The sequence below is a fragment of the Cloeon dipterum genome, chromosome 2 (genome assembly GCF_949628265.1).
Source record: "Cloeon dipterum chromosome 2, ieCloDipt1.1, whole genome shotgun sequence".
NCBI classification, from domain to species: Eukaryota; Metazoa; Arthropoda; class Insecta; order Ephemeroptera; family Baetidae; genus Cloeon; species Cloeon dipterum.
In genome coordinates, this window is record NC_088787.1 from 3,543,360 (window position 1) to 3,686,828 (window position 143,469).

At 38.4% G+C, this 143,469-nt stretch overlaps 9 protein-coding genes and 1 long non-coding RNA gene across 10 annotated transcripts; 5 read left to right on the forward strand and 5 right to left on the reverse strand.

Annotated features, from left to right (window-relative positions):
* Window positions 1-2,973: 2,973 nt before the first annotated feature.
* LOC135937363 (uncharacterized) lies at window positions 2,974-5,333 on the reverse strand. The gene is made up of 5 exons (XM_065480514.1): window positions 5,152-5,333; window positions 4,993-5,096; window positions 4,333-4,651; window positions 3,563-3,652; window positions 2,974-2,977 (listed from the first exon to the last, which is right to left on the reverse strand). Exons 1-5 carry the CDS (start codon window positions 5,331-5,333, stop codon window positions 2,974-2,976), a joined length of 699 nt encoding a protein of 232 aa, XP_065336586.1.
* Window positions 5,334-11,558: 6,225 nt separating this feature from the next.
* Window positions 11,559-12,767, forward strand: LOC135937645 (RCC1 and BTB domain-containing protein 1-like). Its single transcript, XM_065480822.1, has 6 exons — window positions 11,559-11,615; window positions 11,675-11,856; window positions 11,916-12,040; window positions 12,086-12,183; window positions 12,236-12,366; window positions 12,426-12,767. The coding sequence occupies exons 3-6, from the start codon at window positions 12,006-12,008 to the stop codon at window positions 12,564-12,566; spliced, it is 405 nt and encodes a 134-aa protein (XP_065336894.1). The 5' UTR covers window positions 11,559-11,615; window positions 11,675-11,856; window positions 11,916-12,005; the 3' UTR covers window positions 12,567-12,767.
* A 14,731-nt stretch (window positions 12,768-27,498) lies between these two features.
* Window positions 27,499-29,200, forward strand: LOC135937364 (protein yellow-like). Its single transcript, XM_065480515.1, has 3 exons — window positions 27,499-27,813; window positions 28,121-28,699; window positions 29,063-29,200. The coding sequence occupies exons 1-3, from the start codon at window positions 27,499-27,501 to the stop codon at window positions 29,198-29,200; spliced, it is 1,032 nt and encodes a 343-aa protein (XP_065336587.1).
* Window positions 29,201-45,267: 16,067 nt separating this feature from the next.
* On the reverse strand, window positions 45,268-90,990 carry LOC135935919 (RCC1 and BTB domain-containing protein 1-like). Its single transcript, XM_065478549.1, has 7 exons — window positions 90,876-90,990; window positions 47,350-47,438; window positions 47,100-47,287; window positions 46,911-47,035; window positions 46,767-46,864; window positions 46,583-46,713; window positions 45,268-46,523 (listed from the first exon to the last, which is right to left on the reverse strand). The coding sequence occupies exons 1-7, from the start codon at window positions 90,896-90,898 to the stop codon at window positions 46,383-46,385; spliced, it is 795 nt and encodes a 264-aa protein (XP_065334621.1). The 5' UTR covers window positions 90,899-90,990; the 3' UTR covers window positions 45,268-46,382.
* On the reverse strand, window positions 47,509-49,119 carry LOC135935754 (RCC1 and BTB domain-containing protein 1-like). Its single transcript, XM_065478304.1, has 5 exons — window positions 49,101-49,119; window positions 48,413-48,553; window positions 48,139-48,347; window positions 47,911-48,069; window positions 47,509-47,790 (listed from the first exon to the last, which is right to left on the reverse strand). Exons 1-5 carry the CDS (start codon window positions 49,117-49,119, stop codon window positions 47,509-47,511), a joined length of 810 nt encoding a protein of 269 aa, XP_065334376.1.
* On the reverse strand, window positions 55,288-56,067 carry LOC135937868 (RCC1 and BTB domain-containing protein 1-like). The gene is made up of 4 exons (XM_065481172.1): window positions 55,949-56,067; window positions 55,802-55,899; window positions 55,618-55,748; window positions 55,288-55,558 (listed from the first exon to the last, which is right to left on the reverse strand). The coding sequence occupies exons 1-4, from the start codon at window positions 56,005-56,007 to the stop codon at window positions 55,418-55,420; spliced, it is 429 nt and encodes a 142-aa protein (XP_065337244.1). The 5' UTR covers window positions 56,008-56,067; the 3' UTR covers window positions 55,288-55,417.
* LOC135935821 (uncharacterized) lies at window positions 80,682-82,411 on the forward strand. Its single transcript, XR_010574252.1, has 4 exons — window positions 80,682-80,933; window positions 81,046-81,188; window positions 81,252-81,371; window positions 81,435-82,411. It is a non-coding gene; the product is annotated as an uncharacterized LOC135935821 (long non-coding RNA).
* A 4,673-nt stretch (window positions 90,991-95,663) lies between the features above and the next one.
* Window positions 95,664-97,113, forward strand: LOC135937365 (protein yellow-like). The gene is made up of 4 exons (XM_065480516.1): window positions 95,664-95,978; window positions 96,118-96,693; window positions 96,860-97,019; window positions 97,097-97,113. The coding sequence occupies exons 1-4, from the start codon at window positions 95,664-95,666 to the stop codon at window positions 97,111-97,113; spliced, it is 1,068 nt and encodes a 355-aa protein (XP_065336588.1).
* A 2,961-nt stretch (window positions 97,114-100,074) lies between these two features.
* On the reverse strand, window positions 100,075-100,668 carry LOC135937366 (RCC1 and BTB domain-containing protein 1-like). The gene is made up of 4 exons (XM_065480517.1): window positions 100,610-100,668; window positions 100,467-100,564; window positions 100,275-100,405; window positions 100,075-100,215 (listed from the first exon to the last, which is right to left on the reverse strand). Exons 1-4 carry the CDS (start codon window positions 100,666-100,668, stop codon window positions 100,075-100,077), a joined length of 429 nt encoding a protein of 142 aa, XP_065336589.1.
* Window positions 100,669-105,136: 4,468 nt separating this feature from the next.
* On the forward strand, window positions 105,137-106,572 carry LOC135937367 (protein yellow-like). The gene is made up of 3 exons (XM_065480518.1): window positions 105,137-105,451; window positions 105,765-106,098; window positions 106,541-106,572. The coding sequence occupies exons 1-3, from the start codon at window positions 105,137-105,139 to the stop codon at window positions 106,570-106,572; spliced, it is 681 nt and encodes a 226-aa protein (XP_065336590.1).
* Window positions 106,573-143,469: the final 36,897 nt, after the last annotated feature.

A 143,469-nucleotide genomic window follows, 5' to 3' on the forward strand; every position in this document is an offset into this window, starting at 1 on the left:
GAGCAGGTTCGATTTCCTGAAAGCACGTTTTTTGCCACTTTATCATTTCAAAATAATCTTATCAAATTATACAAACATTAATCACACTTCTAGGAGAAAACTGTGTTTCTCTTTGGACTTTTTATTTTCTGTTTCTTCCAAGCAGCTTTCTCTGAAATAAAAGCATTTTAATCAAACCGTTTCTTTTTTTAGTTTAAAAGCGTTTGAGTTATGGATCTTTTCTTTTACGTCATTGTTTTGCTCCAACTTTCATTGGCCACCGCCGCCAACTTCACTCAAGTCTTCGAGTGGCCCGATGGAATGGACTACGAGTGGCCTTCCGAGGCAAAAAGGACACAGGCCTTGAAAGATGGGATTTTCAAACCAGAAAAAATCGAACCTATTTTCATGGCTGTCTACGGAACGAGGATCTTCCTCAGCCTTGATAAATTTAGTCATGTTATTCCGGTGACTCTGGTGTCGTTGCCGACGAGCAGCGAGTATTCTGCGTCCCCGAAGCTCACTCCATTCCCTTCGTGGGACATGCATGTAAGTGTGAAAAGTAAAGAAAAGAGTAACAATCAAATCATGTGCACTTTGCGCAAGAAGTTAATTTTTAGGATTTTTAGTCGAATTTTGTAGATTTTTCTATTTTAATGAATTTGGCAGCCATTTTTCATAATTATGTATGTATTTGGAGAGTTCGGTTTTTTCTCTAAAAAGTTTTAGCAGTGCCAAAATTGATATTCCGATGAAGATTTGTTAAAAAAGACATCAAATATACTTTTTTTGCAGGGAAAGGGTGGTTGCAACAAAATTGAACAAGCAAGAGGGCTGCAAGTGGACTCTGTTGGCAGGCTGTGGGTTCTGGATAGCGGTAGCGACTATTGCAATATAAAACTATTGATTTTCAATTTGTCCAACAATCACACTAAACTCCGTTTTTTTTCTTTTCATTTTTTTGTGAACAACTTTGTGCTCGACGAAATGCCAAACGATACCTTTGCCTACATTGAGCGGTGGAATCAATTAAACATAGTCGTGTTTAGTCTGGAAAGAAGTGAATCTTGGTTGGTTGGAACATCAGGAATCGTGGTTTCATCCATTGCCCTATCCCCTAAAATGGAACCAAGACAGCTCTACCTCACCAAATGGCACCCCCATGAACTGTATTCAATTTCCGTTGACACACTTCGTAACGGAACTCAAATTGCATTTCCGAAACTAATCAGAAAGTTGAATGCAGTGCCATATAGTATGCTCATTGACAACAAGGGGACCTTATATGCCGCATATTTGAATAAGAATTACATAAACTCTTGGAACTCTTCCCAGATATTTGAGGATGAGCATCGGTTTCATGAGGTACGTCACCAATTTATGTAAGAAATTTTTCAAAAGTTAGTTTTTCGCACCACACTCCAGTTTCATGCTCTCATTGCTGTCTTGCAATGTAAGATTGATTTTTAATATGTGTTTACATTTTCACTATTTTAAATTAAAGAGTTTTGTGTGCAGTTTTAATTCTTTCATATATTAACCTATGGTCTTAGCTAAAATGACAACAGCCCGTTTCACTTTTTAGGGTGAAATTCTGGATAGTATTTTGCCATTTACTTTTGCATTGGACTCTTCGGGAACATTTTGGATGACTGAGATTTATGAAACAGAGACTAAACCAAGGTACAGACTACTAAAGGCTGCAGTCGGTGCGAAGTCATACATCTTTGAGACCCCGTCAGGTAACATGGCTCTCCTTTTCTTTATTTTGCATGCACAGAAAGAAACAAGTTATTTTGTCCTTATGTTAAAATCCTTCTCGTTAGTTGTTTATTTTGATTTTCCATTTTATGCACGGAATAAACAATTTACAAACTTTTTTAGCCACATTTGCTTTTTATTTCTTAGTATTTCATTTTATTTCTATGACAGCTAGTGTGATCAGCATCATGCTAGAGTAAACGATCTATTTCTTCTTATTCCAGTTTGGCCAGTAGCTTCCATCACCATTCCCCCTAAGACCAAACCAACGCCTATTGTTGGTTTATTGTCCATTCCGACTGCAACAACTACGAAACCCGAATCAACGCCCGTAACAGCCACAGCCTCGACCCAAATTCATATAACGACCGATATAGTTGGAAATAGCACGCAACTCCGAGAATTAAATCACACTACGCCTGTTAACTTGTCAATGCCGACCACAACAAAATCTTCGACGCCTGCTGAGGACACTGCCACAAGTGAGGTGCAGAAGAGCAGCACCTCGACTGAAAATTCCAACGAAAATAGGACAATTATCATCAATCTGATCTGCTTTAACGTGTTCACCGTGATCCTGTCAAGTTCGATCATTTTTTGGCTGATTCTGAAACTGAAGAAAAACCATGTTACCACCCTGCAAAAAACTAACGAGGGCCACGAAATGTCCGTTTTACGTGACAACTATGATGCCGAAGAATCATTAGTGCATTACGAGGAAGTGACGCAGCCACGCCCCTTCCACCTGATCCCTACGAGCAGCCGATTTGTCTCAGCCCGCGATCCAAGTGAAAGCGATCACTGGGAGGCCGAGGAGTCGAGCAAGTTCGAGAAATCTGGAACGCGTTCTACGTTTGTGTTTGACGACGTCGGCCCTGCTGAACCGGAACATCTGTACGAAGAAGTTGAAGCGGTACCTTACCAGGTCACCTCATTAAGAAGATTCTTCTTCAGGGATGATACAATACCTGTAAATCCTGCCATGAACACCTTCGGTGAGCAATTTGGCTCTTAAGATCGATATAAATAATTTAATATAATTAACATTATATTCTTTAACATGTATTGTACTTATATTTGGTAAAAAATGAACCTTGTTATTTCAAAAAGTGTTTTTTATTCAAACATTTCGTTGATTTTCTCACAAATAAACTGTTTTTCATAGCTAAAATCGAAACCAAAACTCGAAATCAAACGTTGAAAACGCCAATCAATTAGATGTTGTTGTAAAAGTCATCTATATAATTTTTAAACAAAGAGTCAATGCGGTTCTGTTTTATTAGAGACGAAGGCGACTGTTAATAATGTCTATATTTTCAAATATTGGGAGTGGTTATGTATGATCCAGTTAAATTTAACTTTTCTTGTTGAACCTTTACCACAATTTATTGGAAAGTATATATATTCACAAAGATTGGTTTGATTAATGCATATAATTACAGATAAAGTATACAAAAAGTGGGAAAAGGATAGTTAGGTTGTGCCGAAAATTAGGATTGTACATCGAAATACAGCGCCTATATCATTTAAGGGATGGAAAAATGAAAATTAAAGTAGCAGACGAACTAAGGACAAACAATTATGAAGCAACAGTCCCCCAATAACAATTCTCTAAACATATTTTGACACTTACTTGGTATAATTTTCTCTCGGAATTTGAGCGGACAGTTCTTACGGACTGCTAATGCCATGGGTCACTAATAAATGGGTTTTCAACCAGTTTGCACCCATTGATTTTCCACAAACCTTACATGATTTCAGATTTTTGATCAGCAAATGTGCTTTTCTTTGGTGTACAGCTAGAAAACATGAAGATACAAACTTCCTCTGGCACTCACCGCATTCGAATTTGCGTTCAATCAAATTGTGTTTCATAGCCAAGTGGTTTTTCAAGTTAGCAAAATCAGTGAAGCTTTTAGGACAGTGTGCGCAGTGCAAATTCTGCCTCTTGTGAAAGTGATTCAAGTGGATTTTCAGTAGTAATTCACTTTTGTAGTACCTTTTGCACGGCTCGCACTTGAATCCCATTTTTTGTGCTGCAAACCACGCCAAGAATTGTTTCCGTGTTTCTTTTTCAAGTGGTATTTCAGTTGAGAATGAATATGATAGGCCTTTGGGCAATTTTGACATTTGAAAAGAGTCGTTTTGCATGCTTTCCAATGTGATTGGTACAAGCCTGTGCACTCAAATTCATTCTTGCAGCGCTTGCACTTCATTCTTCTCAAATGGCGACTCATATCTCTCAGAAAAGCATTTGAATTGCAAATTGAGCACACCCAAAACTTGTGATTCTGTCTTGCATGTTGTGCCAGATTCTGTTTGGTAGAAAACAATTTGTGGCATTTGTCGCACTTGATCGTCTTTGGCAAATGCAAACGAGAAACGTGAATCGACAAATCCCATTTAGATTTAGATTTGAACTCGCAATGGTAACAATTGAATACTTTTGCTTTGTCTTCTTCCTTGTGAACAGCTTCAAAGTGGGCCATCATTTCCGGTTCAGATTTGAAATAACAGAAGCAACCAAAGAATTTGCATTTTACGCGAAACTCGGCATGAACACGACGGATATGATCTCTGATGAAATCGGACCTCCGAAACTGTTTCTCGCAAAAATTGCACTTGATCAGTTTCTTTGTTTGAGACTTTTGATGCACTTCCTTGGTGTGTTTGTCCTTTTCCTCGACAGTGTGGAAATACGTGACACATTTACGAAAGTCACACCTGATGGCATTCTCGTGCTTCTTTCTCACGTGACTACTAATGTTTGCGACAATTTGTCCACAGTAGAAACATTTCTTCCCGCTCTTTCGACCGTCAGACACTTCCACGTGCTCTGCATTTTCTTCTGTCTCGCTTTTCGGCAACTCAATCTTCTCCAGCTGCACCCAGCACTGCTCTGCTTTTCCTTCTGTAACAATTAGCCCAGACCAAATTACAGCAAAAGTTGACAACTTAAATATATATACATATTAAAAGGCAACTTGATAAATATTTCAAGGGCGAAATTAAACCTTGAACCACAGTAAAATCTTAATTTTTACCGCCGTTAAATTTTTTATGTACAGTCAATTTTTCTTATTGTTTTTAATAATCTTCAATACGACAGTATTATTTTTTTATTCTATTTCCCGGTCCTTTATAATCACGTTCTTGCTCATTCCGATTTTTTTCCTCTAGTCTCTTTTATCGCGTTATTTTTTCTGTACCTCCATAAAAGTTCTAAAAAAAAATTACGAGCTCATCATGTACCTAAATATTTCTTCCTCAGCTCCTTCGCCTCTTCGTCCAAACAGGTCAGATCTTGTGACCACCAAGCCAAAGCTTCGAGCTCGCTATCATATTTGGCCAGAAACCTTGAAATAAAAAGTCGTCAATAAAATATAAAAAAATTGTCCTGAAGCAGCTCACTCAGCGTGCCAGATGCAGAAATTGCAAATCAGATCTTCATCCTCGATTTCTTTGGCAAATTCGAATCCGCAGACGTTCAAGAACCAAGTCTGCAGCTTCTCGTTGTCCAATTGGAAAGCCTGGACAGCGCCGTCCACCGTCGGACGCTCGCACCAAACGCAGAGTTGCTTCACGAACGACATTTCCGAGCGAGAATCCTCCGAGCAATGGTAAACTAGCTGAAGGTGGGGACCGTAAACTCGTTGTTGTTGGAAATTAGAGGAATTCGGGAACATTTTTGACATTGCATCCTAAGAATTCAGGCAGTTTGAATTATGCTGGGGTGAAAAATATTTCTTTATTTGTGTTTTAACAGATGCTATGAATTTTTTTCTCACAACTGAGAGTCACACAAAAATGACCAACTAAGATTTTTCGGAATTGATTAAAAGTAATTTAAATAAAAGGCTTTGCGCTCTGCATTCATTTGATATATATCAGTGATTAGGCTTGTTTAATAAACAAAGTGCGGTGTATAAAATAAACAATTATAATGTCACTAATTATTAAAAAAGCACTCAAAGTATTTAAAATTTATTTCTTTTCTCTTAACAATAATTTACAAAATTAACTGTTGATTTCACACAGAATGGTTTTACAGCAGCCGCCAGACACACGAGAGGCAGCGATGTCGGCAAAGCCTGCGGTTGTGTTATTTCAGAAGCCGCCTCAGGCACGGCGCTGGTGGCTCTTGGTGTCTTGGTGTGACGCGTCAGTGAGGGCGGAAAGAAGAAAATCAGCAAAAAGAACGTTCACGTGACTTTGAATGGCAGACTCGGGGGATGGGGGAGGATCGACGACAAAGAGTCAGTACTAAGTCATCATAAGGAGACGCTTTCAGATCTAATTGTACTGTAAGAAGGAGGCAGCATTTCTTTATCAAAAGAGAGTACGATGCTGAGCGGCTGAGCCTACAATCTTTTGGCGCCCTCACGGGAGATATATGAATATTAACTGTGATAATTTCTTCTATTACGCCCAATAGACAGCAGACAGCCACTAAATACAAAATAGGTGTTTTGCCCCTTTTTTTGTGAATTCAGGCTAATGTCTTTGGGTCCATCTAACTGTAAGGTGGTGTCTTCCTTTTAATTAGACTAGTGAGCCCTTCTTTAAATATTTTTTATTGGACACCTTCGGCTCTGTTTCATTTTAGAAGTAGATATCTTTACACAGGCGTCGCACATATAAGCATATCACAGCTTTGCATCCTTATCTAATCTTGGCTTCCCTGCAGAACAGTGAAGCAAGAGACACTTTTTATAGTTAGGATGCTGGTATGCAATATGGAAATGCTTGTACAAGTAATGAAATAATTCGTGTATGGACGGTGATTTTCCATGATTTTCGTTATATGGAGATTCATTATACTATTAAATAAATGTAAACTACTGTATCCGCCGCTGCAGTCTTAATAATCTTCCACTATCGGAATTTCAATGGAAATCCTCCACTTCGTTATGGCTTGCAACTATATTTGACAATTTATATATAAAGTGAATTAAAATTGAGACCGTGCTTAAAACTACACCTTTTCAATTGGTTCGTCGTGATTAATCGGGGGTAGTTTTTCACGACGCGGACGACTGCTGCCTCTAACTAAGAAATATTTTGGGTCCAAGTAAATGATTTCTTTCACTCAGCTTCCTCTGCGCTTCTCTTAGGAGATTTCTAGTTTTTCACAAATTGCGGAATTTTGAATTCCGTCAGTTCGTTGCTGTATTTCAAATTCAGGCTGTTCTTGCTCTTTTCAAGCACCACCTCGGTGTCGCAAGTGATTAAACCACTTTCAAGCAGGCAATGGAGTTGGAAGACCAGAGTTCCGTAAGAAACGCTGTGAGAGCCTTGAATTTCCTTAACGCAAAGTCTGTCGGCGTTTTGGAAAAGGAGCAAAATTGCCAATTGAATGGTGTTCATCGAGGCGTCGTGTACGGCGTGTCCAAAAAGTCACGTCTGCAGCGAGACAAAATTGAGTTTGCAAATATAATACATATCGCAGATTTCATTAAAATTGTAAGCAGTCATCCGATCTAAAAATGCAAGCCAGGTAAAAAATAAAACTAGCTTGATAAAAGATTGTGTCAATAACCATCCCGTTGGCTCGCATTGTTAAGGCACTCTCAGGAGTGTCAAATCAATGAGAGGTATTTGAGCAGTTCGGAGATCTAATACTGGCTACCCAATGTCAGAAATGGCAAAAAGTGGTTAGTTTAGTGACTCCTCGAATTGCTCAAATTGCTCAACGGGCTGGTTTGCAACTTTCCAGCACGCGTGATTTGGCTTCACGGGACGAATGTCTAGCCTTTCAATGCAGTCCTCGGTGCGGAGGCAAGTGGCCCTTGAGTGGGCTGCGTCCCTGTGCGGCCTGGTGCGCCCATGTTATCCTTTCGCGGTTTTATTGGGGTTTCAGCATTCGTGCCAGTGCAGTGCGCGCCCTTTTCCCGCTCCGAGAGGACAGGGATAAAAAGAGCAAAATAAAATAAAATAAAATTGGCACTGCTGTAAATATTTACAGATAATTCACTCAGATATTCTAATCTTAATCTATGTAAATTTTCAGCCTATATTTTGTCTTTTATAAGTATATCGGGCCTTGTCAAAGTGACATTATATAAGATAAATTGGAGCAAGTCAGCAAATGATTACTCGGGGCGACGACAACACAGAGTGTCGATTTTCCAAACTTATTGGTCAGAATTATAAAAAGAATTTAAATTATTGAACGATCTCTAACAGGTTCGAAAGCACATGAAAAGATAAATTTTACTCAACCACAATCACTCGCAATATTTGAAAATATGTAAATTATTCACAGTTGCCTTCGTCTTCTGTAAAAGAGAACCGCATGCATCCTAGCATGGACCATTGTTGTAAAAATATTTAAATTGGTTTTTTCATGAATTGAAGGGAATTTGCTATTTCATTATTTGCCTCTAAAAATATTGTATTTATTTATACAAAGTAAATTAACTAATTTTTAAGTTATCTGGAAAAAATTGTCGGCTCTCCAAATAAATTTGAGTTTTCTAAAGCAAACAGTGCTTTATGACGCCTGCATATCGAGCAGCTTATGCAACCCGCAACAATAGAGGCACGCGACTCGAGTGGCGTCAGCGGGAATGAATGGAAGGAGAGGGAAGGAAGAAGGCTGACAGCGCCACCTATGAATGAATGAATGAGTGAATGACCTATGAATGGGAGCGAGGCTTTGTGGAAAAACTGCGCAGATTCGAATGTGATTTGTAACACGGTTTTCTAGGGTGTGATTATAATTTAACAAAAAATAAATTAATGGAACAAACCCGTGCTACAACGGTTGACGGTGCAGGATGGGCATCTTAGCCTAGAGTTAGTGCCTTTTTTGAGTTCAGATGGGAGCTCGCACCGTTCGTCACCTTAAGCTTCATCCGGCCACTGAGCGTCGCCCCAAAGCCGGACACTTTTACCAAAAGGCCCCTCAGGGTAGTCACGTGTCCTCGAGACACTGGGTGAGTGCAAGGGAGAATAATAATCAATCAATAATTAATGAGAAGTTGAACTTACTCGCGGGCATTAGTTGAACAACTCGTTTTATCAATCTATTCTCCTTACACGCGAGCTGGACTTTTTCAAGTTGACAATTGATATCATCGCCGCTCCTTCAACTTTGCTCGATTTTTGTTTGCAACATTTGCTCCAAAGCAACTTGAAAAAATATTCAAAACTTTTGCTATATTACTAAAATCGCACAGTTTTAATTATTAGCAGATAATGCATTCATTTATTCTATTATTCTTTGTCACTTTTCTGCACATTTTGTCGTTTATATGGGCCTTGTGCCTTGTCAAAGTGACAAAATAATAGAAAATGGAACAAAACATTATTAATGATTACTCGGGGCAGCTAAAACAGTGTCGGCGATTTTTAAATCTAATTGGTAATTTATACAAAATATTTTAAATTATTGAAAGAGCTTACTTTGACTGGTTCCAAAGACTTTTAGTGCAGTCATTCTCCTTTGTGACGCCGTGTTTTTTGATTATGTGAGATTAAAATTCGATAGCGGCAATAAAAGGCAGACAGTCGCCGACCGACTCGTTGATAAGCCTACACTGGCGCCAAGAGAGATAAAAAGTGCTTCAGTTCTTGTCTCCTTCTCTTGCAAGCAGTGCTGATTGTGAGGAGAACTCGAATAGGTGCGGAGTCTGCTGCTGCCGCCGCGATGTCGGACCTCTTGGATAAGTGGCAAATATTTCGGGAGCTGAGCGACGAATTGAAGCGGAATATCAGGCTTGCGGTCGTATTTAGTAAGCATTTAATTATATTCTTTACAAAGTTCTAACTTGTATAATTAAATCTAGTAGGAAAAATGGACAATATTTAAGTTAGTTTCTGCTGGTGCTCGTCTTTATTATTTAGCTTCCATTGTCCGCTGCTAAATTATATTACAGGCATTTCAAATGTTAGAGATTTGAGATAAAAAAACTATTTTTGAACTAAAACGTCCATCGAGATGAGAAATTTTCGAGTACCTTGAGAATATTTGGCCGGGAATCCCGAGAACCAGTTCCAGGCGAATTCGATTGGACGGGATTTGTTGGCGTTGAAATTTTTAGGTAGACACTGAAATTTTGTTTGTTAATAAATGGAGAATTTCAAAGTTTGAAGCTCGGGAATGGGGGACGCAGTCAAGTGTTAGAGTCGACCTTTCATTCACATAGAACTCAATTTTTTTTAGATGGAACGCTCCCATTCCCGAGCTTCAATCCTGAAATTTAACCATCTACATTAACAAGATTTTTATTAAGCAAATAGAAGTGCTGTCCCGTACAAATATTTCAACTCCAAAAATCCCTTCTCGTGTGCAATCGATTTACAAATGTCCAAACTCGCCTGAATCTGCTCCAATAATAAAATTAGAAGACATGCACGGGGGAAGGGAAACAAGAAAAAGATTATTATTTTTTTAAATTTGACACCTTTTCCTCCAAATTTTCCAAAAGTCAGGAGACATATATTTGCCCACGGAATTACGATCGAGAAGGGATTTCCCGGGAAGTTGTTTTCACGTTCGGGTTTTCCCAAAAAAATTAGAGCATTTTCCCGGGACTGGGCTGAATCCGGGAAATCGTTTACGGGAAAAGATAAACTAGGGACAAATTATTGGTTTCGATGGACGCTCTAGTTTCAACAAACATCCTCTCATGTGCGCCATTTAACATTCAAAGGAGGTGGCGCAATTTACGTGACGAAAGATGACCAAGTTTTCGGCTTTGGGAAAAACAAAGAAGGATTCCTTGGTACTGGCGACCAGCAACCACGCACAGAGCACACGAAAATTGAACAATTGTGCGGAAAAAACATTCAAGGTGAAGTTTATTAAGGATAATTATTGATGTGACTCCAAAATAAATATTTTTTTTTCTCAGAATTGGAATTCTCACATTATACGTTTTTTGCCATTTCTGCTACCGGATCAGTTTACGCCTGGGGAAGAAATGATTTTGGCCAGCTTGGACTGGGTACGAAACAAGAAACCTTGATCCCAACCAAAATAGAAGGAATTTTGGCAACAAAAAGAGTTTTGCAAGTGGCCTGCAGCTCTACCCATACTTTGGCTTTAACCTCGGATAAAGAGGTTCGAATAAAATAAATGTCATTCGAATTAATTTACAATTTCCAAAAAACACACTCTAAAGGTCTTTTCCTTTGGTTGTAACGATTTCGGGCAGTTGGGACTGGGACACAGCGATGACCAAATTCTTCCAACAAAATTGGACTTTCCTGCGGCTGGGGGAGTTGTGACAGCCATCGCTTGTCTACGTAACTCATCTGTAGCACTCCTAGACTCAGGAGAGGTGAAAATTAATTTCTATTTCGGGTATTATAAATATTTTTACCAGCATTGTGTTTTAAAGTGGAAGTTATTTATAGACAAAATGAAAATAATATTTGATTCTTAATGTATAATTTTATTGTATCATTAATTTTAAAGGTACTTGCTTGGGGGAGAAATGAATATGGCATTCTGGGCCGTAGTGCAGAAGGCGTGAAGGAGCAAAACATTCCTCGCAAAGTGCCCGGCTTGGAAGGCATCACAATTACAAAAATTGTTTGTGGCTCAAATCATGCCCTGGCCTTGTCCAACGATGGGAAAATCTACTCTTGGGGATGGAACGGATCAGGCCAGCTTGGAAATGGAACCGACGAAAATTCACACCAACCAACTTTGTTATTTGGGAATATGTGCAGGTTATATAAAAAAAGACAAGCATCAATACTGATGTTGAATGAAATATTTATGTGAAAAAAATTGGGTACATATAAATCAATATTTATTTTGTTTTTGGACAGGATAAGAGACGTAGCTGCCCATTACACTTCTTACCATACGAGTGCTGCAGTCACAGAAGCAGATGAAGTATTCGCTTGGGGTAAATTCAATGGTGGGAGTTTGTGTCTATAAAAATAATTAAATGCTATCCATCACGAATTCAAATTTAAGGCCAAAGAAACTCAAGTCCGACAAAAACTTCATTCACTTCACTGGATGAAGTTTTTGCGAAAATTCCAAATGACGCCGTTACATTCCGACCATTGCGTGCAAAACTTGATGATGAGCCAATAGAAGAAAAGAACAGTGCAAACGAATTGCCAGAATGGCTCAAGAAATCTTTTGGTGACTCCGTAATGAATATTACATATTTATTTGCAAAATTTATTACTCGATTAATCTTTATGGATAGGAATCTGCTGACGTTGCTTTCGTGGTCGAGGGAAAGAAAATCCACGCGCACAAATTAATTCTGATCTTGCGTTGCGCCGTCTTCAGGACCATGTTCTTGGGCAATTGGAAAGAGAGCAACGAAAGGTAATATTTTAACTTGTGAATTAACAAAAACTTACACTTTAATAGTGAGCAAATCATCGAGCATCACAGCTACGATGTATTTTTCGCCTTTTTGAAATACTTCTACACCAACCAGGTTGATTTGCAGCCAGATTTGTCTCTAGGTAAATAACTTTATTGTTGTGGTGTTTTTGAAAATATTAACTGAAATTAAAGAGCTATTCGCGTTGGCCCACTTCTATCAAATGACTGATCTGCAAAACGAGTGCCTGAAAATTATCAAAAGAGGCGTGACCGTGGAAAACGCTGCATCGATTTACGATAAAGCAGTTCTAATTGCTGCCGAGGTGCCTAAATTTAAAATTTTAAAATAAAATGTCTGGTTGAGACACTTATTTCTTTTTAGGAACTCAAGGAGTTCGTTCTGAAGTTCTGCATGGAGCACATGACTGCGGTCGTGAACAGTGATGGCTTCAAGCTCTTGAAGGATGATGTCGCGAGAGATTTTTTCCTTCATGCAGCGCAGCAAGGAGCGTTTAAAAAATGATTAATACGCGGTATTCTCTGCTGAGAGAAGCAGATTTTGTGTGTATTTTATACGACGGTGTTCTTTATCTACGAATTAGGACGCGTATTCATTATCTAATCTTGACTGCGCCTCCGTTAGCAATAGTTTCAATTTTTAAAAATGAATAATCAAATATTATTTAAATTTTTGTGGGCATATCACACGTCAGTAACAATTGTGGGGAAGGATAATTGATTGTTTTGTTCAATCTTATAAAATTAAATAAATATTGCAGTTATAATCTTCATTATTTACACCAACTTCAAACTCATCCCTTATCTGATCATCGCTTCTTTGCTGAAATTTGACTTTGGACCATGCCATCACCGCATGATAATTGACAATGCTCGCTGTCACGCGTGATTTCCGTCTTATCAGGCGCTTATCTGAATTGGATGGCTGTTTAGTTTGATGGTTTGATTGATGGCTGTCTCACAAAAAACTCCCATCAAATGAAGACGCGTCATAGAAAACTAAAAAGGAAACAGCTTCTCTTAATCAGAGAGATTATACGATTTAGAGCAGCTGAACCTGTCCTTTGTTGCTTGCATGCACAGGAGATATAACTGTGATAAGTTTCTTCTATTACGCGCAAGGGACAGCCACTTAATTATAAAAAAATAGTTGTTTTGTTCCTTTTTTGAATTCAGATTAATGGTTTTGGGCCTCTTTTAGCTGTCATGTGATGTTTTCCATTTAATTAGACTATAGTGAGAGCTCTTCATTAAATAATGTATTTTTTATTGGACACCTTCGGTTTTGCTTCATCTGAGAAGTAGTTTTCTTTACACAGGTTTCTTCTTACATAAATATAAGGTTATCGACGCTTTAATCTTGTTTGTCATCCTTATCTGATCTTGGCTCCCCTTCAGAGCTGTGCAGCAACATACAATTTTTGGTTAGAAAGCTGGAATACAATACTTGGACAAGTGGGATATAATTCGTGTTATGGAAAATATGATTTTCCATGATTTTCGAGATGGAGATTCAATACTAATCGAAGGTGAAATTTAAATATGATTCTGAATAGATTTCCAAAATTAAATTATGTTTATCGTATGTATTTAATAAATTGGAATGTTTTCATTTTTAAAAAATTAACCAAAATCAAATGCGTTTAAGGAAATAAAAATGGTTGCAAAATGATCGAGTTGGCCTTTTTCTCACTCTTTTCCTGTTTTAATTTTTATTAAAATTCCAAGCTGGATGCGTTTTGTATTGTTGGCGTTAATATTTTCGAGAAAGAAAAGACTAAAAAGTTGCAATCCTGTCAGTGATACAAAGATAAGATAATATCCGTCGCATGACAACTATTGATCTGGATTGAGCCACTGCGTTGCTACGGCAACAGAGATAATATCAAAGCAAAAATTAACAGCATACACGAGGAAATATTTCAACGGTTATCAGTAGTTTTTTAAATATAAATATATCGCTTGCATTTTTCATATATTGTAACAAGTATGTTAAATTTGGGGCTTTTTGGATAAATTACTAACAATGAGCAAAGTAAAATTAGAGCCAGGAATAAGATGCCGTTTCCGGATATTTTAAGATAATTCTAGCAAATTGTGTGCATTTGGTTAAATATAACATTGAATATAAAATTTGCAAAGTGTTTTATCAAATTCTATATTTTCAGCTAAGACTTAACCAGCATTTTTTAATTTTTCTTAAAAGATTTCGAACAATCATTAATTGTAAGTTATATTGGAAATTTATTAAACCAGGCTTTATAATTTATGACTCATTTAGTCAATTTGAAATTTTGTTACATTCATTGCATAAATTGAATAACGAAATCAAGCAAAAATATGGGAACTGAGCTTTTACTCGAGCTACCAAATCTCGCCAAATCTGAAAGCATCATTTTGCGAATTTGTCGCACCAAAATCTTTAGGTTTATGAAATTAACTGCGAAAAATCCCCTGCAAGTTTGAATGAGTGCTATTTTTGAATGGCACAGCTGTGTTCCGAGGAGAAATGAATAAAAATGAATCAAGAGGTGGCGCTGGGAAATAAAATAAAAGAAAGGAGGCTGCCGTTTTGAGTTGAGTATGATCAAGCGGGCTCCGCGCCGATCCACGAACTTCCCTGGCGGCTCTGTGTCAATACTACGAAAAATATTATTATTTTTCAAATTTTCTTTTATTGATTTACTGAAATGCCACGCATTTGTCCCTAAGAAACTGGACAGCCGCGGAAATATAGCCCTTTGAGCTTTTCAAGTTGCTTTATTAGCCATATCTTCCACCACCTGTGATAACAGGCAGCCTGTGGCCAGGGAAAGGAGAAGAAAAACGATGGCCAAGAAGAAATGATTCACGACCCGAGTGGTTCCAAACCGAAAAAAGTTCTGTGATGGCTCAATTACGAAAGGAGGCAGATAATTATTTCAATTTTCGTTTGCACTTTGTTCTGCGACATAGCTGCAGTTTCGCCTCAGTTTTTAAAACCAGGGAGCAGGTTCCTATACTTCCTGGATACTTTAGAAATTGGTACTCTTTGTCTTATCAAGCAGCTGATTGTGAAGAACTTTATTGATTGTTAAATAAATAGCACATTGATCTAATTGTTCAGGATAAATGAAAATATTTATTAAATACAAATGTCAAAGGAAAATCTCCCCACCAACCCCATAAATACACTAAAACAGCCAATCACTAAAGAGCATGAAAAATTCCCGTGGATAAAGGCTGCTTTATTTTAGAGGAGAGCTTCGTTTTGCTTCTGAAGGCCTTCGACTCTCTGCGATCTAGCTGCAGTTTCGTCCCAGTTTCGACTCAGCGAGCAGGTTCGTTTTCTTGGAAGCTGACATGTTTCCACTTAATTATTTTAAAATAAAAAGTATTTAACAGGCCTAGGATAAAACTAGGTTTCTCTTCGGATTTCTAATTATTTATGTTTTATTTCCTGTTTCTTCCGAGCAAATCAAACCATTTCTATTACTTTTTTCCACTATTTTTCAGATCAGAAACACGTTTGAGTCATGAATCCTCGCATCTTTGTCATCGCTTTGCTCCATTTTTCATTGGCCTACGCCACCAACCTCACTCAAGTCTACGAGTGGACCGATGGATTAAGGTTAAGGCTACTAAGGGCTGCAGTCGATGCCATGTCAAGTAAGTCATTTGCTCTGAACATAGTTGGCCTAAAAACTTTGTAGTCGTTGATTTTTGTTTATTTAATGTATGCCAAAGACAAGCACTTCGTATTGTTGCTAAAAGCGACGAATCAAAAGTGGTTCATGCTAGAATAAACGACATCTTTTTAAATTAATGTCAATACAACAGCCATTCCAACCACCACTACAATTTCCTAAAAGACCAAACCAATCACCAAACCTGTTACCTTTTCAGAACGGTCCCGCTCGTCTATTTCGACCACAACAAAATCCTCGACGGATGCTGAGGAAACTGCCGCCACCGAGGCGCAGGAGAGCAGCTCCCTGACAGAAGAGACGTACCAACAACAACTTCAGCGGATCAACATCATTATTATCTGCGCCATCGTGATCAGCGTAATCTGCTTCTTTAGTCTCATCATTTATTGGTTCATCCAGGAAAAGAAGAGAATCTATTCCCTTCCGCAAGACACAAACGAGGTCCAACCATTGTTGGTTTACCGTAACAGTAATGATGATGACGTCGGCCCCGCGGTTGTGCAGTTTGAGGAAGTCCCGTATACAACCGGGCCGCCGCCACACCCCCTTTCCCTGGTCAGACGATTTGTCTCAGACTGCGATCTGAGTGAAAGCGATGCCAGCGAGGCCGAGGACGATCGAGAAATTTGGAGAGGCGCCTCGTGCTCAGGCCGAGGATAACAACGCCGGCCTTGCTCAACTGGAAAATCCGTATGATGACGTTGCACCGGAACCCGCCAGGTCACCAAATTATGAAGATATACTTTTTCATAGTGCAATACCTAAAAATCCTACCTGAGCACCATCGGAACTTGGTTCTTGAGATGAATAAATAATATTTAATTTGTTAAACACAGACGCATTATCATTTAACCATGTTTAGTACATTTTTGTAAAATATAACTCGTTATTTCGTTTTTCGTTGTTCAATTATTCCTTTTGATATCTTCACAACATAAATATTTTTTTTTTTTTGATAATCCCATCCATAATATCAGGCAGCCAGAATTTAGATCAGGGGGCCAGGGAAAGAAAGAAGCAAAACGATAGCCAAAGAGAAAGGATTCACGACTCGAATGTTTCCTTCATGAAAAATGTTCTTTTCGTCCTTTCAAGCAGCTGATTGTGATCGTTTAATAAATAGCACCGTGATATAATTTTGGTAGGGTAAATATAAATATTTATTAAATATAAATATCGAAGGAATAACTCCCCACCACCCCCATTAAATACACTTAAACAACCAATCATTAAAGAGCATGAAAAATTTTCGTGGATAAAGGCTACTAAAGTTTTAGAGGAGAATTCGTTTTGCTTCTGAAAGACTTTCGACTCTCTGCGTCTTAGCTGCAGTTTTTACCCTGCGAACAGGTTCGTTTTCTTTGAGGCTTGCTTTTTGCCACGCTATTTTTTAAATCTTTATCTCACATACTTTGAAAAAAATCATTCACACATCTATAGAAGAAAACTATAGGTTCCTCTTTGGATTTCTATTTTATGTTTTATTTTCTGTATATACCAAGAGCAAATCAAACCATTTCTATTACTTTTTTCTACTATTTTTCAGCTCAGAAACGTTTGAGTCATGAATCCTCGAATCTTTGTCATCGTTTTTCTCCACTTTTCATTGGCCAACGCCGCCAACTTCACTCAAGTCTTCGAGTGGACCGATGGAATGGACTACGAGTGGCCCTACGCGACGGACAGGAGAGTGGCCTTGGAAGCTGGAACTTTCAAAGCAGAGAAAATTGAACCTATTTTCATGGCTGTCTACGGAACGAGGATCTTCCTCAGCCTTGAAAAGGTAGATGGCATTCCGGTTACTCTGGTGTCTTTGCCGACGAGCAGCAAGTCTTTAGAGTCCCCAAGGCTCACTCCATTTCCTTCGTGGGAGATGCATGTAAGAGTAAAGGGTAAAGTAAGTAATCAAATCATGTGCGCTACCGAAAATCAGTCACTTTTTTAGTCGAATTTTGTAAATTTGTGTTCTATTTTTCTTGAAATTGGCAGCCACTTTTTTAATGTACGTTATTTTAAAAATTCGGTTTATTTTCTAAAAAGTTTGACAGAGTTCCAAAAATGATGTCAAAGAAACGATTTAATCAATTTATTTTTTAGAGAAAGGAAGACTGCAACAAGTTTGAAAAAGTAAGAGGGCTGCAAGTGGACTCTGTTGGCAGGCTGTGGGTTCTGGACAGTGGTAGTGAGAGTTGCGTAGCAAAACTATGGATTTTCGACTTGTCCAACAACGATCAAACCGAACTCAGATATCACTTTTCATTTCGCTATAACATGCACGACTTGGTGCTCGAAGAAACTTCCAACGGAACTTGGGCCTACATCGCGTATTACGGTGAAAAAAACATTGTCGTCTTTAGTTTGGAAAGAAAAGAATCTTGGATTGTGCAAACTCCAGGAAACTGGGTTTATTCCTTTGCTCTCTCCCCTAAAATGGAACCAAGACAACTCTACCTCAGCAATTACGACTCCAATGAACTGTTTTCAATTTCCGTTGACGCACTTCGCAAAGGAATGCAAACTGCAAATCCAGGACTAATCGGAAAATGGACTAAAAAACCATATAGAATGTTGATTGACGGTCACGGGACTATGTATGCTGCCTTTTGGGACAGTAACCAAATACTTTCTTGGAATACTTCCCAGCCATTTCAGGAACAGCGATTTTATGAGGTACGTCACCAATTCATCAAATTTAAGATTCCATCTAAGATGGATTTTTTTATCATTTTCCAACTTTTTTACTATATATTTAATTGAAGAGCAGTTTGTGCAGTTTCATTGCTTCATATTAGCCTTTGTACTTAGCTTAAATTACAACAGTTCGTTACACTTTTTAGATTGGAAATCTGGAAACTTTTGTGCCATTTACCTTTTCCTTGGACTCGTCGGGAACCTTTTGGATGACTGAGCTTAATAAATCAGCGACTAAGCCAAGCTACAGGCTTTTAAATGCTAAAGTCTTCGAGGCCTCGTCAGGTAAGTTTTCTCTGATCAACATTTTACCATAGGCTTTTATGTATTTAATGTAAGCCAAAGACGAGCACTTTGTAAGGATATTTGCTAAAAAAATGCGACGAATCAAAAAGTGTTCATGCTAGAATAAACAACATCATTTTGATTAATTCATATTTCAGTTACACCTGCCACACCAACAACCACTACAATTTCCTCTAAGACCGAACCAACGCCTGTTAGCTTTGACATTCCGACCCCTACAAAATCATCGACACCTGATGAGGAAAATGCCACAACCGAGGTGCAGGAGATTAGTATCTCGACAGAAAATTTGTACCAATGTCGGCTTTTTAACATAATCCTGATCTGCTCTAACGTATTTACCGTGATCCTGTCGAGTCTGATCTTTCTTTGGCACGTTCTGGGACAGAAGAGAAAATATTCAATTCTGCAAAACAAAATCGAGGGCCTGAAAATGTCCGTTTTCTTTGACAACAATGATGAAGTTGGATCCGCGGAAGTGCAGTTCGAGGAAAGGAGGATATAACGCTGCCACGCCCCTTTCATCAGGTTCCTACGAGCAGACGATTTGTCTCAGCCCGTGATCTGCGTGAAAGTGATGCCAGCGAGGCCGAGGACATTCGTGAAATTTGGAGAGGCGCCTCGTCCTCCAGTTGATTCTAAAAGTCGGCCTTGCTTAACCGGATGAACACGTGCACGATGAAGTGTCACTTGAACCTTCATCCCATAAATAAAAATATTGTAATTTACTCAACACTAACGCATTATCCTTTAACATGAGTTTTTCTTATAGTTGGAAAAAAAACCTTGTAATTTCAAAAAAGTGATTTTAATTCGATCGATCCGTTAATTTCTCATGAATAAGCTGTTTTTCATATAGCGGGTCGGTTTAATTTTTGTCATATAGTTGGTGTGTGAGTTGCGAGTGCGGTTTTAGAAGGCATTAAAAACCCGCTTCTTGCATGCCACCAACAGTTGGCGCCACCGTGTAGTTACGATTTAAATGCTTTTCCGCTGCGATTTCATACACAGTCCTGCCACTGTGCATTTTTCACTTATTTTCTTCTCTTTTGAGATTCTGAATAGAGATCAGGGGAACCGGGACGGGTTTTTGGTTCCGTTCTTGTCCCATATTTGTGTTTTTGGTTCGTGCCTGTCCCTGTTAGCTCTCTACCGTGTCCCTGTTTATCCCCCCCCCCCCCAGAGATCCCTTTCCAGATTCGTAATTTTTAAAATTTCTACTTTAAAAATTAGTTTATTTAGCCAAAAAGAATGGATTTACTGCTCGAATGTTTCTGAAAATGAAAAAATTCTAAGGTTACGAGAGGAGGCAGTTCAACTCTCATTATTTCAAGTTTCATTATTTGTTCTCTTTGTTCTGCGACATTGATGCAGATTCGGATCGCCTCCGTTTTTAACCAGCGAGCAGTAGGCTCTTACTTTTTGATACTTTGGCATTTAGCACGTTTTGTTAAAATTGTTTGAGAAGAACTTTATTGATTGTTAAATAAATAGCACATTGATCTAATTGTTTATGGTAAATATATATATATTTATCAAATAAATGTAAAAATCCAAGGGAGAGCTCCCCCCCCCCTTACATGGGCTAAAACAAACCAATCATTTCTGGGTATAGGCTGCTTGTTTAAGAGGCGAGTTCATTGCATCTGAAAGACTTTCAACTCTCTGCGATCTAGCTGCACATTTCCATCCCGGAATTTACCCAGCGAGCAGGTTCGTTTTCTTGGAAGCTGGCGTTTGCCACTTTATTGTTTTAAGATATTCTTTTTATTCTATACAACAATTATTCACAAATAATTTTTCTTTCGATCTCTAATTTTTGTTATATTTTCTGTTTCTTCCAAGCAGCTTTCTCTGAAAAAAGCATTGTAATCAAACCATGTTAATTATATTTTTCAGTCCAGAAACGTCAGAGTCATGAATCCTGCTTGCTTCATTGTCATTGTTTTGCTCCACTTTACATTGGCCACCGCCGTCAACTTGGAGCATGTCTTCGAGTGGCCCAATGGAATGGACTACGAGTGGCCCTCAGAGGCGAATAGGACAAACGCCTTGAATGAAGGAACTTTCAAACCGGAGAAAATAGAACCTATTTTCATGGCTGTCTACGGAACAAGGATCTTCCTCAGCCTTGATAAATACTATGCTCGTATTCCAGTCAGTCTGGTGTCTTTGCCAACGAGGAGCGCGTCCTCTGCGTCCCCAAAGCTCACTCCATTCCCTTCGTGGGACATGCATGTAAGTGTGAAAAGAAAGAATAACAATCATATCATATGTGCTTAGCGAAAACTTTCACTTTATAGCCGAATTTATCATATTTCTATTCTATATTTTCATGAAATGGGTAGTTGACTTTTTGAATTTTCTGGAATTCACATGGTCAGGATGATCAGATGTTGTTATTTCCATTCAAAGAGTAGTGGTAGTTCAATCAGGTTGGCTTTTGGAAATTTGCATCCAGAAAAAATTACTAATGAAGGGTCGTCTTTCCTCCTCAAGCTGATTTTTGCGCCACCAAAAAATGTAGAATGCTCAGGTGAAAAACGCTTGTAAAATTTTCCAAAGACACGTGTTTGTGTGATAGTTGGTAAATATGTTTTGACAATTCGGTGTTCTCTTAAAAAATTTTCAATGTCAAAAGTGATAATCCGATAAAAATTTGTTCAAAAGCACATGAATATACTTTTTTCAGGGAAAGGGTGATTGCAACAAAATTCAAGAAGCAAGAGGGCTGCAAGTTGACTCTGTTGGCAGGCTGTGGGTGCTGGACAGCGGTAGCGGCAATTGCAATGCCAAATTATGGTTCATCCACTTGTCCAACATGGATCAGACTCAACTTATTCATCGATTTCATTATCGGGGGCACACGCAAATGATCGACTTTGTGCTCGACGAAACACCAAATGGAACTTTGGCATATATCTCGAGTAGGCGTGAACGACACATTGTTGTCTTTAGTTTGGAAACAAAACAATCTTGGTTGCTGGGAACTTCAGGAATCGAGGTTTCATCCATTGCCCTGTCCCCTAAGTGGAGAAAGCTCTACCTCAGCAAATTTAACTCCAAGGAACTGTATTCAATTTCGCTTACCACGCTTCGCAAAGAAACTCGAACTGCAAATCCAAAACTCGTCGGAAATTGGAATGCTAGACCATACAGAATACTGATGGACAGTCACGGGACCATGTTTGCCGCCTTTGTGTGGAAAAACTACCTATCCTCATATAACACTTCCCAGCCATTTCAGGAGCAGCGATTTTATGAGGTACGTCAACAACTTATATTATAAATTTATGATTCTATTTAAGATCGAATTTTTATTATTGTCCAACTTTTTACTATATTTTAAACTCAAGAATAGTTTGTGCAGTTTCATTGCTTCATGTTAGCCTTTGATCTTAGCTAAAATTACAAGAGTCTGTTACACTTTTTAGGTTGAAAAAGTGGGTACTACTTTGCCATTTACTTTAGCCTTGGACTCCTTGTCGGGAACCTTTTGGATGACTGAGCATTATAAAACAGAGAGCAAGCCAAGGTTCAGGCTCTTAAAGGGGAGCTGCATCCTGATTGAAAATTCGAACGAACATAGGATACTTATCATCACACTGATCTGCTCCAACGTGCTGTTAAGTCTATTCATTCTTTGGCTCATCCTGGGGCCGAAGATACACAATTTATTCACTCAATACAGCACAATCAACGCCATGCTTATGTCCGTTTTCTTTAACAACAATAAATAAAGACATCGGCCGCGCGAGAGAGCAGTTTTGAGGTCATGTATGAAACCAGGTCGCCGTCACGCCCCCTTCCCCTTGTGCGTAAAAGCAATCGACATTTCTTAGCTCACGATCTGATTAAAAACGATGCCAGCGAGGCCGAGGACGTTCAAGAAATCTGGAGAGCTGCCTCGTGCTCCAGTCGAGAATGACGACGTCAGCCTTGCTGTAAAGGAACATCTGTACGATTACGTTGCACCGGAACTTCCAGATCGCCTCATTGTAAAGATACTTTATGGGTCGTTGCATTATCCTGTTATGAGCACAATCGGAACTCTTAACTTAATATGAATAAAATTAATTTAATTTATTAAACATTGACACATTATCTTTTAACATATATACTGTACTTTCTTTGGAAAAAATACACCATGTTATATCAACAAGTGATTTTATTCGATCACTCTGTGACTTCTCAGGAATAAACTGTTTTTCAAAGCATAAAGAACTTAACCAAAATCAAAGCCGAAGTTTAAAATCAAACGTTGAAAGCACCAGTCAAGTGGTTGTTGTAAAAGTCAATGATTATATATTATATTATCAACAATTTGTCCTCCAATATTTATTAAATGGAAATAAAGAGCAGGTTGCTACGTTGGTCGCTGGAAATACGGGAAATACACTTTTTCTCTCTCGTGGTCCTTTGGATCGATGTGTATTCCGTGCGGAAGCGAGAATTAAGGAAAAGCTGCAGAGATTCGATAGTAGTGCGCTGTTCGTGTTTTTTCACCCAGAAGCGTATCAAAGTTTTTCTAGCAGCTCGTCGTTTTCCGCTCTGAATACTTGGGTTTATTTAAATTTAAATTAAATTTTACCCTTATTTGTTCCACCGAGCATCGAGAGTGGCGAGAGTGTAGGTTTGTATACGTTCGTACTTTTTGGATAATTATCTTTTTGCGCGATTTGTCATATCAATAACAAGCAGTTGATTGTTTAGAACTTTATTGAATGTTAAATAAATAGCACATTGATCTAACTGATTACAACAAAATTGTGCTTCTCTTTATTAAATATAAACATCAAAAGGGAATTTCCCCCACCATCCCCATTAAATACACTTAAACAACCAATCACAAATTTTCGGGAGTAAAGGCTGCTTTTATAGAGGAGAGTTCGTAGCTTCTGAAAGACTTCGACTCTCTGCGATCTATAGCTGCAGTTTCGTCCCAGTTTTTACATAGCCAGCAGGTACGTTTTCTTTGAAGTTAGCTTGATGCTTGTTCCCACTTTATAATTACAAAATATTCGATACCACGCAAGGAGAAATTCTTTAGATTTTAATTTTTGTTTCTTTTTTAGTTTCTTCCAAGAATTGAAATAACAGCATTTTAATCAAACCAATTTTATTATTATTCACAGTTTAGAAACGTCTGAGTCATGAATCCTTGCTTCTTTGTCATCGTTTTGCTCCACCTTTCTTTGTCCACCGCCATCAACTTCACTCAGGTCTTCGAGTGGCCCCAAGGAATGGACTACGAGTGGGCTTCCGTTGCGCAAATGGTACAGGCCTTAGATGAAAGAACTTTTATTCCGGACAAAATAGAACCTCTTTTTATGGCTGTTTACGGAACAAGGATCTTCCTCAGCCTTGAAAAAGTAGATGGCATTCCGGTTACTCTGGTGTCTTTGCCGACGAGGAGCGCTGCGTCCCCGAAGCTCACTCCATTCCCTTCGTGGGACATGCATGTGAGTGAAAATTAAAGAGTAACAATCGAATTATTATATACTGCTTAGCAAAAGCTGTCATTTTATAGTCGAATTTTGTAGATATATGTTCTATTTTCATGAAATGGGCAGTTACTTTTTAATTTTCTGGATTTCATACGGTCATATTGATATTTCCATTAGAGGAATATTGGTAGTTCAATTCCGTTAGGTTTTTTAAATTTGCATTAAGAAAAAATTGCTAATGAGGGTACTCACAAGACAAAATTTGTGCGCCTCCAAATGCAAAATGCTCAGGAGAAAAATTGTCATGAAAACCGCGTGTACCATTCTCCAAAGACAAGTGTGATAGTAAAAAAATGGTTAGTAATTTTATTTAGAAAATTCGGTGTTCTCTAAAATTATATGCAATGCCAAAAGTGATAATCCGATGAAGATTTGCTCTAAAACACATCAATATACTTTTTTGCAGGGAGAGACAGGTGACTGCAGCAAAATTCAAGTAGCAAAAGGGCTGGAGGTGGACTCCAATGGCAGGCTCTGGGTGCTGGACAGCGGTAGTGGCAAATGCAATGCCAAATTATGGTTCATCCACTTGTCTAACATGGATCAGACTGAACTCATTCATGAATTTCAATATCGGGGGTACACGCAAGTGCACGACTTTGTGCTCGACGAAACGCCAAATGGATTCATGGCATATATCTCGAGTAGGCGCGAACGACACATTGTTGTCTTTAGTTTGGAAAGAAAACAATCTTGGCTGGTGGGAACATCAGGAATCGAGGTTGCATCCATTGCCCTATCCCCTAAGGGGGAATTGAGAAAGCTCTACCTCAGCAAATGGAACTCGTATGAACTGTTTTCATTATCCGTTGACGCACTTCGCAAAGGAACTCGAAATGCATATCCGAAACTAATAGGAAAATGGACTAGAAATTCATATAGGATGCTGATGGACAACCACGAGACCATGTATACCGCCTTTTGGGGAAGTACCCAAATACTTTCTTGGAACACCTCGCAGCCATTTCAGGAACAGCGATTTCATGAGGTGCGTCACCAATTTAAACATGAAATTTGCGATTTTGATTTTTTATTACTGTCCGACATTTTATTATATTTTTAATTGAAGAGCAGTTTGTGCAGTTTCATTACTTCATGTTAGCCTTGGTACTTAGCTTAAATTACAACTGTCCGTTACACTTTTTAGATGGAAAATCTGGTTTTATATAAGCCATTTACTTTTGCTTTGGACTCGTCGGGAATCTTTTGGATAACTGAGCTTAATAAAACAGTAGCGTCTTGGCCAAGGTATAGACTACTAATGGCCGCAGTCGGTGCAAAATCATACATCTTTGAGACCTCGTCAGGTAAGTTGGCTCTCTTTTTCTCTATTTTGCATGTTCTTAAAGAAAAAAGTTTGTTTTTTTGTCAATTTGTTAAAATCCATCCCGTTAGTTGATAATTTCGATTTTCCATTTTATGCCCTCCAAAACAATTTACAAGATTTTTTAACAGTATTTTATATTTCTTAGTATTTCATTTAATTTCAATGACAGTATGATTAGCTTCAGGCTAGAATAAACGAAATCAGATCAATTTCTTTTTATTCCAGTTTGGCCAGTGGTTTTTATCACCACTACTATTTCCCAAAATAACTATTTTTATCATTTCAGAACGATCCAGTTTCTCCATCCCTACCACAACAACATCTTCGACGCCTGCTGAGAAAAATGCCGCAACCGAGGTGCAGGAAAGCTGCATCCCGATTGAAAATTCGAACAAAAATGTGATAATTATCATAATTATCGTCGCCCTGACCTGCTGCAACGTGCTGTTGAGTCTAATCATTCTTTGGCCCATCCTAGGACCGAAGATGAACAAATTATTCACTCCACATAACACCATCGAGGCCAAACAATTGTTCTCTTTCCGTGACAATAAAGATGACGTCGGAGAGCAGTTAGAAGCAGTCACGTATGAAACCAGGTCGCAGTCACGCCCCCTTCGCCGTGTGCCTACGGGCAGACGATTCTTCTCAGTTTGCAATCTGAGTGAAAGCGATGCCAGCGAGGCTGAGGGCGTTCTATTGACATTTGGAGAGGAGCCTCGTGCTCCAGTCGAGAATGACGACGTCAGCCTTGCTGAACAGGGACATCTGTACGATGAAGTTGCACTGGAACCTTCCAGGTCACCACATTGAGAAGATACTTCTTCGGTGCAATACTTAAAAATCCTACCATGAGCATTAGCATCGTTTCTTTGTTCTTAATATGAATAAAAAATAATTTATTTTGTTTAAACACTGACGCTTTATATCCTTTAACAAGTTTTGTAATTGTTTTTGGAACAAAATTAACCTTGTGATTTTTATTCAATAACTTCGTTGATGTCTTGTGAATAAACTGTTGTTCACAGCATAAGGAATTAAACTAAAATTGAAGCCAAATTTTAAAATTAAACGTTGAAAGCACCCTTTCACATAGTTGGCGTTAAAGTCAAATTATTTTGTGTACTTTGTCTTCTAATATTTAGTAAAGGGACACAGAGAGCAGCTTTGTATGTTTGTCTTTAGGAAATACACTTTTTCTAGTGGTCCTCTGGGTCATTGTGTATTCCGTGCGGCAGCGAGAATTGAGGAAAAGCTGCAGAGATTCGAGCAGTGCGCTCTGCTCGGTTTTTTCACGCAGAGGCGTCTCAAAATTTTTCTAGTAGCTTGTCGATTTCCGCTTTGATCAATTTATTTAAATTAAATTTTACCCTTATTTGTTCCACCGAGCAGCGAGGGAGGGGAGAGAGTATAGGTTCGTTTTGTCAATCAATATCAAGCAGTTGATTGTGTAGTACTTTATTTAATGTTAAGTAAATAGCACATTGATCTTATTGTTTACGACAACATTGTGCTTCTCTTTATTAAATATAAATATCACAGGGAAATCTCCCTACCACCATCATTAAATACTCTTGAACAACTAATCACTAAAGAGCATGACAAATTTCCGGGAATATAAAGGCTGCTTATTTAAGAGGAAGGTTCGTTGATTCTAAAGACTCCTCCGCGATCTAGCTGCAGATTCGTCCCAGTTTTTACCAAGCCAGCAGGTTCGTTTTCTTGGAAGCTAGCTTGTTGCTTGTTCCCACCTTATTTTTATTAAATATTCGTCTCAAACTATAATACACCGCTAGGAGAAATTCTAATTCAGATTTCTAATTTTTGGTTTCTTTTCAGTTTCGTCCAAGCAATGAAATAACAGCATGTTAATCATACCATTTTTATTATTATTTACAGTTCAAAAACGTCTGAGTCATGAATCCTTGCTTCTTTGTCATCGTTTTGCTCCACTCTTCATTGGCCACCGCCGTCAACTTCAAGCAAGTATTCGACTGGCGCCATGGATTGGACTACGAGTGGTCGTCCGAGGAGAGCAGGATAAAGGCCTTGAAAGATGGATCTTTCAAACCAGGGAAAATTGAACCTCGTTACATGGCTGTGTACAAAACAAGGATCTTCCTCAGCCTTGAAACATCTAGTAATATTCCGGTGTCTCTGGTGTCTTTGCCGACGAGGAGCGCGTCCTCTGCATCCCCGAAGCTCACTCCATTCCCTTCGTGGAACATACATGTAAGTGTGAAAAGTAAAGAGTGACATGCGAATCATATGCTCTAAGCGAAACAGTAACTTATTGGTGGTGTCGTCACAAGACAAAATGTAGGTATGTCTTCATTCGCAGCAAACGTAAAATGCTCTGGCGTAAAAAGTGTCACGGAAAACTCATGTAAAATTTTTCCAAGCCACGTGTGTTCGTGCGCGTGTGCTAGTAAAAATTGGCAATTAAATATATATATTTTGAAAATTTTGTCTTTTCCCTAAAATAATGATATTCTGATGAAGATATTTGTTCAAAAACATGAATATCCATCTTTTGCAGGGAAAGGGTGACTGCTTCAAAATTGAAGCAGCAAAAGGGCTGCAAGTGGACTCCGTTGGCAGGCTGTGGGTGCTTGACGAGGGTAGCCGCAATTGTAGTACCAAACTATGGACCATCTACTTGTCCACGATTCATCACACCAAACTGATTCATCGATTTTCTTTTCACTTTTACGCGAACGACTTGCTGCTTGACGAAACACCCAACGGAACCTTGGCCTACATCTCGCGGAGGCATCAACGACACATTGTCGTTTTTAGTTTGGATAGTAAAGAAACTTGGATATTGGAAACGCCAGGAATCGAGGTTTTATCCATCGCCCTGTCCCCTAACAATAAGGAGGAACCGAGACAACTCTACCTCAGCAAATGGAACTCCAATGAACTTTATTCGATTTCCGTTGACGCACTTCGCAAAGGAACTCCAACTACAAATCCGAAACTAATCGGAAAGTGGACTGGAACCCCATGTAAAATGGCGATGGACAATCACGGGACCATATATGCTTCTTTTTGGTGGAAACACTACATACGCTCTTGGGACACATCCCAGCCATTTGAGGAGCAGCGTTTTTATGAGGTACGTTACCAATTTTTATAAATAAGAAATTTGCGATTCTTTATATAATATATTTTATACTGAAGAATTTGTGTGTAGTCTTAATTATTCTATATTAACCTATGTCTTTGCAAAGTTGACAACAGTCCGTTACACTTTTTAGGTTGAAAATCTGGGTACTTCGTTGCCATTTACCTTTGCCTTGGACTCGTCGGGAACCTTTTGGATGACTGAGCTTAATAAAACAGCGATCATGCCCAGGTACAGACTACTAAAGGCTGCATAGTCGGTGCAAAATCGTCTTGTTGTGTTTAATCTTCCTTTGGCTCATCCTGAGACGAAAAAGGAACCATTTCTTTCCGTAAAACACTATTGAGTGGCCAGGAAAAGTCCATTTTCCGTGACAACAATGTAAGGGGAAATCACGCCCGCTTCACCTGGTCTCTACGAGCAACCGATTTGTCTCAGCCCTCAATCTACGAGGAGATTGAAAGCGATGCTTGCGAGGACAAGGACTTTTGAGAAACTTGCGGAGTAGCGCCTCGTGTTCCAGTCGAGTTATTTTGGCAAAAATAAACCTTAATTGTTATATCAATAGGTATTTTTTGTTCAATCACTTAAAACCATTGAATAAAATCCAAGGTCCAAAAGGTTTCTTCGTGCTATCTCCTTGTTTTTCAACGAAGCAATATTATATCTGCTGCGAAAATAGAAAAAAAATGGAATGCTCTCCCGTTTCTTAAAACGTTTTGTGTGAGACCTGCGTCGATTAATTGTCGTTCACTCGTTTTGATTTTTTTTTTTAACAAAATTCACCGATTTTTAAGTCAGTTTTTGAACTGTTTTAGCGTCCCATAAAAATGAATTAATTTTCTTTAGCAGGGTGTTTGTTTTGCGTGTGAGGTACTATAAGAAACCAAAGCCGGCAAAATGGAAAAATAATTAAAAATTCAATTCTGGCTTCGACCGCAGAAGCTCAGCCGCTCGATTCGCAACCTTAAGAAGAAATCAAACCAAGATTGAAAACAGAAAAAGCAAATTAATTTCCGGCTGGAGCCTAAATAGACTGCTCGAACCAATTTTCCTTAACTCTCGCTGCCGCATGGCGCACACGCTGACCAAGAAAGCCACGAGAAAAGTTTTTCCTAGCGACCAATATTTTGTAAATAGTTTTTAGAAATAAAGAGGTTTATTTTTCCAAAAAAATTACAACTCATGTATTAATGGAAACTACGTAAGTGTTTAACAAATTATATTATATTTACACATCTTTAGAACCGAGATACGATGGTGCTCATGCTCGTGGCAGGGTTTACATTTATTGCACCAACCCTGAAGAAGTATATTCACAATATATGGTGACCTGGAAGGTTCCAGTGTTTCACTTCATCGTACTGAGGTTCCGGTTGAGCAAGGCCGACGTCATCACTCTCGACTGAAGCGTGAGGCGCTTCTCCTAATTTCACGAACGTCCTCGGCCGCGCAAGCTTCGCTTTCACTCAGATCGTGGGCTGAGACTAATTGACTGCACGCAGGCACCAGGCGAAGGGGACGTGATGGCGACCCGATTTCGTACGTGGCTTCCTCAAACTACTCTTCCGCGGGGCCGATGTCTTCATTGTAGTCGAATAAAGCGGACATTTGCAATGCCTCGTCTGTGCTTTGTGGAGTGAATAAATTTATCATCTTCGGTCCTAGGATGGGCCAAAGAATGATTAGACTCAACAACACGATGGCGAAGATCAGAGTTATGATTATTATTCTATTTTCGGCCGGGATGCTGGTCTCCTGCACCTCAGTTGCGGCATTTTCCGCTACAGGCGTCGAAGATTTTGCTGTCGTCGGACTGGACATGCTAACAGGCGTTGGTTCGGTCTTAGGGGAAATGGTTGTGGTGGTTGGTGTAACTGAAATTAGAATGAATCAAAATGATGTCATTTATCTAGAATGAACACTTGTTGATTCGTTGCTTTCTAGCAACAATCCGAACAAAGTGCTCGTCTTTGGCTTAAATTAAATAAAAAAATATTCCAATTCTTAAAGGTTTTTAAGGCAACTTATGATCATGTTCAGAGAAAACTTACCTGATGAGGTCTCAAAGATGTATGATTTTGCACCGACTGCGGCCATTAGTAGCCTGTACCGTGGCTTAGTCGCTGTTTTATTAAGCTCAGTCATCCAAAAGGTTCCCGACGAGTCCAATGCAAAAGTAAATGGCACATGGTTTCTCCGATTTCCAACCTAAAAAAATGGAACAGGACTTTCGTAATGTTAGCAAAGATCAAAGGATAACACGAAGAAACGATAGTGCACACACAGCTCTTCAATTTAAAATAAAGTAATATGTTGTGAACCAGTAAAAAATCAATATTCAATAGAATCACAAATTGGATACTTAAATTGGTGACGTACATCATAAAAACGCTGCTTCTTAAAGAATGGCTCTGATGTGTTCCAAGAGAGTATGAATTTTCTCTGCCAAAACGCGGCATACATGATCCCGTGACTGTCAATCAGCATTCTATATGGTGTTTCAGTCCATTTTCCGATTTGTTCGGGATATGCAATTTGAGTTCCGTTACGAAGTGCGTCAACGGAAATTGAATACAGATCATAGGAGTTCCAATTGCTTAGGTAAAGCTTTCTCTGTTCTTCCTTAGGGGACAAAGCAATGGATAAAACCTCGATTCCTGGCGTTTCCACGATCCACGATTGATTTTTCTCCAAACTAAACACGACAATGTGTTCTGGACCAATATGTGAGATGAATGCCAAGGTTTCATTGGGCGATTCATCAAGCACCAAGTCACGCATGCGATAGGGAAAATGAAATCGTTGAATGCGATTCGTGTGTTCGTTTTCGGACAAATCGAAAATCCATAGTTTTGCATTGCAATAGTCGCTACCGCTGTCCAGCACCCAGAGTCTCCCAACGGAGTCAACCTCCAGCCCTCTTGCTACTTCAATTTTGTTGCAGTCACCTTTACCCTGCAAAAAAGAATATTGATGTGGTTTAGAATAAAACTTCATCGGAATATCACTTTTTGTACTGGTAACCTTTTTTGAGAAAACACCGAGTTTCCAAAATATATGAAAATTTTAATTAAATTAGTGCCAATTTCATGAAAATGTAATACTAAACTACAAATTTCGACTAAAAGATAACTTTTTGCGCTAAGTGCATATGATTTGAATGTTACTCTTTAATTTTCACACTTACATGCATGTCCCACGATGGGAATGGAGTGAGCTTCGGGGACGCAGAGGACGCGCTGCTCGTCGGTAAAGACACCAGACTCACCGGAATATCTCTATATTTATACAGGCTTAGGAAGATCCTGGTTCCCAACACAGCCATGTAACGAGGTTCAATTTTCTCTGGTTTGAAAGTTCGATCTTTCAAGGCCTGTGTCCTGCTCTCCTCTGACGGCCACTCGTAGTCCAATCCATGGGGCCAGTTGAAAACTTGCTTGAAGTTGACGGCGGTGGCCAATGAAGAGTGGAGCAAAACGATGACAAAGAAGCAAGGATTCATGGCTCAGACGTTTTTGAACTGTAAATAATAATAAAAATGGTATGATTAAAATGCTGTTATTTCATTGCTTGGACGAAACTGAAAAGAAACCAAAAATTAGAAATCTGAATTAGAATTTCTCCTAGCGGTGTATTATAGTTTGAGACGAATATTTTATAAAAATAAGGTGGGAACAAGCAACAAGCTAGCTTCCAAGAAAACAAACCTGCTGGCCTCGTAAAAACTGGGACGAAACTGCAGCTAGATCGCGGAGGAGTCTTTAGAATCAACGAACCTTCCTCTTAAATAAGCAGTCTATTCCCGGAAATTTTTCACGCTCTTTAGTGATTGGTTGTTTAAGTGTATTTAATGGGGGTGGTGGGGAGCTTTCTCTTTGATATTTTTATTTAATAAAGGGAAGCACAATTTTATCGAAAACAATTATAGATTAATGTGTTATTTAATTAACATTCAATTAGGTTCTACACAGTCAACTTCTTGATATTGATATAACAAAACGTGCAAAATGATAATTATTCAAAAAGTACGAAAGTATTAGTTGGTGTAAAAGTCAAATTATTTTGTTTACTTTGTCTTCTAATATTTAGTAATGGGAAACAGAGATCAGCTTGCTTTGTTGGTCAGTAGGAAATACATTTTTCTCGTGGCTCTCTGGGTCGGTGTGTGCGCCATGCGGCAGAATTATAAAATTCGAGCTGTGCATCAGCTCGGTTTTTTTTCACGCAGAAGCGTACTTAAGTTTTTCAAGCTGCTCGTCATTTTCTGCTCTGATCGCTTGGCTTTATTTAATTTTTTTCTTACGTCATGACGAGATCTAGTGCTCTCAAATGATTTTGAATGCATTAAATGATTCTAGCCAATTTCTTCTATAATGGATAAGAATAGAAGCCACCCTAACCGCAGAAACAGGCCAGCAAATCGATCGCAACCTGAAAATGGACAAAAAAAAAACAGAGAAAAGGGATTTCTTCTCATAATGGGTTAATTCATGAGAAATCAAAGGAATGATTTTTTTAAACAAAAATATTTATAAATAACAAAGGTTTATTTTTCCAACAATAATTACAATACATAAATTAAAGGATAATGCGCAAGTGTTGAATAAATTAAAATATTTTTATTCATATTAAGATAAGAGTTCCGATTGTGCTCATGACATTATATCGCAACAGATGTTCCGGTTGACGTCAGTCTCGACTGGAGCACGAGGCGCCTCTCCAGATTTCTTGAACATCCCCGGCCTCGCTGGCACCGCTTTCACTCAGATCGCGGGCTGAGACAAATCGGCTGTTCGTGGGACTGGATGAAAGGGGCGTGGCAGAGTTATTTCCTCGAACATCACTTCCGCGGATCCGACTTCATCATTGTTGTCAAAGAAAACGGACATTTCCTGGTCCTCAGTAGTGTTTTGCGGAGTGGAATTGTTTCTCTTCAGTGTCAGGACGAGCCACAGAATGATTGAACTCAACCATACGATGACGCAGATCAGAGTTAAGTTAATTTTCCTATTTTCGTTCGAATTTTCGGTCGGGATGCTGCTCTCCTGCACCTCGGTTGTGGCATTTTCCTCAGCAGGTGTCGAAGATTTTGTTGTGGTCGGAATTGACAAGTTAACAGGCGTAGTGTGATTTAATTCTGGGAGTTGCGTGAAATTTTCAACTATTTCGGTCGTTTTATGAATTTGGGTCGAGGTTGTGGCTGTCGCGGGTGTTGATTCAGGTGTCGTAACTGTCGGCGTAGTTGTTGTAGTTGGAATGGATAAATTAACAGGCGTAGTGTGATTTAATTCTGGGAGTTGCGTGCTATTTTCAACTATATCGGTCGTTATATGAATTTGGGTCGAGGCTGTGGCTGTTACGGGCGTTGATTCGGGTTTCGTAGTTGTAGTCGGAATGGACAAACTAACAGGTGTTGGTTCGGTCCTAGGGGAATTGGTAGTGCTCGATGGACTGGCTGTTGTAACTGAAATAGGAATTAATCAAATTAATGTCGTTTAATCTAGAAGGAACCCATTTGGTTCAACAACAATTTTGATGGCAGCAATCTTTACAAAGTGTTTGTCTTTGCTTACATTAAATACAAAACAAAATCAACGGTTAGAAAGTGTTCAGAGCAAACAGCTTACCTGACGAGGCATCGACGGCAGCCATTAGCAGTCTGTACATTGGCTTGGTTGCTGTTTTATTGTGCTCAGTCATCCAAAAGATTCCCGATGAGTCCAATGCAAAAGTAAATGGCTTAACGTTATCCAGATTTCCAACCTAAAAAGTTTAACGGACTATTTAAGACAAAAGACGAGTACAAAAAAAGATACTGTACACAATTCTTCCATTTAATATATAGTGTAAAGGTTGACCAATAATAAATATCAACCGAAATTAGAATCGAAAATTACTAACGCATACCTCATGAAGACGCTGCTTCTCAAATGACTGGGAAGTATTCCAAGAAAGTATTTGGTTATTTCCCCAAAAGGCGGCATACATGGTCCCGTGATTGCCTATCACCATTCTATATGGTATCGCAGTCCATTTTCCGATTAATCTCGGATTTGCAGTTAGAGTTCCGTTGCGAAGAGCAGATACGGGAATTGAATACAGCCCTTTGGAGTTAAACTGGCCAAGGTAGAGCTTTCTCGGTTCCTCCTTGGGGGACAGGGCAATGGTATGAACTGTGTTTTGCGGAGTTTGCACAATCCAAGATTGGTTTCTTTCCAAATTAAAGACGACAATGTTTCTTTCACCCCAATACGCGATGTAGGCAAAGGTTCCGTTGGGCGTTTCGTCAAGAACCAAATCGTGCATCCAGTCGTGAAAAGAAAACCGATGAATTAGTTTGGTGTGATTGTTGGCCAAGTCGATGGTCCATAGTTTGGAATTGCAATTCTCGCTACCGTTGTCCAGCACCCACAGCCTGCCAACAGAGTCCACTTGCAGCCCTCTTGCTTCTTGAATTTTGTTGCAGCCACCTTTTCCCTGAAAAAGGTATATAATTGATCTATTTTTGAATTTTACATTAGGTTGCGCAATAAACGACTGTTGAGAGATGATATTTATTTATTTTTTGTAACGACCCCTCATTAGTAATTTTTTCTGGATGCTAACTCCCAAAAACAAAACGTGTTTTAACTACCAAAACTCCTTGAATGAAATAACAATATTTTCTTTTGATCCTGGCCATTTGAAATCCAGAAAATTCAAAAATTGACTGATCATTTTTTTTTTTTTTTTTTTTTTTGCTCTTTTTATCCTTGTCCGTCCGAGGACCGGGAAGGGCGCGCACTGCACTAGCACGAATGCTGAAACCCGGGTCCCAATAACACCGCGAACGGATAACATGGGCGCACCAGGCCGCACAGGGACCCAGCCAACCGAAGGGCCACTTGCCTCTGCACCGAGGACTGCATTGAAACGCTAGACATTCGTCCCGTGAAGCCAAATCACGCATGCTGGAAAGGTGCAAACCAGCAAGTAGCGAGTCGGCGCCGGTGCGCCTCCCAGCCCGTCGAGCAATTTGAGCAATTCGAGTCACTAAACTAACCACTTTTTGCCATCTCTGACATTGGGTAGCCAGTATTAGATCTCCGAACTGCTCAAATACCTCACATTGCTTTGACACTCCTGAGAGTGCCTTAACAATGCGAGCCAACGGGCTGGTTAAATTAATGAAAATAGAACAAAATCTAAAAATTTCGACTGCTTTCACTAAGCGCATGTGGTTTCATTGTTACTCTTTACTTTTCACACTTACATGCATGTCCCACGAAGGGAATGGAGTGAGCTTCGGGGACGCAGAGGACGCGTTGCTCGTCGGCAAGGACACCAGACTCACCGGAATGGACTTATTGTAACTACCAAATTTATCAAGGCTGAGGAAGATCCTTGTTCCGTAGACAGTCATGAAAAGAGGTGTAATTTTCTCTGGATTGAAAGTTCCTGCATTCAAGGCGTTTGTCCTGCTCTCCTCGGAAGGCCACTCGTAGTCCATTCCTTGGGGCCACTCGAAGACTTGCGTGAAGTTGACGGCGGTGGTCAAGGAGAGGTGGAGCAAAACGATGACAAAGAAGCAAGGATTCATGACTCAAATGTTTCGGAACTGAAAAAGAAATAAACATGGTTTCATAAAAATTTTATTATTAAAAGTTAAAAGAACTACTTCTCAGAATAATTCTCGGATTGAATACTTGTCAAGAAAAGAAATAAAGCTCATTAAAAAACTAACCCACCACTCACTCTGCCAAATTCGTGAAGCACAGTCTGCGGAGGTCTTCCACACTTGGCCGTTGGTAACGTGTTGAAAAATAACTCTCAACTGACCCGATAGCTATTTAGTCCATTTTTATATAGTAAGATAAGCAAGTGTGGTTGTCGCCCGAGAGAAAACACATATATTTTAAGAGCATTTGAGTGAACAATAATTTCACCAAACTTGTTCATTGAACAAATAATTTTTCTTTCAAAAGTGACGAGAGCTAAGTGCCTTCTATTATTGTTCTTCTTTATTGATAAATTTGGTATTCACTCTTAATCAAAGAAAAACATTCTGACTCCTCAAAAGTTGAGCAATTTTAAATGTAATCGTGTATTGATACAATGAGGGATTCACAGATTCACATCTCTTCATCGCCCTAGATTTTCCAAACAAAGATGAATTGCGTCCAAAATATATTTAACAATTATTTACTGGTGTGAGAAAGGCGGATGAAAACGGCGAAACTCAGTTTCGAAATTTTTAGATTTTTTCCTTGATAAAGACCTATTTTCAATTTTATTTTAATTACTTATGCTGTGAACAACAGTTTATTCAGACGCCATCAACAGAGTTATTGGAAAAAACTTTTTGAAATAGCAATGTTTAATTTTACCAAAAATATATGCAATGTATGTTACATGATATAGCGCGTCAGTGTTTAATAAGTTAAATTATTTTTATTCAACAACTTAAGAACCGAGTTTCGATTGCACGATATTTCAACGACTCAGATAGTATCTGCACAATGTGTGCTGACCTGGAAGGTTCCAGTGCCTCACTTCATCGTACACAGGATGTTCCTGTTGGACAAGGCCGGCGTCATCCCTCTCGACTGGAGCACGAGGCGCTTCTCTAGATTTATTGAACATCCTCGGCCTCGCTTTTATCGCTTTCACGCAGATCGTGGGCTGAGATAAATCGTCTGACCAGGCGAGAGGGGCGTGGCTGCACGACTGCCTCTAATTGCACTTCCGCGGGGCCGATGTCTTCATTGTAGTCAAATAGGAGGAGCCAAAGAATGATTAGACTCAACAACATGATGATGCAGATCAGAGTGATGATAATTATTTTATTTCCGTTCGAATATTCGGTCAGGATGCAGTTCTCCTGCACCTCATTTTTGGCATTTTTCTCAGCAGGCGTCGAATATTTTGATGTGGTAGGTATGGACAAGCTAACAGGCGTAGTTTGATGTAATTCTGGTTGTTGCGTGAAATTTTCAACTATTTCCGTCGTTTTATGAATTTGGGTCGAGGTTGTGGCTGTCGCGGGTGTTGATTCAGGTGTCGTAACTGTCGGCGTAATTGTTGTAGTTGGAATGGACAAATTAACAGGTGTAGTGTGATTTAATTCTGGGAGTTTCATGCTGGAGGCGTTGCTTTCTTGTACTATTTCAGTTGTTTCTTGAATTTGGGCAGAGGTTGTGGCTGTTACGGGCGTTGATTCAGGTTTCGTAGTTGTTGTAGTCGGAATGGACAAGCTAACAGGCGTTGATTCGCTCTTAGGGGAAATGGTAGTGGTGGTTAGACTGGATGTTGTAACTGAAATTAAAATAAATCAACATGATGTCGTTTATCTAGCATATGAACCCTTATTGAATCTTCGTTACCAAAAATCATTACAAACTGCTCGTCTTTGAATTATACTAACCAAATTCAACAATTAGCAAGCTTTCAAGGCAACTATGTTCATAGCAAACTTACCTGATGAGTCCTCTAAGTTGTATGATTTCGCACCGACTGCGGCCATTAGCAGCCTATACCGTGGCTTATTCGCTGTTTTATTAAGCTCAGTCATCCAAAATGTTCCCGACGAGTCCAATGCAAAAGTAAATGGCTTATAAATATTCAGTTTTCCAACCTAAAAAATGAAACGATCCGTTGTAAATTAATTTAAGATTAAAGGTTAACACGAAGAAATGATGCTGCACACACAGCTCTTAGATTAAAAATATAGTGATATATAATTTTTAGCCAATAAAAAAATCAATTCTTAAATAGAAAAACATATTTAAAATTTAAATTGGTGACGTACCTCATAAAAACGCTGCTCCTCAAATGGCTGGGATGTGTTCCAAGAGATTATGCAGTTTTCCTGCCAAAAGGTGACTGTCAATTAGCATTCTATATGGTCTTCCAGTCCATTTTCCGATTTGTTCGGGATATGCAGTTTGAGTTCCGTTACGAAGTGCGGTAATGGAAATTGTATAGAGTTCATACGAGTTCCAATAGCTGACATAGAGCTGTCTTGGTTCCTCCTTAGGGGAGAGGGCAATGGATAGAACCTCAATTCCTGGCATTTTCACGACCCAGGATTGATTTGTTTCCAAACTAAACACGACAATTTGTTCTAAACCCATGTGCGAGATGAATGCCAAGGTTCCATTGGGTGTTTCATCGAGCACCAAGTCGTGCATGCGATAGATAAAAGGAAATGAATAAATGAGATTCGTGTGATCGTCGTTGGACAAGTCAAAAATCCATAGTTTGGCGTTGCAATATATGTTACCGGTTTCCAGAACCCACAGCCTGCCAACAGAGTCCACTTCCAGCCCTCTTGCTAATCCTATTTGGTTGCAGTCACCTTTACCCTGCAAAAAGTATATTGATGTGTTTTAGATAAAATCTTAATCGGAACATCACTTTTTGAGAAAACACCGAGTTTTCAAAATATATGAAAATTTTAATAAAATGACTGCACATTTCATAAAAATATAATACTAAACTACAAATTTCGACTAAAAATTAACTTTTTGCGCTAAGCGCATATGATTTGATTGTTACTCTTTAATTTTCACACTTACATGCATCTCCCACGATGGGAATGGAGTGAGCTTCGGGGACGCAGAGGACGCGCTGCTCGTCGGCAAAGACACCAGACTCACCGGAATATTTTCATATTCCTCAAGGCTGAGGAAGATCCTTGTTCCGTAGACAGCCATGAAAATTGGTTCAATATTCTTTGGATTGAAAGTTCTATCGGTCAAGGCGTTTGTCCTGCTCTCCTCGGAAGGCCACTCGTAGTCCATTCCGTCGGGCCACTCGAAGACCTGAGTGAAGTTGACGGCGGTGGCCAATGAAAGACGGAGCAAAACGATGACAAAGAAGAAATTATTCATGACTCAGACGTTTCTGATCTGAAAATAGTGATAAAAATGGTTTGGTTAACAAGATTAAAATGCTCTTATATCAGTGCTTGGAAGAAACTGAATATTAAATAAAAATTATAATTTCAAAGAGGAGCATAGTTTCTTCTAGACGTTTGAAAAATATTTTCAAAGTATATGAGACAAATATTTAAAAATAATAAAGTGGCAAAACGCCAGCTTCCAAGAAAACGAACCTGCTGGCTGGGTAAAAACTGGGACAAAAATGCAGCTAGATCGCAGAGTCGAAAGTCTTTCAGAAGCAAAAAAAAACGAACTCTTCTCTAAAATAAGCAGCCTACATCCGGAACCCTATAATGCTATTTAATAATTGGTTCGTATAGCATATTTAATGTGTGGGGGAGCTCTTCCTTGGCTATTTACATCTATAATTAATATTTATGTTTATCCTCAACCATTAGATCAATGTGCTATTTATTTAACAATCAATAAAGTTCTTCACATTCAACTGCGTGTGATAAAACGTGCAAAATTCTGTTTAACTGTGTCCAAAAAGTACGAACCTGCTCGCTGGGTAAAAACACAGGCTGTATTTGGCCAGGGGGAGAGAACAGGGAAATTAGTGATATAACATATCGTTCGGAAGAAAAAATTGAACTATTCATATAGCCATGAGGTGGTTTTGAAAGCTTTTCAGGGGGTAGAATGTGGTCCGGATGTTCAAAATGGACCAAATTATTCAAATCTTGTTGCTGTCTTCCCTTTCTTTAAATTAAAATTACAAATTATAGGTAATAAAGCATTGATTTCAGCGAGACTATTGTTGGTGTTCGTAGTAGGAACGTTCGGGAAATTTGAGGTTGGTTTTAGACATTCAATTTGCGTGAAAAAAATCGAGCTGATGAACCACTCGAATCTGCGCTGCTTACCTTATTAATTCTCGAGCATCGAGGGAGGGGAGAGAGTATGTTTGTACTTTCGTATATTTTGGATAATTATCGTTTTGTTATATCATTATCAAGAAGCTGATTGTGTAGAATTTTATTGTATGTTAAATTAAATAACACATTAATCTATAATTGTTTACGACAAAATTGTGCTTCTCTTTATTAATTATAAATATCAAAGAGAAAGCTCCCCACCACCCCCATTAAATACACTTCAACAACCAATCACTAAAGAGCGTGACAAATTTCAGGGAATAAAGGCAGTTTATTCCAGAGGAAAGTTCGTTGATTTTAAAGATTCTCTGCGATATTTTGCAGTTTCGTCCCAGTTTTTATACAGCCAGCAGGTTCGTTTTCTTGGAAGAAAGTATTTTGCCACCTTTTTATTAGAAATTTAATCGTATCATACAACAACAAAATTTCACACGTCTAGGAAAAAACTACGTTTCTCTTTGGATATTAATTTCTTTGTTTTTATTTTCAGTTTCTTCCAAGTAGCTTTCTATGAATTTAAAGCATTTTAAACAAACAATATACATATAAAATTTTGTCGCATTTTTCAGATCAGAAACGTTTAAATCATGAATTATTTCTTCTTTTTCTTCGTTTTGCTCCATCTTTCATTGACCACTGCCGTAAAATTCATGCAAGTCTTCGAGTGGCCCCATGGAATGGACTACGAGTGGCCTTCCGAGGCAAAAAGGACACAGGCCTTGAAATATGGAACTTACAAACCAGAGAAAATTGTACCTATTTTTATGGCTGTCAATGGAAGAATAATCTTCCTAAGCCTTGAGAAATATGAAAATATTCCGGTGAGTCTGGTGTCCTTGCCGACGAGCAGCGCGTCCTCTGCGTCCCCGAAGCTCACTCCATTTCCTTCGTGGGAGATGCATGTAAGTGTGAAAATTAAAGATTAGCAATCAAATCATATGCGCCTAGCAAGAGAAGTTAATTTTTTAGTCGAAACTTGTAGTTTAGTATTATATTTTCATGAAATGGGCACTCATTATATTAAAATTTTCATATATTCTGAAATCTCGGTGTTTTCTCAAAATAGTTAACCAGTATACCAAAAGTGATATTCCGATGAAGATTTATTCTAAAACACATCAATATTCTTTTTTGCAGGGTAAAGGTGACTGCAACAAAATTGAAGTAGCAAGAGGGCTGGAGGTTGACTCCGTTGGGAGACTCTGGGTGCTGGACAGCGGTAGCGAGAGTTGCAATGCAAAACTATGGATTTTCGATTTGTCCGAAACCGAACACACGAATCGCTTTCATCGATTTCCTTCTCGCTATCGCATGCTTGACTTGGTGCTTGATGAATCGCCCAATGGAACCTTGGCATTCATCTCACATATTGGTCCAGAACACATTGTCGTGTTTAGTTTGGAGAAAAATCAATCTTGGATCGTGGAAACGCCAGGAATCGAGGTTTTATCCATTGCTCTGTCCCCTAAGGGAGAACCGAGAAAGCTTTACCTAAGCAATTGGAACTCCTATGATCTGCATTCAGTTTCTGTTTCCGCACTTCGTAACGGAACTCAAATTGCATTTCCCGAACAAATCGGAAAATGGACTGGAAGACCATATAGAATGCTGATGGACAATCTCGGGACCATGTATGCCGCGTTTTGGCAGAGAAACTTCATACTCTCTTGGAACACATCAGAGCCATTCTTTAAGAAGCAGCGTTTTTATGAGGTACGTCACCAATTTAAGTATTAAATTTGTTATTCTATTAAGATTGATTTTATTATTGGCTCGCATCATATTACTATATTTTAAATTGAAGAGCTGTGTGTGTGTGTGCAATATCATTTCTTCGTGTTATCCTTTGATCTTTGCTAAAATTACAATAGAGTCCTGTTAAATTTTTAAGGATGGAAAACTGGATAACTATGTGCCATTTACTTTTGCATTGGACTCTTCGGGAACATTTTGGATGATTGAGCATAATATAACAGGAACTAAGCCAAGGCTACTAATGGCCGCAGTCGGTGCAAAATCATACATCTTTGAGACCTCATCAGGTAAGTTTTCTCTGAACATGATACATGATCATGAGTTGCCTTGAAAACCTTTAAGAATTTGAATATTTTTTTATTTAATTTAAGCCAAAGACGAGCACTTTGTTAGGATTGTTGCTGAAAATGACGAATCAAAAAGGTTTCATGCTAGATAAACGACTTCATTTTGATTTATTCTAATTTCAGTTACACCAGCCACCACAACCATTTCCCCTAAGACCGAACCAACGCCTGTTAGCATGTCCAGTCCGACGACAGCAAAATCTGTGGAAAATGCCTCAACTGAGGTGCAGGAGAGCTGCATCCTAACCGAAAATTCGAACGAAAATAGCATAATTATCATAACTCTGATCTGCGTCATCGTGTTGTTGAGTCTATTCATTCTGTGGCTCATCCTAGGACCGAAGATGAACAATTTATTCACTCCCCAGAGCACAAACGAGGCCATGCAAATGTCCGCTTTATTTGACTACAATGAAGACATCGGCCCGGCGGAAGAGCAGTTTGAGGAAGTCACGTACGAAATCGGGTCGCCGTCACGCCCCCTTCGCCTGGTGCCTACGAGCAGACGATTTATCTCAGCCCGCGATCTGCGTGAAAGCGATGCCAGCGAGGCCGAGGATGTTCAATAAATCTCGTGCTCCAATCGAGAATGACACGACGTCGGCCTTGCTCTGAAGGAATATCGGTAGGATAAAGTTGCACTGGAACCTTCCAGGTCACCACATTGTGAAGATATACTTCTTCTGTGCACTGCCTAAAATCTTACCATGAGCACCGTCGGAACTTGGTTTTAAAGATGAATAAAAAAATATTTTTGGAAAAATGTACCTTGTTATTTCAATAAGTATTTTTGTTCAATCATTCCGTCAATTTCAAATGAATAAACTGTTTTCACAACATAAAATAATTTATATAACAAAAATAGTAAGCAGAATTTAAAATCAATCGAATTTTTTCTGTAAAAGTCAATTTATTTTATTTATTTTGTCCTCTAATTTTAAGAAAAGGGACATAGAAAGGTATTGGTTGCTAGAAAAACTTTTCTCGTGGCTTTCTTGGTCAGCGTGTGCGCCGTGCGGCAGCAAGAATTCAGGAAAATTGGTTCAAGCTCAGAAGCCGCCTCTGACACGTCGCAGGAGGCACTTGGTGTGACGTCACTGGGGGCGGGGAGAAATTCGTCCAGTTAAACAGACACGCGACTTTGACCTTTGAATGGCATACCACTGGAGGGGGAACGAGTGAGGCAGAGGAGGCGGAGCTTGCAAAGTCAAAGCCAAGAGAAGGGGCCTGACGTTAGTTCAGCAGTTGCCCCACTCACTAAGACGCGGCGCTGGTGGCTCTTGGCGTGACGTCAGCGGGGGCGGAGGAAAATCAGCCAAATGAACAGGCAGGCACGCGACAATGAATGGCATAGCCAAGTGAGCGGAGGGGAAATGAATGAAATTAATCAACTGCACAAGGAGGCGCTAGGAAAAGTGAAATAAAAGCAAGGAGGCTGCTGTTTTGAGTTGATTCCTTATTTTCAGACATTCAGAGCGGACCAACCTGCATAAATTCTAAAAGATTAAAATAATACAATTGCATGTTTCGAATTTATCGAGCCAATTTCTGCTTATTTTTCAGTATTTCCAACATTTTCCCATGTTATTATTCGGTGCCAGGGTACACGAGTGGGAGGAGAGTTATGACAGTCGAGGACAGAGTGCGAAAAAGACGAGACGAAGACGGACCAGCGGTGCTAGCAGTCGAGCCCACTCTCTCCCCTCTCGCAATCGGCACAATAAACTTGTTTCCCTGTTCGCATCGTCTGGCCCTAATGAGGCATTCCCGAGACATACAGCAGCACCTATTAATTCCCAAGTCCCTAAAGCCACGACGAATAATAATAATAAGTAATCAAACTGGGAGACGCGCCCCTCCCCTTTTCTCTGGGGCCCCGGCGGCAGAGGCTCCCGCGCTAGCTGTGCTGCCGCATTCCCCTGGCACTGATTCAGTCGTTTCCTCACAATCAGACAGGGCGCTGGTAGCGCTTGGTGTGACGTCACAGACGGAGGGGGAAGTCAAGCAGACACGCGACTTTGAATGGCATAGCTCAGTGTACGGAGGGGAAATGAATGAAAATGAATCAAGTGCATAAAGTGGCGATAAAAAAATGAAATTAAAGCGAGGAAACTGCCGCTAGGGGCGATTCAAGAGAATACAATCTAAAATATGGAAATATCTATGCATGTTTCGCATTTTCGAGCCCTCTTTTCTAATTCATTTTTCGTTATTTCCACTTTTTTAGCATATTATTCGGCACTCCCCGCTAGAGTATCAATCGAATTTGTAGGCAAAAAACGATCAGCGTTATAACATTTTATTTAAAAAAAAATAATAATTTAATCAGTCAGCCCAGGAAAAATGCAAGCGATGTATTTATATTGCTAGAATTCCTAAAAAAACACTACTGATAACCGTTGAAATATTTCCTTGTGCCTGCTGCAAATTTTTTCTTTGCCATTATCTGTGTTGCCGTGGCAACGCAGTGTCACAAGCCAGAAGAAGTCGTTGTCATGCGACGGATATTATCTTATCTTTGTATCACCGACGGGGCAGCAGCTTTTAAATCTTTTCTGTCTCGAAATTATTAACGCCAACAATACCAAAAGCATCCAGCTTGGAATTTTAATAAAAATTAAAACAGAAAAGGAGTGAGAAAAAGACCAACACGATCATTGTGCAACCATTTTTATTTCCTTAAACGCATTTGATTTTGGTTAATTTTTAAAAATGATAACATTCCAATTTATTTAATACGATAAACATAATTAGATTAGTATTGAATCTCCATCTCGAAAAGCATGGAAAATCATATTGTACATAACACGAATTAAATCCCACTTGTCCAAGTATTCCCATATATTGCATTCCAGCTTTCTAACCAAAAATTGTCTCTTGCTGCACTGCTCTGAAGGGGAGTCAAGATCAGATAAGGATGAAAAACAAGATTAAAGCGTCGGTAACCTCATTTGTGTAAGAAGAAACCTGTGTATAGAAAACGACTTCTCAGATGAAGCAAAACCGAAGGTGTCCGATAAAAAATAAATTATTTAATGAAGAGCTCTCACTATAGTCTAATTAAATGGAAAACATCACATGACAGCTAAAGAGGCCCAAAAACATTAATCTGAATTCAATAAAGGAACAAACAACTATTTTTTGTAATTAAGTGGCTGTCCCTTGCGCGTAATAGAAGAAACTTATCACAGTTATATCTCCTGTGCATGCAAGCAACAAAGGACAGGTTCAGCTGCTCTAAATCGTATAATCTCTCTGATTAAGAGGAGCTGATTCCTTTTTAGTTCTATGAAGCGTCTCTTTGATGGGAGTTTTTTGTGACAGAGCCATCAATCAAACCATCAAACAAAACAGCCATCCAATTCAGATAAGCAACTGATAAGACGGAAATCACGCGTGACAGCAAGGATTGTCAATCATCATGCGGTGATGGCATCGTCCAAAGTCAAATTTCAGCAAAGAAGCGATGATCAGATAAGGGATGAGTTTGAAGTTGGCGTAAAATAAGAAAGATTAGAAACTGCAATGTTGATTTAATTTTAATATTGAACAAAAAAAGCAATTATCCTTCCCCACAATTTTTACTGACGTGTGATATGCCCACGAAAATGATAATTTAAAGATTGAAACTCTAATTTCTCACGGAGGCGCAGTCAAGATAAGTACAAGATTAGAGAATGAATACGCGTCCTAATTCGTAGATAAAGAACACTGTCGTATAAAATACACACATAATCTGCTTCTCTCAGCAGAGAAAACCGCGTAATAATCATTTTTTAAACGCTCCTTGCTGCGCAGCATGAAGGACGAAATCTTTCGCGACATCGCTGTTCAAGAGCTTGAAGCCATCACTGTTCAAAACAGCATTCATGTGCCCCATGCAGAACTTCAGAACGAACTCCTTGAGTTCCTAAACATAAATAAGTGTCTCAACCAGACATTTTCTTTTAAAAAGTTAAATTTAGGCACCTCGGCAGCAAGTAGAACTGCTTTATCGTAAATCGATGCAGCGTTTTCCACGGTCACGCCTCTTTTGATAATTTTCAGGCACTCCTTTTGCAGATCAGTCATTTGATAGAAATTGGCCAACGCGAATAGCTCTTTAATTTAATTTAATATTTTCAAAAACACCACAACAATTTAAGTTATTTACCTAGAGCCAAATCTGGCTGCAAATCAACCTCGTTGGTGTAGAAGTATTTCAAAAAGGCGAAAAATGCATCGTAGCTGTGATAGTCGATGATTTGCTCTCTTATTTAAGCATAAGTTTTTGTTAATTCACAAGTTAAAATTTTACCTTTCGTTGCTCTCTTTCCAATTGCCCAGGAACATGGTCCTGAAGACGGCGCATCGCAATATCAGAATTGTTTTGTGCGCGTGGATTTTCTTTCCCTCGACAACAAAAACAACGTCAGCAGATTCCTATACATCTCATGATTAATCGCAGCGTTATACATTTTTGAAATAAATATATAAAATTCCTTACGACGTCACCAAAAGATTTCTTGAGCCATTCCCATTCCGGACTTTCGTTTGCAGTGTTCTTTTCTTCTGACTGCTCATCGTCACGTTTTAGACGCAATGGTCGGAATGTAACGGCGTCATTTGGAATTTTCGCAAAAACCTCATCCAGTGAAGTCAATGAGGTTTTTGTCGGAATGATGTTTATTTCGCCTTAAATTTGAATTCGTGGTGGAGAGTATTTAATTATGTTTATTATTGACACAAACTCATACCATTGAATTCACCCCAAGCGAATACTTCATCTGCTTCTGTGACTGCTGCACTAACAGAGTAATAGTATTTGGCAGCTAAGTCTCTTATCCTGTCCAAAAACCAAAATAAATATTGATTTACACCCAATTTTTGTCACATAAATATTTCATTCAATATAGCTATTGATGCTTATCCTTTTTTATATACCTGCAAACAATTCCAGATATCAAAGTTGGTTCGTGCGAATTTTTAACAGTTCCATTTCCAAGCTGGCCATATTTGTTCCATCCCCAAGAATAGACTTTTCCATCGTTGGATAAGGCCAAGGCATGATTTGTGCCACAAACAATTTTTGTAATTGTGATGCCTTCCAATCCGGGCACTTTGCGAGGAATGTTTTGCTCCTCCACGTCTCCATTATGGCCCAGAATGCCATCTTCATTTTCCCCCCAAGCAAGTACCTTTAAAATGAATGATACAATAAAATTATACATTAGGAATTTCACAATATTTTCATTTTGTCTATAATTAACATCCACTTTAAAAAAATAATGCTAGTGAAAAATATATAAAATTTTCACCTCTCCTGAGTCTAGAAGTGCTACAGATGAGTAAATTAGACATGCGATGGTTGTCACAACTCTCCCAGCCGCAGGAAAGTCCAATTTCATTGGAAGAATTTGGTCATCGCTGTGTCCCAGTCCCAACTGCCCGAAATAGTTACGGCCAAAGGAGAAGACCTTTTTAGAGTGTGTTATTTGGAAATTGTAAATTAATTCGAATGACATTTATTTTATTGAAATTGAAACCTCTCTATCTGATGTTAAAACCAGAGTATGGTAATCGCTGCAGGCGACTTGCACAACTCTTTTTGTTGCCAAAATTCCTTCTATTTTGGTCGGGAACAGGGTGTCTTGTTTCGTACCCAGTCCAAGCTGACCATTACCATTTCTTCCCCAGGCGTAAACTGAGCCGGTAGCAGAAATCGCAAAAAACGTATAATTTGAGAATTCCAATTCTGAGAAAAAAACATAATGCATATATTTTGGAGTCACGTCAAGAATTATCCTTAATAAACTTCACCTTGAATGTTTTGTCCGCACAATTGTTCAATTTTCGTGTGCTCTGTGCGTGGTTCCGTGTCGCCAGTACCAAGAAATCCTGTTCCGTTTTCCCCAAAGCCGAAAACTTGGTCATCTTTCGTCACGTAAATTGCGCCATCGCCTTTGAATGTTAAATGGCGCACATGAGAGGATAATTGTTGAAACTAGAGCGTCCATCGAGACCAATAATTTGTCCCTAGTTTACCTTTTCCCGAAAACGATTTCCCGGATTCAGCCCAGTCCCGGGAAAATGCTCAAATTTTTTTTTTGGAAAATCCGAAACTTGAAAACAACTTCCCGGGAAATCCCTCCTCGATCGTAATTCCGTAAGCAAATATATGTCTCCTGACTTTTGGAAAATTTGGAGGAAAAGGTGTCAAATTTAAAAAAAATAATAATCTTTTTCTTGTTTCCCTTCCCTGGTGCATGTCTTCAAATTTTATTTTTGGAGCAGATTCATGCGATTTTGGACATTTGTAAGTCGATTACACACGAGAAGGGATTTTTGGAGTTGAAATATTTTTACCTGACGCTTCTATTTGCTTAATACAAAACTATATAGATCTTAATTGTTAGTCTAGATGGTTAAATTCCAGGATTGAAGCTGGGAATGGGAGCGTTCCGTCTAAAAAAATGGATTTCTATGTGAATGAAAGGTAGACTCAAACACTTGACTGCGTCCCCCATTCCCGAGCTTCAAACTTGGAATTTCTCCATTTATTAACAAGTACTCTGAGCATATTTAAGTGCCACCTAAAAATTTCAACGCCAACAAATCCCGTCCAATCGAATTCGCGTGGAACTGGTTGTCGGGATTCCCGGCCAAATATTCTCAAGGTAATCGAAAATTTCCCATCCCGATGGACGTTTTAGTTGAAAAAAGAGTTTTTTTCGTCAAAGCGCTAACTTTTGAAATGCCTGTAATTTAGCAGCGGACAATGGAAGCTAAATAATAAAGACGAGCACCAGCAGAAGCTATTCAACATAAAAAATTTCAATTTTTCCAACTATATATTTTTATATGTATATTAGAACTTCGTGGAAAAATAAAATTAAAAGCTTACTATTTACGACCGCAAGCCTGATATTCCGCTTCAGTTTTTCGCTCATCATCCAAAATATTTGCCACTTATCCAAGAGGTCCGACATCGCGGCGGCAGCAGCAGACTCCGCACCTATTCGAGTTCTCCTCACAATCAGCACTGCTTGCAAGAGAAGCAGACAAGAAATGAAGCATTTTTTATCTCTCTTGGCGCCAGTGTAGACTTATCAACGAGTCGGTTGGCGACTGTCTGACTTTTATTGCCGCTATCGAATTTTAATCTCATATAATCAGAATACACGGCGCCACAAAGGAGCTTGTGATTCATTATTAATATCGCAAAACATTGTTTTTAATGAAAATCGAATGTTTTCTCAAGTTGCTTTGAAGCAAATGTTGCAAACAAATATATCGAGCAAAGTGGAAGGAGAGCACTCGGCGCGGCGATGATGTTAAATGTCAACTTGAAAAGTCCAACTCGCGTGCAAGGAGAATAGATTGACAAAACGAGTTGTTCAACTAATGCCCGCGAGTAAGTTCAACTTCTCATTAATTATTTATTAATTATTATTCTCCCTTGCACTCGCCCATGAGGTACTGGCGTAGACTCGACGGCACGTGACTACCCTGACGGCCCTTTTGGTGACAGGTGTCCTGCCTCAGGGCAACGCGCAGCGGCCGGATGGAGTTTAAGCTGACGAAAGGTGCGAGCTCCCATCTGAACTCAATAAAGGCACTAATTCTGGGCTAATAAGATGCCCATCCTGCACCGACAACCGTTGAAGCACGGGTTTATTCCATTAATTTATTGTTATTTTAATTATAATCAAACCATAAACAACCGTGTTACGAATCACATTCGAATCTGCGCAGTTTTTCCACAACGCTTGCTCTTTCTCACAGGGAATGTCTTTCATTCATTCATTCAGTGGTGGCGCTGTCAGCCCTTTGGTTTCCCTCTCCTTCCCTTCAATCCCGCTGACGTCACTCGAGTCGCGTGCCACTTACGTTTCGGGTTGCATAAGCTGCTCAATCTGCAGGCGTCAGAAAAAGCACTGTTTGGTTTAGAAAACTCTTTTCCCTAAATTTGTTTAGTATTCCTATTATTTTAACATTTATTGCAAAATTATATAGGTAACAAAATCTGTCAGTCTGCTCTTTTTAGCATTTTATTTAGAGAGAATCTTTCAACCACAGTCAGCTCGGCTGCTTGAATAATTAAGGCTTCAATTTTTCCTTGAAGCATAAGACGGTGAGCCGTCGAAAGATAATATAAGGCGGAGTGTTTTTGTGGGCTCAAGTATCACCCAAAGTGGACTTTGGACTATTGCTGCGGGAGCAAAGAGCGCATTAAACATTTCCGGGTAAAGGCTGCTTATTTAAGAGGGGAGTTCGTTGCTTCTAAGACATTCGACTCTCTGCGATCTGGCTGTGCAGTTCCGGCGAGCAGGTTTGTTTTCTTGGAAGCTAGTTTTTGCCACTTTTTTATTTAAAATTTTATTCATCTAATACTATAGAAATGATTTAACTCGTCTTGGAGAAAACTTAAGTTCGATTTCAAATTTTTTTGTTTTATTTTCTGTCTCCAGCTTTCTCTCTAATCAAACCGTTCCTTTGTTTTAGATAAAAAAAAAGTTCGAGTCATGAATCCTTTACTTTTCGTCATCGTTTTGCTCAACCTTTCCTTGGCCACCGCCGCCAACTTCACGCAAGTCTTCGAGTGGCCCCAAGGAATGGACTACGAGTGGCCTTCCGAGGCGAAAAGGATACAGGCCTTGGAAGCTGGAGCTTTCAAGCCTGAGAATATTGTACCTCTTTTCATGGCTGTGTTCGGATCAAGGATCTTCCTGAGCCTTGATAAAGTAGATGGCATTCCGGTGACTTTGGTGTCTCTGCCGACGAGCAGCGCGTCCTCTGCGTCCCCGAAGCTCACTCCATTCCTTTCGTGGGACATGCATGTAAGTGTATAGGAAAGAATTACAATCAAATTATATATGCGTTTAGTCACTTTTTAGTCGAATGTTGTCGGAAATGTTTATATATTTTCACAATATGGAAAGAAACTGTAAAAAAACGCAACGAATATATACTTTTTTGTAGGAATATGGAAAGTGCAAAAATATTGAACAACCAACAGGGCTGGAAGTGGACAACGTTGGCAGGCTGTGGGTTCTGGACAGCGGTAGCGAAAATTGCAATAGCAAACTATGGATTTTCGACTTGTCCAACCACGATCAAACCATATTAATTCATCATTTTCCTAATGCCTATTACTTGCACGACTTGGTGCTGGATGAAACGCCCAACGGATATTTCGCTTATTCCACGAAGTGGAGTGAAAATGACATTGTCGTTTTTAGTTTGGAAAGAGAAGAATCTTGGATTGTCAAAACTCCAGGAATGAGGGTTTTGTCCACTGCCCTGACCCCCAAGGAGGAACCGAGACAACTCTATCTTGGCAAATACAACTCCACCGAACTGTATTCAACTTCCGTTGCCGAACTTCGCAACGGAAATAAAACTGCAAATCCGAAACCAATCGGAAAATGGATTGGATATAATTCGTATAGAATGCTGATGGACAACCACGGAACCATGTATGCAGCCTTTTGGGAGATCAATTACATAATCTCCGTGAACATATACCAGCCAGATCAGGCGCAGAATTTTCATGAGGTAGGAAACCAAATTGAATCAGAAATTTGTAATTATATATTAGAGATGGATTTTTTAGTATTAACATTTTTAAACTTTCATATTTGAGAGTTGCGTGTACGATTTCATTTCTTATATTTTATCCTTCAGTCTTAGCTAAAGTTATTACAGTCCGGATCACTTTTTAGGATGAAAAGATGAGTACTGAATGGCCGTTTACTTTTTCCTTGGACTCGTCGGGAACCTTTTGGATGACTGAGTTTATTAAAACAAGGACTAGGCCTACGTACAGGCTACTAAAGGCCGCAGTCGGTGCAAAGTCATACATGAGCGAACCTCAGACAAAAGGTAATTTTATTCGAAAAATAGCTATTCACATCTAATTTTTTCAACCATCATGATTCATGTGAGATAATGTATTACAGGCGGACGGAAGTGTTAAAGACGGAGAAAATCGAAAATGATTTGTATGGCGCCATCACAGCACCGCTTCATTGACCAACAGGCTTTGATTAATACCCGATTTTTCATATCCTTATTCACTAACTATTCTTTTTTATGATTTCACGGTAAAAATATACTTTGAATTAGACCTGTAATTTAATTTTAGAAGTTCATCCAGATATCCGAATATAGGGGAAAGAGTTATATTGTTTTATATTTTGAATAAAATGAGTTTATGAGCCCTGATATATATTTTAGGTGAAGTAAATTTCATTCAATTTTTCTTTCTATCATAGAAGTCACCGCTTCATTCATTTATTCTGTTATATACTTAATAATTAAATAATGACAAATCACCTCCAAAACACTACTCCCGTGTTTCATTTTAATCTCTTATGCACAAAATATCATAATCTTTAATCTGTCGTTTTGGCAATGAATAAATTTACGCAGCACACGCGGTTGTCTTTATTTTAGATTTTTTTTAATTTCTAACTAAAAGCGCATGAACATTTATGTGTGTTTCATCTGCGTTGTTGAGAGACTACATATTTAACAAGAGCAAATAACACGTTATTTTACTCTTCGGAGATGGATTTTATTGTTACTTTTTGTACGATCAAAGTCCAAAGAACATCAAGCTTGTGGTTTGCTTTGTTTGCTAGAAGTTGTCAGTTTTATTTGCCAGGTCAGGAGTGAAAGACCAAACATTTAGGAAGTGCATTTATCAAAGAATTATAGTTTCAGAATTTATAAATAATTTCGTATGTTGGCAGAAAAGATCAAACTCTTGTATAATTAAAAAAGGGACCTGCTGCACTTCTGCGCAATTAAACCCTTTCGTCTCAAGTTGCTTTGGAGGAAATGGTTTAGAAAAAAGCCTAGCATTAGCATATAGTTGAAGAAGAGCACTCGGTAGACTCGGGCTTCGGAAGGTCCAATTTCTAACAAATCGCACTGGACGCGTGGCACACTGCCAAGCGATAGAGCCAAGTCGGCGGTTCCATGTGCAGAGCGTTGAGAAAAGTGAGATTTTATCGCAGTCTCGATGTTGTTTTTTCTAAGAAACAAAGAAAAAAATCTAGGCTTACAATTACCAGCAAAAAATTGCTCTTTGTCTTTAGCCTTCAAATACAAATGAAGTAGAGGATAGATAAAAAATTGGGTCGCGATAAGACGTCACTGCACGCGCCACATAACTCCCGTCAGAGCATCTCGCCTTTTCGATCAACGCAAGCAGATAAGAATTCGAGATAAAAGCGATGCAGAATTTGTCCGTGCAAAAAGTGGCGAGTCGCTCAGCCTGTTGAGTTACATAAGCATTTCAAGGCTTTTCATTAACAAAATGTCCAAAATTTAAAATATACTTGGTAAAACATAAGAAAAATTCAAGCGATATATTACTAGAATGTAAAAACACTACCGACGATAAGTGTTGAAATATTTCCTCGTGCATGCTGTAAATTTTTGCTTCGACATTATCTCTGTTGCCATGGCAACGCAGTGGCTGAAGCCAGAACAAGTCGTCGTCATGCGACGGTTAATATCTTATCTTTTTATCACTGACGACAGGGCGGCAGCTTTTGTCTTTTCTGCCAAAAAAATTATAAACGCCAACAATTCAACCACCATCCACCGCAATTAAATTATACATTAAAGCAGGCAAGGTGTGCGAAAAAGGCCAACATGATAATTGTGCAACAATTTTTATTTCATTGAACACAACTGTTTTTGGTTAATTTTGAAAAATTAAAACATTCCAATTTATAAAATTCAGTGTGAATATGATTTAATTTTGGAAATGTATTCAGGATCATCTTGTAATGAATCCATCTCGAAAATCATGGAAAATCATCGTCCATTAACACGAATTTGTTCCCACTTGTCCTCAAGTATTCCCATATTACATACCATGTTCCTGGCTAAAAATTGTCTGATGCTGCACTGTACTCAAGGGGAGACAATATCAGATAAAGATGAAAAACAATATTTAATCTGCGATGAGCTAATAAGAGCGACGCCTGTGTAACTACTTCTAACTACTTCTAAAATGAAGCAGACCCGAAGATGTTCAATAAATAAATTAATTATTTAATGTGAAGAGCTCTTACTAAAGTCTAATTAAATTGAAGACATTATCTTACAGTTTGAGAGGCCCAAAGTTATGAACCTGAATTCAATAAACAGTTATTTTTTTAAATCAGTGGCTGTCCATTCCGAGTAAAAGGTGAACCTTATCACAGTTATATCTCCTGTGCAAGCGACAAAGAACAGGTTCAGCCACTCTGAATCGTATAATCTCTCTGATACGGAAAAGCTGCCTCCTCCTTAGTTCTGAAAGCGTCTCCTTATTATGGGCCTGCCATGCCATTTATTTTGAATGGAGAGGAGAGAGCCATCAATCAAACCATCAAACAAAACAGATAAGCATGGCAGCACGTGATAAGACGGAAATCACGCGTGACAGCAAGGATTGTCAATTACCATGCGGTGATGGCATGGTCCAAAGTCAAAATTCAGCACAGAAGCGGTGATCAGATAAGGGATGAGTTTGAAATTGGTGTAAATAAGGAAGATTAGAAACTGGAATGTTTATTTAATTTTAATATTGAACAAATTAAGCAATTATATCCTTCCCCACAATTTTTACTGACGTGTGTGATGTGCCCGCCAAAAATTCAATAATATTTGATGATGATTTTTTAAAAATTGAAACTCTTATTGCTCACGGAGGCGCAGTCAAGATAAGATAATGAATACGCGTCCTAATTCGTAGATAAAGAACACTGTCACATAAAATACACACATAATCTGCTTCTCTCAGCAGAAAATACCGCGTAATAATCATTTTTTAAACGCTCCTTGCTGCGCAGCATGAAGGAAAAAATCTTTCACGACATCATCCTTCAAGAGCTTGAAGCCATCAGTGTTCACAACCGCAGTCATGTGCTCCATGCAGAACTTGAAAACGAACTCCTTGAGTTCCTAAAAAGAAATAATTATTTCAACCAGACATTTTCTTTTAAAAAGTAAAATTTAGGCACCTCGGCAGCAAGTAGAACTGCTTTATCGTAAATCGATGCAGCGTTTTCCACGGTCACGCCTCTTTTGATAATTTTCAGGCACTCGTTTTGCAGATCAGTCATTTGATAGAAGTGGGCCAACGCGAATAGCTCTTTAATTTCATTAAATATTTTCAAAAACACCACAACAATTAAAGTTATTTACCTAGAGCCAAATCTGGCTGCAAATCAACCTCGTTGGTGTAGAAGTATTTCAAAAAGGCGAAAAATACATCGTAGCTGTGATGGTCGATGATTTGCTCGCTATTAAAATTTTAATAAGTCCTGGTTAATTCGCAAGTTAAAATATTACCTTTCGTTGCTCTCTTTCCAATTGCCCAGGAACATCGTCCTGAAGACGGTGCAACGCATTATCAGAATTGCTTTATGCGCGTGGATTTTCTTTCCTTCGACAACAAAAGCAACGTCAGCAGATTCCTAACAAAACGATTAATCGAGTTATGAATTTTGGGATTAAATGACAATGTGTAATATTCATTACGACGTCATCAAAATGTTTCTTGAGCCAATCCCATTCCAGACTTTCGTTAGCAGTGTTCTTTTCTTCTATTGGCTCATCATCAAGATTTGCACGCAATGATCGGAATGTAATGGCTTCAATTGGAATTTTCGCAAAAACTTCATCCAGTGATGTGAATGAGGTTTTTGTCGGACTTGAGTTTCTTTGGCCTTAAATTTGAATTCGTGATGGATAGCATTTAATTATTTTTATTGACACAAACTCCCACCATTGAATTTACCCCATGCGAATACTTCATCTGCTTCTGTGACTGCAGCACTAATATTGCAAGTGTAATGAACAGCTACGTCTCTTATCCTGTGCAAAAATAAATTTAATATTGATATATACCCAATTTTTGTCATGTAAATATTTCATTCGATACAGCTATTGATGCTTATCCTTTTTTATATACCTGCAAACAATTCCAGATATCAGAATTGGTTCATGTGAATTTTCGAAAGTTCCATTTCCAAGCTGGCCATATTCGTTCCATCCCCAAGAATAGACTTTTCCATCGTTGGATAAGGCCAGGACATGATTTAATCCACAAACAATTTTTGTAATTGTGATGCCTTCCAATCCTGGCACTTTGCGTGGAATGTTTTGCTCCCTCACGGCTTCTTCACTATGGCCCAGAATGCCATATTCATTTTTCCCCCAAGCAAGTACCTTTAAAATGAATGATACAATAAAATTATACATTAAGAATCAAATATTATTTTCATTTTTTCTATAAATAACATCCACTTTCAAAAAATAATGCTGGTAAAAAATAGTTATAATGCCCGAAATAGAAAATAGTTTTCACCTCTCCTGAGTCTAGGAGTGCAACAGATGAGTAAAATAGACATGCGATGGCTGTCACAACTCCCCCAGCCGCAGGAAAGTCCAATTTCATTGGAAGAGTTTGGTAATCATTGTGTCCCAGTCCCAACTGCCCGAAATAGTTATAACCAAAGGAAAAGAGCTACGGAGTATTTGGAAATTGTAAATTAATTTGAATGACATTTATTTTATTTTAACCTCTTTATCCGATGTTAAAACCAGAGTATGCCCTTCACTGCAGACGACTTGCAAAACTCTTTTTGTTGCCAAAATTCCTTCTATTTTGGTTGGTATCAAGGTTTCTTTTTTCGTACCCAGTCCAAGCTGGCCATAATGATTATTTCCCCAGGCGTAAACTGAGCCGGTAGCAGAAATCGCAAAAAACGTATAATGTGAGAATTCCAATTCTGAGAAAAAAACAATGCATATATTTTGGAGTCACATCAATAATTATCCTTAATAAACTTCACCTTGAATATTTTGTCCGCACAATTGTTCAATTTTCGTGTGCTCTGTGCGTGGTTTCTTGTCGCCAGTACCAAGAAATCCTGTTTCGTTTTTCCCAAAGCCAAAAACTTGGTCATCTTTCGTCACGTAAATTGCGCCACCATCTTTGAATGTTAAATGGCGCAGATGAGAGAATGTTTATTGAAACTAGAGCGTCCATCGAGACCAATAATTTGTCCCTAGTTTACCTTTTCCCGAAAACGATTTCCCGGATTCAGCCCAGTCCCGAGAAAATGCTCTAATTTTGTTTTGGAAAACCCGAAACGTGAAAACAACTTCCCGGGAAATCCATGCTCGATCGTAGTTCCGTAAGCAAATATATATGTCTCATATCTTTCAAATTTCCAGGAAAGGGTGTCATTTTTTTAGAGTAATCATCTTTTTCTTGTTTCCCTTCCCTCGTGCATGTCTTCTAATTTTATTATTGGAGAAAATTCAGGCGAGTTTGGACATTTGTAAGCCGATTGCACACGAGAAGGGATTTTTGGAGTTGAAATATTTTTACTGACACTTCTATTTGCTTAATAAAAAAACTAGTTCTTGTTAATCTAGATGGTTAAATTCCAGGATTGAAGCTCGGGAATGGGAGCGTTCCATCTAAAAAAAATTGATTTCTATCTGAATGAAAGGTCGACTCTAACACTTGACTGCGTCCCTCATTCCCGAGCTTCAAACTTGGATTTTCTCCATTTATTAACAAACAAAATTTCAGTGTATACCTAAAAAATTTCAACGCCAACAATTCCCGTCCAATCGAATTCGCCTGGAACTGGTTCTCGGGATTCCCGGCCAAATATTCTCAAGGTACTCGATAATTTCCCATCCCGATGGACGTTTTAGTTGAATAAAGAGTTTTTATTCTCAAAGCGCTAACTTTTGAAATGCCTGTAATTTAGCAGCGGAAAATGCAAGCTAAATAATAAAGACGAGCACCAGCAGAAGCTTACATAAATATTGTCAAATTTTCCTTCTAGATTTCATTATACATATTAGAACTTTGTAAAAAAAAAATGAAATTAAAATCTTACTAGATACGACCGCAAGCCTGATATTCCGCTTCAGTTCGTCGCTGAGCTCCCGAAATATTTGCCACTTATCCAAGCGGTCCGACATCGCGGCGGCAGCAGCAGACTCCGCACCTATTCGAGTTCTCCTTACAATCAGCACTGCTTGCAAGAGAAGCAGACAAGAAATGAAGCATTTTTTATCTCTCTTGGCGCCAGTGTAGGTTTATCAACGAGTCGGTCGGCGACTGTCTGCCATTAATTGCCGCTATCCGCCGCTATCGAATTTTAATCTCATTTAATTAGGAAACACGGCGCGACAAAGGAGATTGTGACTGTAGTAAAAGTACTTAGGAACCAGCCAAAGTAAGCTCTTTCATTAATTTAAAATCTCTTTTATAAATTACCAATTAGTTTGAGAAATCGCCCGCAAGATTGTACTAAAAAAAGTTCAACTTCTCATTAATTATTTATTATTCTCTATTGCACTCGCCCATCTGGCAGCGGCGGAGACTCGAGGACACGCGACTTCCTTGACGGCCCTTTTAGTAAAAGTGTCCGGCTTCAGGGCGACGCTCAGCGGCCGAATGAAACTTAAGCTGACGAACGGCGCGAGCTCACATCTGGACTCAATAAAGGCACTAATTCTAGGCTAAGATTAATTCCCATCCTGCACCGACAACCGTTGAAGCACGGGTTTATTCCATTAATTTATTGTTATTTTAATTATAATCACACCCTAGAAAACCGTGTTACAAATCACATTCGAATCTGCGTAGTTTTTCCACAACGCCTCCTCTCGCTCCCTAGGAATGTCATTCATTCATTCGTTCATTGGTGGTGCTGTCGGCCTTCTTCCTTCCCTCTCCTTCCATTCATTGCCGCTGACTTCACTCTGGTCGCGTGCCACTCTTGTTGCGGGTTGCATAAGCTGCTCGATCTGCAGGCGTCATAAAGCACTGTTTGCTTTAGAAAACTCTAATTTATTTGGAAAGCCGACAATGTTTTCCAGATAACTTACACAGTAATTAATTTACTTTGCATAAATAAAAAACAATTATTTTTAGAGGCAAATAACGAAATACTAGAATTCCCTTCAATTCATGACAAAAACCAAAAAATATATTTTTCTTTTACAAGAAGGGTCCTTGATTTGGGAATTTGGCTGCATGCGATTCTCTTTCACAGAAGACGAAGGCATGTTAATAATGTACACACGTTTTCAAATATTGCGAGGGATTACGGATTATGGTCGAGTAAAATGAATCTTTTCATCTTGGACTTTTACCACAATTTATTGAGCAGCAAATTTACAAAGATTACCGAATTACGCTTGTATAGAACAAAATTAAGAACAAAAAATTAGGAAAATGATACAGAAATTGCAAATCAAGTCCGCTTCATCAATTTCCTCTGAAAATTCGTAGCCACAGACGTTCAAGAACCAAGTCTTCAATTTCTCCTTGTCCAATTGGACAGCCTGGACAGCGCCGTCCGCCGTCGGACGCTCGCAAACGCGGCAGAGCGGCTTCACCAGCGACATCACAGCGACGCGAATGATATATCGAAACAGCTGCAGTTAGTCAGGTCGTCAGGTGGATTACAGGGTAAACGAAAAAGAGAAGGATTTTCTGGAAGAAACTTCAGCAAATCTATCGATTGAAATATGGATATGATTAAATATTGAAGCAACCAATTTTTAATTTTGTGTTTTATTTATAATTTTTCACTTTGATTCATTAAATTTAATAAGAGTATTGAAGTTAATTCAGCTCCAGATCAATCTCCCATAAAAAGCGGTAAGAGCGAAGGAAATGTACTCTATAGAAAACCATCGTGACCAACAGCCTCCCGAGGCTTCATAGAGTTCAAATGGGAGGGAAAAATTAATTCACTTTCAAGTCTTCATACTGCTCAATATAGGCAACATCCGCTTTCAAATTATAGACGTGCAAATCTGATAGCATATGTAATAACGTTTTAAGCAATTCAATTCCATAGAAACTAAACGATTTAAATATATAACTGCGTGTTTGGCATTTTTCGAGCCTACTTTTCCGTAAATTTGTTTAGTATTCCTATTTATTGCAAAATTATATAGGTAACAAAATCTGTCAGTCTGCTCTTTTTGGAATTTTATTTAGAAAGAATCTTTCAACCACAGTCAGCTCGGCTGCTTCAATAATTATGGCTGCAATTTTTCCCTGAAGCATAAGACGGTGAGCCGTCGACAGATAATATAAGGCGGAGTGTTTTTGTGGGCTCAAGTATCACCCAAAGTGGACTTTGGACTATTGCTGCGGGAGCAAAGAGCGCATTAAACATTTCCGGGTAAAGGCTGCTTATTTAAGAGGGGAGCTCGTTGCTTCTGAAAGACATTCGACTCTCTGCGATCTGGCTGTGAAGTTCCGGCGAGCAGGTTTGTTTTCTTGGAAGCTAGTTTTTGCCACTTTTTTATTTGAAATTTTATTCCTCTCACGCTATACAAATGATGAAATGATTTATTTCGTTAGAAAACTTAAGTTGGATTTCAATTTTTTGTTTGTTTTATTTTCTGTCTCCAGCTTTCTCTCTAATCAAACCATTCCTTTTTTTAGATAAAAAAAGTTCGAGTCATGAATCCTTTTTACTTTTCGTCATCGTTTTGCTCCGCCTTTCCTTGGCCACCGCCGCCAACTTCACGCGAGTCTTCGAGTGGCCCCATGGAATGGACTACGTGTGGCCTTCCGAGACGAAAAGGATACAGGCCTTGCAAGCTGGAACTTTCAAGCCTGAGAATATTGTACCTCTTTTCATGGCTGTGTTCGGATCAAGGATCTTCCTGAGCCTTGATAAAGTAGATGGCATTCCGGTGACTTTGGTGTCCCTGCCGACGAGCAGCGTGTCCTCTGCGTCCCCGAAGCTCACTCCATTCCTTTCGTGGGACATGCATGTAAGTGTATAGGAAAGAATTACAATCAAATCGCATATGCGTTCAGTCACTTTTTAGTCGAATGTTGTCGGAAATGTTTATATATTTTCACGATATGGAAAGAAACTGTAAAAAAACGCAACGAATATATACTTTTTTGTAGGAATATGGAAAGTGCAAAAATATTGAACAACCAACAGGGCTGGAAGTGGACAACGTTGGCAGGCTGTGGGTTCTGGACAGCGGTAGCGAAAATTGCAATAGCAAACTATGGATTTTCGACTTGTCCAACCACGATCAAACCATATTAATTCATCATTTTCCTAATGCCTATTACTTGCATGACTTGGTGCTGGATGAAACGCCCAACGGATATTTCGCTTATTCCACGCAGTGGGGTGAAAATGACATTGTCGTTTTTAGTTTGGAAAGAGAAGAATCTTGGATTGTCAAAACTCCAGGAATGAGGGTTTTGTCCACTGCCCTGACCCCCAAGGAGGAACCGAGACAACTCTATCTTGGCAAATACAACTCCACCGAACTGTATTCAACTTCCGTTGCCGAACTTCGCAACGGAAATAAAACTGCAAATCCGAAACCAATCGGAAAATGGATTGGATATAATTCGTATAGAATGCTGATGGACAACCACGGAACCATGTATGCAGCCTTTTGGGAGATCAATTACATAATCTCCGTGAACATATACCAGCCAGATCAGGCGCAGAATTTTCATGAGGTAGGAAACCAAATTGAATCAGAAATTTGTAATTATATATTAGAGATGGATTTTTTAGTATTAACATTTTTAAACTTTTATATTTGAGAGTTGCGTGTATGATTTCATTTCTTATATTTTATCCTTAAGTCTTAGCTATAAGTACGAAAATAATGACAGTCCGGATCACTTTTTAGGATGAAAAGATGAGTACTGAATGGCCGTTTACTTTTTCCTTGGACTCGTCGGGAACCTTTTGGATGACTGAGTTTATTAAAACAAGGACTAGGCCAACGTACAGGCTACTAAAGGCCGCAGTCGGTGCAAAGTCATACATGAGCGAACCTCAGACAACAGGTAATTTTATTCGAAAAATAGCTATTCCCATCTAATTTTTTCAACCATCATGATTCATTTGAGATAATGCATTACAGGCGGACGGAAGTGTTAAAGACGGAGAAAATCGAAAATGATTTGTACGGCGCCTTCAAAGCCCCGCTTCATTGACCAACAGGCTTTGATTAATACCCGATTTTTCATATCCTTATTCACTAACTATTCTTTTTTATGATTTCACGGTAAAAATATACTTTGAATTAGACCTGTAATTTAATTTTAGAAGTTCATCCAGATATCCGAATATAGGGGAAAGAGTTATATTGTTTTATATTTTGAATAAAATGAGTTTATGAGCCCTGATATATATTTTAGGTGAAGTAAATTTCATTCAATTTTTCTTTCTATCATAGAAGTCACCGCTTCATTCATTTATTCTGTTATATACTTAATAATTAAATAATGTCAAATCACCTCCAAAACACTACTCCCGTGTTTCATTTTAATCTCTTATGCACAAAATATCATAATCTTTAATCTGTCGTTTTGGCAATGAATAAATTTACGCAGCACACGCGGTTGTCTTTATTTTAGATTTTTTTTTTAATTTCTAACTAAAAGCGCATGAACATTTATGTGTGTTTCATCTGCGTTGTTGAGAGACTACATATTTAACAAGAGCAAATAACACGTTATTTTACTCTTCGGAGATGGATTTTATTGTTACTTTTTTTACGATCAAAGTCCAAAGAACATCAAGCTTGTGGTTTGCTTTGTTTGCTAGAAGTTGTCAGTTTTATTTGCCAGGTCAGGAGTGAAAGACCAAACATTTAGGAAGTGCATTTATCAAAGAATTATAGTTTCAGAATTTATAAATAATTTCGTATGTTGGCAGAAAAGATCAAACTCTTGTATAATTAAAAAAGGGACCTGCTACACTTCTGCGCAATTAAACCCTTTCGTCTCAAGTTGCTTTGGAGGAAATGGTTTAGAAAAAAGCCTAGCATTAGCATATAGTTGAAGAAGAGCACTCGGTAGACTCGGGCTTCGGAAGGTCCAATTTCTAACAAATCGCACTGGACGCGTGGCACACTGCCAAGCGATAGAGCCAAGTCGGCGGTTCAATGTGCAGAGCGTTGAGAAAAGCGAGATTTTATCGCAGTCTCGATGTTGTTTTTTCTAAGAAACAAAGAAAAAAAATCTAGGCTTACAATTGCCAGCAGAAAATTGCTGCGTTAAAAAAACTACTGCGTTTGACTTTAGCCCTCAAATACTATAATGAAGTAGAGGATGGATAAAAAATTGGGTCGCGATAAGACGCCACTGCACGCGCCACATAACTCCCGTCAGAGCATCTCGCCTTTTCGATCAACGCAAGCAGATAAGAATTTGAGATAAAAGCGATGCAGAATTTGTCCGTGCAAAAAGTGGCGAGTCGCCCAGCCTGTTGAGTTACATAAGTATTTCAAGGCTTTTCATTAACAAAATGTCCAAAATTTAAAATATACTTGGTAAAACATAAGAAAAATTCAAGCGATATATTACTAGAATGTAAAAACACTACCGACGATAAGTGTTGAAATATTTCCTCGTGCATGCTGTAAATTTTTGCTTCGACATTATCTCTGTTGCCATGGCAACGCAGTGGCACAATCCAGAACAAGTCGTCGTCATGCGACGGTTAATATCTTATCTTTTTATCACTGACAGCTTTTGTCTTTTCTGTCTCAAAATTATTAATGCCAACAATTCAACCACCATCCAACGCAATTAAATTATAAATTAAAGCAGGCAAGGTGTGATAAAAAGGCCAACATGATCAATGTGCAACAATTTTTTATTTAATTGAAAACAATTGTTTTTGGTTAAGTTTGAAAAATTAAAACATTCCAATTTATAAAATTCAGTGTGAACATGATTTTATTTTGGAAATGTATTCAGGATCATCTTTAAGGTTCACTTGCGATTAGTATAATGAATCCATTTCCATCTCGAAAATCATGGAAAATTATCGTCCATTAATACGAATTATTTCGCAACTGTCCAAGTATTCCCATATTACATACCAGCTTCCTAGCTAAAAATTGTCTGTTGCAGCACTGTACTCAAGGGAGACAAGGTCAAATAAGGATGAAAAACAATACTTAATCTGCGATAAGCTTACATGAGCGACGCCTGCGTGATGATAATTTTTTGTAAAATGAAGCAGAGCTTTTGGTGTCCATTAAAAAATTAATTACTAAATGAATAGGTCACTCTATAGTCTAATTAAAAGGAAGATACCACATGACAGTTAAAGAGACCCAAAGAATTTAATATGAATTCAAAGATAGGGACAAAACCACTATTTTTTAATTTAGTGGCTGTGCATTCCGCGTAATAGAAGAAACTTACTATCACAGTTACAACTCCGTTGCATACGACAAAGGATTATAGGTTCAGCCACTCTGAATCGTGATACAGAAAATATGTCTCCTCCTTAGTTCTAAAAGCGTCTCCTTATAATGGGCCTACCATGCCATCTATTTTGAATGGACAGAAGAGAGCCATCAATCAAATCATCAAACTAAACAGCCATCATGTTAGATAAGCATGGCAGCACCTGATAAGACGGGAATCACGCGTGACAGCGATCATTGAACGTGACAGTTAATCGACGCAGATCTCACACAAAACGTTTTAAGAAACGGGATTGGTTTTTTTCGCAGTAGGTATGGTATAATATTGCGGTGTTGAAAAACAAAGGGATAGCACGAAACCTTGGACCTTACAATTAGATTTCAGTGGTTATACAGTGACCACCAGAGGCAGCGTTGTCGCTTCTGCCTGGTTGTGTTAGTTCAGAAGCCGCCTCTGACACGGCGCTGGTGGCACTTGGCGTGACGTCACTGGGGGCGGGGAGAAAATCGTCCAGTTAAACAGGCACGCGACTTTGACCTTTGAATGGCATAACTCTGGAGGGGGAACGAATGAGGCAGAGGAGGCGGAGCTTGCAAAGTCAAAGCCAAGAGAAGGGGCATGACGTTAGTTCAGCAGTTGCCCCACTCACAATCAGACGCGGCGCTGGTGGCTCTTGGTGTGACGTCAGAGGGGTGGGGAGAAAATCAGCCAAATGAACAGGCAGGCACGCGACAATGAATGGCATAGCCAAGTGAGCGGAGGGGAAATGAATGAAATTAATCAAGTGCACAAGGAGGCGCTAGGAAAAGTGAAATAAAAGCAAGGAGGCTGCTGTTTTGAGTTGATTCCTTAATTTTCAGACATTCAGAGCGGACCAACGCGCAGAAATTCTAAAAGATTAAAATACAATTGCTTATTTTGAATTTATCGAGCTAATTTCTGCTTATTTTTCAGTATTTCCAACATTTTCCCATGTTATTATTCGGTGCCAGGGTACACGAGTGGGAGGAGAGTTATGACAGTCGAGGACAGAGTGCGAAGATGGTCCAGCGGTGCCCACTCTCTCCCCTCTCGCAACCGGCACAATAAACTTGTTTCCCTGTTCGCATCGTCTGGCCCTAATAAGGCATTCCCGAGACATACAGCAGCACCCATTAATTCCCGAGTCCCTAAAGCCACGACGAATAATAATAATAAATAATCACACGGGGAGACGCGCCCCTCCCCTTTTCTCTAGGGCCCCGGCGGCCGAGGCTCCCGCGCTAGCTCGCCTCGCGCTCGCTGTGCTGTGTGCTGCCGCATTCCCCTGCCACTGGTTCAGCGGTTGCCACACAATAATCAGACGCGGCGCTGGTAGAGCTTGGAGTGACGTCATATACGGGGGGAGGGGAAGTCAAGCAGACACGCGACTTTGAATGGCATAGCTCAGTGTGCGGAGGGGAAATGAATGAAAATGAATCAAGTGCATAAAGTGGCGATAAAAAAATGAAATTAAAGCGAGGAGACTGCCGCTAGGGGCGATTCAAGAGAATACAATCTAAAATATGGAAATATCTAGGCATGTTTCGCATTTTCGAGCCCTCTTTTCTAATTCATTTTTCGTTATTTCCACTTTTTTAGCATATTATTCGGCACTACCCGCTAGAGTATCAATCGAATTTGTAGGCAAAAAACGATCAGCGTTATAACATTTTATTTAAAAAAATAATAATAATTTAATCAGTCAGCCCTGCTGCTTGAATTGTGGCTGCTGCGATTTTTCCTTGTTCGTGTCTGCGTGCGCTAAGCGAGTTGCAGGCCTGTTTCTGCGATTAGGCCGACGTTGATATCAGCCACTCGCTTATCACCCTCTTTGACGCAAACAAATTTTTTCCTGCTTGAAAATCGAACGCAAGCTTTTTTTTAATCAAACTCTGACGCAAATAACACACACAACTAGATTTTAATTCTACTTTTTAGTCTGTCAGCCAGCCAATTGGCGCTGGTTTTTAAAGCATTTCCCGGAGATGGGAATTATTTTAGCATTAATTATCTTATTCGATCCAATACTGATGGCAGAGAGTTTGCAAAATGAGGTTAATTAGGTGACTCAGCGGGCTGGTTCCAACTTCCAACTGCTATAGGGGAAAACGACTGGCGTTCTAATAAAAGATCTCGCGAGAAAAGATTGGACCAAAACTCGTCTGCGGCGTCACGGTGTGCATGTTGCTCACGGAAACGGCTGAGCTGGGTTTATGAAAATAATAATCCAAGAAAATTATAAAAAGCTTTGATCGGCCTCATCGGCCCAATTTTTCAATTCTTTTATTTGTCGTTAAAATTTTTTCTTCCTGTTTTTTTTAGTTGCGACTGAAATTTAGATCTGTTTTTTTTTCGTATTTTCCCGTGCACTGGTATAGTTAATAGTGATTTTCAAAAGGCTTTTTTAAAAACGAATTTCCTGTGAGTTTGCTAGTTTTCCTTGTATGTTGCACAGGACTGGATATTTGGTTTATCGCCTTCTGCTTTTATCAAAATCGAACAAAGTGAAAAAGTTCCGGGTAAGGCTGGTATTAAAGGCGAGCTAATTGCTTTCAAAAGCCACTCAACTTTCTACGACCCAGCTGCAGTGTCGCCTTCGTGTTTACCCAGCGAGCAGGTTCGTATTTGTTGATGGAAGTAGCTTTTTCAACTTTTTATTTTTATTTTAAATTAGCTCTTCTCCTGATAATCAAATGGGGATTGATAATTATCTGTTAATTTTCTTTTTCCTCAGCGGCTTATTATAAAATAAAAGCATTTAAATCACACCTCTTCTATGTTTTCCAGTACGGGAACGTTGGAGTTATGAATCATTTCTTCTTTTTCGTCGTTTTGCTTCCCCTTTCCTTGACCATTGCCGTCAACTTCACGCAAGTCTTCGAGTGGCAGAATGGATTTGACTACGAGTGGCCGTCCGAGGCGAACAGGACACAGGCTTTGAAAGATGGAACTTTCAAAGCATCGAATGTGTCTCCTCGCTACATGGCAGTACACGGTTCAAGGATCTTCCTCAGCCTGCAGAAAAAAATGGGCGTTCCGGTGACTCTGGTGTCTTTGCCGACGAGCAGTGCGTCCTCTGCGTCCCCGAAGCTCACTCCATTCCCTTCGTGGGACAAGCATGTAAGTATAAAGAGTAAGAATCAAATCGCATGCGCTCAACAATAAAACAGTCGCTTTTTAGTCGTATTTTGTTAATACTTTTCTATTTTTATGTAAGTTCAATGATAGGTGTGACTTTTGGGAATCCGTAACTTTAATAAAATAATAATTTTCAACAGTGAGGATGTCTCAAAGACACCGCAATATTTAGATCTGTAAACATATACGGTTAAAATATTTTTGTGCTTAAAAGTAAAAATTTGATGAATAAAATTTGTTCAAAAGCGCAAAAATTTACTTTTTTCCAGGGAAATGGAGACTGCAACAAAATTTATGAAGCAAAAGGGCAAGAGGTAGATTCGATTGGCAGGCTCTGGGTGCTCGACAGCGGTAGCAACAAATCCAATTGCAATGCGAAACTTTGGATTTTCGATTTAAACAAAAATACAACCGATCTCGCCCATCAGTTCCCTTTCCGCGGCTGGATGCACGACTTGGTGCTTGAAGAAACATCCAACGGAACCTTCGCCTACATCTCACGATGGAAAGAACGACACATTGTTGTGTTTAGCTTGGAGAAAAATACTTCTTGGATCGTGAACACGCCAGGAATCGAGGTTTTTTCCATTGCCCTGTCCCCTAAGGAGAAACCGAGACAACTCTACATCTGCAAATTCAACTCCACTGAACTGTATTCAATTTCCGTCGCCGAACTTCGCAATGGAACTCGAACTGAAAACCCGGAACTAATCGGAAAGTGGACTGCGAGACCATACAGAATGCTGATGGACAACCATGGGACCATGTATGCCGCCTTTTGGGAGAAGAATTACACTTCCTCGTGGAAAACTACCCAGCTATTTCAGGAGCAGCGTTTTCTCGAGGTAAAGGGTCCAAATTTAAATAAGAAATTTGGGAAGATATTAAAGATTGAAATCAATTATTGCTGTCAACATTTCGCAGTATTTTAAATTGGAGAGTTCCGTGCACGGTTATCTTCAATCTTAGCCTACGGCCTTAGCTAAAATTACAATATTCCGCAAACATTTTAGGTTGGAGAGCGGAATATTAGGTGGCCGTTTACATTTGCCCTGGACTCGTCGGGAACCTTTTGGATTACTGAGCATAATAAAACAGGGTCCAAGTCAAGGCGCAGACTGCTAAAGGTTGCACCAACGCCAGGTAATTTTCTTCGGCAAAATAGCTCTTTTTCTGGAAGTTCATTTAACCTTAGAGATATGTAAAACATTGTTTCTATTTGGTTAAATATTCATTTCCTAATGTATCCACTTTTGCACATTTACTAAAGGCGGACGTTTCGCAGGAAAAAGGCTAGTTGAAAACTTTACTCTGATCGGCTCGCTCGCCTTCTTCTTGGTCTTGAGCTGCATAATCATCCTCTGGCTCTCCCTGAGGATGAAAAAACAGCAAAATTCCAACGAGCAGCGCAACGCAGGTGCCGAGGAAATGGAACTGCCAACTGTCCCGAATCCTGCCTCAACGGAAATGGTGCACGAGGAAATCGAAAATGATATGTATGGCGTCTTGTCGGCCCCGCCCCCTAGACCAAGGCTTTGAGAAATAATACCCAATTTTGTCATATTCTTAAATATAAACTCAGTTATTTAATCTTCTAATGTTTATTGTTAGCCAAAGCGAATATGGTAGTGGCTTTTATATTTTAAATAAAATAAATTTTGAAATCCTTATTACATTTTAGGATAAAATTTGTTGTTTTCATCTGTCTGTCAATGTCTATGTTGCCGCTGATTGATTTTTCATGCTTTAATCACTCTGTTTTATTTAATAAATATACAATATTATATACAAAATGTGACCTATGTTTTATGCACTAAATATCATAAAATTTTTAAATAAAATTGATTAGAAATGATTTCCGTTGCTCTGGGAGGTGGGAAAAGAGTATATCTCTGCAGTTTCCAGTGGCTGTATGATGCAGCACGTCGAAGCACGAGTTTTTAGCCAAATGAGAATAAATCAATCAATATTGCGTGCTCAGGTCGTCGTTGTCTCTGGGGGCTAGTAAAAGTGAGCCTTCAGCAAAATTAAGGAAATCATAGACCAGATGTATGCAACCTGCGCAGAAAAAAAGCAATGCCCGTTGCGTATCCATTCGACAATTTTAAGCCAGTTTCAAACATCCAAACGAATCAATCTTAATCAACGATGCATCTTGGCATCAGCTGGATTTTTTAGTCAGTAAATGAATTCAAGTTCAAGCGGACCAACGCACATAAAATCTAAACGAGTAAAAAAATATTGCATTTTTTGCATTTTTGAGCCCTCTTTTCAGTATTTCCGCTTTTTTAACATATTATTCAGCACTACCCACTAGAGTATCAATCGAATTTGTAGGCAAAAAACTGTCAGCGTGCTCTCTATGACATTTTATTTTAGAAAAAAATCTGTCAACCAAACATCCCTGCTGCTTGAATTGTGGCAGCAATTTTTCCTTGTTCGTTTCTACGTGCGCAAAGCTAGTTGCAGGTCCGTTTCTGCGGTCAGGCCGACTTTGATAGCAGCCACTCGCTTATCGCCCTCTCTGACGCAAACAAATTTCCTGCTTCAAAATCGAACGCTGCTTGGAATCTTATTAATCCGTGTTAAATATCACAATAAAATTAATCTTTTGCTGAAGTAAAGTTTTAGGCTCACTTAAAGAGAAAGTGGGTTCCATTAGGAAGTATACTTCCTTTTCCCCCAGAAATATCCCTTTTTAAGAAAAAAAATCAAATTTTGTGCGGGCCATTTTAACACATGTCCTGCTTGCAACCGCATCGAGTCAAGGAAAGTGAAAAATAAAAATTCCAGAAACTTGAAATATAATGAGTTTAAATGCCTGCTCTCGCGATGTTTATCCAAGAACTAGATTAATTCTTGTTTTATTTTTGTTTTTCAGCCAGCCAATTGGCTTACGTTTTTAAAGCGTCCCCGCAGTGTCCATATACAAGGGGATATATTTATTTGAGCATACATCTTACTGGCTGCCTGATATCAGAGCGTCGCAATGTGGTTAATTAGGTGTCTTGGAAACGTTAATTAGCTCAACTGGATGGTTTTCGCGTCTTTCCAACGGTATGACGGACAAATGTGTTGCGTTTCAATAAACACTTGGGTGCGGGGAGGCGCAAAGATGGCCACGTGATTGGGCCAAAGCTCCTCTGCGGCCATTCGGTTTGCTCAAAGCTCACGGGAAATACAGAGCAGAGGTAAAAAAACATGCTTCCGAAATGTGATGCATTATCTAAGTGGAATTGCGTTTCTATATGCAGTGAAATAGCTTATTTATTATTGCCGATATTTTGGAATTTCCAGCTACTATCGTTCCGTTTTCCTTGTTTGAGGCGTAGGAAAACTGATTGATACTGCGTTTTGGTTTATCGCCTCCTGCGTAGTGCCTTTATCAAAATCGATAGAGCTAGGTGAAAAATTTCCGGGTATATAGGCTGGTATTAAAGGCGAGCTCGTTGCTTTCAAAATCCACTCAATTTTCTGCACGACACAGCTGCAGTTTCGCCTCCGATTTCCCCCAGCGAGCAGCTAGGTTCGTATTTCTTGGAAGCAGTTTTTGTTCCTGTTTTATTTTAAATTAATTCATCTCGTAATAAACAAATGGCTCAAATCGTCTTTGGTTAAACTGTATATCTTTAATTTTTTAGTTTTGTTTTTTCTCTATAATGAAAGAATTTTACACAAACCTTTATTTACTTTTTCAGATCGGGAACGTTCGAGTCATGAACACTTTCTTCTTTGTCATCGTTTTACTTTCCCTTTCTCTGGCAACCGCCGCCAACTTCAATCAAGTCTACCAGTGGAATGAATTATTGGACTACGAGTGGCCCTCCGAGGCGAACAGAAAACAGGCCTTGAAATACGGAACTTTCAAGCCTGAGAAAATTGCACCTCTTTACATGGCTGTACATGGAACAAGGATCTTCCTCGGCCTGTATAAAACTGATGGAATTCCGGTGATTCTGGTGTCTTTGCCAACGAGCAGCGCGTCCTCTGCGTCCCCGAAGCTCACTCCTTTCCCTTCGTGGAACGTGCATGTAAGTGTATAAGAATAAAGAGTAGCAATAAAATTATGTGCGCTTAGTGAAAAGAGTCACATTTTAGTTGATTATTGCAGAGTTTTCTTGAATTTTGCATGAAATTTGCAGCCATGTCTACAAAAGTGTTTGAATTTTGTGGATTAAACGTGGTCAGCATTGTCACAAAATATCATAATATCCAACACCAGGGAAAAAGAGTAGAACTGTTTAGTGTTAGAATTTGTAACCTAAATAAAATAAAAATTTACTTTAATGGGGTCGTCATCGTCACCAGGTACCATTTAATTAATATATGGCAAAAATATTTTTTTCAAATTAATAATTTTGTTAAAAAGCGAAGTTTCGATGTAGAATTGTTCAAAAAATTATAAACAATATGTTTTTCTCGCAGGAATACGGAAACTGCGACAAAATTGAAGATACAGCAGGGCTGGAAGTAGATTGTGTTGGAAGGCTGTGGGTTCTGGACAGCGGGAGCGAAAATTGTGATGCAAAACTATGGACCATTGACTTGTCCAACAACGATCACACGGAACTCAGACATCGATTTTCTTTTCGAAAATGGATGCAAATGGAGTTTTTTCAACCATCAAGATATCTCTGATTATATATCAATTTCCAGACGTCTCCACTTTTCCTTCCCCCACGGCCAAACCCAACTGCACATGTAACGGTGGAAGTTTCACAGGAAAAGGGCAAACAGACAAGTCTACAAACCCTGCTTTGATCGGCTCACTCGCCTTCTTATTGGTCTTGAGCTGCATCTTCAACCTGTGGCTCACCCTGAGGATGAGAAATTCGAAAAATTCCAAAGAGCAGCGCAACCCAGGCGCCGTGGAAATGGAAACGTCCACTGTCCCGAATACTGTCTCGCCGGAAATGGTGCACGAGGAAATCGAAAATGATTTATACGGCGTCTTCCCGGCCCCGGCCCCTCGTCCAAGGCAGTGAGAAATATCTGATATTTTCCATTTTTCATATTCTCATATAAACTATTCGCTTTTGTGGTGACTTAATTGTAAAAAAAAACTAAAAGTTTGACATTTAATTAAACTTTAGATGTTTTTCAACCAGATTTTCTATCTAATTTAGTTAGCCGAGGAAAATAAAAATAAAAGTCAGTTATTTAAATTTTTATGTTTTGAATAAAATAATTAAGTTTTTTTCTGTCTGTAAATTTTTTTGCTTTAATCATTCTGTTGTATTTGCAAGGAGAAAAATAAATATACAATGAAAAATCACCTCTAAGAACCAGTCCCGTGTTTTTTTAAACTCTTCCACAAAAAAAAAAATGAAAACGCATACTGCTTAAAAATTATTTCCATAGCTGTGAGAGGTGAGAAAGTGGGACACTGTGCACCTCGTGGGTTCCAGTGGCTGATGATGCAGCACGTGACGGCGTCAAAGCACGAGTTTTTGGCCAATTGATAATAAATCAATCAATATCGCTTGCTCAGGTGGTCGTTGTCTCTGCAGTTAGACTGTGAGAGAGCAAAGCCTTCAGCAAAATGAATCAACTCAAAGAGCAGATGTGTGCAACCTGCGCGGAAACAAAGACATGCCGGTTGCATATTCATTTGACAATTTTCAGTCATTCGAACTCTCAAACGAATCAGTGTAGGCTTTTAATGAATATTGCGAGAATATGTTTTCTCCTGCGGACAAGAAGACGCAACCTGCTCTGCAACAATGTCTGGCCGGTCGCATGCATTTGTATTCCTGTTCGAAATGACTCAGGACACGCAAAACGAGTAGACGAAGATCTTCTAATCGATGACGTATCTGGGCATCAGCTGGATGACAACTTCGGGGGTTTTAGCAACGAGAGGGGAGACAGTCGGCCTAGGTTACTCCAAATTACAATTTTATACGGCAAAACTAACATACGTTTAAATTGTAATTTGGTGTCTCGAAGTTAGTGTACAGCTAATGCCGTGAATATCTCGAAAAGAGGAGGCATTAATTGATTTTCTGCATACTTCCCCATCTTGATATTTCAGTTTCTACCTGCCAGGTTCGTTCCACGTTAATGGCATGCAAGGAACGACAAGGAAAATAACTTTTTTCCATAACGCCTGCTCATTCTCACTGGGAATGTCATTCGTTCATTTATTCATTGGTGGCGCTGTCAGCTTTCTTCCTTCCCTCTCCTTCCATTCATTCCCGCTGACGTCACACGAGTCGCGTGCCACTTTTGTTGCGGGTTGCATAAGATGCACGATCTGAAGGCGGGAAACTGTACACAGCCCCATTTCAGACAACGTTATTGATTTTTTTCCCTAGAAAAACCCGGTATATGAAGTAATTTTTCCGAGAAAATTCGGCACGCTTTGACATCATTCCATGCTAACGTCTCAAAATTGTATCATTTAAAAGTCTCCTTTTTTTTCTCTCTTTTTATCCCTGTCCGAGGACCGGAGGACCGGGAAGGGCGCGCACTGCACTGGCACGAATGCTGAAACCCTGGTGCGAATATTACCGCGAACGGATAACATGGGCGCACCGGGCCGCACAGGGACGCAGCCCACTCAAGGGCCACTTGCCTCCACACCGAGGACTGCATTGAAACGCTAGACATTCGTCACGTGAACCCAAATCACGCGTGCTGGAAAGGTGCAAACCAGCCCGTTGAGCAATTTGAGCATTTCGAGTCACTAAACTAACCACTTTTTGCCATCTCTGACATTGGGTAGCCAGTATTAGATCTCCCAACTGCTCAAATACCTCCCATTGCTTTGACTCTCCTGAGAGTGCCGCTGAACAATGCGAGTCAACGGGCTGGAATAGAAATATGTTTGTAATGCCATCATTGACTAGTTTGTTTCATTATTAATTTAGCGAGGGTTCGGTACAAAATCAATACACTCCCGTCCCATAACGAATAATTATTGATTTATTTTTCCTTGGTCATTTTGTTGGCCTATTTTAGATCTCTATCTGAGGCTCAGCTTCGTTTTCTCTTTTGCGGCTGACGCGACTGCCGCTGCTTATTGATACCCAAATTTATGACTTGTGATAAAAAATTACTCTCGTCGCGTTAAACCTGATAAATTTCACGAATTTAGAAATTCTTTCAACACCAACTACTATCGTAATTTCGATAGTGGATAAGATTATTGAAAGATTATTTGATTAACTAATGGATTATTCAAATATATTTTATACAGAGATAGGTTTGACTGGGTTTCACAGATGTTTGTTTTCACAATAGATGCATAACGCATAACATTTGAGTGTCTAGGGAAAAAATTAAGTAAAATTCCATGGACTGGGCCTTTCGCTTGATTTATCAGTGACGTTGCGATGTTGCGACCTAAAATTGAGGTTTAATCAGTCTCGATGAAGTTTTATCTAAGTTAAAAAAATACTGTGTTTTTCTTCTTTAGCCCTGAAAACAAATGAAGTAGAGGATAGATAAAAATTGGGTCGCGATAAGACGCCACTGCACGCACCACATAACTCCGGTAGAGCATCTCCCGTTTTCGACCAACGCAAGCAGATAAGAATTTGAGATAAAAGCGATGAAGAATTTGTCCATGCAAAAAGTGGCGAGTCGCCCAGCCTGTTGAGTTACATAAGCATTTCGAGGCTTTTCATTAACAAAACCTTTTTGCCATCTCTCGTCACATCTCATGATTATCCAAAAAGTCCAAAATTTAACTTACTTGGTACAATATAGGAAAAATGCAAGCGATATATTTGTATTACTAGAATTAAAAATAACTACTGATAACCGTTGAAATATTTCCTCGTGCATGCTGTAAACAATTATGTTCAAACTGATATTATTTTGTCTGGATATGGCAATGTATGGGGCAAAATTGCCCTGCAGAACCATAATAAAGATTACTTTGAAACTAAATTTTTACTTTGGCATTATCTCTGTTGCCATGGCAACGCTGTGTCACAAGCCAGAAGAAGTCGTTGTCATGCGACGGATATTATCTTATCTTTGTATCACCGACGGGACAGCAGCTTTTTAATCTTTTCTGTCTCGAAATTATTAACGCCAACAATACCATCCCCATCCAGCTTGGAATTTTAATAAAAATTAAAACAGGAAAGGAGTGAGAAAAAGGCCAACACGATCATTTTGCAACCATTTTTTTTCCTTAAATGCTTTTGATTTTGGTTAATTTTTAAAAATGATAGCATTCAAATTTATTAAATACGATAAACATAATTTAATTTTGGAAATCTATTCACAATCATTTTTAAATTTCACCTTCGATTAGTATTAAATCTCCATCTCGAAAATCATGGAAAATCATATTTTCCATAACACGAATTAAATCCCACTTGTCCAAGTATTGCATTCCAGCTTTCTAACCAAAATTTGTCTCTTGCTGCACTGCTCTGAAGGGGAGCCAAGATCAGATAAGGATGAAAAACTATATTTAAGCTGCGATAACCTTATTTGTGTAAGAAGAAACCTGTGTATAGAAAACTGCTTCTAAGATGAAGCAAAACCGAAGGAGTCCAATAAACAATAAATTATTTAATGAAGAGCTCTCACTATAGTCTAATTAAATGGAAAACATCACATGACAGCTAAAGAGGCCCAAAACCATTAATCTGAATTAAAAAAGGGATCAAAACAACTATTTTTTATAATGAAGTGGCTGTCCCTTGCGCGTAATAGAAGAAACTTATCACAGTTATTATCTCCTGTGCATGCAAGCAACAAAGGACAGGTTCAGCTGCTCTAAATCGTATAATCTCGCTGATTAAGACGAGCTGTTTCCTTTTAAGCTCTATTTGATGGGAGCTTTTTGTGAGAGAGCCATCAATCAAACCATCAAACTAAACAGCCATCCATATCAGACAAGCATGGCAGCAACTGATAAGACGGAAATCACGCGTGACAGCAAGGATTGTCAATTTTCATGCGGTGATGGCATGGTCCAAAGTCAAAATTCAGCACAGAAGCGATGATCAGATAAGGGATGAGTTTGAAATTGGTGTACAATAAGAAAAAGATTAGAAACTACAATGATTATTTAATTTTAATATTGAACCAAAAAAGCAATTATCCTTCCAAACAATTTTTACTGACGTGATATGCCCACGAAAAATTCAATAATATTTAATGATTATTTTTTAAAAAGTGAAACACTTATTGCGCACGGAGGCGCAGTCAAGATAAGTTCAAGATTAGAGAATGAATACGCGTCCTAATTCGTAGATAAAGAACACCGTCATATAAAATACACATAATCTGCTTCTCCCAGCAAAGAATACCGCGTAATAATCATTTTTTAAACGCTCCTTGCTGCGCTGCATGAAGGACGAAATCTTTCGCGACATCGCCATTCAAGAGCCTGAAGCCATCACTGTTCACAACCGCAGTCATGTGCTCCATGCAGAACTTCAAAACGAACTCCTTGAGTTCCTAAAAAGAATTGAGTGTCTCAACCAGACATTTTCTTTTCAAAAGTTAAATTTTGGCACCTCGGCAGCAAGTTGAATCGCTCTATCGTAAACCGAAGCAGCGTTTCCCACGGTCACGCCTCTATTTGATAATTTTCAGGCACTCGTTTTGCAGATCAGTCATTTGATAGAAGTGGGCCAAGGCGAATAGCTCTTTAATTTCATTTAATATTTTCAAAAACACCACAACAATTAAAGTTAATTACCCAGTGCCAAATCTGGCTGCAAATCAACCTCGTTTGTGTAGAAGTATTTCAAAAAGGCGAAAAATACATCGTAGCTGTGATGCTCGATGATTTGCTCACTGTTTAAGCATAAGTTTTGGTTAATTCACAAGTTAAAATATTACCTTTCGTTGCTCTCTTTCCAATTACCCAGGAACATCGTCCTGAAGACGGCGCATCGCATTAACAAAATTGTTTTATGCGCTCGAATTTTCTTTCCCTCGACAACGAAAACAACGTCAGCAGATTCCTATCCAGCACAGATAATCTAGTTATAAATTTTGCAAAGAAATGTGTATTATTCCTTACGGCGTCATCAAAATGTTTCTTGAGCCATTCCCATTCGTGACTTTCGTTTGCAGTGTTCTTTTCCTCTATCGCCTCATAATCACGGTTTGTACGTAATGGTTGGAATGTAACGGCAACAATTGGAATTTTCGCAAAAACTTCATCCAGTGAAGTGAATGAGGTTTTTGTCGGAATGATGTTTATTTCGCCTTAAATTTGAATTCGTGGTGGAGAGTATTTAATTATGTTTATTATTGACACAAACTCATACCATTGAATTCACCCCAAGCGAATACTTCATCTGCTTCTGTGACTGCAGCACTCGTATGGCAATTGTAATGAGCAGCTACGTCTCTTATCCTGTCCAAAAACAAAACAAATATTGATTTATGCCCAATTTTTGTCATGCAAATAATCTAAATATTTCATTAAACATCAGTATTCATGCTTGTCTTTTTTTATATAACCTGCACATATTCCCAAATATCAAAGTTGGTTGGTGTGAATTTTCTCTGGTTCCATATCCAAGCTGCCCTGCGCTATTCCATCCCCAAGAATAGACTTTTCCATCGTTGGATAAGGCCAGGGCATGATTATTTCCACAAACAATTTTTGTAATTGTGATTCCTTCCAAGCCGGGCACTTTGCGAGGAATGTCTTGCTCCTCCACGTCTTCTTCACTATGGCCCAGAATGCCATCTTCATTTCTCCCCCAAGCAAATAACTTTAAAGGGAATGATACATTAATTATATATAAGGAATTAAATGATATTTCCTTTTGTCCATGTATAATAACATCCACTTTAAAAACACAATGAAAAATAGAAAATAATTTTCACCTCTCCTGAGTCTAGCAGTGCTAAAGATGACAATGCTGGACAAGCGATGGCTGTCACAACTCCCCCAGCCGCAGAAAAGTCCAATTTCATTGGAAGAGTTTGGTAATCATTGTGTCCCAGTCCCAACTGCACGTCTATATTCCAACCAAAGGAAAAGACCTTAAGAGTGTGGTGTTTGGAAATTGTAAATTAATTCGAATAACATTTTATTTTATTAAAACCTCTCTATCCGAGGTTAAAACCAGAGTATGGTGATCGCTGCAGGCCACTTGCACAACTCTTTTTGTTGACAAAATTCCTTCTATTTTGGTTGGGATCAAGGTTTCTTGTTCCGTACCCAGTCCAAGCTGGCCAAAATCATTTAATCCCCAGGCGTAAACTGAGCCGGTAGCAGAAATCGCAAAATACGTCTTTTCTGAGAATTCCAATTCTGAGAAAAAAATAACGCATTTATTTTGGAGTCACATCAATATTTTTCCTTAATAAACTTCACCTTGAATGTTTTGTCCGCACAATTGTTCAATTTTTGTGTGCTCTGTGCGTGCCCCAGTGGCCATCCACGTTGCCACCACGAAACCTCGTCCGTGGATTTTACGTGGATGAGTTCCACGAACCTATTTTGCCATTTTTTCTAGTGCACTCATTTGGAAATACTTTCTCATTCGATATTTGACCATTTTTGAGCAGATTTAGTTTGAATTTTTGGGTTTTTAGGGTAAAATTAACGTCCGTGGAACTTACGTGGATGATCCCCAATTTCCCAAATTGAGTTTTTGAAGCTCTTTTTGTGCCTAAATTATCGGTAAATGAATTAATTGCTCCTCTAAAGCTATTTCATTTAACTTTTTTTAATTTTTTTGTAAATTTTACTTCGTTGAAGGGTCTCCGTGGATGCTCCGTGGATGTTCCGCGGACAATCCACGGAACTCCGTGGATGCTCCGTGGAACTTTCGTAGAGGATCCCCAATTTCCCCAACTCGTGTTTTTCATTACTCTTTTGTGTCTAAATTATCAGTAAATGAATTTTAAGTGCTCATCCAAAACTAGTTTAGTTGATTTTTTTAAATTTTGTAAAATTTCCCATCGTGGAAAATTTTTCGTGGATGCTCCGTGGAACTCACGTGGATGATCCCCAATTTCCCTAAATCGTGTTTTTAAAACACTTTTTGTGTCTAAAAATTATCGGTAAATGAATTAAGTGCTCCTCCATAGCTAGTTTATTTAATTTTTTATTATTTTTTAAAATTTTACTTCGTGGATAAGTCTTTATGGATGCTCCGTGGATGCTCCGTGGAACTCACGTGGATCCCCAATTTCCCAAAATCATGTGTTTATAACCAGTATATGTGTCTGAATAATCGGTAAATGAATTAAGTGCTTCTCCAAAACTATTTTATTTGATTTTTCTTTAAAATTTTGTGTAATTTCACTTCGTGGAAAGGTCTCCGTGGATGCTCCGTGGATGATCCGCGAATGATCCACGGAACTCTCTTAACGCAAAAATGAAAAATACCATGTATTTGAAGCAAATTGTTCAGTTCATGAGCTGCCCCTTTTCGCTTTTTTAAATTCATTAGTTATGTCATTCTTGTTTAAATTTCTAAATTTTGGAAATTGGTTAAGTGTCCGTGGAGTTTTCGTGGATGAATCTCCGGACACTTAAAACATTTTTGGTTCGTTGGTATTTCCTATAGGTACGTTAAATTGTTAGTATTATTTAATAAACCATCATCAAAGTTAATTGCGAGCTCAGAAAACTCAATATTTCCAAATATATTCCGAAATCTACTCGCCACCTCGCCAGAATAGCCGCAGCCGTGTTTCAAACTTTTGAAAAGCGCGCGCACTCTTCCTGGCCGCAGCAAGCCAATGAGCGCTGCCGCTTGCCTGTTGCTGTTTGTTGACAGACGACAGCGAGCGCGCGGACGCGCGAGCCGAGCGCAACAGAATAAAAGCCGTTGGACGACGCCACCGCGTAATGAATGTCAGTTTTCGGCCGCAAATTCGCCACGAAGTCGACCAATAATATTCCTAAGTCAGTGATTGCTGTGAAATCCGAATCATGTTCAACCATCCCTGCAAAGATGCTACAAATCAAAGGTATGTACATAGCATACATAAGGACTTGAAATGCATTTTATTTGATTTGTTCTCGCCGCTGCAGTCTGTTACGCCAATTTATTATTAATTATTTGACCCATTGTTTTTACAGATCTGTGCCCGCGGCTTGCTTGTGTGATATCAATGCAACTCGTTCAAGCTGCGTTCTGAAGCTTTGCGACCCGCGGCACTATGTAAATTATTGAAAGGATGTCTGGTTTGCAGCTGGGGTTCAAGATCAAAACAAGCTAGCAGGTACACCGACATCCAAATTGTCATTTTACTTATATATTTATAATCATCTCTCCATGACTGTAGGCTTGTGGATATGCTCTGGCTGGGACAGATCAGGCCGAGGATGTCAAGACAATCATAGATGGGAAAAGCTGCCAGCAAGATGGATTCCAGCCTGCACTCAACTTATGCCGCATTTTCCAGGTAAGCAGTTAAATTTTTGGCGCAATAATGAACAAATATTAACAATTTTAATTTATTTTTCAGTCTGGAGTCTGCTGGTGCTAATTATTACTTGGATGGAATAGAAGCGACTCCGGAGCTCAAGACGAAAAGCTACATAATTGTGTGACAGGATTTGGAATTGCTGGACCACACCTTTGAGGAAGATTGAGTGATTCATGTGTATTTTTGTTTTTAAGTGAGGCTATTTTTGAGCGAAATTGTTGTATTTTATATAGAGCATTCATTTTAAGGCTAATATCTTTGGCATACACATACTTGTATTCACTGTAATAATGTTGGTATTAAACTTCAATTAAATTCCAAACATTAATTTAGTGAATACAGGTATGTGTACAATAAATTTATGTTTGAGCTGACATTCAATCATTGAATTTTCTTGCCAGAAACGTTTTGGCAGCTGAAAATTTTATAATAAATATTTTTGATAGCCATTATAGGTTTTAAATTGGCTATTTGTGTAAGCCTTTCGAAGTCGGCGTAGCCGTATACTTCCAATTTAAATTCCCATCGACTGAGGTCAAGGATTTAATCCTGCTGATGTATTTTCTGGGTTTTAAATGATTTATTTTGATTCTTAGAACCAAAATCAGTTCAGCCAATCTCTGTAGAAACATGGAAATAATATTTTTATCAAATCTGACGTTTCGAAGGTGATTGGCTAGACTGACTTTTGCTTTTAGTACATCAAATAAAATCAATTAAAGGATTTTGAATGCAGAGCGGTAAGATCGTGTCTTTATTTTCTCAGTGGAAGTGCTTAAAATCAAAAGTAACAGCTGGCACCATTTTTCGGGAGCATTATTACACTAAGGGGTTTCCGAAGCTTGTGAATGTTATAATTTTTTAGCTTTCTTAATTAATTGTCTTCTCTTGTTTCTCATAACCTTTAAGGACACTACTGTAAATTGATAAAATTCTCTGTATTGATCTATTGTTACTGTGCATGTGTCATCTTTTTGTAATCGAAATTGTATAAGTAATAAACATAAATTTTAAAATTCAAATGAATGAATTTCATTTGCGATATTATTACCCAGAAAAATGAAACACGATCCACGAAAAATCCCCAGCGATTCCACGTAGCCGTTCCACGGGGAATCTCCATAGATCATCCCCGTGGAATCTTCATAGATCATCCCCGTGGAATCTTCGTAGATCATCCACGTGGATACCACGTATTTCGGGCGGACAATTTCTACGGGGAATCCACGTGGACCATCCACGTGGTTTCCACGTGGGATCCGTGGATCATCCACGTAGGATCCCCGTGGAGTCCACGTGGAATGGCCACTGGGGTGGTTCCTCGTCGCCAGTACCAAGGAATCCATTTACGTTTTCCCCAAAGCTGAAAACTTGGTCCTCTTTCGTCACGTAAATTGCGCCACCATCTTTGAATGTTAAATGGCGCACATGAGAGGATGTTTGTTGAAACTAGAGCGTCCATCGAGACCAATAATTTGTCCCTAGTTTACCTTTTCCCGAAAACGTTTTTCCGGATTCAGCTCAGTCCTGGGAAAATGCTCTATTTTTTAAAAAAAAACCCGAAACGTGAAAACAACTTCCCGGGAAATCCATGCTCGATCGTAATTCCGTAAGCAAATATGTCTCATGAATTAAAAATTTGGAGGAAAGGAGGAAAGGGTGTCAAATTTAAAAAAAGTAATCATATTTTTCTCGTTTCCCTTCCTTCGTGAATGTCACCAAATTTTATTATTGGAGAAAATTCAGGCGAGTTTGGACATTTTTAAGTCGATTGCACATTTGAAGGGATTTTTGGAGTTGAAATATTTTTACGTGACAGTTGTATATTTGCTTAATTAAAAAAAACTTGTTCTTGTATATGTATAGATGGTTAAATTCCAGGATTGAAGCTCGGGAATGGGAGCGTTCGATCTAAAAAAAAATGGATTTCTATGTGAATGAAAGGTAGACTCTAACACTTTAAGCGTCCCCCATTCCCGAGCTTCAAACTTGGATTTTCTCCATTTATTAACAAGTTCTCTGAGCATATTTAAGTGGCACCTAAAAATTTCAACGCCAACAATTCCCGTCCAATCGAATTCACCTGGAACTGCTTCGGGATTCCTGACCAAATATTCTCAAGGTAATCCATAATTTCCCATCCCGATGGACGTTTTAGTTGAAAAAGTGGAATTTTTTCTGTCAAAGCTCTAACTTTTGAAATGCCTGTAATTTAGCAGCGGACAATGCAAGCTAAATAATAAAGACGAGCACCAGAAGAAGTTAACATAAATATTGTCAATTTTTCCTTGTAGATTTAATTATACAAGTTAGAACTTTGTAAAGAATAAAATTAAAAGCTTACTTAATACGACCGCAAGCCTGATATTCCGCTTCAATTCGTCGCTCAGCTCCCGAAATATTTCCCACTTATCCAAGCGGTCCAACATCGCGGCGGCAGCAGCAGACTCGGCACCTATTCGAGTTCTCCTTACAATCAGCACTGCTTGCAAAAAATCAGACGAGAAATGAAGCATTTTTTATCTCTCTTGGCGCCGACGCAGGCTCATCAACGAGTCGGTCGGCGACTGTCTACCTCATTGCCGCTATCGAATTTTAATCTCATATTCAGAATACACGGCGCCACAAAGGAGCTTGTGATTCATTATTAATGTCGCAAAACCTTTTTTTTTAATCAAAATCAATGTTTTTTCTCAAGTTGCTTTGGAGCGAATGTTGCAAACAAAAATCGAGCAACGTTGAAGGAGCGGAGACGATATCAATTGTCAACTTGAAAAAGTCCAACTCGCGTGTAAGGTGAATAGATTGTCAAAACGAGTTGTTCAACTAATGCCCGCGAGTAAGTTCAAATTCTCATTAATTATTTATTAATTATTACTCTCCCTTGCACTCGCCCATGTGGCAGTGGCGGAGACTCGAGGACAAGCGTCTACCCTGAGGGCCTTTTTGGTAAAAGTGTCCGGCTTCAGGGCGACGCTCAGCGGCCGGACGAAGCTTATAAGCTGACAAACGCTGCGAGCTCCCATCTGAACTCAAAAAAGGCACTAACTCTAGGCTAAGATGCCCATCCTGCACCGACAACCGTTGAAGCACGGGTTTATTCCATTAATTTATTGTTTGTTAAATTATAATCACACCCTAGAAAACCGTGTTACAAATCACATTCGAATCTGCGCAGTTTTTCCACAACGCTTGCTCTTTCTCACACAGGGAATGTCATTCATTCATTCATTCATTGGTGGCGCTGTTGGACTTCTTCCTTCCCTCTCCTTCCATTCATTGCCGCTGACGTCACTCGAGTCGCGTGCCACGCTTGTTGCTAGTTGCATAAGCTGCTCGATCTGCAGGCGTCAGAAAAAGCACTGTTTGCTTTAGAAAACTCTTTTCCCTAAATTTGTTTAGAATTCCTATTATTTTAACATTTATTGCAAAATTATATAGGTAACAAAATCTGTCAGTCTGCTCTTTTTGGCATTTTATTTAGAAAGAATCTTTCAACCACAGTCAGCTCGGCTGCTTGAATAATTATGGCTTCAATTTTTCCCTGAAGCATAAGACGGTGAGCCGTCGACAGATAATGTAAGGCGGAGTGTTTTTGTGGGCTCAAGTATCACCCAAAGTGGACTTTGGACTATTGCTGCGGGAGCAAAGAGCGCATTAAACATTTCCGGGTATAGGCTGCTTATTTAAGAGGGGAGTTCGTTGCTTCTAAGACATTCGACTCTCAGTGATCTAGCTGTGCAGTTCCGTCCCAGTTTTTACCCGGCGAGCAGGTTCGTTTTCTTGAAAGCTAGTTTTTGCCACTTTTTTTATTTAAAATTTTATTCATCTCATACTATAGAAATAATTTAACTCGTCTTGGAGATAACTTAAGTTGGATTTCAATTTGTTGTTGTTTTATTGTCTGTCTCCAGCTTTCTCTCTAATCAAACCGTTCCTTTGTTTTAGATAAAAAAAAGTTCGAGTCACGAATCCTTTACTTTTCGTCATCGTTTTGCTCCACCTTTCCTTGGCCACCGCCGTGAACTTCACGCGAGTCTTCGAGTGGCCCCAAGGAATGGACTACGAGTGGCCTTCCGAGACGAAAAGGATACAGGCCTTGCAAGCTGGAACTTTCAAGCCTGAGAATATTGTACCTCTTTTCATGGCTGTGTTCGGATCAAGGATCTTCCTGAGCCTTGATAAAGAAGATGCCATTCCGGTGACTTTGGTGTCTCTGCCGACGAGCAACGCGTCCTCTGCGTCCCCGAAGCTCACCCCATTCCTTTCGTGGGACATGCATGTAAGTGTATAGGAAAGAATTACAATCAAATCGCAGATGCGTTCAGTCACTTTTTAGTCGAATGTTGTCGGAAATGTTTATATATTTTCACGATATGGAAAGAAACTGTAAAAAATGCAACAATATATACTTTTTGTAGGAATATGGAAACTGCAACAATATTGAACAACCAACAGGGCTGGAAGTGGACAACGTTGGCAGGCTGTGGGTTCTGGACAGCGGTAGCGAAAATTGCAATAGCAAACTATGGATTTTCGACTTGTCCAACCACGATCAAACCATATTGATTCATCATTTTCCTAATGCCTATTACTTGCACGACTTGGTGCTGGATGAAACGCCCAACGGATATTTCGCTTATTCCACGCAGTGGGGTGAAAATGACATTGTCGCGTTTAGTTTAGAAAGAGAAGAATCTTGGACTGTCAAAACTCCAGGAATGAGGGTTTTGTCCACTGCCCTTTCCCCCAAGGAGGAACCGAGACAACTCTATCTTGGCAAATACAACTCCACCGAACTGTATTCAACTTCCGTTGCCGAACTTCGCAACGGAAATAAAACTGCAAATCCGAAACCAATCGGAAAATGGATTGGATATAATTCGTATAGAATGCTGATGGACAACCACGGAACCATGTATGCAGCCTTTTGGGAGATCAATTACATAATCTCCGTGAACATATACCAGCCAGATCAGGCGCAGAATTTTCATGAGGTAGGAAACCAAATTGAATCAGAAATTTGTAATTATATATTAGAGATGGATTTTTTTAGTATTAACATTTTTAAACTTTCATATTTGAGAGTTGCGTGTATGATTTCATTTCTTGTATTTTATCCTTTAGTCTTAGCTAAAATTATTACTGTCCGGATCACTTTTTAGGATGAAAAGATGAGTACTGAATGGCCGTTTACTTTTTCCTTGGACTCGTCGGGAACCTTTTGGATGACTGAGTTTATTAAAACAAGGACTAGGCCTACGTACAGGCTACTAAAGGCTGCAGTCGGTTCAAAGTCATACATGAGCGAACCTCAGACAAAAGGTAATTTTATTCGAAAAATAGCTATTCACATCTAATTTTTTCAACCATCATGATTCATGTGAGATAATGTATTACAGGCGGACGGAAGTGTTAAAGACGGAGAAAATCGAAAATGATTTGTATGGCGCCATCACAGCTCCGCTTCATTGACCAACAGGCTTTGATTAATACCCGATTTTTCATATCCTTATTCATAAACTGGTCTTTTTCATGATTTCACTGTAAAAATATACTTTGAATTAGACCTGTCATTTAATATTAGATGTTCATCCAGATATCCGAATATAGGGGCTAGAGTTATAATGTTTTATATTTTGAATAAAATGAGTTTATGAGCCCTGATATATATTTTAGGTGAAGTAAATTTCATTCAATTTTTCTTTCTATCAATGAAGTCGCCGCTTGATTTGTTATTCCTTCATTCATTCCGTTGTATTCTTAATAATTAAAAAATGACAAATCACCTCCAAAACACCACTGCCGTGTTTTATTTTAATCTCTTATGCACAAAATATTATAATCTTTGATCTGTCGTCTTGGCAATGAAATTTACGCAGCACATGCGGTTGTGTTTATTTTAGATTTATTTTTTTAATTTCTAACTAAAAGAGCCTGAACATTTATGTGTGTTTCATCTGCGTTGTTGAGAGACTACATATTTAACAAGAGCAAATAACACGTTCTTTTACTGTTCGGAGATGGATTTTATTGTTATTTATTTTTACGAACAAAGTCCAAAGAACATGAAGCTCGTGGTTTGCTTTGTCTGCTAGAAGTTCTCAGTTTTATTTGCCAGGTCAGGAGTGAAAGACCAAACATTTAGGAAGTGCATTTATCAAAGAATTATAGTTTCAGAAATTATAAATAATTTCGTATGTTGGCAGAAAAGATCAAACTCTTGTATAATTAAAAAAGGGATCTGCTGCACTTCTGCGCTATTAAACTCTTTAGTCTTTTAGTCTTTGGAGGAAATGGTTTAGAAAAAAGTCTAGCATTAGCATATAGTTGAAGAAGAGCACTCGGTAGACTTGGGCTTCGGAAGGTCCAATTTCTAACAAATCGCACGGGACGCGTGGCACACTGCCAAGCGATAGAGCCAAGTCGGCGGTTCCATGTGCAGAGCGTTCAGAAAAGTGAGATTTTATCGCAGTCTCGATGTTGTTTTATCTAAGAAACAAAGAAAAAAATCTAGGCTTACAATTACCAGCAAAAAATTGCTGCGTTAAAAAAACTACTGTTTGTCTTTAGCCCTCAAATACAAATGAAGTAGAGGATAGATACAAAATTGGGTCGCGATAAGACGCCACTGCACGCGCCACATAACTCCCGTCAGAGCATCTCGCCTTTTTTCGATCACCGCAAGCAGATAAGAATTTGAGATAAAAGCGATGCAGAATTTGTCCGTGCAAAAAGTGGCGAGTCGCCCAGCCTGTTGAGTTACATAAGCATTTCGAGGCTTTTCATTAACAAAATGTCCAAAATTTAAAATATACTCGGTAAAACATAAGAAAAATTCAAGCAATATCTTTCTAGCATTTAAAAACACTACCGATAAGTGTTGAAATATTTCCTCGTGCATGCTGTAAATTTTTGCTTTGATATTATCTCTGTTGCCATGGCAACGTAGTGGCACAATCCAGAACAAGTCGTCGTCATGCGACGGTTAATATCTTATCTTTTTATCACTGACAGCTTTTGTCTTTTCTGTCTCAAAATTATTAATGCCAACAATACCATCCCCATCCAGCTTGGAATTTTAATAAAAATTAAAACAGGAAAGGAGTGAGAAAAAGGCCAACACGATCAATGTGCAACCATTTTTATTTCATTGAACACAATTGTTTTTGGTTAATTTTGAAAAATTAAAACATTCCAATTCATAAAATTCAGTGTGAATATGATTTAATTTTGGAAATGTATTCAGGACAGGATCATCTTTAAGGTTCATTTGCGATTAGTATAATGAATCCATTTCCATCTCGAAAATCATGGAAAATTATCGTCCATTAACACGAATTTGTTCCCATTTGTCCAAGTATTCCCCATATTGCATACCCACTTCCTAGCTAAAAATTGTCTGTTGTTTCACTGTACTCAAGGGTAGACAAGGTCAGATAAGAATGGAAAACAATATTTAAGCTGCGATAAGCTTATACGAGCGACGCCTGTGTAAAGGAAACTACTTCTAAAATGACGCAGACCCGAAGATGTGCAATAAATAAATTAATTATTTAATGTGAAGAGCTCTTACTATAGTCTAATTAATTGGAAGACACCACCTTACACTTTGAGAGTATCAAAGCTATTAACCTGAACTCAATAAACAGCCAATTTTTTTAATTCAGTGGCTGTCCATTCCGAGTAAAAGTATAACCTTATCACAGTTATTTCTCCTGTGCAAGCGACAAAGAACAGGTTCAGCCACTCTGAATCGTATAATCTCTCTGATACAGAAAAGCTGCCTCCTCCTTAGTTCTGAAAGCGTCTCCTTATTATGGGCCTGCCATGCCATTCATTTTGAATGGAGAGGAGAGAGCCATCAATCAAACCATCAAACTAAACAACCATCCATGTTAGAAAAGCATGGCAGCACCTTATAAGACAGGAATCACGCGTGACAGCGAGCTTTTTGTCAATTTTCTGGTGGTGATGTCAACGTCCAAAGTCAAATTTCAGCATAGAAGCGGTCATCAGATAAGGGATGAGTTTGAATTTGGTGTAAATAAGGAAGATTAGAAACTGCAATGTTTATTTAATTTTAATATTGAACAAAAGAATCAATTATCATTCCCCACAATTTTTACTGACGTGTGATATTCCCACGAAAAATTCAATAATATTTGATGATTATTTTTTAAAAATTGAAACTCTTAATTGCGCACGGATGCGCAGTCAAGATAAGTACAAGATTAGACAATGAATACGCGTCCTAATTCGTAGATAAGGAAAACTGTCGTATAAAATACACACATAATCTCTGCTTCTCTCAGCAGAGAAAAGCGCGTAATAATCATTTTTTAAACGCTCCTTGCTGCGCAGCATGAAGGACGAAATCTTTCGCAACATCGCTGTTCAAGAGCTTGAAGCCATCACTGTTCACGACCGCAGTCATGTGCTCCATGCAGAACTTCAAAACGAACTCCTTGAGTTCCTAAAAAGAAAAATGTGTCTCAACCAAACATTTTCTTTTAAAAAGTTAAGTTTAGGCACCTCGGCAGCAATTAGAACTGCTTTATCGTAAATCGATGCAGCGTTTTCCACGGTCACGCCTTTTTTGATAATTTTCAGGCACTCCTTTTGCAGATCAGTCATTTGATAGAAGTGGGCCAACGCGAATAGCTCTTTAATTTCATTGAATCATTTCAAAAACACCACAGCAATTCAAGTTATTTACCTAAAGCTATGTCTGGCTGCAAATCAACCTCGTTGGTGTAGAAGTATTTCAAAAAGGCGAAAAACGTATCGTAGCTGTGATGCTCGATGATTTGCTCGCTATTAAAATATATAAGTGTTGGTTAATTCACAAGTTAAAATTTTACCTTTCGTTGCTCTCTTTCCAATTGCCCAGGAACATGGTCCTGAAGACGGCGCAACGCATTATCAGAATTGCTTTATGCACGTGGATTTCCTTTCCCTCGACAACGAAAACAACGTCAGCAGATTCCTATCCAGCACGGTTAATCGAGTTATAAATTTTGCAAAGAAATGTGTATTATTCCTTACGACGTCACCAAAAGATTTCTTGAGCCATTCCGGACTTTCGTTAGCAGTGTTCTTTTCTTCTATCGGCTCATCATCAAGATTTGCACGCAATGGTCGGAATGTAACGGCGCCATTTGGTATTTTCGCAAAAACTTCATCCAGTGAAGTGAATGAGGTTTTTGTCGGACTGGGGTTGGTTTTGCCTTAAATTAGAATTCGTAATGGATAGCATTTAAATATATTTATAGACACAAACTCTCACCATTGAAGGTACCCCAAGCAAATACTTCATCTGCTTCTGTGACTGCAGCACTAATACTGTAAGTGAAATGAGCAGCTACGTCTCTTATCCTGTCCAAAAACAAAACAAATATTGATTTATACCCAATTTTTGTAACATAAATATTTCATTCAACATCGGTATTCATATGCTTTTTTCCTTTTTTATTTTACCTGCCAAAATTTCCAGATATCATAGTTGGTCGGTGTGAACGTTTATCGGTTCCATTTCCAAGCTGTCCATATTCGTTCCCTCCCCAAGAATAGACTTTTCCATCGTTGGACAAGGCCAGGGCATGCGAATATCCACAAACAATTTTTGTAATTGTGATGCCTTCCAAGCCAAGCACTTTGCGAGGAATGTTTTGCTGCTTCACGGCTTCTTCACTATGTCCCAGAATGCCATATTCATTTTCCCCCCAAGCAAGTACCTTTAAAACGAATGATGCAATATAATTATACATTAGGAATTAAATAATATTTCCTTTTGTCCATATATAATAACATCCACTTTAAAAAAAACAATGCTGGTGAAAAATAGATAATTATGATACCCGAAATAGAAAATAATTTTCACCTCTCCTGAGTCTAGGAGTGCTACAGATGAGTTAACTAGACATGCGATGGCTGTCACAACTCCCCCAGCCGCAGAAAAGTCCAATTTCATTGGAAGAGTTTGGTCATCTTTGTGTCCCAGTCCCAACTGCCCGAAATCGTTACAACCAAATGAGAAGACCTTCAGAGTGTGTTATTTGGAAATTGTAAATTGATTCGAATGACATTTATTTCATTAAAACCTCTCTATCCGATGTTAAAGCCAGAGTATGCCAATTGCTGCAGGCAACTTTCACAACTTTTTTTGTTGCCAAAATTCCTTCTATTTTGGTTGGGATCAAGGTTTCTTTTTTCGTACCCAGTCCAAGCTGGCCGTAATCATTTTCTCCCCAGGCGTAAACTGATCCGGTAGCAGAAATCGCAAAAAACGTATAATGTGAGAATTCCAATTCTGAGAAAAAAATAACGCATTTATTTTGGAGTCACATCAATAATTATCCTAAATAAACTTCACCTTGAATGTTTTGTCCACACAATTGTTCAATTTTTGTGTGCTCTGTGCGTGTTTCTGTGTCGCCAGTACCAAGGAATTCTCTTTCGTTTTTCCCAAAGCCAAAAACTTGGTCATCTTTCGTCACGTAAATTGCGCCACCCTCTTTGAATGTTAAATGGCGCACATGAGAGGATAATTGTTGAAACTAGAGCGTCCATCGAGACCAATAATTTGTCCCTAGTTTACCTTTTCCCGAAAACGATTTCCCGGATTCAGCCTAGTCCCGGGAAAATGCTCTAATTTTTTTTGGAAAACCCGAAACGTGAAAACAACTTCCCGGGAAATCCCTGCTCGATCGTAATTCCGTAAGCAAATATGTCTCATGAATTTTAAATTTGCAGGAAAGGGTGTCAAATTTAAAAAAAAGTAATCATCTTTTTCTTGTTTCCCTTCCCTCGTGCATGTCTTCTAATTTTATTTTTGGAGCAGATTCAGGTAAATTTGGACATTTTGTAAGTCGATTGCACATTGGAATGGATTTTTGGAGTTGAAATATTTTTGCGAGACACTTCTATTTGCTTAATAAAAAACTAGTTCTTGTTAATCTAGATGGTTAAATTCCAGGATTGAAAGTAGGGAATGGGAGCGTTCCGTCTAAAAAAAATTGAGTTCTATGTGAATGAAAGGTCGACTCTAACACTTGACTGCGTCCCCCATTCCCGAGCTTCAAACTTTTGGAATTTCTCCATTTATTAACAAGCAAAATTTCAGTGTATACCTAAAAATTTCAACGCCAACAAATCCCGTCCAATCGAATTCGCCTGGAACTGCTACTCGGTATTCCCGGCCAAATATTCTCAACGTACTCGATAATTTCCCATCCCGATGGACGTTTTAGTTGAAAAAAAGAGTTTTTATTCTCAAAGCTCTAACTTTTGAAATGCCTATAATATAATTTAGCAGCGGACAATGCAAGCTAAATAATAAAGACGAGCACCAGCAGAAGTTAACATAAATATTGTCCATTTTTCCTTCTAGATTTAATTATACAAGTTAGAACTTTGTAAAGAATATAATTAAATGCTTACTAAATACGACCGCAAGCCTGATATTCCGCTTCAATTCATCGCTGAGCTCCCGAAATATTTGCCACTTATCCAAGAGGTCCGACATCGCGGCGGCAGCAGCAGAATCCGCACCTATTCGAGTTCTCCTCAAAATCAGCACTGCTTGCAAGAGAAGCAGACAAGAAATTAAGCATTTTTATCTCTCTTGGCGCCGACGCAGGCTTATCAACGAGTCGGTTGGCGACTGTCTGCCTTTTATTGCCGCTATCGAATTTTAATCTCTTTTAATCAGGAAACACGGCGCCACAAAGGAGATTGTGACTGCAGTAAAAGTCTTTGGAACCAGTCAAAGTGAGCTCTTTCAATTTAAAATATTTTTTATAAATTACCAATTAGATTTAAAAACGCCGACACTGTTGTAGCTGCCTCGAGTAATCATTAATAATGATTCGTTCAATTTTCTGTTATCTCGTCACTTTGAAAAGGCCCATATAAAGGACAAAATGTGCAGAAAATTGACAAACAATAGAATATTTTAATGCAATTGTCTGCTATTAATTAAAACTATATAATGTACTATTATTATAGCAAAATCTTTGCTTAAAATAAAAATTAAACCTTTTTTCAAGTTGCTTTGGAGCTGTTTAATTAATGCCCGAGAGATTATACTAAAAAAAGTTCAACTTCTCATTAATTATTGATTATTTATTATTCTCCCTTGCACCCGCCCATCTGGCAGTGGCGGAGACTCGAGGACACGCGACTACCCTGATGGCCCTTTTGGTAAAAATGTCCGGCGTCAGGGCGACGCTCAGCGCTCAGCGGCCGAATGAAACTTAAGCTGACGAACGGCGCGAGCTCACATCTGGACTCAAAAAAGGCACTAATTCTAGGCTAACAATAAGATGCCCACCCTGCACCGACAGCCGTTGAAGCACGGGTTTATTCCATTAATTTATTGTTAAATGTAATTTTAATCACACCCTAGAAAACCGTGCTACGAATCACATTCGAATCTGCGCAGTTTTTCCTAAACGCCTCCTCTTGTTCACTGGGAATGTCATTCATTCATTCATTCATTGGTGTTGCTGTCGGCCTTCTTCCTTCCCTCTCCTTCCATTCATTCCCGCTGTTGTCACTCGAGTCGCGTGCCACTTTTGTTGCGGGTTGCATAAGCTGCTCGATCTGCAGGCGGAGAACGGCACTGTTTGCTTTAGAAAACTCAAATTTATTTGGAAAGCCGCCAATGTTTTCCAGATAACTTTCATAGTAATTAATTTACTTTGTTTAAATAAAAGAGATATATTTTCAGAGGCAAATAACGAAATACTAGAATTCTATTCAATTCATGACAAAAACCAAATATATTTTTCTTTTACAAGAAGGGTCCTTGATTTGGAAATTTGGCTGCATGCGATTCTCTTTCACAGAAGATGAAGGCATATGTTAATAATGTACACACGTTTTCAAATATTGCGAGGGATTACGGATTATGGTCGAGTAAAATAAATCTTTTCATCTTGGACTTTTACCACAATTTATTGAGGAGGAAATTTACAAAGATTACCGAAATACGCTTGTATAGAACCAAATTAAGAACCAAATTAGGAAAATGATACAGAAATTGCAAATCAAGTCCGCTTCATCAATTTCCTCTGAAAATTCGTAGCCACAGACGTTCAAGAACCAAGTCTTCAATTTCTCCTTGTCCAATTGGACAGCCTGGACAGTAAACGCGGCAGAGCGGCTTCACCAGCGGCATCACGGCGACTCGAAATGGCGCGAATGATATATCGAAACAGCTGCAGTTCGTCAGGTTCGTCAGAAGATTTACAGGGTAAACGAAAAAGAGAAGGATTTTCTGGAAGAAACTTCAGCAAATCTATCGATTTGAATAAGGGTAAAATTATATATTGAAGCAACCAATTTTTAATTTTGTGTTGTATTTGTAATTTTTCACTTTGATTCATTAAATTTAATAAGAGTATTGAAGTTAATTCAGCTCCAGATCAATCTCCCATAAAAGAGCGGTAAGGGCGAAGGAAATGTACTCCCTCTATAGAAAACCATCGTGACCAACAGCCTCCCGAGGCTTCATTGAGTTCAAATGGGAGGGAAAAATTAATTCACTTTCAAGTCTTCATACTGCTCAATATAGGTGAACATCCGCTTTCAAATTATAGACGTGCAAATCTGATAGCATGTCTACTAAAGTTTTAAGCAATTCAATTCCATAGAAACTAAACGATTTAAATATACAATAACTGCGTGTTTGGCATTTTTCGAGCCCACTTTTCCGTAAATTTGTTTAGTATTCCCATTTATTGCAAAATTATATAGGTAACAAAATCTGTCAGTCTGCTCTTTTTGGCATTTTATTTAGAGAGAATCTTTCAACCACAGTCAGCTCGGCTGCTTGAATAATTATGGCTGCAATTTTTCCTTGAAGCATAAGACGGGGAGCCGTCGACAGATAATATAAGGCGGAGTGTTTTTGTGAGCTCAAGTATCACCCAAAGTGGACTTTGGACTATTGCTGCGGGAGCAAAGAGCGCATTAAACATTTCCGGGTAAAGGCTGCTTATTTAAGAGGGGAGCTCGTTGCTTCTAAGACATTCGACTCTCAGCGATCTGGCTGTGCAGTTCCGGCGAGCAGGTTTGTTTTCTTGGAAGCTAGTTTTTGCCACTTTTTTATTTAAAATTTTATTCATCTCATACTATAGAAATAATTTAACTCGTCTTGGAGGAAACTTAAGTTGGATTTCAATTTTTTTTTTGTTTTATTTTCTGTCTCCAGCTTTCTCTCTAATCAAACCGTTCCTTTTTTACATAAAAAAAGTTCGAGTCATGAATCCTTTACTTTTCGTCATCGTTTTGCTCCACCTTTCCTTGGCCACCGCCGCCAACTTCACGCAAGTCTTCGAGTGGCCCGATGGAATGGACTATGAGTGGCCGTCCGAGACGAAAAGGATACAGGCCTTGCAAGCTGGAGCTTTCAAGCCTGAGAACATTGTACCTCTTTTCATGGCTGTGTTCGGATCAAGGATCTTCCTGAGCCTTGATAAAGTAGATGGCATTCCGGTGACTTTGGTGTCTCTGCCGACGAGCAAAGCGTCCACTGCGTCCCCGAAGCTCACACCATTCCTTTCGTGGCACATGCATGTAAGTGTATAGGAAAGAATTACAATCAAATTATATATGCGTTCAGTCACTTTTTAGTCGAATGTTGTCGGAAACGTTTTTATATTTTCACGATATGGAAAGAAACTGTAAAAAATGAAACAACATATACTTTTTGTAGGAATATGGAAACTGCAAGAATATTGAACAACCAACAGGGCTGGAAGTGGACAACGTTGGCAGGCTGTGGGTTCTGGACAGCGGTAGCGAAAATTGCAATAGCAAACTATGGATTTTCGACTTGTCCAACCACGATCAAACCGTACTGATTCATCATTTTCCTAATGCCTATTACTTGCACGACTTGGTGCTGGATGAAACGCCCAACGGATATTTCGCTTATTCCACGCAGTGGGGTGAAAATGACATTGTCGCGTTTAGTTTAGAAAGAGAAGAATCTTGGACTGTCAAAACTCCAGGAATGAGGGTTTTGTCCACTGCCCTTTCCCCCAAGGAGGAACCGAGACAACTCTATCTTGGCAAATACAACTCCACCGAACTGTATTCAACTTCCGTTGCCGAACTTCGCAACGGAAATCGAACTGCAAATCCGAAACCAATCGGAAAATGGATTGGATATAATTCGTATAGAATGCTGATGGACAACCACGGAACCATGTATGCCGCCTTTTGGGAGATCAATTACATAATCTCCGTGAACATATACCAGCCAGATCAGGCGCAGAATTTTCATGAGGTAGGAAACCAAATTGAATCAGAAATTTGTAATTATATATTAGAGATGGATTTTTTAGTATTAAAATTTTAAACTTTCATATTTGAGAGTTGCGTGTATGATTTCATTTCTTGTATTTTATCCTTTAGTCTTAGCTAAAATTATTACTGTCCGGATCACTTTTTAGGATGAAAAGATGAGTACTGAATGGCCGTTTACTTTTTCCTTGGACTCGTCGGGAACCTTTTGGATGACTGAGTTTATTAAAACAAGGACTAGGCCTACGTACAGGCTACTAAAGGCCGCAGTCGGTTCAAAGTCATACATGAGCGAACCTCAGACAACAGGTAATTTAATTCGAAAAATAGCTATTCCCATCTAATTTTTTCAACCATCATGATTCATGTGAGATAATGTATTACAGGCGGACGGAAGTGTTAAAGACGGAGAAAATCGAAAATGATTTGTATGGCGCCATCTCAGCCCCGCTTCATTGACCAAAAGGCTTTGATTTATGCCCGATTTTTCATATCCTTATTCATGAACTGGTCTTTTTCATGATTTCACTGTAAAAATATACTTTAATGTAATTTAATTTTCAACAAATGTTCATCCAGATATCCGGACATAGGGGAAAGAGTTATAATGTTTTATATTTTGAATAAAATGAGTTTATGAGCCCTGATATATATTTTAGGTGAAGCAAATTTCATTCAATTTTTCTTTCTATCAATGAAGTCGCCGCTTGATTTGTTATTCCTTCATTCATTCCGTTGTATTCTTAATAATTAAAAAATGACAAATCACCTCCAAAACACCACTGCTGTGTTTCATTTTAATCTCTTATGCACAAAATATCATAATTTTTAATCTGTCGTCTTGGCAATGAAATTTACGCGGCACACGCGGTTGTGTTTATTTTAGATTTATTTTTTTAATTTCTAACTAAAAGCGCCTGAACATTTATGTGTGTTTCACCTGCGTTGTTGAGAAACTACATATTTAACAAGAGCAAATAACACGTTCTTTTACTGTTCGGAGATGGATTTTATTGTTATTTATTTTTACGAACGTTACGAACAAAGTCCAAAGAACATCAAGCTTGTGGTTTGCTTTGTTTGTTAGAAGTTCTCAGTTTTATTTGCCAGGTCAGGAGTGAAAGACCAAACATTTAGGAAGTGCAATTATTATCAAAGAATTTGAGTTTCAGAAATTATAAATAATTTCGTATGTTGGCAGAAAAGATCAAACTCTTGTATAATTAAAAAAGGGACCTGCTGCACTTCTGCGCAATTAAACCCTTTCGTCTCAAGTTGCTTTGGATGAAATGGTTTAGAAAAAAGCCTAGCACTAGAATAGTTGAAGAAGAGCACTCGGTAGACTTGGGCTTCGGAAGGTCCAACTGAAACAAATCGCACTGGACGCGTGGCACACTGGCAAGCGATAGAGCCAAGTCGGCGGTTCCATGTGCGGAGCGTTGAGAAAAGTGAGATTTTATCGCAGTCTCGATGTTGTTTTTTCTAAGAAACAAAGAAATAAAATCTAGGCTTACAATTACCAGCAAAAAATTGCTGCGTTAAAAAAACTACTGCGTTTGTCTTTAGCTCTCTCAGATACAAATGAAGTAGAGGATAGATAAAAAAAATTGGTTCGCGATAAGACGCCACTGCACGCGCCACATAACTCCCGTCAGAGCATCTCGCCTTTTCGATCAACGCAAGCAGATAAGAATTTGAGATAAAAAGCGATGCAGAATTTGTCCGTGCAAAAAGTGGCGAGTCGCCCAGCCTGTTGAGTTACGTGAGCATTTCGAGGCTTTCATTAACAAAACATTTTTGCCATCTTTCGTCTAATCTAGCTCATGATGATTAGGCAAAATGTCCAAAATTTAAAATATAGTTGGTAAAATATAAAAAAAAATTCAAGCAATATCTTTCTAGCATTTAAAAACACTACCGCCGATAAGTGTTGAAATATTTCCTCGTGCCTGCTGTAAATTTTGCTTTGGCATTATCTCTGTTGCCATGGCAACGCAGTGGCTAAATCCAGAACAATAGTTGTCATGCGACGGTTAATATCTTATCTTTTTATCACTGACGACAGGACAGCAGCTTTTGTCTTTTCTGTCACAAAATTATGAACGCCAACAATTCAACCACCATCCACCGCAATTAAATTATAAATTAAAGCAGGCAAGGTGTGAGAAAAAGGCCAACATGATAATTGTGCAACAATTTTTTATTTAATTGAAAACAATTGTTTTTGGTTAATTTTGAAAAGTTAAAACATTCCAATTTATAAAATTCAGTGGGAACATGATTTAATTTTGGAAATGTATTCAGGATCATCTTTAAGGTTCATTTGCGATTATTATAATGAATCCATTTCCATCTCGAAAATCATGGAAAATTATCGTCCATTAATACGAATTATTTCGCAACTGTCGAAGTATTCCCATATTGCATACGCACTTCCTAGCTAAAAATTGTCTGTTGCTACACTGTACTCAAGGGGAGACAAGGTCAGATAAGGATGAAAAACAATATTTAAGCCGCCACAAGCTTATAAGAGCGACGCCTGTGTAAAGGAAACTACTTGTAAAATGAAGCAGACCCGAAGATGTGCAATAAATAAATTATTATTTAATGCGAAGAGCTCTTACTAAATGGAAGACACCACCTTACAGTTTGAGCAGAGGCCCAAAGTTAATTATCTGAATTCATTAAACAGCCAATTTTAATTTAATTCAGTGGCTGTCCATTCCGAGTAAAAGGGGAACCTTATCACAGTTATATCTCCTTTGCAAGCGACACAGAACAGGTTCAGCCCCTCTGAATCGTATAATCTCTCGGATAAAGAAAAGCTGTCCCCTCCTTAGTTCTGAAAGCGTCTCCTTATTATGGGCCTGCCATGCCATTCATTTTGAATGGAGAGGAGAGAGCCATCAATCAAACCATCAAACTAAACAGCCATCATGTTAGATAAGCATGGCAGCACCTGATAAGACGGGAATTTCGCGTGACTCTAGTTATCATGCGGTGATGGCATCGTCCAAAGTCAAAATTCAGCAAAGAAGCGGTCATCAGATAAGGGATGAGTTTCAAATTGGTGAAAAATAAGAAAGATTATAAACAGGAATATTTATTTAATTTAATGATTGAACAAAAAATAAATTATCCTTCCCCACAATTTTTACTGACGTGTGATGTTCCCACGAAAAATTAAATAATATTTGATGATTATTTTTTAAAAATTGAAACTCTTAATTATTACTCACGGAGGCGCAGTCACGATAAGTTCAAGATTAGACAATGAATACGCGTCCTATTACGTAGATAAGGAAAACTGTCGTATAAATTAACACATAATCTGCTTCTCTCAGCAGAGAATACCGCGTAATAATCATTTTTTAAACGCTCCTTGTTGCGCAGCATGAAGGACGAAATCTTTCGCAACATCACCATTCCAGAGCTTGAAGCCATCACTGTTCACAATACCAGCCAGATGCTCCATGCAGAACTTCAAAACGAGCTCCTTGAGTTCCTAAAAAGAATTGAGTGTCTCAACCAGACATTTTATTTCAAAAAGTTAAATTTAGGCACCTCGGCAGCAAGTAGAACTGCTTTATCGTAAATCGATGCAGCGTTTTCCACGGTCACGCCTCTTTTGATAATTTTCAGGCACTCCTTTTGCAGATCAGTCATTTGATAGAAGTGGGCCAATGCGAATAGCTCTTTAATTTCATTATATCATTTCAAAAACACCACAACACTGGAATTCAATAAGTTGTTTACCCAGAGCCAAATCTGACTGCAAATCAACTTCGTTGGTGTAGAAGTATTTCAAAAAGGCGAAAAACGCATCGTAGCTGTGATGCTCGATGATTTGCTCACTATTGAAGGTTAAGTGTTGGTTAATTCGCAAGTCAAAATTTTACCTTTCGTTGCTCTCTTTCCAATTGCCCAGGAACATCGCCCTGAAGACTGCGCAACGCATGATCAGAATTGCCTTATGCACGTGGATTTTCTTTCCCTCGACAACAAAAACAACGTCAGCAGATTCCTATACATCACGATTAATCGAGTTATTAATTTTGGAATTAAATAACAATGTGTAATATTCATTACGGCGTCATCAAAATGTTTCTTGAGCCATTCCGGACTTTCGTTAGCAGTGTTCTTTTCTTCTATCGGCTCATCATCAAGATTTGCACGCAATGGTCGGAATGTAACGGCGCCATTTGGTATTTTCGCAAAAACTTCATCCAGTGATGTGAATGAGGTTTTTGTCGGAATGGAGCTTTTTTCGCCTTAAATTTGAATTCGTGATGGATAGCATTTAATTATTTTTATAGACACAAACTCCCACCATTGAATTTACCCCAAGCGAATACTTCATCTGCTTCTGTGACTGCAGCACTCGTTTCGCGAGCGTAATGAGCAGCTACGTCTCTTATCCTGTCCAAAAATAAATTTAATATTGATATATACCCAATTTTTGTCATGTAAATATTTCATTCAATGTAGCTATTGATGCTTATCCTTTTTTATATACCTGCAAACAATTCCAGATATCAAAGTTGGTTCGTGCGAATTTTTAACAGTTCCATTTCCAAGCTGGCCATATTTGTTCCATCCCCAAGAATAGACTTTTCCATCGTTGGATAAGCCCAGGGCATGATTGAATCCACAAACAATTTTTGTAATTGTGATTCCTTCCAATCCGGGCACTTTGCGAGGAATGTTTTGCTCCCTCACGTCTTCTTCACTATGGCCCAGAATGCCATTTTCATTTTTCCCCCAAGCAAGTACCTTTAAAATGAATGATACAATAAAATAATACATTAGGAATTTAATAATATTTTCATTTTGTCTATAAATAACATCCACTTTAAAAAATTAATGCTGGTGAAAAATAGATACAATTTTCACCTCTCCTGAGTCTAGGAGTGCTAACGATGACAATTGTAGACATGCGATGGCTGTCACAACTCTCCCAGCCGCAGGAAAGTCCAATTTCATTGGAAGAGTTTGGCCATCTTTGTGTCCCAGTCCCAACTGCCCGTACATATTCCAACCAAAGGAAAAGACCTTCAGAGTTTCGTATTTAGAAATTTTAAATTAATTCGAATGACATTTATTTTATTAAAACCTCTCTATCCGATGTTAAAGCCAGAGTATGCCAAGAGCTGCAGGCTACTTGCATAACTTTTATTGTTGCCAAAATTCCTTCTATTTTGGTTGGGATCAAGGTGTCTTGTTTCGTACGCAGTCCAAGCTGACCGTAATCATTTTTTCCCCAGGCGTAAACTGATCCGGTAGCAGAAATCGCAAAAAACGTATAATTTGAGAATTCCAATTCTGAGAAAAAAACATAATGCATATATTTTGGAGTCACATCAATAATTATCCTTAATAAACTTCACCTTGAATGTTTTGTCCGCACAATTGTTCAATTTTTGTGTGCTCTGTGCGTGGTTTCATGTCGCCAGTACCAAGAAATCCATATTCGTTTTTCCCAAAGCCGAAAACTTGGTCATCTTCCGTCACGTAAATTGCGCCACCATCTTTGAATGTTAAATGGCGCACATGAGAGAATGTTTATTGAAACTAGAGCGTCCATCGGGACCAACAATTTTTCCGGAGTGTACCTTTTCCCGAAAATGATTTCTCAAATTCAGCCAAGTTCAGGGAACATGTTCTATTTTTTTTTTTTTTTTTTTTTGGAATACCCGAAACGTGAAAACAACTTCCCGGGAAATCCCTGCTCGATCGTAGTTCCGAATAAGAAAATAATATGTCTCATGACTATAAAATTTGGAGGAAAGAATGTCAATTTTTTTTTTTAAAAATTAGTTTTTTTCCCTTCCTTGGTGCATGTCATCAAATTTTATTATTGGAGCAGATTCAGGTGAATTTTGACATTTTTAAGTAATCGATGGCACATTGTAGGGGATTATTGCTGTTGAAATATTTTTACGTGACACTTTTATTTGCTTAATAAAAAAACTAGTTCTTCTTAATGTAAAGATGGTTAAATTCCAGGATTGAAGCTCGGAAATGGGAGCTTTCCATCTAAAAAAATCGAGTGTTATGTGAATGAAAGGTTGATTCTAACACTTGACTGCGTCCCCCATTCGCGAGCTTCAAACTTGGAATTTCTCCATTTATTAACACACAAAATTTCAGTGTATACCTAAAAATTTCAATGCCAACAATTCCCGTCCAATCGAATTCGCCTGGAAATGGTTCTCGGGATTCCCGGCCAAATATTCTCAAGGTACTCGATAAATTCCCATCCCGATGGACGTTTTAGTTAAAAAAAGAGTTTTTATTCTCAAAGCGCTAACTTTTGAAATGCCTGTAATATAATTTAGCAGCGGACAATGGAAGCTAAATAATAAAGACGAGCACCAGCAGAAGCTATTCAACATAAAAAATTTCAATTTTTCCAACTGTATATTTTTATATGTACATTAGAACCTCGTGGAAAAATACAATTAAAAGCTTACTATTTACGACCGCAAGCCTGATATTCCGCTTCAGCTCATCGCTCAGCTCCCGAAATATTTGCCAATTATCCAAGCGGTCCAACATCGCGGCGGCAGCAGCAGAATCCGCACCTATTCGAGTTCTCCTCACAATCAGCACTGCTTGCAAAAAATCAGACGAGAAATGAAGCATTTTTTATCTCTCTTGGCGCCAGTGTAGACTTATCAACGAGTCGGTTGGCGACTGTCTCTCTCATTGCCGCTTTCGAATTTTAATCTCATTTAATCAGAATACACGGCGCCACAAAGGAGCTTGTGATTTATTATTAATATCGCAAAACCTTTTTTTAATCAAAATCAATGTTTTTTCTCAAGTTGCTTTGGAGCAAATGTTGCAAACAAAAATCGAGCAACGTTGAAGGAGCGGCGACGATATCAATTGTCAACTTGAAAAAGTCCAACTCGCGTGTAAGGTGAATAGATTGATAAAACGAGTTGTTCAACTAATGTCCGCGAGTAAGTTCAACTTCTCATTAATTATTTATTATTCTCCATTGCACTCGCCCATGTGGCAGTGGCGGAGACTCGAGGACAAGCGTCTACCCTGAGGGCCTTTTTGGTAAAAGTGTCCGGCTTCAGGGCGACGCTCAGCGGCCGGACGAAGCTTTAAGATGACGAACGGCGCGAGCTCCCATCTGGACTCAAAAAAGGCACTAATTCTAGGCTAACAATAAGATGCCCATCCTGCACCGACAACCGTTGTAACACGGGTTTATTCCATTAATTTATTGTTATTTTAATTGTATTCACACCCTAGACAACCGTTTTACAAATCACATTCGAATCTGCGCAGTTTTTCCAGAACGCCTCCTCTTGTTCACTGGGAATGTCATTCATTCATTCAGTGGCTGCGCTGTCAGCCTTCTTCCTTCCCTCTCCTTCCATTCATTCCCGCTGACGTCACTCGGGTCGCGTGCCACTTACGTTTCGGGTTGCATAAGCTGCTCGATCTGCAGGCGTCATAAAGCATTGTTTGCTTTAGAAAATTATTTTGGAAAGCCGCCAATTTTTTCCAGAAAACTTAAAAATTAGTTAATTTACTTTGTATAAATAAAAGAGATATATTTTCAGAGGCAAATAACGAAATGCTAGAGTTTGCTTCAATTTGTTGACAAAAACCAAATCAATTTTTTTACAAGAAGGGTCCTTGATTTGGATGCATGCGATTTTCTTTTACAGAAGATGGACACAACTGTTAATAATGTAAATATTTTCAAATATTTGGAGTGGTATTGATCAAGTAAAATTAAACTACTAAAATGCTCTACATTCACCACGATTTACTGGAAAGTATATATTTACAAAGATTGGTCGGATTAAACGCTAATAATTACAGATTAAGTATAGGAAGATTTTGCAGAGAAATTTGTATGTACATCGAAATTGACACAAGCCAAATCACGCATGCTGGAAAGGTGCAAACCAGCAAGTAGCGAGAGAAATTTTATTTAATTTCAAAAATAATCTTTCAACCACGGTCAGCCCTGCTGCTTCATTTGTGGCTGCTAATTTTTCCTCTATAAGCATAAGGAGAGCCGTCGGTAGAAAATGTAACGGGGAATGTTTTTGTGTGCTCAAGTAACACCCAAAGTGGACTTTGAACTATTCCTGCGGGAGCAAACAACGCTTGAAAAATTTCCGGGTGTGACAGGATATTTTGTCGCTTCTTAAAAACACTCGATTCTCTTCAATCTAGTTGTGCAGCTTCACCTCAGTTTTTACCCAGCCAGCAGGTTCGTTTTCTTGAAAGATAGTTATTTGCCACTCTTTTAACTCATCTTAAAAAAAAACTAAGTTTATTTTTTGATTTTTAATGTTTGTTTGATTTTGTGTTTCTTCCGCGCAGCTTTCTTTCTTAATAAAAGCTCATTTATCAAACCTTTTCTTACTTTTTAGTCCAGAAACGTTCGAGTCATGGATCTTTTCTGTTTCGTCATCGTTTTGCTCCACGTTTCATTGGCCACCACCGCCGACTTCTCTCAAGTTTTCAAGTGGCAGGATGAGTTGGACTACGAGTGGCCTTCCGAGAAGAGCAGGACACATGCCCTGAAAGTTGGAACTTTTAAACCATCGAATTTTGAACCTCGTTACATGGCTGTTTCAAGAACAAGGATCTTCCTCAGCCTTTTTAGAACTGTTGGCATTTCGGTGACTCTGGTGTCTTTGCCGACGAGCAGCGCGTCCTCTGCGCCCCCGAAGCTCACTCCGTTTCCTTCTTGGGACATGCATGTAAGTAGCAGAAAACGGGCTATTCGATGTATAATTTAAAGGAAAAAATTGTTCTGAAACGAATGAGGTCATGTACATGGTTATACGAGTCACAAACTGAGGGAAATCGATTAAATTTGCTTTAATTTTCGAACATGTTTATAACTTTACTCATGAAATTGGATTTCCAACTGTTTTTCGTTTTCAAAAAGCACGAAAACTCTTGTTTTAAATAAGGACTTGAATTTAAATTTTGGAGAAAGCTACAGGTTGGCCGCATCGGATTACAAAATCTTCAGTCAAGATTCAAGATAATAAATTCCTCTTTTTGCAGGGCTATGGAGACTGCAACAAGATTGAACGAGCGAGAGGGCTGGAAATGGATTCTGTCGGCCGGCTGTGGGTGCTGGACAGCGGTAGCGAAAAATGCGACGTAAAACTTTGGATTTTCGACTTGTTCAACAACGATCGTACCAAACTCGTTCATCGGTTTACAATTCAAAAATGGATGCACGACTTGGTGCTCGACGAAACGCCCAACGGATATTTCGCCTACATCGTGCGGTGGGAAGAAGAACACATTGTCGTCTTTAGTTTGGAAAGAAATCAATCTTGGAATGTCTACACGGCTGGAATCAAGGCTTTTTCCATTGCCGTTTCCCCCAAGAGTAAGGCGGAGCAACCGAGAAAACTCTACCTTGTCAAATGGGACTCTACTGAGCTATATTCAATTCCCGTTACCGCACTTCGCATCGGAACTCAATTTGCAAAACCGCATCTAATTGGAAAATGGGCCGCAACGGATTTGTATAGAATGCTGATGGACAAACACGGGACCATGTATGCCGCATTTTTGTATAAGAATTACATTTCCTCGTGGAACACTTCCCAGTCATTTCAGGAGCAGCGTTTTCATGAGGTACGTTAGCAATTTAAAATAACGTTTTATATTGGAATAAAACACTAAATAAAAAGATATCGTTCGTCAAACTTCTAAAACTTTTCCTTTCGCTTACACAAATGAAAGGAATACTTGACCCTATGATGTTGCTTTCCAAAAATAAAATTCACCGTTTGTCATTCATGAGTCGTTGTACTGCTTGGTTTTAGGTCGCTGGACTGAGAACCTTTTGGCCGATTAATTTCGCCTTGGACCCAAGTGGAACAATTTGGATGACGGTGTTTGATAAATATGGAAAGCCGAGATATAGACTTTTGAAGGCTGCAGTCGACGCTAAATCATAAACCTTCGATGTCAAACACAGACAACATTTTGATATTAAAAAGGAATGAAATGAAATCTAAATTTTCTTCGTATTTAATTCCAGCCAAAGAGCACTTTGTAACGAGTGTTGAGTGTTGATCAAACCGACGCCAGCAGACCAAAGGTGTAAAATTGTGTAAAATTGGCTTTTCTTAAACGTCAAGCGAGCACTGTTTAACTTTAACCTAACTCTGGCATCTTCTACAAAATACAAAAATGTATTTTTCTAATCACTGATTCACTGACTGGCTCGTGACACCCCAAGTGGTTGCACATGTCACATCCAACCCCTCCTTTTTTGCTCTCTTGCACTGAAAGAATCGTAAGAATTTACTTTTCATTTCCAAAGTCTCGTCCGCGTTAACTTTAACTTATTCAGTAACGTATTTTATGGCCGATTTTGCAACAGAAATTCTTCTTTAACTCTGTTATTGAGTCACTTTGAGCAAAAAAAAAACAATTTCAACTGATTTTCTAAGCTCAATTTTCTGTTTAAATATTTCCTTGTCCACCAGCATAAACTGAAAGATCAATAAAGTAATCTGAATATTTCAATATTAATCAAATGCTCGCTGAGCATGGAATTTAATGTTTCGAGTAATATTCCCTAAAAATATCCTGATTATTCTCGAATTGAGACCTGCTCTTGCGTAGATCTCGACGTTGAATAATTAAGATCAACAGTTTGCCAGATACTTTTTGTTGTTTGTTCGACTGATCTTGCTTCGGCCCTCTGGCTTTTGAAGGAATTAGAGAGAAATAGTTATAATTAAAAAATATTATGAGAGACGAATCGTGAGAGGCATCCATCACGACGAGAATTTCTTGACACGTCACAGGGAGCCGCTCTAGTTCTGATATTTCCCCACCTCTTTGATGAAAGGTCTACGATTATATTTAGACAACTTGCACCACATGGTTGTTTAACAAGTTGCTCACTTTGAAAATTACCGAGAGTTAAAATCTCCGTAAGTGCGTGTTTTTTAAATATCAATTAAACCATATTAATTAAAAGTGGTCACTTTTCAAATATATTAAGATTCAATTTTGTTTTTATGTGTGTAAATCTGTAAGCTTGGTAATAAAGTTATATCGTTCATTAATTCATACGCTGTTTGTCTCGCGTCTCCTCTAGTTAATTTCTATGGCATTTTGCAGTCAATTTTTATGTGAGTTGAGGAGAAGAAGACAAGTATTATTTAGCATAAACTTCGTTTAAACCACAGATTAACTGACATCTTTGAAACAATTTTTGGCAGAAAATATATGCTTCATTCATATAATCAAGTATAATCAGAGATTTGTTAAAAAAATTCGAGTTTTTCGTTAGTATGTGCTTGAACTCCTCATTGCATTCCTGTAATTCTAAGAAGGCAGGGTTTGAACCAATAATCAGCGCACTCTGGTCTCCCTTTCAAACTGTTTGTCTCATGCGGTTGTATTAGAAGAACCTCATAAATTTAGAATTAATTTCATTTCCTTATAAAAGCATCTGAATATTTGTTCGTGTTTCAGCAAAAAACTTAAGAAATAATCTTTAGCAGGAGCAAATACGTTCTTTTAGTATTCGGAGATGAATATATATTATCATTTATTTGTACGATCAAAGTCCAAAGATCCCATAAAGCAGTGGTTTGCTTTGTTTGGTAGAAGTTCTCAGTTTTAGCTCTATCTTCTACGATCTGCGCGTTCTATCCTAGAACTTTATGCGATCCGTTAAATTATTTCGTGCATGTCCCGCTCACGGACGATTTAATTGTGGAATACTAACATCAATATTAGATTCAGTCGAGTGTAACGAACTCAATTCAATGTGTTCGTTGAAGTGAAAGCCCGTTGCTGGATTAAATTGGTAAGACAACTTGATGATTTTCTCTTCTGACACCGTGATTTTTGATATTGGATTTTATCAAATCTAATAATTAATGTAATTATCGCTTATAACTAGATCAAATGTGGCGGCAATTAACCGGGGGAAGTTGCTACGGCCATCAGCAGCGGGGGTGTCAATATTTACTCAGACAAGCTTTGTAAATAGTCGGTGTTGTTTAATTTTACATAGTGGAGAGATCTTAGTTCAAAGAGTTCCGGGAAGGCTGCTATAAAAGACGAGTTTCCTTTTAAAAGCCATTAACTCATCTCTCTGCGACACAGCTGCAGTTTCGACTCCGTTTTTACCCAGGTTCGTACTTAATGGAAGCAGTTTATGCAATTTAGGATTTTAAATTAACACTTCTCATATTTAAAAAGTTGGTTTAACTCACAATATATAGGATAAAAGTGTGTTTCTCTGAAATAAAAGAATTTGAATCAAATAACTTGTTCTTACTTTGTTTCAGTTCAGGAACTTTTAAGCCATGGATCCTTTATTTTTCGTCATCGCTTTGTTCAACCTTTCCTTCGTCACCGCCGTCAAGTTCACTCAAGTCTTCGAGTGGCCCGCTGGAATGGACTACGAGTGGCCGTCGGAGGCGAACAGGACACAGGCCTTGGAAGACGGAACTTACAATCCAAAGAATGTTTATCCTCGTTACATGGCTGTGTTCGGAACAAGGATCTTCCTCAGCATTGAGAAATTTGCAGGCGTTCCGGTGAGTCTGGTGTCTTTGCCGACGAGCAGCGCGTCCTCTGCTCCTCCAAAGCTCAGTCCATTCCCTTCGTGGGAGATGCACGATGTAAGTTTAGGAATTCGCAACCTGAATAAAATACAAATTTAATAAAGTGGGGTCGTCAAAAGACACTAATTATTATACATGAAATAACGACAATGATTAAATTATAAAAATTAAATTTTTTCTCTTAACAGTTAATGAAATTTCAATGAGTATTTCATATATGTATAATGAATCAATTAACTTTATAGCCGGATTATGGAGACTGCAACAAAATTGAAGAAGCTTCAGGGATGCAAGTGGACTCTGTTGGCAGGCTTTGGGTGCTTGATCACGTTGGCTCACATTGCAATAACAAACTATGGATTTTCGACTTGTCCAACAACGATAAAATTGAACTGATTCATAATTTTCCTTTTCGCTATTACTTGCACGACTTGGTGCTCGACGAAACACCCAACGGATATTTCGCCTACATTGCGCGGTGGGATGAACATCAAATTGTCGTGTTTAGTTTGAAAAGAAAAGAATTTTGGACTTTGAACATGCCATCGTCGATGAAGGTTATTTCCATTGCCCTGTCCCCTAAGGAACCGAGACAACTCTACCTTGGCAAAATGGACTCTGAACTGTATTCAATTTCCGTTGCCCCACTTCGTTTCAGAGTTCGAGAAGCAAATCCGAAGCTAATCGGAAAGTGGACTGCCGAACCATACAGAATGCTGATGGACACACACGGAACCATATATGCCGCCTTTTTGCATCACAATTACGCTTCCTCATGGAACACATTCCAGCCATTTGAGGAACAGCGTTTTCATGAGGTATGTAACCGATTTAAAATCATACATTTTTTGGCATTGATTTTCATTAGTTAAAATTTTTAAATTGGAGAATTGTGTGTGTGTAAGGTTTCATTTCTTCTATTTTAATCTTTTGCCCAGCTCAAATGACAACAGTCCATTTTCCACCTTTCAGGTTAGATTGCTGCCTACCAGCAGAAGGCCATTTACTTTTTCTTTGGCCTCGTCGGGAATTTTTTGGATGAATGAGCTCAATCAAATACCTCCTATACCACGTTGCAGGCTACTGAAGGCTGTAGTCGGTGCGAAGCCAAACATCAGTGATTCTACAAACTCTGTTTTGATCGGCTTTGTCACCTTCTTCTTGGTCTTGAGCTGCACCTCCAGCCTCTGGCTCTCTCTGAGGTTGAGGAAATTGAAAAATTCCAACGAGAGTCGTGACGCAAGTGCCGGGGGAATGGAAATGCTCACTCTCCCGAATTCTGTTCCACAGGAAATATAGCGGTACAGAGATTCGAAAATGTTTCGCTTCAAAGGGCTTTCATGAATACCTGATTTTTAATGTTCTTCCATAGACTCTGCGCTTTTTTGACGATTTAATTTTAAAAATAAACTTAAAGTTTGACCTGTAATTTAATTTTAGATGTTTTTTATCCAGAGATTGTCTTATTTATATTGCTAGCCAGGGTGATTATGGAAAAGAGACAGTTTTTAAAGTTTTGATTCAAATTAACTTAGGAGTCCTGCGATGTAAATTTCATTTGTTTCTTTTCTATCGATACAGTCGCTCCTTGATTTGTTTTTCCTTCATTCATTCTGTATTGTAATTGCACGAAGAAATTAAATATAAAATGACAAATCACCTCCAAAAAACCACTCCCGTGTTTTCTTTTAATCTGTTTTTCGCAAAATATATGCCTTTAATCTAATATAAGCTTGGCAATGAAATTCATTCATCACTACAAAGTCTGTGTGTGTTGCCGCTCCTCTAATCCATGCATTGCCGGTGACGTCACTCTGGTCGCGTGTTGATTAAAGTTGTGCAGAAGTGTTTAGCAAAAACTTTATTTTAACCACAATTTGTCTGAAAGCGTTGAAATAATTTTGGACAGAAAACCAATAATTAATAATTAGTGAAATTGAATCCTGAGAATTAAGGTAAATGAATTTATAAAAGGTGGCGGAAGTTAACCGGTAGCAGTGGGGGTTTCAATGTTTACTCATACAATGCTTTATAAATATAAATAGTCAGTGTTGTTTAACTGTACATAGTGGAGAGAGCTAGGTCAAACAGTTCCAGCAGGTAGGCTGCTATTAAAGACGAGTTAATTCCTTTTAAAAAGCCACTAATTTCTCTGCAACACGGCGCTGAAGTTTTGACTCCGTTTCTACCCAGCGACCAGGTTCGTAATTATTGGAAGCATTTTTTTTAAATTAATGATTTTAAATTAACTCTTTTCATGATAAACAAATGACTCAACTAGCATTTTAATTAATAAGAGGATAAAGCTTTGTTTCTATTTGGTTCTCTGTTTCTTCTACGCGGCTGTTTCTAAAATAAAATCATTTTAATCTAACTTGTTCCTACTTTTTGTTTTTCAGTTCAAGAACTTTATTCAAGTCATGAATCCTTTATTTTTCATCATCGTTTTGCTCCATCTTTCCTTCTCCGTCGCCTTGGTCAACTTCACTAAAGTCTACGAGTGGCCCGCTGGATTGGACTTCGAGTGGCCGTCAGAGGCGAACATGACACAGGCTTTGAAATATTACAGTAAATTTCATCCTCGTTACATGGCTGTGTTCGGAACAAGGATTTTCCTCAGCATTGAGATGATTTCTATAGGCAGATCAGTCAGTCTGGTGTCTTTGCCGACGAGCAGCGCGTCCTCTGCGGCCCCGAAGCTCACTCCATTCCCTTCGTGGGAGATGCACGATGTAAGTTTAGAAAATTCGCAACCTAAATAAAATAAATATTCAATATTGTGGGTTCGTTACAAAAGACTCCATGTATTCATGAAATAACGACAAAGAATATTACTAGGAAAATTCAAATTTTTCTCTTATAACAGTTAAAGAAATTCCAAAAACTATTTCATAAAAAAGGGACAACATACTTTTTTTACAGAAATATGGAAACTGCAACAAAATTAAACAAGCAACAGGGCTGGAAGTGGACTCCATTGGAAGGCTGTGGGTGCTTGATAATCACGGTGGCTTGCAATGCAAAAGCAAACTATGGATTTTCGACCTGACCAACAACGATAAAATCCACCTGATTCATCATTTTCCTTTTCACGGTTTGCACGATTTGGTGCTCGACGAATCTCCCAACGGAACCTTTGCCTACATCACGGGGTCGGGTAAACGACAAATTGCCGTGTTTAGTTTGGAAAGAAACCAATCTTGGACTTTGATGATGTCATCATTGATTAAGGTTATTTCCATTGCCCTGTCCCCTGCTAAGGAGGAACCGAGACAGCTCTACTTCAGCAATGAATACACCTCTGAACTATATTCAATTCCCGTTGCCGTACTTCGCAACGGAACTCTAACTGAAAGTCCAAAACTAATCGGAACATGGACTGCAGACCCATATAGAATGCTGATGGACTACCATGGGACCATGTATGCCGCCTTTGAGTATCTGAATTACACTTCCTCATGGAACACATTCCAGCCATTTGAGGAACAGCGTTTTCATGAGGTATGTAACAGATTTAAAACCATACATTTTTTGGCATTGATTTTCATTAATTAAAATTTTTAAATTGGAGAATGGTGTGTGTAAGGTTTCATTTCTTCTATTTTAATCTTTTGCCCAGCTCAAATGACAACATTCCGTGTTTCACCTTTCAGGTTCGAAAGCTGCATACCATCAGAATACCGTTTACTTTTTCTTTGGACTCGTCGGGAATTTTTTGGGTGATCGAGTTATATAATACAGGTCGCTCTCATAATCCAAGTTGCAGGCTACTAAAGGCTGCAGTCGGTGCGAAGCCAAAAATCAGTTACTCTACAACGACAGGTAATTTTTTAAATAAAAAATAGCTATTTCCGGAAGTTAATTCAACAATCATGACATGTAAAGGCGGACTTTTCACAGGAAAAAAGCAAACAGGCAACTCTGCTTTGATCAGCTTTCTCTACTTCTTCTTGGTCTTGAGCTACACCTTCAGCCTCTGGCTCACCCTGAAGTTGAGAAAATTTAAAAATTCCAAGCGTGAGATTGGTACCGAGGAAACGGAAATGACCACTCTCCCTAATTCTGTCTCGCCGGAAAGGGTTCCAGAGGAATACGAAAATGATTTGTCTTGCGCGCTTTACAGGGCTTTGATAAATACCTGATTTTTCATATTCTTCCATAAAATCTGCGCTTTTATGACGACTTAGATGTAAAATAAACTTAAAATTTGACCTGTATTTTAATTTTGTTTGTTGTTTAACCAGATTGTCTAATTTTTATCGTTAGCCACGGCAATTAAGGGATAGAGAGTTATTTATAGATTAATGTATTTAATAAAATGAATTCAGAAGCCCGGATGTATTTTTTGTGAAATATATTTCTATCAATATGCGGCTTTTCCTTCATACATGCACGAAGAAAAAAATCACGTCAAAAATCGAGTACCGTGCTTTAATCTGTTTTATAGACTAAATATCATAAATCTTTAATCTGTCAGCTTGGCAATGAAATTAACGCTGCTCATGCGGTTGTATTAGAGGAACATGACTAATTATTACTATTTTTTTAATTCAAACTAAAACTGTCTGAACCCTAGTGATTGTGTTTCATCTGAATTGTAGAGAAATTTTGAAATAATATTTACCGAGAGCAAACACATTCTTTTACATGGATATTATTCATATTTCTTTTAACGATCAAAGTCCAAAGATCAAGCTGTGGTTTGGTTTGTTTGCTAGGAAGTCTCAATTGTATACCTTCTAATACATATAAACAATCTGCGCATTTTACCCGAGAACTTAAAACGACCAGTTGAATTATTTTGTGCTTATACCGCTCACAGACAATTTAATTGTGGAATGCGAACATCAATATTAGATTCAGTCGAGCTTGACGAACTTATTTTGCGTTCGTTGAAGTGAAAGCTCTGGTACTGGAGTAAATTGGTAAGACAAAACTTAATGATTTTCTCTTCGGACACAATGATTCGATTTTGGATTTTATTAAATCTAATAATTAATGGAATTATCGCGTATAAAATAGATCAACAGGCAGTTAACCGGGAGAAGTGGTTACGGCCATCAGCAGCGGGGGTGTAAATATTTACTCAGACAAGCTTAATAAATAGTCAATGTTTCATAGTTGTACACAAAGTGGAGATCGCTTGGTCTAACAGTTCGTGATAGGCTGCTATTAAAGACGGGTTATTTCCATATAAAAGCACTCATCTTTCTGGGACATACAGCTTTGCAGATTCGCCTCCGTTTTTACCCAGTGAGCAGGTTCGTATTTCTTGGAAGGAGCTTAACTCTTCTCACTATAAAAATGGCTCAAATCGCATTTTACAGGATAAAACTATATGTTTCTCTTTGGTTTTCAGTTTCTTCCTCCCAGATTTTCTGAAATAAAAGCATTTTAATCAAACTTGTTCTTACTTTGTTTCAGTTCAGGAACTATTACGTCATGAATCCTTTCTTTTTCGTCATCGTTTTGCTCCACCTTTCCTTCTCCACCGCAGTCAACTTCATTCAAGTTTACGAGTGGCCCGCTGGAATAGACTACGAGTGGCCGTCGGAGGCGAACAGACGAACTTTCGATCCAAAGATGATTGATCCTCAATTCATGGCTGTGTTCGGAAGAAGGATCTTCCTCAGCCTTGAAAAGGAAAATGACATTCCGGTGACTCTGGTCTCTTTGCCGACGAGCAGCGATACCTTTGCACCCCCAAAGCTCACTCCATTCCCTTCGTGGGACATGCACATGAATGATGTAAGATATACAACCAACTCACATGCGTTCAGCGAATACAGTCACTTTTTAGCCGAATTTTGTGGATTTTTTATTTTTTGGTAAAATGGAAAGCCACTTGTTTTAGTTTTATGGATTTAACGAGCACCACGTGGAAAGGATCATTTTAAAATATTGTAAATTCCTTTGATGGATTTTGGTATGGTAGATCAATCACGTGTGGCTTTTGAGAATTCACAACCTGAATCAAATTATAATTAATAAAAGTGTAATCGTACATGAAAATACGTCAATGAATTATAAATCCGTTTTTTTCTCTTAAGATGCGCGAATGAAATTTCAACTAGGATTAATTTAAAAGTGAAACAATTTACTTTTTTGCAGAAAAATGGACCCTGCAACAAAATTGAAATAGCAACAGGGCTGGAGGTGGACTCCGTTGGAAGGCTTTGGGTGCTTGATGACGGTGGCGAACATTGCAATACCAAACTTTGGATTTTCGACTTGACCAACAAAGATGAAACAAAACTAATTCATCATTTTCCGTTTCAATATAACATGCAAGACTTGGTGCTCGATGAAACGCCCAACGAAACCCTGGCCTACATCGCGCAGTGGGGTGAACAAGACATTGTCGTCTTTAGCTTGGAAAGAAAACAATCTTGGATTTTGAGCACGCCAAGAATCGAGGTGTTTTCCATTGCCCTGTCTCCTAAGGAGGAACCGAGACAGCTCTACTTTGGCGAATGGAACTCCAATGAACTATATTCAATTCCCGTTGCCGCACTTCGCTCCGGAACTGGAACTGCAAATTCGAAAATAATCGGAAACTGGACTGCGAGACCATACAGAATGCTGATGGACAATCAACGCACAATATATGCTGCATTTAGGGAGAAGAATTACATACATTCTTGGGACACATCCCAGCCACTTCAGGAGCAGCATTTTTATGAAGTAAGTAACGAATTAAAATCACAAATTTGTTCCCGCTAATATTCAATATTGGTCAATAGTTTCAAATTAGAGAATTGTAAGTATATGTACGGTTTCATTTCTTCTATTTTAATATGTTCTGTCCCAGCTCAAATGACAAAAGCCCGTTTTCCACCTTTCAGGTTGGAAAGCTGTATAATACATTTCCGTTTAGTTTTTCTTTGGACTCGTCGGGAATATTGTGGATGTTTGAGCTTAACAAAACAGCTCGTATGCCAAGTTTCAGGCTATTAAAGGCTGCAGTCGGTGCGAAGCCATATATCAGTGATTCTACAGGTAAATAATTTTTATCGAAAAAAATAGCTTTTTCTAGAAATTCCTTCAACCATCATGATATGTAAAATTATGTATTAAAGGCGGACGTGTCGCGGGAAAAGGGCAAACTGACGACGCTGCTTTGATCGGCTCGCTCGCCTTCTTCTTGGTCTTGAGCTGCTTTATCATCCTCAGGCTCTCCCTCAGGATGAGAAAATCGAAAAAATCCAATGAACAGCGCGACGCAGGAGCCATGGAAAAGGAAATGACCAATCCCCCGAATTCTGTCTCACAGCAATTCGAAAATGTTTTATATATCAAGCTTCACGACAAGACTGAGATAGATACCTGATTTATCATATTCTACCATAAACTCTGCGCTTTTTTGACGACTTGATTGTAAAAATGAACTTAAAGTTTGACCTGTAATTTAATTTAGATGTTGTTTAACCATGGATTGTCTTATTTTTATTGTTAGCCAGGGCCATATTATTGGAAAGAGAGTTATTTAAAGTTTTGAATGAAATGAATTTAGGAGTCCTGGTACACATTATAGAAGAAATAAATTTAATTCGTTGTTTTTTCTATCAGTGGAGTCACCGCTTGATTTGTATATTCGCATTCAATCATTCTGTTGTATTTGTAAGAATCAAATTAAATATAAAATGAGAGATCACCTCAAAAACTCTGTCCCGTGCTTTATTCTAATCTGTTTTATAGACTAAATATCATTATCTTTAATTGGTCAGCTTGGCAATATGAAATTTACGCTGCTCATGAGGTTGTATTAGAGGAACCTGATAACATTTTTTTAAATTTCTAACTTAAAAGTTTATGAATATTTGTTGGTGTTGTGGAGAAATTTTGAAATAATATTTACCGAGAGCAAACACGTTATTTTACAATTCGGAGATTGATATTATTAATATTTATTTTTACGATGAAATTCCAAAGATCAAGCTGTGGTTTGCTTAGTTTTCTAGAAGGTTTTAGTTGTAATTCTGTCAACCACGATCACGAGAACTTAGTGCAACCAATTATAATATTTTGTGAATATTCCGCTCACAGACGATTTCATTGTGGAATACTTAACATCAATATTAGATTCAGTCGAGTGCAACGAACTTATTTTGTGTTCGTTGAAGTGAAAACAGGTTCTGGATTAAATTGGTAAGACAACTTGATGATTTACACTTCTGACATCTTGATTTTAAATTGGATTTTATTTAATGTAATAATTAATGTAATTATCGCACATATTTACATAGATCAAATGTTGCGGAAAATTAACCGGGGGAAGTGGTTGCGGCCATCAGCAGCAGGGGTGTCAATATTTACTCAGACAAACTTTATGAATAGTCAGCGTTTTTACTGTACATATAGTCAAGATAGCTTTTAGATTCAATAGTTCCGGGTAGGTTTTGCTATTAAAGACAGAGATAATTCCTTTTAAAAACTACTCATCTTTCTCTGGGATATAAAGTTGCATCCGTTTTTACCCAGTTGAGCTGGATCATACTTTATTGGAAGCAGGTTTTGTAAATCTTGGATTTAAAATTAACTCAGAAAATGGCTCAGCTCGCATAGCTCTCTTTGGTTTTCTTCCTCGCAGCGTTTCTGAAATAAAAGCATTTTAATCAAACTTGTTATTACTTTTTGTTTCAGTTCAGGAACTTTTAAGTCATGAATCCTTTATTTTTCGTCATAATTTTGCTCAACCTTTCCTTCGTCACCGCCGTCAAGTTCACTCAAGTCTTCGAGTGGCCCGCTGGATTAGACTACGTGTGGCCGTCCGAGGCGAACAGGACACAGGCTGTGAAAGATGAAGATAACAATCCAAAGGATGTTTATCCTCTTTACATGGCTGTGTTCGGAACAAGGATCTTCCTAAGCCTACAGAAATCTACAGGCATTCCGGCGAGTCTGGTGTCTTTGCCGACGAGGAGCGTGTCCTCTTCGTCCCCGAAGCTGACTCCATTCCCTTCGTGGGACATGCACATGCATGATGTACAAGTATAGTAAAGAGTTACAATCGAATCAAAATCGCTCAGCGAATATAACCACAATTTAGTCGAAATGTGTAGATATTTTTCTATTTTCACTAAATGGGCAGTGACGAATAATACAATGAAAATTCATTTTTTGTCTTAACAGTTAAAGAAATTTCAATAAGTATTTGATCATAAATATATCAATAAACTTTTTAGCATGAATATGGAGACTGCAACCAAATTGAACAAGTAACAGGGCTGGAAGTGGATTCCGTTGGAAGACTATGGGTGCTTGATCACGTTGGCATATATTGCAATAGCAAACTAATGATTTTCGACTTATCCAACAACGATAAAATCCAACTGATTCATCATTTTCCTTTTCGTAATTACTTGCACGACTTGGTGCTCGACGAAACGCCCAACGGATATTTTTCCTACTTTGCGTGGTGGGGTGAACAACAAATTGTCGTGTTTAGTTTGAAAAGAAATCAATCTTGCAGGACTTTGAACATGCCAGAAATGAAGGTCATTTCCATTGCCCTGTCCCCTGCTAAGGATGAGGAACCGAGACAGCTCTACTTCAGCAATGAATACACCTCTGAACTATATTCAATTCCCGTTGCCGTACTTCGCAACGGAACTCTAACTGAAAGTCCAAAACTAATCGGAAAATGGACTGCAGACCCATATAGAATGCTGATGGACAATCATGGGACCATTTATGCCGCCTTTTTGTATCAGAATTACACTTCCTCATGGAACACTTCCCAGCCATTTGAGGAACAGCGTTTTCATGAGGTAAGTAACCAATTTAAATCATACATTTTTTGGCATTGATTTGCACTAATTAAAATTTTTAAATTGGAGAATTGTGTGCGTTCGGTTTCATTTCTTCTGTTTGAATCTTATGTCCCAGCTCAAATGACAACAGTCCGTTTTCGACCTTTCAGGTTGGAATGCTGCATACCAACAGAAGGCCGTTTTCTTTTTCTTTGGACTCGTCGGGAATTTTTTGGATGACTGAGATTTGTAAAACGGCTCGCTCTCCTATGCCAAGTTTCAGGCTACTAAAGGCTACAGTCGGTGTAAAGCCAAACATCATTGATGATTCAACAACGACAGGTAATTTTTTTATCGAAAAAAATTGCTATTTCCGGAAATTCCTACAACCATCATGATATGTAAAATACCGTATTAAAGGCGAACGTTTCGCAGAAAAAAGGCAAACTGACGACTCTGCTTTGATCAGCTTTCTCGCCTTCTTCTTGGTCTTGAGCTGCACCTTCAGCCTCTGGCTCTCCCTGAGGATGAGAAATTAAAAAAATTCCAACGGGCAGCGTGACGCAGATGCCGAGGAAATTGAAATGCTCACTGTCCCGAATTCTGTCTCACAGGAAATGGCTGTACAGGGAATCGAAAATGATTTGTATAGTGCGCTTCACAGGGCTTTGATAAATACCTAATTTTTCATATTCTTCCATTTCGACTCAATTGTAGAAATTAACTAGATGTTGTTTAACGAGATTATATAGGTTTTATTACAAGCCAGAGCAATTTTGGGAAAGAGTTATTTAAAGTTTTGAATATAATGAATTTAGGAGTCTTATGATATATATTAGGTGAAATAAATTTAATTTGTTTTTTTCTATCAGTGAAGCCGCCGCTAGATTTGTTGTTTTCCCACCAGCCCCATAGCAAACATTCCGATCCCTGTTGCCGTGAACGCGACGACGAAACAAGATTTCGTGATGCTGGTTTCGCTGCCGGGGGCCAAGCCAAATTTGCACGCCGTCGCCGCCACCGAGCAGCTCAAGTACCAAACCGACGTCTTCTGCCGCTTCCCAGACTACGTCGTGAACGGGTGCTTGGCCAACGAGCGAGCCAAGAAGTGGGAGTACTAAATACTTTTAAATTCAAATTGGGAACTAATTTGTCAATATTAAATTTCATCTGGAAATCCAAAAATAAAATTTAGTCTGTTTGTCGCATTCTCTAATTGGTTTTTTCCTAGCTGCATTATTTTTCCGAACCCTCGCTAAAATAAGCGAGATGGCTCTTTTGGCAGAAGTTTTACAGTCGATTGAAAAGGCACAAGAATTAAAATTATAAGTTCAAGTGTGCCGAACAGATAGGTATTTTCAATTGGTGTTTTGCTTTTTGAAGGCAATATAGAATATTCTTATTTGTTCTTCGTATTAATTATACGATTTTATTTTTATCAGAGCTTTGAAAGCTCAAATCTAGCTATTAGGAAAAAGCCAATTATTTTTCCCCGGTTAGCTTACAGAATAGTCAAAATTTGAGAAGTAAATGACGAAATGCTCAAGTTCACTTCAATTGTAACTAAATCATATAAAATATTTTTACAAAAGAATGCGTTATAGGACACTAAAACAATTGTTAATAATATAAATACTTTCTATTATTGGAAGTGAAATTAAACTATTAATGTTCTACCTTCACCACGATTTATTTAAAATTATATATTTACAAAAACTGGTTGAATGAACGCTTACAGATTTAATATACAAAAAGTGGGAAAATGATAAGTACGATTGTGCAGAAAATTTTATTTTGTACATCGAAAGTTCTCGCCTAAAATGATCTAAGGGATGGAAAAACAAAATATTATAGTAGCAGACGAACAAGGACGCAAATCATGAAAAAATATTCCTTTGAAACAATTCTCTCTACATATTTCAACAACTTTTATATTTAATCTCGTCATTGAGCGGACAGTTCTTACGGACTGCCAATTCCATGAATCGTAAATAAATGGGTTTTCAACCACCTTTCCAACACTGATTTTCCACACAACTTACACGATTTCTGTTTTTTGTTCAGCAAATGTGCAAATCTTTCGTGATGAGCCAGAAAACGAGGAGATACAAACTTCTTCTGGCACTCACCGCATTCGAATTTTCGTTCAATCAAATTGTGTTTCGAAGCCAAATGGTCTTTCAAGTATGCAAAATCAGTGAAGCTTTTGGGACAATGCGCGCAATGCTTCAAATTCAGTCTCTTGTGAAAGTGATTCAAGTGGACTCTCAGTAGTTTTTCACTTTTGTAGAACCTTTTGCACGGCTCGCACTTGAATCCAAGATTTTTGTGCTGCAATCCACGCCAGGAATTGTTTCTGTGTTTCATTTTCATGTGGTATTTCAGGGAAGAATACTTCTGGTAGGTCTTTTGGCATTTTTGACATTTAAAAAGAGTTTCTCTGCATGTTTTCAAGTGCGATTGGTACAAACCTGAGCATTCAAATTCATTCTTGCAGCGATTGCAGAAGGCTCTTTTCAAATGATTCCTGTATCCTACAACACTTGAATTGCAAATTTTGCACGTCCAAAACAAATGTTTCTCATTGAAGTGCTGAGCCAGAAGTAGCTTCGAGGCAAACATTTCTTCACATTTGTCACACTTGATGGTTTTTGGCAAATGAAAACGAGAAATGTGGGTCATCAAATTGTCATTCCTTGAGGATTTAAACTCGCAATACTGACACTCAAAGATTCTTGCCTCGTCTTCTTTCTTGTGAGCTGAATCAAAGTGATTCTTCATCTCGTAATCAGTTTTGAAGTATGACAAGCAACCATGAAAAGCGCATCGAACCAGAAATTCGGAATGAACACGACGAATATGCTTTCTAATGTGATGGAACCTCCGAAACTCTTTCTCGCAAAAATTGCACTTGAACAATTTCTTTGCTTTTGACTTTTCATGCATTTCCTTTGCGTGGCTCTCCTTTTCCTCGAGAGTGTGAAAATATGTGGCACAATTGTGATAATCACACCTGATGATATTCTCGTGCATATATCTCATGTGACTTCTAATGTTTGTGACCATTTTTCTACAGTAAAAACATTTCCTCCCGCTCTTTCTATCGTCACTCCTTGCCTCGCTCTCTCCATTTTCTTCCGTCTCACTTTTCGGCAGCTCAATCTTCTCCAGCTGCACCCAGCACTGCTCTGCTTTTCCTTCTGTAACAATTCATCCAGACAAAATATGGTTAAAGTAGACAGTAGGATAATGTCTTAAAATGCATCTATATGTATAATCTATTGCGCTAGATAAAAATTTCTAGGGTGGGTCAATCGCGGTAAAACTTGAAATGTTCTTGTCAAGCAGATTTTTATATTGTTTTTTGTTCTCCTCAATATAATATGATTTGAGTTATGTTCTATATGTTATATATTTACTCATCCGTTATATAATCACGTTCTTGAAGAACGTGAATATACTTGCTCATCCAGATCCCTCTTTTTGCGTCATTTATACTAGTTACCTCCGTTTGTTCTATTTTAAAAAGTACAAGCCCATGTACCTAGATATTTCTTCCTCATTTCTTTCGCCACGTCTTCCAAATAATCCAGATCTTGCGGCAACCAAACCAAAGCTTCGAGCTCTCTAACATATTTGGCCAAAAACCTTAAAATAAAAAATCGTTATCAAATTTGAAAAAAATAATAAGACGCTTAAAGCTCACTCAGCGTGCCAGATGCAGAAAAAACAAATCAGATCTTCATCCTCGATTTCCTCTGCCAATTCATGGCCGCAGACGTTCAGTAACCAAGTCTGCAGCTTCTCCTTGTCCAATTGGACAGCCTGGACAGCGCCGTCCGCCGTCGGACGCTCGCAAACGCAGCAGAGCGGCTTCACCAGCGGCATCACGGCAACTCGAAATGGCGTGAATCAGATCGAAACAGCTGTAGTTAGTCAGGTTTGTCAGGGCCGTCAGGTGGATTATAGGGTAAATGAAAAGGAGTAGAAATCACCGGAATAAACTTCATCAAATCCATCGATTTGGAAAAGGGTAGAGCTAAATATTGAAGCAATAGATTTTTTATTTTGTGTTTTAAATATAAATATACACTTTGATTCATGAAACTTTGTTAGAGTTTTGAAGTTAATTCAGCTCCAGTTCCATCACGTATAAAAATAAAGTTACAATGAAATTTCACTCTCTCTCTCTCTCTCTCTCTCTCTCTCTCTCTCTCTCTCTCTCTTCTCTCAGGGCGAATTAAAATTGGTTTGCTAACAAATTTGGCGCGCAACTCTGAATATTCTTACCATTTTTACTTAAGTTTGGAGCAATTTTACAAGTCCATAAAATCTAAAAGATTAAAACATGGTCGAATGTTTCGCACTTTTCGAGCCCTTAGCTTTTCAGTAATTCTACTATCTAAACATGTTATATAAATCGCAAAATTATTTAGTGTGTGTTCGGGAGTCTTTTAAGGGTAATTGTCAATTTTACCGACTTTATTTCTCCATCCTGAATTTTACATATGTTGTTAGGGGTGTTTCATAGTGTGTAACCTGAAATTTTGAGCAAAAAATTCGGGGGCCTTTGTTGGGAAATCGCGATTTTCGAAAACGGAAAATTTCAGATAGTAAATCCGAAATATCAAGGTATCTTCGGTCCAGATTGGAATTTCGATGTAGTTTTTTCACCTCCACACGTAACTTTTTCAGTAAAACAAATTTGCCATTGGTCAAAAATTTGTAGGTCTAAGGTCAAGGTCACAAATTCGCGTGCAAAATGTTCAGTTAAAAATATCGCAAAATACGCCCCCTCGGATTTTTTTCATGAAAATGTAAAAAATGTAGCCCTGAATTTGTAGAATCGAATTGTGAAGAGAAATCGATGGAGACTCTAATAGATCGCGAGATATTTTGAATTTAAGGATTCGTGTCGGGCGTCCGGCACGATGACAATATCATCTGGCGATTTTACTTTCGTAATTTACGTCGGAATTTGATATGTAACCCACATGTTATGCATATGATTACCTAGAAAAATAAACGAGCTTTCTAGTGGTGTGCTTAAATTTTGTTTTGGTTTCAAACTTCTCAAGAAATAGCGGCGCGCGAAAATAAAATATAAATATTTCAAATTTTGATATTTTTGTAAATCTCAAATCTCGGGTTCTAACCATCAGAATTGCAAAAACTACCCACCGTTGGACTCGTCTCGACCTTCCCTAACCAGCTGAAAGGTTTAGGGGTGTTTACCCTCCACCCCTAAATTGCTAAACTTCAACCCCCTAGAAAAAAACAAAAAAATGTAGCGTCTTACAGTTAGGGGTGGAGGGTGCATAACATGTGGGTTACATATCAAATTCCGACGTAAATTACGAAAGTAAAATCGCCGGATGATATTGTCATCGTGCCGGACGCTCGACACGAATCCTTAAATTCAAAATATCTCGCGATCTATTAGAGTCTCCATCGATTTCTCTTCACCATTCGATTCTACAAATTTAGGGCTACATTTTTTACGTTTTCATGAAAAAAATCCGAGGGGGCGTATTTTGCGATATTTTTAACCAAACATTTGGCATGTGAATTTGTGACCTTGACCTTTGACCTACAAATTTTTGACCAATGGCAAATTTGTTTTACTGAAAAAGTTACGTGTGGAGGTGAAAAAACTACATCGAAATTCCAATCTGGACCGAAGATACCTTGATATTTCGGATTTACTATCTGAAATTTTCCGTTTTCGAAAATCGCGATTTCCCAACAAAGGCCCCCGAATTTTTTGCTCAAAATTTCAGGTTACACACTATGAAACACCCCTAACAACATATGTAAAATTCAGGATGGAGAAATAAAGTCGGTAAAATTGACAATTACCCTTAAAAGACTCCCGAACACACACTTTAACAAAATCTGTCAGTCTACTCTCTATGGCATTTTATTTCGAATAAATCTTTCAACCAGTCAGTCCTGCTGCTTGAATTGTGGCTGCAACTTTTCCTTTCGCGGTGAGAGTGGATAATGCTGTCAATTGCCTTTTGCTGATCATAAATTACTCGTTGCTCAGGTTTTCTCGTTGAAAACTAAGAGAAATATATTTCGATCTCATAAAACGCGTTAACTATCTACTATCTTAACTTATTTAAAACAAGTATTTAAGCATTGAGTTACCTAGCTAACTTTATTTTATAAATTTTAATGAGTTTCGGTTAAATATGTGCACACGTTGTTGTAAAATTGTTTTGATTTTTTGTTAGGATTTTTGAAAACTCATTGATAAATATAAAACAAGTGGGAGTCTTGAGCATGAAGAATTTTTATTGATTTTGTCTTATCGCAGTGTTCGAAATATTGTTTGAGAAAAAATTGAATTTTTTTTAAAAAGACTTCAAATTGTTCGTTTGAATCGCTCTGTTTAAGCCAAATAAAGCAGGCTTCATTTACCGGTTTATTCGTTTGTTTTTTTCAATTTTTTTATCGCACATATGACGATTGGCTCGAAATGCTTCCCTATTTTTATAAATTGTTCCACACACAGGGCACTCGTAAAAACCTACATGCACTGTATTCAAGTGTACATAACGAGCTTTTTTTCCACTTTCTGTTTCCATATCAAAATAATAGTAGCAATCGGTTAAACATTTTTCGTATCTCATATGAGCGATACTCATGTGATTACGCAGCCTTGACAGCGATTTAGAACAACGCTTTGCTCTAAAGGCGCACGAATTCAAGGGGCACTCCAAATCTTCTTTTTTGTGCTCCACATAACTTTGTGATCCAGTACCCGATGAATTTTCAGGTGATTTGACAGGAGCAGCAGGAATAGCTTCTGAAAACATGTGGCAAATGAAATAGATAAGGAAATTGTTTAAAGGAATTTTAAGCATAGATATAGTTCTTCAAAATATGATAAATCAATTTACAGTCAATTAAATACGTTTTAAAACACAATTCTTAGAAATGTAAGTCTACCTTTCACTTTAGGGTTGTAAGACCCCTGCTGGAGCGGCTGCCGAAGAAGCTGATAAAGAATGCTGCCTCGAACTGCACCTAGGTTCGGTGGAATTGGGGTTCGATTCGAACCGAACGAAGTTCCGGGCAGATTATAATCAACTAAAACAAATTTGTTTTATTCAGTTACAACAGTAATGAAAACTGAAAGGGATTCATACAAGAACTACTACTCGTCGATGGTTCATCAATTCCGACCCTACGATCCTCCATCCTTGGTATTTTCGGTGCATTCACATGTCCAGGAGGATTCCCAAACTCTCGAGGCATTCGCCTATGTTTACCTATAGAGATTTTGAACTATCAGAAACACCCTCATTCGCTACAATGGTATTTTAAATTTTTTGATATCGAATAATTTTTTTTAACAAGTGAGTTAAAAAATTGTAATCATTAGAACAAATTATAGCACAAAATTATAATAAAAAATTTGAATTAAAAGCAAATACATGTCAGATCTAGTGGAATGTCCCTTTGCTCTGGCATTTCTGGATTCCCATCTGCTATCTCTGTTGAATCAGAGTGGTCCTCATCAACTCCAATCGGTCTTTTACAACCTGAAATTGCATTTACAAAGGATGAAAATTAAATCTTTAAAATGAGTATAGGAGCCAAAATATCAAAAGGGTTATCATTGGACACAACCTTGTAAATGAAACAAATAGTTCAATTAAAATTATATACCTGGCAGATCTTGTGGAATGACTGCATTATCTGGACTTGAATTAACCACATCATTTTCTGGCTCGGAACTAAATATTGAATAAAAAAAACCAACTTCGAGAATACTGAATTATATTATACCTTTCATCAGAGTCTGAATTCCGAATCACGTTACTTATTGTTTCTTTTCGTTCAATTCCAGACATGTCAGAGCAATAGAGAGAAAACGCAAAGTTCGTGTTGTCCAATGAAGACGAGATGCTTGACTGACAATGAATACGAAGCAACAAAAATCCTAAACATTTCCAGCAAATGTTCCCGGCGTGTTGGAAATGCCGTTCTTAGAATACTCAGTGTACTAAGTTAAATAAAACGATTTCATCTGCAGAAAATGCCAAACAAATAAATTCACGGTGTTTACTGTTTACTCACTAAGTAACATTCCATTCTGACATGGAATCTATTTAATTTGGAAATTTCTGGTACTCAGGATCACAGTTTGAATACCTGGAAAAAAAGGTTGCACGATTTTTGAGTCGCGATTTTGCAATAAAATAATTAATTGGACCAACTGACAAAAAAATCTCTCTCCGATGCTGCATTCTAATTACTTATAATTAACTGTAAATTCAGGTAATTAAAGTTTTTATAATAATTTACCAAATTTAGTTTTCCCGATTATCTCAACACCGATAGGCTCAAAACAATTATGTTTATCAGCCATCAAAACAAAATCTATTTGGCAGCCCTTGGACTCTATAATTACTTGTAAATATTTAAAGACTTCAGGAACTTAGGGTTTTAGTATAAATTCAACGAAACCGGTTAACACGGATTTCTTTACTTCAAAGTGTTCAAAATATTTTTCTATGCCAACCATCAATACAAAATCGATTTGGGATGCTGCAATCTAATTAATTAGAAATTTTTTAACGAAATATTTAAATTCCCGCATCGGAAATCGATTTGATTTACTTCAGTTGGTTCAATTAATTATCTCAGACACTTTTCCGTCGAGAAAATCGTGTAAAAAAGTTCCACTTAATTTAAATTGCGACCCTGAGTACCTGAAATAGCGAATTAATTAAATTCCCGCATCGGAAATCGATTTTATTTACTTCAGTTGGTTCATATAATTATTTTAGACACGTTTCCGTCGAGAAAATCGTGTAAACTAATTTCCATGATTTTTAATTGCGACCCTGAGTACCTGAAATAGCGAATTATCAAATATCTGGCGTTTCAATTAAAAGACTTCGGTGTGGGGAGACAAAAAGATTGCAACACTGGGCTCAATATTATTTGCGGCCACTCGGAAAGGCATTTACCCTTTTCATAATTAAAAAATTTTAACTGACGTGCAATAGGAGTGCGAAAATTAAAGAATTTGGTGGTGGTTTTTGAGAAATTTAAATTCTGGTTGCTAAGCATAAGATAAGAATAGAAGATTAAGTTGAGAAGAGCACTCGGTGGGACGATAATGTCACCTTGAAAGAGTCTAACAACTCGTGTGAGGCGAATCTACAAATTCAGCGCGGCAAAGCGATAAGCGGAGCCGGCGGATGCACAATCGGCATAACGGTGAGTGGCTCTCTCTCTTTTCTTCTAATTCACGTGGTTTTCTAATTATTTCTGTCAATTATTTAGCGATTTTGACGCTTTTTTAAATTTGTTCAGTGTTTCAAAATGAGAAATCAATTAAAATTAAACAAGAAGTGTAGGAAAAAATTATTTTTAATTAAACTATATCATTTAACCACTCTCTGATAACAAGGAAAATTCAATAGCGATGGGTTTTCGTGATTATTTACCAGATTTTCAATTGTTTCATTATTTTTGAGTGAGTGAGCGAGAGATGATCTGACTCGCTGTAGAGAGCAAATGGGTTTTGCGGAGACCACCTACCCTATCAACCCCAATTTGCCTTTTTTTCTACCACTGTAGTAAATATCGGTTATTGATTAGTTAAATTGCGATGAAATTTCTTTTATTATCAACCTTTTCACACCCTATAAGGGAAAGATTTTATTTTATTAATAATCAGCAATAAAACTGTCCGTTTTTCATCATTGTTATCGCCAAATCACATGTTTTGAGTATTGATAATGATCCTTTGTGTCCGCACAGTCGAAGGAGAGCACTCGGCGGGGCGATGATGTCACCTTGAAAAAGTCCAACAACTCGCGCGTGACGCAAATCACACCTAGACGATAAGCGGAGGCGGCGGGTTTACATCATCCGCGCGGTGAGTTGTTCTCTTTTCTTTTCTCTTTCTTCGCGCAGGTTCATTATTTTAAAAATGGAGAGCATCAATTAAAATTTAGTAGAAGAGGTGTAGATCAAAATTATTTTTAATTAAATTAATTTCTCTCTGGTAACGAGGGAAATTCCAGAACGTTGGGATTTTCGTGTTTTAACAGCCGATTTATATTTTACATATATATCGTCTCTGCATTTCATGAGATAAGGGGGATCACCAAATCTCGGGTTTGAGCGTTGATCATTAAAAAAACTGCACACCGTTCGAATTTTCTTTATTACCTCCCTTTGATAGCCTTTTGTTGTGTTTATTTGGTATTTTTGTACGCTCACATTGTGCTTATGATTTAACCAACCATAAACTTTTATTTCTTAAATGACCGTCTTTGACGACGTTTTTGAGCACACCAATCGATTCTTGAAGGTCGAATTAGGTACACTGGATATTTTTTCCGACCAAAAAATGCAGCGCAACGTGCGAACTTTATTCCCGCAAAATAGTTTGATTACGAGAAGTGCGCATGCGTCAAAGCTGATTCAAGCACTTGCAGAGACTGCCTGTACAAATGAATTATTTGTCAGATCCAGCCTAGAAATTTTGCTGGATATCTAAGACTTGAAATGATTTGAAGCTCGGAAAAAAATATTGTATGCGAATATCGGGCTTCAAAATGCTATTAATTGAAGAAAATTACAAAAAATATTGATTGACAACAGTTACAATAATTGAGATCAACAATGTTTTGTATTGAATATTTCAGATTTATCTCCAATTGTAGCAATGGAGGAGCCTACTGAAGAAATTACAGCCAAATGTATGTAAACTGTACATTTATACGCATTTCTAGGAAGTAATACATATAATATAGTTCCTGCAGCCCTAGGTAAACCCGAGCAAAAACAAGCAGATCTTGGCTATTTTGTCTCTACTGTGAACGATGAAATCGTGATAGAAAGAGCCGAAAAGTAATAATAAATAAATTAATCACATATAAAATAATTCGGGATTTTTCTAAAGCGTTTGCGTCCTTGTCGTTCATTATGATTTCAAAAACGCAAGAATCAAAACAATATTTCGGGATGGAGACGCCAAGGACGTGATGAACCTGCAAATTACCTTTGAAGAGAACCGCAAGTGCAATTTCCGCAGTCTCCTATCACCGAAAAAAGAAGAATTTCTTGAACTTCTCTCTGACCAGGAAAAGCTTTTGCGTTTATTTGGCTCCAAAGGTAGCATTTTCATGAGTTATAATGATTCAGATCCTAATAACTATTTTAAATTGCTCAGACGTTCCTTCCGTTTTCGTGCTTTACATTCTATCCCACGGCAACAGAGATGGAGAAATATTCACCGACCACTACGAGAGTGAGGACTCGGACAATTTCGTTTCCTTCTCCACCACTGATATTTTCGAGTCTTTAAAAACTATGAAGCTATTTGACGATTGCTTAAAAATCATCAACTTTGGGGTAATTTTGTTCTTAAACTTAAATAACTTAAAATTGAAACGTGCTACAGCCATGTCGAGGAGAATCTTTCGACACGATTTACAGCGCCAACCAAACGATGTTTGACAACGAAAATTCCTGTCGCATCACATACGCACCAAATATGCTCAACTTAGTTGTTTTTTACTCGACCGTGGAAAGTGAGTGAGATAATAAAACATAAAAAAACCTAGTAATTTAAATTAATTTTAACAATTCACGTCAGCTACTAAAGCCATTCGTGGGGTAACTGGAACGGCATTTATCCGAGAAGCTTGCAAAGTCCTGGACTCCATGAAGAAAGACGAGCCCCTTTTAAATGTCCTCACCTCAATCCAGAACCAAACCCACAACAATTTGAAGTACAACTACAACGTAAAGGAAGGCGCCATCATCAGTCAAACTCCGGAGGTTAAAATGTTTGCACTGAATCGCAGATTTTTCTTTTCAAAGTAAGCAAATATACTACAAGATTCTTGGGTAAAAATTATTAAAAAAACTTTTCACAGAAGCAGCTTGGTTTCTTCTAACTGCTGCTCCTCTAGTGAAGCTTCAAAAGTGAGAGTAGAGACCGAGTTTTTCCCTTGGAAATCAGACTCAAGAGCAAACGTGAGACATCGCCGTGCGTTCCTTTTATTTTCGGAGCCAAATGAAGCCGTGGGTAAAATTAGAAAAGCCCTCTCAGAAAGCCTCAAATTTGAAATTAGCGAGAGGATGCTGGGTGGATCATCTCTGGAGCTGTACTTCAAGGAAGGTCAGTGTTAAAGAAATATGAGAGGAATTATTGTTTTGATTGGAGACATTATGTGTAAACACAGTATCTGAGCTGGAACCTGACGTCGGCTGCGTTTTTACCTTTTTGTTCGGAAAATTAAGCGAACACGAAGTTACGAGAGAAGTTTGCTGCCGATTTGGTGATGAGGACATTGCAATAACTGATATCCTGCGTAATTTTATCGGCCCAAACAATGACAAGTGGATCGGAAAGCCGAAAATATTTTTCCTTATTTATCAGGAAGCAACAACGACCGACACACTCAGCTCTATAAAAGTAAGATGAGTATCGATATTCAGCAGCTTGAAACTTGGTTTTAAACATGCAGTAAAAATGTTCATTATTATTATTAACAAATAAAATTTTTCATTTTGTTCTTTAGATAAAATGGTCGAAGAATTACGGAATAACGTCAACGAACCACAGTGGGTGGCTTGTCCTGGTTTTGCACAGCAACGGTAGAATTTCATCTAATTTTTTAAATCAGTTATAAACAAAAAGATTCCGTTCCTCAGAAAAACTTCAATTGTTGATCGAAGTCTTCAAAGGCCGAGAGCTGAAAGAAGGAAAAAGTCTGCAAGAATTGGTCGAAAAACTTTTAATTTCAGAATCGAATGAAGACCGGGCTCTGCTCAACTCGACTTTGCATTTCAAACTCGACTTTCCGGATTTTCCAAGATCTTTCCTCAAGCCTCACTTCTTAGTCAAGGGTTTCCCAGAGTTTGATCGTAAAATGGAGGTGTCCTTTGACACGATTATGGAAAATGCTTTGAGAGATAACCGTATCTGGGTCTTGCGTTCTGTTGCTGGTGCAGGAAAAACGACTGTTCTTAGAGAAATTGCTTTCCAACTCGGGGTACTAAATGGTGAACTGAAAATATTGCGCATTTCCCTCGCGAGCATCTCTAACAAACTGATGACGAAGAGAGGATTTGACGAAATTGAGTTCCTCGCAGGAGCTACGCACAATCCAGTCAAAGAAGTGGTCGAGAAATGGATCGAAAGCGGAAATTGTGTTGTTTTTCTTGACGGTTTTGACGAGATCAACTCAAAATATCAAGCAAAGATATTGAAATTGATCAAAGCTTTGAAAAAAAGATCGATTCCGGTTTGGATTGGAACGAGACCTCATGAAGCAGAAGTGATTGAAGAAGCTGTGGGAAATGCGGTCTCAGCAGAAATCAAGCCATTGACTGAAGAACAACAATTCGAATTTTTGCAACTGGAAACCAACAAGAGTAGAGAGCAATGCCAATCATTCCTTGACAACTTTCCGTCGAAGGACATTCTGCAAAACCCCTTGCACCTCTCATTGGTCGCTCAAAGTGGAGGTAAGAGCAACTTGCACCAAGTTTACGAGCAGGTTGTGAAGCTTAAGGTGGAAATGTGTTTGAAAAATAGAAACGGACTTGACGCAACTCACAACCAGTTCGAAATTGAGTTTGATTCTGCAATGGAACTTCTTGAAACAATAGCGTTTGATTCGATATGTCATCGACCTACCGATGAGAGAAAAGAAAACTTGGAAAAGGTTAACGGCTATGGTGTTGCCACCTTTGAAAATGATAGGCTCACTTTCATTCATCAGACGTTCGCCGAGTTTCTTGCAGCCCAAAAAATCATACACGACATTGAGGAAAATGGCGAGTTGGAGTTTGAAGAAGAACAAAGCCTGTTCCACGAGTACAATCTTAGGCAGTGTTGGAAGTTTGTCGATTTGTACTATTGCACTATATTGCGCAACGAGGAGAAGATTAAAGTGCACAGAGAAGCATTTCTAGAAGTAGCAAGATTAAATCCAGATGGGTTCCTGGAAAAGGTTGCTCAAGAGGGCTTGAGGAACATTTTCACCATGCTGAAACCTTTCATGGCTTATGATGAAACAAAAGATGGTCACATTTGCTATTCGAGGAACTTGAAAAGTTTGGAGAGTGCAGTCAAGAGCGCCGATGAAATCGCAGCTCATTTGATTGAAATGGATTTATTCGAAGGCGAAGATCAGGTGCTTGAAAGCTTACCTGTCTTGGTGAGTACATCGGCAAAATACAACGCGATTCTATTCTTTAAAAAGCTGAAAGAGAAGTTTCCTAAATTGCCAATGATGATTGAATCTAAAAGATCAGAAAAACCTATACTATTCGCAGCAACGTACGCAGCTGAACGAGGACACGACATAATTCTCGATTTACTTCTTCAAAATGGAGTTCAAGTAGAAGTAGACGATGTTCAACCTGGGAGTCGCAAAACGGAATGGGGATATTCTATTCAGAAGGAATCCCCTCTGTACAATTCTTGCAATGGTGGATTCATCAAATGTGTGAAGGTTCTCTTCAAACATGGAGCAAGAGGAGTCATGAGTGATGCATCCCCTTTAATAGTGTCTGCTGAATCCGGTCATCTTGAATTGGTCAAGTTCTTGTTGGAGGATAAGAAAAGTGAGAGAGTTGAGTTGAATGAGGAATGGAGAGCTTACAAATATACTCTAGACAATGGTCACACAGACGTTGCGAAATGTTTGTTAGATATGTGTCCGAATTTGAAAAGCTTCAGAAGTCAATCAGCAGAAAGTCCTCTTCACTTGGCAGTTGAGAGAGAATATTGGGAATTGTGTCAGTGGATTGTGAACGAAGCAGGCACCGACGTGAACACTTTGATTCCGAGTGGAGAATCGAAATATTGGTCAAAGGTGGACAATAAGTACGCAGACTTCTTTCTGATGCTTCAAAATGAGGTCAACAAAAAGGATGAGAGAGGAAAGACTGCCATTCACTGCGCAGCGGAATATGGTATGTTGGAACTCGTTCACAAGTTTATCAATTCTGGAGCAAACGTTCGAGAAAAGGATAATAGCGGATGGAACTCCTTTCACTTTGCCTGCACAAACCCGAGAGACAACAGTATTGAAGTGATCCAACTGTTGTTCCGCACGGATAACCAGCTTGTCGAGGAGAAAACTGGAAGTGACCAAACTGGACTACATATTTTTCTCCAAAATTGTTACAGTTCTAAAAGTACAATTGACGAAGTTGTATATTTCCTAATTGAGAAAGCCGGAGTTGACACGAAAGTAGTGGACAAGGAAGGACGCACTGCTCTGTGCATCGCTTTGGACAGAAACTTGAGTTGCGTCAGATATTTACTGAGGGAGGCAATCGACCTTGGTTTCAAGAATTTAAAGGGACAGTCACATTTGCATTTGGCTGCGGAGTGGGATGGCAACGAAGCTCTACATATTTGGAAAAATCTGGGTGGCGACTTGAACATCAGAGACCAAACAGGCTCAACGGCGATGCAGGTTGCCATAGAGAAGGGAAATTTCAAGTTCCTGGAGAAACTCGTAGAACTTGGAGCTGACGTCAACGCTACGAATTCCAAGGGAGAAACTGCTCTTCACATTGCAAGTGCAAAAGGATGTCTGCAAACTGTTAAATGCCTGTTAACAAACAAAGCTGACGTCAATCAGAGAGACGATAAAGGCAAAACCGCTCTGCATCACGCTATTACTGTCAACTCAAGTTATCGATTGGAACTGGTGCAAAATCTTGTAAAGCACGGTGCAAGTTTGACTATGACAGACAACGAAGGAAAAAACGTGTTATTTCACCATGCGGTCGAGTGGAAAAATGAGAATGTTAAACGGAAGCGTATTATGCATACTCCTGTCGTGAATTTTGGGAATTTGAAGCCAAACTCTCCATCCTCCAGGACTAATTCCGAACACAAAAACCTTGGACACATCGGTGGCAATAATGAAGACAATGGTAAAAATGAAACTATGGTTAAAAATGAAGTAAAATCACACGATGATGTATTCCATTGGCTTGTGGATCAGAATCGCGTTGATTTGAACGCGAGAAACAACTCGGGTGAAACATTGCTCATGTTGGCTTTAAAGAAATTTAGATGGGAAATCGTCAGCTTTCTGCTGACCAAAGACGTCGATGTCAACATACAAGACGCAAAGGGGAAAACGGCTCTGCACTACGCCGCAAAATCATCAAATTTGGACATCGTGCGAAAGTTGATAGAGAAAGGAGCATACATGAAGTTGACGGACCACAAAGGAAAAAATGCTTTGCACCATTCACGTCGCAAAAATATTTTTGACTTCATCTTTGAGGAAAATAAGGACTTGGCGAGAGCAAAGTTGATTAACGGAAACACAATACTTCATTGGGCCGCAAAACATGATATCGTTAGTGATTCCCTCTTTTCCTGGCTCAAGGAGCAGAATGAAGTCGATTTGAACGCGAGGAATAATTTCAACGAAACGGCACTGCTGCTGGCTTGCAAAAGAAAAAAATGGAACGTTGCTAAGCAGCTGCTATCAGCTGAAGAAGTAGAAATCAACACGATAGACCTAGAGGGAAGGACCGCTGTGCACTACGCCGCTCACTCTGGGGATTTGGACTTAGTGCGCAACTTGTTTGAACAAGGCGCAGACCTTAGTGTGACCGACAAGGAAGGGAAAAATGTTTTGCACCACGCGATCAGGGTGTTTGACACGTTTATGTTCATCCACGGAAAAAACGGGGATTTGGTGAAACAGCGCTTGAATAACGGAGATACAACCTTGCATTTGGCAATGAAATCTTTGTTATCGAATTACGTCATTGATTGGATCGTGGAGCAACGGCAAGTCGATCTAAATTGCAGAAACGATGCAGGAGAAACAGCGCTGCTGCTCGCTTGCAAAAATGGTAAATGGGAAGCGGCCAATTTGCTGATGTCAAAAAATGTGGATATACACGCGAAAGACAGTGATGGAAAAACGGCTTTGTATTACTTTCATAATTCAGAAAATATTAAAGGCGATGCATAGTAAAAACTGCTCGATCTCGAACTGTAAATAAAACTCTAGAACGAGAAATAATTAATTCAGATTGGTTGATAGTACTTCGTACTACTATATTATGTTTTTATTTGTTATATTATATGTCACGTTCGTATTTTTATAAAATAAATTTAAGTTTGTATTTTGTGTGTTATATAATTTTCAGTAATAATTAGCAAACTTGTTATTTTTATGTGCTAGACAAAATAAAATTAACTGCGTAACACTGAAGTCTGTGCTTTTAATTTTAACAAGAACACAATGAAAATTTTGAGTGGCCAAAAAATGAAAGGATATTTAACATTAACAGATACTATCCAGAAAAAACCTTGAGATCCAATTTCGATTTCTTTTGGAGCGACGTGTTTCGCTAAAATAAAAAGAGCTGACTTGCTAACGCTGGAAGAGTGCTCTCAAATTAACAATTTAATTTTAAAGAAGAATGTAAGTGCCAAACCCGCCGGTTTCCCTTCTCTGTCTAATCACAGCCAGCAATAAATATCCGAGCGAAAATCGAAATCAGAAATTTCTTGTTGGGCCATCAGCACCCTGTGGACCAAACGTCAATCAGAAAATTGTTATTCCTTAACATTAGCCTGAGGAAATTATAAAACACTCTTCAGTGCAAAATTAATATATTAGTCTGAGAGATCCAATTTTACTCAGTCGATATTTAGAGAAAAAATATTTCATCAATTCATCAACAGAAGCAAATAATTAACATTTAATATACATCCCATAAACATCAATAAATGTTTTCAGGGTTGCAACCGCCAAGGAAGCTTCTGAGTTGTTTCTAACCAGAACATTGGAGAGAATATTAGTTTGTATTTCAGTCAAATGCGGCAGAAATGCGGAGGCGCTTTTGATGAAATTGCTGAGCGCGCGAAACAACACATGATTGCTATCCATCTCCATGTCATACACAAATATGCACAAGCGCTTGAGGTTGCGAAGAATTTGCCGTGACGCGATCATGGCCGTCAACTTTTCAATGTCTTCTGGGAGGAAATAATCGAAGTCCATCCTCATAGTTACGCATTCTAATGTGGGCACTGATAGAATGTCCAATAATGATGGTACTTGGCCATCGATACCATGTCTGAAAATAAAAATTGGTTAAAATGTTTTCATGAAGTAAAAATTTATCTTTTGAATCTCTTGGGGCTAAACAGCCAAAACACACGATCGACAAATGTAACAACACCAGCAAAAACATCACTAAACCGTTACATTCTTACAGAATAACGGTACGTATTCTACATAAAGCCAATAAGTGCCACAAGATTGAATAAGAGCTTGGAGTGATTCTTTATTTTGACGCTTTTTTGCTATTATAGATTCATTCCCAGAGTTGCTAAATTATAACGGTTCTCAGGGTACTGCTTATATTTTGTACTGAGTGTTTCAGCTACCCAACATAATTCGACCCTCAGCCAATGTAAAATAAAAATGTGCAGAATCGAAGCACAAAAATTTTGGCTTACCTTGGAAATTTCCATTCAAATTCTTTCAATCCTGTTGAAAACGAGTGTATTTCCGGTCTAGAGCATTCTGGCAGTATGGAAACCCCGTACAAGAAAAGACTTTGAAGTTTAGGGCAACGGTCGAGAATGGAACTTATTTTGAACTGGCCTCTACAATAATTTATGCTGAGCGAATGTAGACTGTGCCCATATGCATCGAGGAAAGGAATCATCGTCGTGTCTGCCAAGCAGAAGTTTGTTAAGGTCAAATTTTCAATTTTTGAAAACTTCAGCAGTGAATTTGGGTTGATGAAGTCGTCACTATCAGGATACGAAATCTAAAATTAGAAAATCAATCAGTTATTCACATTTTTTTGCAGATTTGGCCATTATTTATTCATTTATATTTCAAAAACAAAAAAGGAAAAATAAACTTTTAGAAAAGATAAAAGACCACATTAAAATGCTATTTCTAAAGGCAAACAATTTAGTTTAAAAGTTTCCACTTTCTACGTGTCTAACTTTGAAGAACTTTAATTGACTTTGGCCATTTTTCATCTTAAAATGATTCCTTTTGATGTGCCTGAACCAAAATTGAGTTCAGCCAATCGTCATAAAAAAATAATATCAAAATACGTTTATACTCTGGCGTTTCTATTTATAATATTTTGGTCGGCAAATCATAAGAAATGTTTAAAAGAGCAGATTAGTTGGCAGGATTAAGTCTAAACTTATTTCTTCAAATCTTTGACATTGGTTTGGAACTTTTAATAATACTAAAATAGCAAAAAAATGATAAAAGTGCCAGGGATTTAGAATAAATGTTTAGAAATAAGGAAAACGATTTTTACCTCAAGGTTTGTCACTTTAGGAAAACTTAGGTGAATTTCCTTGTTGGACCGCGCTGATAATGTCATTTCTGTCAAAGCAAATTTCTGGTTGGGGCAGCGATCAAGCAACTCTTCGACTATGGATGTTGTACATGAGTCAATATACTGCAGCTTGGGCAGGCGTTGGATGCAATTAATCGTGAACTTATTCTGACCAATGCTGCCGCCGTGTTTGAAAACAATCAAGTTTGAGAAGATCTGCAAGTCCTCAATCTCACGTTGGTTTGATTCATCAAAATTGGGATTGAAATGTATTCTTGTGCAGAGATGCGTCAAGCTTTCCAGATTTGTACACATTGCTTTTAGATTTGCGTAACCTACTTCAATGTGCCCAATATTCAATGATTTCAGATTGTGCAACTTGCCAATTGCGTTGCACAATGAGTTGTTCGGCTCCATGCAATCTTGGTAGCATGCTAATATATTTAGAACTTTGAGATTGGTAGCTTTGCCTCCAAAAAGATCCAAATACTGAAAAAATATTTTTATTTACATCTGCAACAAAATCAAATTCTTACCTTTAAGAGGTGTTTTCTGGCCAAAAAATTTAATTTATCTTTCATGAAAGGGGTGAGATCAACTTCCAAAGTATGGCAGCTGACTAAACTCTGGAAAACGTTCATTCTATTTTGGTATATTTTGATGCAGTCGTCATATGTACGGTACGGCTTTTGTGGTTTGTGAATCTGAGCAGAAAGTCTCATCAGCCACTGCTGAAAAACGATATTTCGCAGAGCACTCGCTGCGGATCAACAAAACGATTCATTAATTGATATAAATTTAAAAAAAACTCACGAAGAAGCTTGACGTTCCGTGTTTCGGAGTATTTCGGACTGAGGAACGAGTCGAGGTTCCTCGCGATGCATTTAACCGCAATCGTCTCCAATTTGGTGCTTCGGTGGACGTTCATCTTGCTCACTGTCATTTTCAGCCGCATCTCGTCGTTCGTGGCCATTCTGAAAACCCATGTGTTTCTTCCACGACGGTCCTCGATTAAATACCAAATTTTTGTCGCACCGTGTGTGTTCTCTGAATTTGTTATTCTGTTAAATGTCTTAATGACTTATATTATCGCAATATAATTCTAATTATCCAGGTTCTTATAAAAATATTGTTTATAACTTGTCATCTAAAAATTGAAAATACTTATTAATCAGATATGTTTTTCATTAATCATAGTTGATAATAACGGCATTTATATCTTGGAAATAAATTTAAATTGTTTGAAAATTGGAACGTCGAGTCCGCACTGTCCTCTGCTGACTGAATATAGATCGCATTTTATAACTTAAAACGTGGAATTCTGTTTGATAAGCATCATCTGGCTTATATATTAATTCGGTCCCATGGCTATATTTTTCTTTTCGTCTTTGATGAGGTTTCTGAGCACACCAATCGATTCTTGACGGTCGAATAACGTAAAATGGATATTTTTCCCGACCAGAAAGTCCTGCGCGACGCGAGAACATTTTTCCCGCCAAAGCAATATAAACCTTTATGCGCATGCGTCACAGCTGGGTTGTGCACTTGCAGAGAGACCACCTGTACGAATGAATTCTTTGTAACATCCATCATGCTCTGATTCATTCTCTCATTCATTTCATCAAGAATACACGTTCCCTTCTCTGTCAAATCGCATCCAGCGATAAATATTCAGTTTGAATCCGAAACTAAGAGTGAGAGGAAATCGAAATCAGGAATTGTTTCGGCCTCCCTGTGCATCAAACTTCAATCAGCGATAGTAATTAATTTTTCAAGAGCCTGGTGCAATTAAAAAACTCTTCAGTGCCATAAATAATTTATTAGACGAACATAGGCCACAGAAAGAATTTAACTAAGGAGTTAGGTGATTCATCAACATGAGCAAATAATTTAATTTTAATTAAAAGCTTTCATGCACTTTGATAACTTGTTTCAGGGTTGCAACCTCCAAGGAAGCTTCTGGGTTGTTTCTAACCAGAACGTTGGAGAGAATATTAGTTTTTATTTCAGTTAAATGCGGCAGAAATGCGGACGCGGTTTTAATGAAATTGCTGAGCGCGAGAAAGACACGATAATTATTTTCCCAATCTGTGTCATACACCATTAACTTCAGGCGTTTGAGGTTGCCAAGAATCTGCCTTGACGTGATCATGGCCGTCAACCTTTCAATGTCTTCTAGGTGGAAACGTTCGACGCCCATCCTCAGAGCTACGCATTCTAATGTGGGCACCAATAGAATGTCTAATAATAATGGTAATGGTGCATGGTCATCGTCAATAAATCTGAAAAATTGGAAAAAAAATATTTTTTACGATGTGTAATATTTAGCTCAATGAATTTTTATGAAAGTTCTAATCGACACCTATAATTATGTGGCTCAATTTAGGCTCAGCAGCTGAATCAATCGGCAGATAATTCTACAACACCAACCAAAAATCAACGGACCGTGATATTTGACCTGAACATGTTATATAAGTGCCACACAACACATCAAATCTGAGAATGGAGCGGTTCTCTGATTGGACATTAATTGGCTTTATTGAAACACTTTTTGGCTTTTCATGCGTGCCCAGAAGAACTGCCATATTAACGGTATTTTAATATATTTAGCTGATTTTTGAACGAGAGATTCAGCTGCCCAACCTAATTCGACTCTCTGCCAGTGTCAAAAACGAATTTGCAGGTCCAACTTAAAGGGTAAAAAGCTCAAGTAAACTGACTCACCTTGGAAATTTCAAATCTAATTCTTTCAATCCTGTCGAAAACGAATGTATTTCCGGTCTCGAGCATTCTGGCAGCATGGAATCCAAGTTCAAGAAAAGGCTATGAAGTTTTGGGCAACGGTCGAGAACGGGACTTAGTTTGAGTTGGCCGCTGACATTAATTATTCTGAGCGAATGTAGAGCGTGTCCGTATGTATCGAGGAATGGGATAAACTTGTTTATAGAGGGGAAGTCTGTTAAGGTCAAATTCTCAATTTTTGAAAACTTAAGCAGCGAGTTTATGTTGGTGAAGACATTATCATAATCACCACGAGGGAAGATAACCTAAAATGAAATATGAAAATCAGTTCCGCATTTATATTATAAATTTTAAAAACATAAAGTGAAACAAAATTTTTCGAAAAGAAATGAAACAACTCATTAAAATGCCATTTCGAAAGGCAAACAATTTGATTAACAATTAAGTTTCCAATTTCTAAGTGTACGACTTTTAAGAACTTTGCCTTTGGGCATTTTTCTTTAAACGATTTTGGTTTTAAATGTGCCTGAACCATAATTCGGTTCAGCTAATCATTAAAACACTTTTAAAAAACCTTTCCTGGTGTTTCCATTGCGAATGGATGAACCAATAGTTTTTTTAGCAAGTAAAATTAAGGAATCGTTTTTAAAAAGCAAAATGCCCAAAGTTGTCAGGATTGAGTTATCCACAGTGTGTTTGGAACTTAATAATAATATAGCAATAAAACTCGAGGATGAGCCAACATAGTGGAGGGCGATATAAAAAAAGAAAGATCATTTTTACCTTAAGGTTGGTCACATAAGGAAAACTCAGGTGGATTTCCTTGTTGGACGATTCTTTGAATGTCATTTCTGTCAAAGCAAATTTCTGGGTGGGGCAGCGATCGAGCAACTCTTCAATTATGTATGCTGTTATTTTTGAGCCAAAACACTGCAGCCTGGGCAGGTGTTGGATGCAATTTATCGTCAAATTCTCTTCAAAGCTGCAGCCATGATCGAAAGCAATCAGGTTTGAGAAGATCTGCAAGTCCTCGATCTCTCGTTGGTTGAATACGTCAAAATTGAGATGGAAATTTATGCTTGTGTAGAGGTGCGTCAAGCTTTCCAGATTTTTACACATTGCTTTCAGATTTGTGTATTTTATTTGAATATTCCCGATATTCAATGATCTCAGATTGCGCAACTTGCCGATCGCGTTGCACAATTTCACGTTCAGCTCCGCGCCGTTAGTAAGGTTGCAATCTTTTACAGTCAGAATTTTCAGATTGGTCGCTTTGGTCTCGAAAAATTTCAAATACTGTAAAAATATTTATAATTACATCAGTTACTAAATAATAAAATCAAATTCTTGCCCTTAAGAGGAGTTCTCTGCCAAAGAAAATAGATATTTCTCCCATGAAAGGGGTGAAATCCACTTCCAAAGTATGGCAGCTGACTAAACTCTGGAAAACTTTCATTCTTTTTTCGAAAAGTTTGATGGAGCCGTATTTTGAACGGTCCTGATACTTTGATATTTTTAACTCAGTTAACTGCCTCATCAGCCACTGCTGCAAAACGATATTTCGCAGTGCAACTGCTGCGGATCAACAAAATGATTAATCAACTGTAATAAATTTGTAAAAAAAATAAACTCACGAAGAAGCTTGACGTTCCGTGTTTCGGAGTATTGCGGATCGAGGAACGAATCGAGGTTCCTCACGATGCATTTAGCCGCAATCGTCTCCAATTTGGTGCTTCGGTGGATATTCATCTTGCTCACTGTCATTTTCAGCCGGATATCGTCGTTCGTGGCCATTCTGAAAACGTACGTGTTTCTTCGACGACGGTCCTGGGTTAAATACCAACTTTTTGTCACACCGTTTGTTTCCTGATTTTGTTATTCGTTAAATGGTTTAATGAGATATTTTCGAAATTAAAACCAATTAGCCAGCTCAAATTGTTCTATGAATACTTTTTAAACTTAACGATATTTAAAACTTGAAATCATTTTCACGGTTTTGAGTAGTTTAATTTTAAAATATCAGCAAGTGAATTGAGAGTGAAAAAAGTTGAAAATACTGAAAAAAATATCGCTTTCAATGTGCATTAAAGGCTAGTTTTCTAACATCAAACCTCACCTCGGCTGTTTTCAAAGATATTTTAGAATACTTGGTGTCAAAAGACGTGTAAAAAGGAGTCTGATCAATCGTAACTCTGGGTCATACACTGACCCTGAGGTAATCCTGAAAATTCGTTATTTAATTTTTGGACCACGATTGGTCTCGCTTAAAACTTAAAACCCCACTTGGTTGGACCATCCCTTCCTTTTTTT

What these genes read in the sequence shown, in the direction of transcription:
- LOC135937645 (XM_065480822.1), top strand. Translation starts at nt 12,006, where the DNA reads ATGTTCTTGGGCAATTGGAAAGAGAGCAACGAAAG. An exon ending in TGGAAAGAGAGCAACGAAAG is followed by an intron (nt 12,041 to 12,085) that starts GTAATATTTTAA and finishes ACACTTTAATAG; the next exon opens with TGAGCAAATCATCGAGCATC. An exon ending in CAGTTCTAATTGCTGCCGAG is followed by an intron (nt 12,367 to 12,425) that starts GTGCCTAAATTT and finishes ATTTCTTTTTAG; the next exon opens with GAACTCAAGGAGTTCGTTCT.
- LOC135937364 (XM_065480515.1), top strand. Translation starts at nt 27,499, where the DNA reads ATGAATCCTTGCTTCTTTGTCATCGTTTTGCTCCACTCTTCATTGGCC. An exon ending in TCCCTTCGTGGAACATACAT is followed by an intron (nt 27,814 to 28,120) that starts GTAAGTGTGAAA and finishes CATCTTTTGCAG; the next exon opens with GGAAAGGGTGACTGCTTCAA. An exon ending in AGGAGCAGCGTTTTTATGAG is followed by an intron (nt 28,700 to 29,062) that starts GTACGTTACCAA and finishes TTGAGTGGCCAG; the next exon opens with GAAAAGTCCATTTTCCGTGA.
- LOC135937365 (XM_065480516.1), top strand. Translation starts at nt 95,664, where the DNA reads ATGAATCCTTTACTTTTCGTCATCGTTTTGCTCCACCTTTCCTTGGCC. An exon ending in TCCTTTCGTGGCACATGCAT is followed by an intron (nt 95,979 to 96,117) that starts GTAAGTGTATAG and finishes TACTTTTTGTAG; the next exon opens with GAATATGGAAACTGCAAGAA. An exon ending in AGGCGCAGAATTTTCATGAG is followed by an intron (nt 96,694 to 96,859) that starts GTAGGAAACCAA and finishes ATCACTTTTTAG; the next exon opens with GATGAAAAGATGAGTACTGA.
- LOC135937868 (XM_065481172.1), bottom strand. Translation starts at nt 56,007, where the DNA reads ATGCGTTGCACCGTCTTCAGGACGATGTTCCTGGGCAATTGGAAAGAG. An exon ending in TGGAAAGAGAGCAACGAAAG is followed by an intron (nt 55,900 to 55,948) that starts GTAATATTTTAA and finishes AAATTTTAATAG; the next exon opens with CGAGCAAATCATCGACCATC. An exon ending in GCAGCCAGATTTGGCTCTAG is followed by an intron (nt 55,749 to 55,801) that starts GTAAATAACTTT and finishes ATGAAATTAAAG; the next exon opens with AGCTATTCGCGTTGGCCCAC.
- LOC135937363 (XM_065480514.1), bottom strand. Translation starts at nt 5,333, where the DNA reads ATGTCGTTCGTGAAGCAACTCTGCGTTTGGTGCGAGCGTCCGACGGTG. An exon ending in TTCTGCATCTGGCACGCTGA is followed by an intron (nt 5,097 to 5,151) that starts GTGAGCTGCTTC and finishes TTTTATTTCAAG; the next exon opens with GTTTCTGGCCAAATATGATA. An exon ending in GCTGAGGAAGAAATATTTAG is followed by an intron (nt 4,652 to 4,992) that starts GTACATGATGAG and finishes TAATTGTTACAG; the next exon opens with AAGGAAAAGCAGAGCAGTGC.
- LOC135935754 (XM_065478304.1), bottom strand. An exon ending in GTGCGGACAAAACATTCAAG is followed by an intron (nt 48,348 to 48,412) that starts GTGAAGTTTATT and finishes TTTTTTTCTCAG; the next exon opens with AATTGGAATTCTCAAATTAT. An exon ending in CACTTCTAGACTCAGGAGAG is followed by an intron (nt 47,791 to 47,910) that starts GTGAAAATTTTA and finishes TTCATTTTAAAG; the next exon opens with GTACTTGCTTGGGGGGAAAA.
- LOC135935919 (XM_065478549.1), bottom strand. Translation starts at nt 90,898, where the DNA reads ATGATATCTGGAAATTTTGGCAG. An exon ending in CGCTTGGGGTGAATTCAATG is followed by an intron (nt 47,288 to 47,349) that starts GTATGAGTTTGT and finishes TTCAAATTTAAG; the next exon opens with GCGAAATAAACATCATTCCG. An exon ending in CAGTTCTACTTGCTGCCGAG is followed by an intron (nt 46,524 to 46,582) that starts GTGCCTAAATTT and finishes ATTTATGTTTAG; the next exon opens with GAACTCAAGGAGTTCGTTCT.
- LOC135937367 (XM_065480518.1), top strand. Translation starts at nt 105,137, where the DNA reads ATGGATCTTTTCTGTTTCGTCATCGTTTTGCTCCACGTTTCATTGGCC. An exon ending in TTCCTTCTTGGGACATGCAT is followed by an intron (nt 105,452 to 105,764) that starts GTAAGTAGCAGA and finishes CTCTTTTTGCAG; the next exon opens with GGCTATGGAGACTGCAACAA. An exon ending in CATTGCCGTTTCCCCCAAGA is followed by an intron (nt 106,099 to 106,540) that starts GTAAGGCGGAGC and finishes GCTTGGTTTTAG; the next exon opens with GTCGCTGGACTGAGAACCTT.
- LOC135937366 (XM_065480517.1), bottom strand. Translation starts at nt 100,668, where the DNA reads ATGCGTTGCGCAGTCTTCAGGGCGATGTTCCTGGGCAATTGGAAAGAG. An exon ending in TGGAAAGAGAGCAACGAAAG is followed by an intron (nt 100,565 to 100,609) that starts GTAAAATTTTGA and finishes AACCTTCAATAG; the next exon opens with TGAGCAAATCATCGAGCATC. An exon ending in GCAGTCAGATTTGGCTCTGG is followed by an intron (nt 100,406 to 100,466) that starts GTAAACAACTTA and finishes ATGAAATTAAAG; the next exon opens with AGCTATTCGCATTGGCCCAC.